Source organism: Adiantum capillus-veneris, chromosome 16 (genome assembly GCF_014529385.1).
Source record: "Adiantum capillus-veneris isolate H3 chromosome 16, ASM1452938v2, whole genome shotgun sequence".
Lineage (NCBI taxonomy): Eukaryota > Viridiplantae > Streptophyta > Polypodiopsida > Polypodiales > Pteridaceae > Adiantum > Adiantum capillus-veneris.
This window is the reverse complement of record NC_140946.1, coordinates 32991479-33135657: the sequence shown is the minus strand read 5'-3', so window position 1 is coordinate 33135657 and position 144179 is coordinate 32991479. Positions and strand designations below refer to the sequence as shown.

General features: G+C 41.9%; 3 protein-coding genes and 1 pseudogene across 3 annotated transcripts; 2 read left to right on the top strand and 2 right to left on the bottom strand.

The window, feature by feature from the left end:
• The first annotated feature begins 34339 nt into the window (after nucleotides 1–34339).
• On the top strand, nucleotides 34340–93158 carry LOC147438827 (pectinesterase 31-like). Its single transcript, XM_086484796.1, has 6 exons — nucleotides 34340–34821; nucleotides 35297–35401; nucleotides 91608–91682; nucleotides 91763–91953; nucleotides 92414–92590; nucleotides 92784–93158. The coding sequence occupies exons 1-6, from the start codon at nucleotides 34555–34557 to the stop codon at nucleotides 92953–92955; spliced, it is 987 nt and encodes a 328-aa protein (XP_086340922.1). The 5' UTR covers nucleotides 34340–34554; the 3' UTR covers nucleotides 92956–93158.
• Nucleotides 82598–84066, top strand: LOC147438828 (uncharacterized). The gene is made up of 2 exons (XM_086484203.1): nucleotides 82598–83316; nucleotides 83413–84066. Exons 1-2 carry the CDS (start codon nucleotides 82741–82743, stop codon nucleotides 83611–83613), a joined length of 777 nt encoding a protein of 258 aa, XP_086340329.1. The 5' UTR covers nucleotides 82598–82740; the 3' UTR covers nucleotides 83614–84066.
• Nucleotides 93159–113160: 20002 nt separating the features above from the next.
• LOC147438826 (large ribosomal subunit protein eL21x/eL21w pseudogene) lies at nucleotides 113161–116319 on the bottom strand (annotated as a pseudogene).
• A 6772-nt stretch (nucleotides 116320–123091) lies between these two features.
• Nucleotides 123092–128391, bottom strand: MCM2 (minichromosome maintenance (MCM2/3/5) family protein). The gene is made up of 18 exons (XM_086484795.1): nucleotides 128213–128391; nucleotides 127764–127990; nucleotides 127349–127536; nucleotides 127132–127220; nucleotides 126833–127022; nucleotides 126529–126748; nucleotides 126242–126449; nucleotides 126014–126148; nucleotides 125726–125917; nucleotides 125469–125641; nucleotides 125173–125361; nucleotides 124778–124894; nucleotides 124615–124699; nucleotides 124371–124514; nucleotides 124169–124294; nucleotides 123909–124091; nucleotides 123596–123757; nucleotides 123092–123383 (listed from the first exon to the last, which is right to left on the bottom strand). The coding sequence occupies exons 1-18, from the start codon at nucleotides 128213–128215 to the stop codon at nucleotides 123270–123272; spliced, it is 2745 nt and encodes a 914-aa protein (XP_086340921.1). The 5' UTR covers nucleotides 128216–128391; the 3' UTR covers nucleotides 123092–123269.
• Between the last annotated feature and the right edge of the window lie 15788 nt (nucleotides 128392–144179).

Below are 144179 nucleotides of genomic sequence, written 5' to 3'. Positions count from 1 at the left end.
TCCCTTTGCATTTCATGAAAACAACACGAAGCTTTCTCGTTGCAACCAAGTTGGGCATATCCAATAATCAACATGTTCCAAGTGATGATATTTTGGATATACATAATGACCACCGCATTGTCAAGCATAACATGTTTCTCCCATTATGCCCTAATTAGTTGCACACTTTCCATACAGGCGCATAACACAAACTAGCCCTATAAGTGGAGCGCCCTTCTTTTTATAAGCCAAGGGATTGGACAAATGAAATTTCAAAGGTCATACAAATAAAAAGCCAAAGGTCTACAAATGAAAACCCAAAGGCTAAACAAAGGAAAAGCCAAATGTAAGAAAAATGAAAATCCAAAGGTTGGATAATGAAAAGAGAAAGGTCAAACAATTGAAAAGCCGAGGGTCAAGGACACCCAAAAGGCTAGGCTAGTACCTATATAAAGACCTCTTGGGGAGATTTGTAATCATCATCAAATTTTGGGAAATCTTTCTCTTTAAGCATTTGTGAAGACAAAGCTTTTTAGAGACCTCTTGGGGACATTTGTAACCATCATCAAATTTTGGGCAATATTTCTCTTTAAGCATTAATGAAGACAATTAAGGCTTTGATCTTTTTGAAGATGACAAAGGCTTGAGCACTTGTGAAGATCAAGAAGGCCTTGAGCTCTTATGACAACAACTTGTAGTGGCCATCTTTTTTGCAATATAAAAGAAATACCCTTCATGGGGGGCGCTCATCTTGAGAGCCAACATTTTTAGAGAAGGAACTCTGCCTCTCTCTCTCTCTCTCTCTCTCTCTCTCTCTCTCTCTGAAGGGGATCGGGGAGCACCACAGACGGAGAGTGAGAGAGAGAGAGAAGGAGACAGACACGATGTGGGTGGGGAGACTCAAAGAGTGAGCAGCCCCCTATACACTTATGCTATGTATAAGGTATACAAGTCAGTGGGCGCCCAGACTCTGGGCGGCCGGGCAAGGCACAGACGCCTATACCCCAACAACCTCCCACTTAAAGGCGACTGTGCCTTTAAGCAAGAGAACCTAGTCTAAAGACTACAAAAGGCGAGAGAAAACCGCTCTCAACCGATGTCCACTGGCTGGCTGTGATCGTGTGCATCCGGCTGTCCTGCTCCCGTGTAAGTCCATACACCACTAGACGTACCGCACACGTACTGCAAGTATGTACGCAATACCTGCAAACCTCCCCTATGCTCTATGCCGAGATCAGTCATCGAACAACTGATCAACCCTGCTGCAAATGCTCCCACTGCAGCTGCTATGTCGGGCCTCGAGATCAGCATCTCGTACATAAGGACACCGAACGTTGATGCAACCCTGGCAACCTCTGCCACCTCCAACTCAGAACTCAACACATGGCAATCCTGTCCCTTATCATAGAGACCATGGCACTCTGACTCCGAGCTCTGGAGTGACTCCTCGTGCCCACCACATATCACATGTGTACCAAGTGTATCCATATGTCCTGAATCTGCATCAAGCTCTGGCATAAGCATATCAAGAAATGACTCCACAATAGTCGACATCTCAACATCCATGTGAGTCATCTCTGTCATCACCTCTGATGACTCATCCTGCTGTGACTCACTAGAGCTGTCTCGCTCTACCTGTGCATCCGTAGACGCAACCTGCACAACAAGGTCACTGCTCTGCACTCCATGCAAAGCATCCTGCAACCCACAAGCAAAAGAGACTCGCCTGCTCTCTCGCTCTCTACCTGGCTGCATGATCACAGAGACAACACCGTCTCTCACGTGATCCACATGCAATGGGTAACCTGTACCACTCCTGGTACCTCTCGCAATCACTAGCGAACCCAAATGCATCACAAAATATCGCTCTCGTAGCGAAATCTGACATCCACTATCCCGTAACTGTCTGACTGAGATCAAATCCCGTCTCAGATCTGGCACATAACGCACATGACGCAGGGTAAATCTCATACCACTGGGCAAGGACAAACATACGTCTCCTGTACCCTCAATGTCATACATAGCACCATCAGCCATGTGCACACAACCAAGTCTCCCACTAGAAAACGTGCTAAACCACTCACGATGCGACGTGACATGGAATGTAGCATCTGAATCTAGTAACCAATGTGAAGACAATGTGCAATCCGATATGCAATCCGTAGACATAAGATCGTATGAAGACAAGCTAGATGTAAATGTGACATCGCCGTCACAATCATACTCAGTAACCACCGTACTGATCTCACTAGCATCTGTCATGCCCAAATCTGCATCACGCATCTGTCGCCTCCGTTGTCTCAAACGCCTGAAACATCGACGCCTAATGTGCCCTCTATGTCCACAATGCCAACATGTCAAGTCTCTATGCCGTCGAGACTTGCGTGTGGGACCAATCTCTCCCATGGACATAGAAGTGGGACTAAACTCGCTAGTAGACATGGATGCCGCGTACATAGCATGTAAACTCTGCCATAAAGCATGAGTTGTAGTCTCCCTCGAGACCTGCCAGTAAACAGACTCAACCAGATGCAAACAAATCGTAGACATTGCTAACTCATCAAGATCCTGCCAATCATCATCACGCATAGACTTGGGCTTCGCCGATAAACCAAGCAAGGGTTTATCTTGCCCCAAATCCGCCAATGCAACAAGCATATGTTCCTTCCAAGCAACAAAATCTACACCATCAAACTGTGTCAGACCATAACGCTGGAAGTCAAATGAAAAATCAGCCATAATGCTCGCAAAAGAGCAAGCAACAATGAGTAGCAAATGTCAACCAAATCAGCCCTAAACTGGCTCGAATTGCATCAACAAAAGTTTGCAAATATGGCTGCAAATCAGCCCCAAAACAGCCCCAAAATTCAGCTCTTAAACAGCTGCATAAACAAGTCACAAATGTGTCCCAGATCAGCCTACAACTGAGCCATACATGGACACCTGCAAAGAGGAAACAATGGCTGAAAATTCAGCGCCCAAATAAGCCCTCAAACGTGCCTGTAAACTTGTAAACCTGTAGCTAAAACCTGCTGAAAAACCTCAAGCCATTAGTGCTCGAATCCGGCTACCTAGCTCGTAGCCACACAAGCATACATCACAATACTCACTCCTGTGAGTGTGCCAAGATAACTGTACGCCTGTCAAACCCGTGAGCTAATCACCAAGCCCACAATGTGCGGTATCGATGCATACACACGCACAAATCTCCCACCTACAGTGAACACCGCACGCAAATGTTGAGTACAACCCACAATCTCTACCTAGATCGCATAAATGATGCGCATAAAACTCCTGGGAAAATTTCGCCAGAGTTTCGTCAGTAAAACGGCCACAAAACCAGTAACCAAACTGACTGCACGCTCAAAATCATGAGCAACCAAAGCGCATCAAACCGTACTCCAAATGCATGCACCAATCTCCACATTTTGCATACATCATTGCAAACACCTGCAAATCTAGTACACAAATATCTGCTCTACCTGTGACTGCCAAAAAACATGCTCGAGGCATACATTGCCGAGCTCAAAATGCAATCACTAGTCTCCCTGAGCATCAAACCACATAAGGCATACATCGTATCCTCCCACCTGTGAGGAAACTTGCAGCAAATATCACTCTCACATCTGAGAGCAAACCATGTGTGGAATCCTCGACACACAATAAACAACTACTGCTGCAGAAAATTCAGCGTTCAGAATTTTACAATTCTGATATGACGAGTGCGTCCGGAGCGTGCCAAAACCCCAAGGTAGACTCCTGGATCATATGTATCCGAGTCCGGGTGTGAAAGCTATGCCAAAAACAGTGTTTTTGGGACCCGAAAGTGCACAAATAAACCTGCTGCTGTACCTGCTGTAATTCAAAGCATAATTTCAGCAAATAGACATCACCATCGCGTCCGGAGCGTGCCAAAACCCTGACCTAGACTCCTGGATCATGTAGATCTGACTCTGTATGACGGAGCTACGCAAAAAACTGCGTTTTAGAGCCCGAAAATGGCAAAAACGAGCTGCACACAGTCTTGAACATGCTCCTGCTCCACTCTACGTGATGCAATGTCCTCTCAATGCAAGCTCCAACATAAGAGCTCTGCCACAACAGCATCCAAGCACTCGAATGTCAAGCTCTCCTCCGCCGAGCACTTCTCTAACGAGCTCCACTGAGCTCGAAAGCTCCTCTCACCAAGGAAGCCGCAACCGCCTCCTCGACCAAGCTTGACCACACCAAGCTCCTAAGCTCCAAAGACAATGCTCCTCAAGCTAAAATCTCTCTCCGTGAAACTCCACGATCGAACTCCACCGTCGAGAACGAGCGAGCTATCGCCTCGAAGCTCTCAAAGCCGTCGTGCTCTCCGCGGTCACCATAGCTCTGATACCAATTGAAGGGGATCGGGGAGCACCACAGACGGAGAGTGAGAGAGAGAGAGAAGGAGACAGACACGATGTGGGTGGGGAGACTCAAAGAGTGAGCAGCCCCCTATACACTTATGCTATGTATAAGGTATACAAGTCAGTGGGCGCCTAGACTCTGGGCGGCCGGGCAAGGCACAGACGCCTATACCCCAACACTCTCTCTCTCTCTCTCTCTCTTCAAGTTGAAAAGTTTGTTATGGTGATTCACCATTTGTTCTTAGTGTATAGAAAGGTTTCAATGGTATCAGAGATCACTTTATTGTTCTTCTACAAACAATTAGATCCTTCCCCCCATAGAATCAAAGCACGATGGTTTCAAAGTCTACCTCTCAAAAAATTGAAGAGGAGAACAACAATGACGAAGTAGAGCTCGGTAACAACACCAAAAGAAAGATCCTATAGAGGGTATTTTCTCTGAGCTGGATGATGAAGAAGTAGCTAAAACAAAAACCATGTAAATCATGCAATAGTTTCTTGTTGCTACTAAGGATCCAAAGCTTGCAAAGTTCATTACATCAAAGGATCTTGATACGAAAATAAAGCAATGGAAGGTAACACAATCCACAACTTTTGGCAAGGGCAACTAAAGAAAGATTTTGGCTATAGCAAAATGAGGAAGGGAGAATCCCTAGATCAACATGCATTCAGACAGATTGATGGGAAGAAAATTTGTTTTCCTTGAAGCAATTGATGATTTGTGTTTGTCTCAGGAAAGGAAAGGTAGATGCTCATTATGGAAATCTTGAAGACAAAGCAGGTGATCATTTTACTAGGCATAGGAGAGACAAATGACTTAGATTTGGAGATGCATAATCTCCATAATACAATTACTTTTAATGGATTGAGTCTAATGAGCTGCCTAGTAGACTACAAGTAAGGCAGCCAAAGTGTAGAGTTTTCCATCTTTGATGGCAAACAAGATGAGAAGAAATCACTCACCTTTTTTAGGTGGGCACTTTGCAAAGGCTTCTAAGTTCAAAAAAGCGGCATCCTTTCTCAAGGGAACTGCTTTGACATGGTGGAACACTTTGCTCAGTATGAGGCACTATGAACATGGTTGGGATTCACAATTGGAATTTTGGTTCATGATGGCCAACTACAGAATTTGAAGCTAATATCTTCAAGATTTGGAATAATCTTAAGCTTGAGAACAGAGATTCATTGGTCCATTGCAATCAAAGATACTACAAAGCATACTATCCAATGACATCTTTTATATAAGTTTTGTTTACAGAACATATTGAAAAGTATTGGTTTGAATTTCCTACGTAGCTTAATCACTACTACTTGAAGCATAAACTATAAACAAAATTTTAACCAAACTACTAACTTGACTTCCAAAGTTAGTGAAGAGCAGAGAAAGCAATAAAGTAAAGAGGGAAAGTGCTTCAAAGGTGGTGTTTAGGGACATATGGTAGCAAAATGCCCTGACAAAACCAATAACCAAACAAATGATGAAAAAAAGTCAAAGAAAATAAAGAAGTGTTGTTTTAGTAGCATATATGATGGGAATGCATGTAGAAGATGAGTCCTCTGAGTGTTGCAAAGCTTGAGGAAAAGTCAGAGATCATGAGGTCCCTATCTTTTTCAAACTTCATTTCAAAAGAATTGGCAACTAGATTGGGGGTGAAGCCTGAGGAAATGGGTCCCAGATGGATGCTTTGATGGAAACACTTGACAAAGAAGTGGTTGTTACCCCTTTGATAGTAAGCTTCGGTTGCACGTCCAAGGGTATGTGGACAGGAGGACTTTTTCATTATACCCCTTGTGGAATGTGATGTCCTAAAGGGAATGCCATGGCAATACATGAGTAGTGCCATTGCACTACAAGAGTAGTGCAATGATTGATACCGAAGAAAAAGAATATTTTACTTAACACAAAGGAAAGGATCTCACCGGAGCTTTACCAGAGCTAAGTTGTATCTGTTGCAGTAGTTTCTAAGTTAATGAAATCTCATATTTTTGCTGACATCATTTTTGTTTGAGACAAGTCTCAAGATGAAGATAATTCAAATTTATCTTTCTCTAGAGACAAAGAGGCTTGATTTCTTGAAACAATATCAAGATTTTGCCTCAAAGAGCCTATCGAAAAAGATGCCCCCTAATCGTCTTGAGGATCATGCCATTGAATTGATTCTACGGAGCTCGCCTCCTAACTAACCTCCTTATAGAGTAAGCCCATCACAACAAGAAGGGATTGCGATTTAGGTCAATGAGCTTCTTGAGAAAATATTGATTCAACCCAGTTCTTCACCTTTTGTTCACCAGTTTTACTTGTTCAAAAGAAGGGTGGATCTTGGCAAATGTGTATCAAGTTTTGTGCACTCAACAAGATTATAGACAAGAATAGGTTTCCTATACCCAGGGTTGATGACATCCTTGATTGACTTCAAGGATCAAGTCATTTTAGCAGGATTGACCTTAAAAGTGGCTAGCATTAGATTTGGATTGCTCCTAAGGTTGTTCACAAGACAATATTATTCACCACTTTTGGACTCTATGTTTTTTTTATGATGCCTTTTGGCCTCACTAATGGTCTGGCTACATTTAACGGAATGATAGACTAGATCTTTCGAGAGCATTGGCAATTTGAGGGGACATTCTTTGATGATATTATTATCTTCTCCAACTCAAAAATAGAACATCAAGAGCATCTTGCAGAGGTATTTCAAACTTTGTGAGTTCATAATTAATTGATTATCAATGCCAAGAAGAGGGAGTTATTCATGAAATAGATACACTTTCTTGGACATATTATTTCTTCAAAGGGTGTCTGGATGGATCCAGCCCAAGGTTTCAACTATTCAGAGCTTGACACCTCTTAGGAACGTGCATAATGTGCATAATTTCTTCTTGGGACTATGTTACAAAAGGTTCATTTTCAAATTTTCAAAAATTGCAACACCTTTGGATGATTTCACCAAGAAAGGTGTTTCCTTGGAAACATACAGAAATCACAGGTTTGAGCATTTGAAAGCAAAGCTTATGACTGGACCAATCCTTGTGCTTCCCTATCTGTAGAAACCCTTTTCACTTCTCTTCTCTCCCTCCCTAGGTGCATAATGCTCGCCTCCCACGTTTCTTATCTCCCTCCTATATGTTCTCCTTCTCCCTCCGTCCCTCTCTAGACGCCTAGTGTCCTAGCTCCCATCTCTTGAGGAAGGCCTCGTGCATGGGAAAATATCCTAATGCTTCAATGCATACATAAATGACCCAACAATCTTTGCTTGGGAGCTCAGGTGCCCGAGCGATCCGTCCGACCGACGATACTTTATATGTATGTGTACCCTTGCAGGCATTATTATAAAATCCCATTTAGGAATGCCTTCATTCAACGATTGGTTTTTCATGTTCCTATTTTTGTTTTATAAGCACATATTCATGTTTATTGAAAGAGATACATGTATATGTATACATTCAATGTTGTATCAATGAAGGATATGGGTAAGACCGCTGCTTTCGTTTTCACTATGCAAAGCTTGGGCTATCTAATCTCAGCCAAGGCAGTGATGTGGATGAGCACCATGTGGCACTATTCCATCTAGAGCTCTGCCACATCTGGCAGGCCCATGAGACAAGCACTCTAGTTGTTAGGCAGCTTTGCGCACAAGCCATAGAAGGCACAGTGGCATGGCGATAGATGGTTATGGTGTCCTCTCATTGAATTTTCCCACAACCTCTCTCATCTCTCTACGGGTGTTGGTTAGATATTGGGGTGCTTGCCATCATGGCAAGCGCACCTCATCTGGTTCCCCGTCACCCCCAACCATCCAAAATTTTTTTGACTAAAATTCAAGTCAACTTAAACTCCATACGGCTTCAACCCCAGCACCTGCATGTTGCTAGGCAATGACTCTAACAATGTGTTGTGCACACGCTCATGCCTACTGAGTGGGAGCAGTTGTATATACCTTAACTACTGCATTGCCCCCCCCCCCCCCCCCCCCCCCCCCCCCCCCCCCCCAAAAAAAAAAAAAAAACACAAAAAACTTGGGTGATTGGTTGTGCCGATCACCTCCACCTACACAAGGGCAGGCACACCGATACTTAACCATTGCCTCTCTTTGAAATCTCCCACCCTCTTCTCTTCTCCCTCTCCTTGGGTGCCTAGGGCCCGGCTCAGACATTCCTTCTCTCTCCATCCTCTCCTTCTCCCTCCCTCCCTAGGTGCCTACCACCCAGCTCCCTCTCGGGTAAAGCCTCATGTTGGTACATGTACCAAGGTTGATGTGTGAAGGTTGGCTTGCTAATGTGGGGCTGACGTGGCCACACCTCATCTAGATAAATTTCAAGTGCTTGGTGCCACATGGCACAATTGAACACCCTTCGATCCCTCTGATCAAAAACTTTGAAGGTTGCTCGCTAGTGCCACATAGGTATTAATGCTCAAAATTTATCATCCCCATGAAAATCCTCTCTATGCTCCAGCACTACTCGCATTAGTGGTGCTACAAAGATCATCAGATAGCAGAATGGGAGCCTTGACCTTAGAAAGTGGCCCACAGTATGATTGATGGTGCTCACAAATCTCCAAAAGCCAGCATGGTGGCACTCTCTACAAGCCAATATCTTGATGTTGGCCCAAGCTACTCTTGCAAAGAGAAACAAATCCAAAGGCAAGCGAAAGAGTAGCAGGCCAGATTAAGCATATCAATGTTATTTGCATGCATAGAGAATGATGCTCGAAGGAATGTGTGTAAACTTTATGGAGCATGGTATGTGAAGTGAACAATTGCTTCCCATGTTATGGTAGCAAATTATTATTTTGAGAGACTCAAGGGGGGGGGGGAGTGAGAGAGAGAGAGAGAGAGAGAGAGAGAGAGAGAGAGAGAGAGAGAGAGATGCTTTTGACATAGTAAGAACAATCACACGAGACCTCAAAGATCTATGTGACTAGTCTTGAACTCAAAATCTATTACTCAAGAGGGAATTGACATAACCGATCTATTGCACGTTGGGTGATATATATAAATATATATATATATATATATATATATATATGTAGGTATAAATAAGTAAATAAATGTGGAGAAAAAGACCAAAATCTCCTTAACTTTCCTATTTATATTGATTTTTGTAGATTCTTTTAGTGCACTCAACGGACGACAAAATTCAATTTAACACAAGGTGATTCGTCAAAAAAGAACTTTAATTGGTTCTTGAGTTCTCTTTCTTGATCTTTAGATGAGCTAAGCACTATCTTAGTTTTGAGGTTGCGAAATTGATCTAGAGTTTATTTTACTTGGAAATAGCTGCGATGTGAGATTGTATGAACAATATTGGGGTGGCCCTATGAGATTGACAAATAACCATTTTATGTTTTAATTATATGCTGGAGCGTGAACAAAAAAGAACAGATGGAAAATAGTGATCAAGAGGAGAGAAAGATTCATGTAGACTTGATGAAGGTCATATAATACAAAATAGATGAGGTGAAGGCCCAATTAAGAAATCAAGCCCCAACTATAGGTAAACTTTGGGGAGGTAGTAAAGATGCACTTGTGGGTTTGATGGGTGCAATACATTTAAGATTTAGTTATGTGGCAATTCTAAAACTTAGGATTTCCATATCTTTTACTTGGAATACATTTGTCAAAACTTATCCTTCTTATACAATATATACGAATGGCAAATCGAAACTTGATATTATATGGTCCATGTGTCAACATATACACACCATATTGTCAAAGTCGACGATGTGGAAGCGTAGAGACAAAGGAGAGTGGGCATGAGTGAAAGAGTCCCTTCATTTATGCGCAATGCCCCTTGCAAATTGATAGTTCAAGCAACAACTTTCTCTTCTCTCTCAGCATAAATAACTTCTTTCTTTACTACCATTGCTTCTCGAGGGGGCCTAATAGTGCAACATGCCCCAACAGAACGACATTCTTCACATGATTGTTGGACTTCTTATGCAAGCCTCAAGCAATAAGCACATATGGTTGCTCCAATGCCCTTTTTCAAAGGCACACTGCTTATATTTGATCATCAGGCAATGTGTAAGTGCCCTTCGCCCAATCCACTCAAGAGTACAACCACGATTGCTCCTTATTTACTCTAATGTCATGTACGATTGAAGAGGTCCTTTGGAACTCAATCATACTCTAAAAGGAAGCTCACAGTGGTATCTTTCTTTGTGCGTTGTATCATCAATTACATCCTCATGTGCTTCTTACAAGCTCCTCCCCTACTCTTTATGCCATAGATCTCAATCGTTAGGCAACAAGCGCATATAAGAGTTGATATTGACAGCCTATTCAAAGGTTCAATGATTGTATTTTATGATTCTCTACATAGGTGTAAGGGTCGTGATAGTGGGACATGTCTTAGTGTAGAAGGACATTCTTTATGTAAACATAATTGTAGCATTGCATGTGCAAGTAATCACACAAGGTTGATATGTATGCCCTTTTTTGTAGGTACATTGCTTATATTTTATGATTTTCAAAGGCACACCATTAAAAGAGGGGGTGGGAAGGGGGTGATGCTTATTATTGGGGTGAGATTTTGAAGCAAGCTTTCATGTGAGTCATGGCAAGGTAAGAGTAAATGGAAAAAAAACTCATTTGGTAGCTCCCTCCAAAAGCTCACCCAATACTCGTCTCTGCCCTTAGCCACATATAATATGGCAAGCTTTCTCATTCTTATAACTGTAGAACTCTCCCCCTTAGTCACATATAATATGGCAAGCTTTCTATATTCTTATAACTATAGACACTCACCCAATACTCATCTTCGCCCTTAGTCACATATAATATGGCAAGCTTTCTACATTCTTATAACTATAGGTACTCACTCAATACTCATCTCCACCCTTAGTCACATATAATATGATGTGAAAAGCTTGTGGGTAGCCCACTCACTCCAAATTAAGTCACTGGTTTAGTTGGTCACATCATTCCGGTGTTTGGAGCTGGCACGTCTGGAATTATAGCATCAAGTGCTGATAGTTATTAATTTATGTGATTTCAAGTAATTGATATATTATGCACATTTATAGTCCTCACGATAAAAAATAAGAGGCCATTACAGGCAATGAATTACAACTCCCAGGATCCAGCTCTTTCTATTATCAAGAAATATGAGAGAGAAAGAAAGAGTAAACAACAGTAGCACAAATAGATGAAAGTTGAGTGAGGACACCATGCCGTTGACAACGAGGAGAAAAAGAAAATCTCCTCCAAGATTGTGAGAGCTTTCAACAGTAGGATTCAAGGTTTAAATACATAAGCAAAGTGGAAAATTTGGAATCTTGTTGCTCAACAAGCCTTCTACTTTCTTATAACTATAGATATCTCAATACATATATTGAAGGTCATTCATGAAAGTGATCGTACATTTCTCGTGGCTTTAAATTCATGCATCACATCTACAACTTTGCCACATAACATGATTCTACATGGTGCAAATAATGTATACTTTTTTATCTTTCATCCTCTCCAACCCATTGCAAGTATAAAAAATCGAGGCATTCTAGTTAATGCTTCTTTTGTTGATTGCTAAATCAGGTGGCATGTCGTATCTTATCATTTCTTTTAGATTTGATGTTTATAACTCAAAAATGAGTTGGAGAGAGAGAGAGAGGAGAGAGAGAGAGAGAGAGAGAGAGAGCATAGTATTTTTAACATCAACCATAATTTATATTTAAAATTATCTTTCCCTTATTATTTATTATAGTTTATGTTTCAAAGTTTAACTGACATATTGGCAGCTTCCAAGTTTTATTCAATCATTACTAAGATTCCATCGTTCCAACCTTTGCAAATTTTCCAAATTGATCACCTCAAATTAAACAAAAGTCACCATGATTTAGCCGAATTCAATCTCTAGTGACGAGAGAGCTTTGAAATGAAGATACATGTGATAACCATCAAATCAGGCTGCCGTCGTCGCTGATGGGATTATCACCATCTCAATATAGAAAAAAAGAACCATGTATATTCTCCTATGTTGCGGACATGCCCCCATTTGTGCACGCTCATTTTCACTCCTCTACACTACTTAGTTGTAGTGTGTGTGAACTCGCCCCCCCTCCTTGCCTCATACATGATGCTCCTCGCACTTGCCAATTGCCTAGGCCATAATTGACATTCGTAACATGCCCATTCTATGCAAAATGCTCATCTTCCATGATTCACCCTAATAACCCTTTTTCAAAACTAAATGTTCCCCCCCTCCTCCTTGCCCAGTCTGCATGACTATTATTTCATTAACATGATCACAATCGTGTGATCACATTAATAACGCAAGTAATTACACATAAAAAAGAGGTGATCACATTAATTGTTAACGTGGTCTTGATGGTGACCTGCAAAAACCAATAGAGCCGGTAGGCCCACCAAGTTTTTGCCTTTTCCCACCGGGCCCACCGGGCTTTATAGTTTTCTCGACAGGCCTGTCGAGACAATGAAAAAGCCTAATGGGCCTAATTTAATGGAGTAAACCTCTTCTAACTTTGGCATTTTAACTAGGAAAATCCTTGAGGAGTGTATCCGAGCGCCGGATACAATTATCTCCTTGTGAATTTACCTAAGGTTACAGAGTCATAGGTCCTTTTTTGGGCCGAGCGTGATTCTTAATACGATAACCACTTCTTAAAATATTTAAATCCTTTACCAAAAACAAAGGTATGAAGCCAGAACAATCGAAACTTTGGAGAGTCATGCTCATTGTGACGAAGCCATTGGTCCATAAAAGGGTCGAAGTTGGTTTTTGAAGATGAGCATATTTAAATAACTAGTTGATAGTCAAGGGTTAGATGCCTTGTACTAGTGTATTGGGTATATAAAGATCCTTGAAGTCTTGCATTTTTCACCATCATATATTTGAATTGATATACATTGTTATTGCACAATATAAGAGCTATAATCCTTAATTGGGTGAAATTAGCTTTTATATATTGAATTGGATGTATAGGGGGGCTACAATCCTTGATCGGGTACAAGTAGTCCTGAATTGTGTAATTGTATTGAGGATTTCATTGCCTATTTTTATGCATTGGTTTATATAGGGAGTACATTATGTATTATGAAAGATTGTTAGTGTATGAGATGGCCAATCATAGATATTATTGCTTTCATGTTGTTTTGCAAATAATTATCATCGTTCAATGTAAAAGCTGGTTATTCTTTATGGCATGTGAAAATAGATGTGTCTTATTGTTTGCAAATCACAGAGGATCATGTATAACTAATCATTATATTTATAATTGCATTGACAATTTCATATCATTGTTGTATGCATAATGCCATGTAGAGAGTGCATTGCATTTTGTACGTTTGCTCACAACATATGTTGTCGATATGTGGATTGACTAGAGTGATTGCAAATCTCATACTGTGTAGGTTTGATTGCTTTCTTAGTGATTGTTTTTCTAATATATATTGAAAAGAAGAAAAATGTTTTTAAAACTGAACATCTAGTTTTGTTCAGTATTAGTTTGAAAGCAATGGAGCAAAATGTCGGTACAAGTGGTATGAAGAAGGAAAGGAATAAACAATCCCCTGGCAAAGAGTGGGATTATGCTCACAACATATGCAGTCAATATATGGAGTGGCAATGTAAATTTTGCTTCACCACAAAATCATGCGGTGCACCACGTATTAGGATCATTTTTTGGGCAGCCTGACAAAGAGTTGTAAGAAATGTTACCATCCTCATGCGCCTGCAATTGCAAAGCGTTTGGAGAAGAGCTCGCCAAAAAGGGTGACAAGAGACAGCGTGTCCATAGATCTGTTATGGAGCATGTCAAGAGAAGACAGAGTCAAATATCAACTCTCCTAATCGTGTGGTGACACCAACTAACCCTGTTGAATAGCTTGCACAGGGAGAGGAAATGCCAAGCAGTTTTCCTTTTAAGCACCACAATAAAGGTGGACACACAAAAATGCATCAAAGCTTTCGAATGCAGTCGCTAGAAGAAGCACAAACTGCACTCGCCAAAGCAGTTTTTTTTGAATGGGAGTGCTCTAGTCATGGACATCAACCATTGGAAACATAAATAGAAGAAAATCAATGAGTTCGGCCTAGGATTTTCATCTCAAAGTCAAAGAGCGTGTTTCCAAAATAATACTCAGGAGTATATCGCTTTCAAGATGCACAATTGTGAGTGATAGTTGGTCTAATGTTCAAAAGAAGACCACAGATCAATGTAATGCTGGTTTACACAAGGGGAGAAATGTTCATGAAGGTAGTTGACAGTTTTGGTGTAATTAAAAGTGAAAAATACATTGTAAGGTCTTGATTAATGTAATTAAAGAAATGTGTCCCTTGTACAGGCGGAGGGTTCACTCGTTGTGTCAAATTCTGAACATCTTGGCTTAAGCAATGAATACTTTTTTCCATTCGGACCTGGGACGCTTGAGGTGTTTGGGTTGTTAGTGATAGCCGTGTTATTTTTGCATCTTTCTCTGCCAACTGTGTTGTTAAATATATTTCTTGTTTTTTTAATTGTATGTCGACCCCTTCAACTATCAATGATAGCTCCTCTCGTGTGAATGTGACACAACTCTCCCTGATATCGTGGGTGGCTACAGTTGTCTCCTTCGAGGAAAAGTCTATTGTTCATTGCTGCACAAAATGTACATACAACATTTTTGCAAAATACAATGCACAATCTGCATTGTGTAATGGATGGCCAAAAACTTCCAAGTAGATTGACTCAGCGTTATCTTTTATTTTTTGGTGAAGGCACTTCGATACTTTTCACCGTCCTTTCTTTATCTCCGCGTCCTCACAAGGCCATATTGTTTTAATCATATCCTTCGTCCCTTCTATGTTGATGTTTTTCCATTGCACATGGTTTGGATTTGCCCATTTTGACAGTTGACGGGCTGTGTGCATTGCTTGTTGTGCCAACATATCGTGCGCTAGAGATTTCATGCATTGAAACACGCCAATAGCCATTTGCTGTTGTTCATCTTGCGCCATTTGTGTACCACATTCTTGCTCTTCACTGCAATGGACAAATGGACAAATATTAAATATCTTTGACAAACACTTGTTCTCTCGATACAGCGCAATTGATGCGAAAAAAAAAAATCACAATTGATCCAATTGCACCACAAGATGATTGACTAAAGACAACCCATTCAAATATACTTCAAGTGAGGTGAACCACTCAGAACATAGACTTCAATGCAAATATAACACCCAAACAACAAGGCGATAACAAAGTACAAATGGTTCAAGCCGGGCAAAAAAACGACGCAAGTTCAATAAGCGATCATTGGAGATGATTAGGGTATGTCTTTAAATTCTCTATGAAGAAAAACAAAGTATCTAATGCCTTTCTTCTAGCTTCATGCTCTCTTCACTTCATCCAATTTTCCATTTTTATATGAATAGCCCTCATGGCATCTTGATCGGGGTGGTAAAATACTTTTTTTGAGAAGTAGACTTTTCTAGATGCACTCCAAAAGTCTATTAACATGTCGAATAGAAACTATAATGCATAAATGTCGCTTGATTTTGAGTATGCATCTGTGCACTGTGGATAATATATTTATGTAGCAATCCACGGCCCCTTTGTGAGCTCTCATTCCGTTGCTTCCTTTGCCTCCAAAACTGCAAAGTCCGATTGAGCTACAAGATGCAAAAAATTATTTGATAGACGCTTGGTTGGTGTTCTAAGCATCATGCCCCAATCAATGATGCCAATACGGGGTTTATTAAAATCAACATTATGTTGAAAAAAGGATGTAAGTCATTGTGCACTATACCAGTTGAGTGAGCAACCGCAACGCCATCAATAAGAGTGTGTAAGATTGATGGCATCTACTCAATCACACTGCTTTGAGCCGTGCAGTCTCTATCTCTGGTAAGTGTTGATTTGCTGCTGGCAAAGTCCTCTAGCCATATTGTAGCATGTGCATGCAGTGTCTAAATGCTCGTTGGGAGAATGGCACGTGGCACATCATGTCTCCCAAGGTGCTCCCATTGTAGTATGGGAAGATTGTGATCCAGGGGGCCTCGGTGGTAAATCCAATGCAGCTTACAATTGAGGGGTGAAGTGTTTGCATTCATTTCTATGTCTAGAAGCTATCAAATTTTGCCTCATTCCCTCCCTTGTAGCATTTTCCTACATATGTAATGTGCTCTGGAAAGGAAGAAATGCTTTTAATGGTGTATAATGTGCATACACTAAAAGAGCCTGCTCTAATCTTTGCACCTTCCACAAGGGCTTCATGGGGAATGCCGATTAGATGAGCGCACTTGGCATTCAATATTGTGCGCATGATTGTGTCCGATCAGATGAGCGCACTTGGCATTCAATGCAGTGCGCATGATTGTGCTCATGCCGTTGGAATGCGATCAAGCACCTACAGTCGCTTGCGCATCTTGGGCCATCTTCAATCGCTTGGATGAGGAGGCTTAGTCTTGAGCTTTCACCCGCTTCATCTTTACCTTCTAATCCTCCCATTGTATATCCCACAGCTCTATTTTTGCCATATCATAAGTGGGAGAGAGATATTCTTTTAAGTCTCTGCAGCACACTTTCATATTGCTCAGCACTGTCCTAATCTTGTGGTGAAGGTCAAATTCTCTTATCCCTATAGGAATCAGCAACTCATACTCGCCTTCGCCTCGCAACCTGCACTTTGTGTTCTTCTAGATAGCACTAGTGAGATCTTTAATGAAGATATGTTGTATGTGACCATGTGCACATGAAGATATTTCCAAAATACATTCTTTTCGAATGGCACGCATAATAATTTTCTTTTGCTCTGGTGTCATTTTTGCATTGGACAATAAAAAACAACATATCAAATACAGTTTCATGGGTGCACTGACACTCTCACACTAGTTGAGGCAAACCATAACCGTGACTTGAAGACTTCAAAAACTTGTCAAAGATTATATTAATACAAATTGCTAACCATTTTTACTTTAAAATGCTATGTTTATTCATGTAAAATACATTAAAACAAGTAACTCTTAAGAAAACCATCCAAATTGAACAATACATATTAAAAATCCAAAATATTGTAGCATATTATGATAAAGCATAAGACATGAGTTCATATTTTACACGTTGCACTCTCACACTAGTTCAGACAAACCATAACCGTGACTTAAAAAAGACTTCAAAAAATTGTGCAAGATTATATTCATTTGGGTTGATAACCATTTTTAATTTAAAATGCTATGTTTAATCGTGCAAAATGCAATAAAAACAAGTAACTCCTAGAAAAACCATCCAGATCGAACAATACATGTTAAAAACCCAAAATATTTCAAAATATTGTGATAGACTATAAGATGTGAGTTTATATTTTGCATGTTACCACTTCAAAAAACATTGTTAAAAAATAAAAGACATGTGCATTATAATGTACATATTGCGAATCTCATTTCAGCTCATTTCAAAACATTAATAGTGTATAATTTTGTGAAAAACATTGAAAATTTGTTGCGATTTTAACAAACCACTCATAAATTGGATAGAACGTCTTTCTCTCTAAAAAGATTAAAATGAACGTCTTACATGCAAAATGTATGCATATACCTTTTTAAATTGAAAGTATGTTAGCTATTTGTAGACATAGAGATATAGCATAGTGTGAGTTTTAGTGAAACTGTAGCATTTGGTTTTTCAAGGGTGTTATTTATTAGTGTAGAGACTGTTAAGGTTGTATAAAAGTGATATCATATATGTTATAATTTTATGACTTCTCTAAATGTAGCATCTAAAACAACAACTATGATTGATAAATAAAACTTTCTTTTGAATATGATTAGATAGTGTATATTTTCACAAGAACACTTAAAAACAACAATTTCAGACAATTCAAACATTTGTATATGAAATACTCTTCACGACCACGTTACCGACCAAGTATTTCGTATACTTAATACTTAAAATAAATGAATTGCACATGCACATGCACGTACAAATTATATAGCGTTCATACAGCCAGGTTAACCATCTGAATGCCACATTTATGCAAAAACAAATGCTTCTAACAAACAACACTCAATTAGCTACCTTATCGATCGAGTGCCGTCCGAATCTAAAGAGCAATAATGGTTTGTATACGAGTGTAGATGGCGGAGGCAGTTTCACTAGGTGGGAACCAGCTCTTGGAAAGCCGAGCGGCGAATCATTCAGTAATTACTATGATGGTTACCACAGTAACTCCAAGAAGCTATAAATAGGACCCATTACATTGTAATCAGGTTGGCAATTGTTGGCTATACTTTTGGGTTGTTTTATCTTTTGACTTCCTACTCTTAGTGTGTGATTGTAGTCCTGAAGCTATTCCTAGGCTACATTATCCCCACTTGTACTATTACTCTGTAATTCCTAATACAGTAGTCAAGTACACTTCAGCTAGATATACTTTGTATCCATTTCTTCTGAATCCGAATCTGAATCTGATCTGAACACTAATTCCAGTCATTCAGCTTGTCTAATTCTCAGTAGATATATTCCAGTTCATATAATTGTTCTAGCTCAGTTTCTATCTTTCCTCCAGTCCTACTGATTGAACTAATGAATCACAAGTAGCTATAAACTCTAACACTGGAATCAGCTATCTAAAGAGATCAGCTCCAATTCCATTTTGGCAATCACGGTGGCTAGAGCTGTTGCTCGTTGACCAGCAGACTCCTCTCCCAGTTTGAGTTTCAACTGCAGTAATGGCACCCAAACCTAGTCGTGGCCGGAAACCATCCTACTGTGTTGACCCTATTCCTCAGGAGTCAAAAAGAGACTCTGATCCCAAGGATGAACAAGTAACTGACACTGAGGCTCAGGAGGAGAACAGTCACACTGATGAGGCACAAGACTCTCAGCATTCTATTCAGTCTCGACGATGCAGAGCTGAAAGGGAAGAACGCAAGGCCAAGAGTTCTGGGACCAAACATGGAGACAAAAGTGCCAAAGGCAGTAAAGGAAGTCGTCATAATTCCAGTAGAAAAGCTAGAGAGGAGACAACAACTGAGACGGGGCCAGAAATTAATTGGGATGCAGACACAGACTATTGTAAGAAGGCTGCAAAAAAGAGTCAGGATTCCAAGGTGGGAAGAGGAAGAAATGAGGCTGATAGACATGATTACACATCTTCATTAAAAATCTATTTTCCCATGTTCAAAGGGGAAAAGAAGGAGGACCCGGATGTTCATATCCAAGCCTTTGAGTAGTATGCTGAGTTAAAAAATATTGATGAAGATGATTGGGGTGACTACTTTCCACAAACATTAAAGGAGGCAGCAAGGAAATGGTACTACCATTACCCGGCTTGTCAACTCAGATCATATAATAAATTGCTTCAAGCTTTACGATTGGAATATTCAGACAACAGAGGGGATGATGATATACTCTATGATCTGGATAAGATAAGGCAGGAAAAATTGTCAGTCAGAAGCTATGTTGAGAAAATCAAGGAACTAACTAGACAACTGCAGGAACCACCATCCGAAAAGCGGCTGCGAGTATGGTTTTTGAATGGGTTTCACAGTAAGAAGCTTAGGGAACAGGAGGTGCCGACACTAACCAAGAAATTCAATGATTTGGTGCAGCGGGCCCTGAAGCTCGAACAACAAGCTAAGAAGGAAAAGAGTCATAAGAAGAGGAGGTCCAGTAGTAGCAGTACTTCTACTGAAGATTCTGAGTCCAATAGAGCCTCCAGTAGCTCTGAAAGCAGTTCAGATGAGAGAACCAAAGACAAGACTAAGAAAGGACCTTGGTCCAGGAAGATTGAAGAGATGGTCTGGCAAATTGCTGAAGTTAGCCAGACCAGACAGCCAGTACGAAGAATGGAAACTTGGTGTTCAAAGTGTAAATCTAAAGACCATGTTTCAAACGAATGTCCACAGTGTACTTATTGCAAAGCCTATGGCCATTTATGGAACAAATATGGTATTTGAATTCATCATTTTAAGAAGGGAAAAGATTTGTCAGTGGTAGCATTCACCAATGTTGAACCAGTAAGAGTGGAAACTACCAGTGTTTCTCAAGAGGAGAAACCAGGTGCAAGTGGTATTGGAGCAGGGCGCGTTAGATACCAAGCGGGTACCAGCCGAGGCGGAGGTCGTGGTAATTTTCAAAATTGAAGCCTGAATTGCTATACATGTGGTAAGTATGGGCATTTCACGACTCAATGTCCAGAAACACCCGGAGTTGCGGATATCGAGATGAAGGTTCCAGAATCGGTTCCTGTATGAGCAGTTATATGAAGCAAAGGGGTGATGATTGAGGAAATTCCAGACAGACCAGCAAAACCAGTCAATCCTGAACGTAGAAAATGGGCTCAACCGAGAGAGGTATGGAAGGCCAAGGGTAAAGAAAAGGTGGTTGATGAATGGCAGGAGCAAAGAGAACTAGCAGCAAAAATCACTGAGGATTTAGCCAAAAAACTGCCAGAGCAACTAGGGAGTTCTGATGCTCGGGTCGTTCATAAGATACCTACCCAGTTGTCTGAGACAACACAACCAAATCAGTCGAAGAGTGGGATGCCTGAGACCAGGTTGGCTGCAGTACAAGGGTCGATGGAAGAGTTGGGAACTGCTAAAGGAGCTGGAAGCATTGAACCAAAGGAATGGTATTGTGAAGATAATACCAGTTCTTCAAGTTCTGACGACAACTCTGAGCATGAGAAAGAGGAAATTCATATAAAGATTTGTGACAGAATTCAAAAACTCATTGTGGAGTTAGAGGACATTAGAAGAACTCTACCTGAAGCAGCGAAATTCATCAGGCAGCGAATGAAGGCTGAGGTGGAGGCCAGATCAGTCGACTTGACAGCTGTCAGAGATGATGAAGTGCCATTGATTCAGGTGGACTACAAAGTGAGGAAACAGTGGGAACCACTCTCAAGCGTTATACTAGATGGAGGAGCAGGGGTGAATATTTTGGGAGTACATCTTCAGCAAAGGATGGGAATTACTAACCTGAAACCAGCACCTTTCAAAGTCTGAATGGCGGATCATAGAGCGGTGCAGGCAATTGGAATGGTAGAGAATATGCAGATACGAGTGGGCAAAGCAAAGTTCAAAGCCAGTTTCCTAGTATTAGATGTGCAAGGAGCGTATGGGATGCTACTAGGACGCCCATGGCTGTGAACGACAAAGGATGTTCATGACTATGCTAATCAGACTTTGACAATACAAGGGGCCGGTAGCAGAATCTAGATTCAGACGAATAATACAAGAAGTTGGAGAAAGGAACTGAGACCCAAAGAGCTCTGGCAGAAGTACCAGGTGAAGAAAATTGAGAAAATGTTGGTAGCTATGAATATTTTTCCATTAACAGAGATAGATCTCAATGCAGTTTTAATAAACAAAGATGAAGCTGAAAAACAAAAGAAACAATTTCCAGAAAAGTTCACTGAATTGAATTCAGGAGAATGTACGGTGAGGTTAAATGGAAGGCCAAAAGAACCAGTTGAGTTTAGCACACCAGTAGAACCGGCATGCTCTGGAGGAGCTACTAGAAATTAGAATGGTAATTCAGAGCTCACAGGATCGTCCCTGGATTATGCTAAGGAGTCAACCAAGAGAAAGGGTGGAGGGCCTAACTAGTTGCTTCCAGATGATCAGGAGATAGAGGAATGGAATTTAGGGTCTCAAGAAAACCCTAGAATGATCAAGGTAAATAAACATCTGAGTCCTATGATGAAAGAGAAGGCACGACATATGTTCCAGCACTATAAAGATGTGTTCGCATGGGAGCATACTGATCTGAAAGGGGTGGATCCAGAGGTCTGTCAACACAGAATACCACTGAAACCTGATGCCAAGCCAGTACGACTGCAGTGCTATCGAATGAATCCGAATTATGCTAAGAAGGTCAAAGAAGAGATTGAAAACCTTCTGAAAGCTGGGCTCATTATTGAAGTAGCCAGTAGTGATTGGTTGTTTCCTATTGTGGTTGTGCCTAAGAAGAATGGGAAGCTGAGAGTATGTGTAGATCATAGGAAACTGAATGCTCAAACCATTAAGGATCCATTCCCATTACCCTTCACAGATATGTTACTTGATGGGATTGCAGGATATGAGATGCACAGTTTTATGGATGGATATAGTGGCTATAACCAGTTACAAATTGCTCCTGAGGATCGAGAAAAGACCACTTTCATTACGGAGTGGGGAGCATTTATGTATCTGGTAATGCCATTTGGCCTTTGCAATGCACCGGCCACTTTTCAGAGATGTATGATGGAAATCTTCAGTGAATTTCTTCGTCAATTCCTTGCCATATTCATGGATGACTTCACCGTATATTCCACAGAGGAAAAGCATTTACTATTTCTGGAGATGGTTTTTAAGCGTTGTTAGGAGAAGAGGATTTGTCTAAATTCGTTCAAATCTGTTTTCTTAGTCTGGAAAGGACACCTACTGGGATATGTGGTGTCCAGAAATGGAATAGAAATGGCCAATGACAAGATCCAATGCGTCCAACCGACCAAGGTGCCTAGGAATGCATTAGAATTCAGTTCTTTTCTGGATATATTAATTTTTACAGACGGTTTGTGCATAAGTTTGCTTCTCAAGCATTACCATTGTATGAGCTTACAAAGAAAACCAGCAAGTTCATTTGGACTGCTGATTGTGAGGAAAGTTTTCAGAACTTAAAGAGTGTCATCATCAGTAAACCAGTTCTTCGCCAACCAAATTGGGACGTCATCTTCCATGTACATGTGGATGCTTCGGGACTGGCAATGGGAGCGCTACTAGCTCAGCCAGATGGAAGAACTGATTTTCCTGTATACTTTGCTAGTCGTAGATTCAGCCAAGCTGAACAAGGATATACAACCACTGAAAGAGAGGCTTTAGGGATGGTTTTCAGTGCTACAAAATTCCGGAATTATTTGCTAGGCAAATTGTTTCATTTCTATGTGGATTATCAAGCCCTATTATTCTTGATTAATAAAGTCATTATTCAAGGCAGGCTAATAAGGTGGATGATGTTCCTTATGGAATTTGAATTTTGAATTTTCTATAAACCTGGCAAAAACCACTGTGGCATTGATTTCCTCTCTAGGAGTACGGAGGGCTACACTGAAGCATCTTAAAGAGACGAACCAATGGATGCTGAATTATTTCAGCTAGAAGCGACGGAATCAATTAATCCTGAATTACATAAAGTATATCAGTTTCTTTCTCAGGGTGGCTTCTCAGATGACTGGAAGCAGAACCAGAAGAAGGCTCTGGTTATTAAAAGTTTAAATTTTACCATTATTGGTGGCTCACTCTACAAATTGGGTGTCAATGGGATTCTTCGTCGATGTGTGCCTATGGAGGGCAGACTGCAAGTTATTTTAGAAGCACATAATGGGGAATTTGGTGGAAATTTTTCTACTGATATTACTTTCAAGAAGATTCTGTAGGCTGGTTTATGGTGGCAAACATTGATATCTAATGTCAGAAGTTTTTGCAAAATACGTGATGTATGCCAAAGAATGGGTAGACCCACAGTAGCAGACATGACTCCTTTAACACCAGTACATCCACTGGGTGTTTTCATGAAATGGGGTTTGGATTTTATGGGACCTTTCAAGAAGGTTACTCCTAGGAAGAATAGGTATATATTGATGGCTACCTGCTATGTAACCAAGTGGATAGAAGCTAAGGCTCTTCCTGACAATAAAACAAAATCCACTGTAAGGTTTTTATTTGAGAATATTGTATGCATCTATGGATGTCCTATGGAGATTGTGTTAGACCAAGGGACACACTTCATAAATGAAACTATGGATATCCTCATGGATATCTTTTCAATCAAGCATCGGAAATCCACACCATATTATCCTAGATGCAATGGGCAGGCCGAAAGTAGCAACAAGACCATTAAGACTATCCTCACCAAGATTGTGAAGAAAAAGCCAGAACAGTGGAACTTGAAGCTTCAGACTGCTCTATGGGCATATAGAACACCTTATAAGGTCACTACGGGGTTAACACCATTCAGAATGGTGTATGGCACTGAAGCTGTTGTCCCTATGGAATTTGTTATACCCAGTCTCAGAATGGTTGTAGGGTATGGTTTAGATTTTAATCACAATCTGAAGAAGAGATTGGAAGAGCTAACCCAGTTAGATGAGCTGAGACAGAGGGCTATGCTGGAACAAGAAATTGTTCAGCAAAGAAGGAAACACTAGCATGACAGACGAATTAAGGTTCGAGAGTTTCAGAAAGGTGATCTGGTTCTATTATATCAGTCCAAATCAGGCCCTAAGAAACCAAACTTAAAGATATCCTGGGCAAGACCATTTGAAGTTGATTGGGTGTTCTCAAATGGCACGGTAAGGCTGAAAGATCTGTTTGGATTATTGTTGCCGGGGGTATATAATGGAGCTAAAATCAAGCTCTATTATTCAGAAGCCAGAGAAACGGGCATTGATGGTCTGGGAGTTGAAGACCATAAAAATCCGGAATCAGTTGTTTTAGGTCTTTTCCATGTACAACCAGTTCCAGAACCAGTCAAAAAGCCACAACAGCACCAGTGTGATAAAACCCTGTCCAAACCAGAACCAGAAAAGTATGGACACCAATATCAGTTTTTGGGGGACAATGGTCAGATGGAATATCAGTAGTAATCATTTCAAAGACGAGCAAAATTATTGTCCAATGCATGTCTGCCACGTCACTTGCGGTGCACAGAACTCTAGGAACGGTAAGTGGTGGAGCTTTTATGACGCGAACGCGTATAACAGTAAGGCGAGTAAGCATTTTTTCTCGCAAGTCTCCTGCACGATGCTTACCTTCTGTTGTCCATTCACCATCGTTGAGCTCCGAAGTTTCCTCACTACAACCGCAAACTTCTTCTTTTGAGGAGACTGTGGATTGTCGCTTATCCTTGCCAGCCACACCTGGATACGGGTTCGACGAATCAAGTAAGTCATATTCTTCTTCGTCTACTTGCTTCATCGTCCTCAAGGTGTAAGGGTAGGAAGAAAATGTTGGAGAAGATGCAGGAGGCTATCGACGAAACCAAGCTCTTATTACTGCTGCAAAGGCAACTCTTCCACTCATTCCGCATAGTAAGATTCAGTGTTATGTGTTTACTGACTCAAGCCAAGGCTTTACTCCAACTATAGGATTTGCGTGTGATTTTGCAAGCCACAAGGATTGAGTTTGACATAGCCATCATAAGGCAAGTCCTGGATTCTTTTAATGCTGAAGATGGAAGTGTTGTGGTCTATGGTAGAAAAGTGACAGTTAATCCAGAGAACCTTGCTTTTGCTTTCCGAAGTCCAAATGAGCCAACGCCATCTGTGGCAACCGCAGAGCAGATCAGTGCAGCTTTGAAGGAAGATGATGCTGCCAAAAGGAGATGAAAAGCCAGTGCGTAAGGGATTCCAGTAGTTGGTTTGGACGTTCCTGCTGCTTACCGATTTGTGGTTGAAGTTGTGAGCCTGAAAAATAATCCGACATATGTGTCAGAAAAACTCTTTGCTATGCTTTTAGCAAAGAGATTGGATTCTAAAGTTGATATCAACCTCTGTCAGATATTGTCGCACAATGTACTTCAACAAACTGCCAAGTTGAAGTCTCAAAGTGTGTTCAAGGCTTGGTATGTTTGACAGTTTCTGTACTGGGCAACTTCTCCAGACGCCCATGATCAAGTGAGAATGGCTTGGAGCCAGAAGACATTCCCAGTATCCCAGAATGTGGAATTATCATCTGATGAAGAAGCCCCAGAAAGCCAGTTAGTTCCCACTGGACAAAAGAGAAAGGCTATACAAGAGGAAGCTGGCAGTTCAAAGAGGCCAAGGACGACACTGACCAAAATCACGGCTCTCTTGAAGCAGCTAGAAAGTCAAATCAAAACAGTGTCTACTAAAAAGACTTCAGCTAGCCAGACTGAACAACATACTGTCCAAACCACTGGTGGAGTTAGCCAGCCAGCAGGCCAGATTTTAGCAACCACCAGTATTGGACAAGACCAATCAAAAAGGGCCAGTCTTGAGCAGCCAGTAGACCAGACTAATAAGGGCAAAGGACCAGCATATCCAAGTCCACTTGGCAGGGTTTTTGTCCCATACAGTGAAGCATCCTAGTTATTGACAAAGAAAGATAGGTTATAGTAGATGCAGACTCATCCTCTCAAGGGACGCCTAGTTTTGCAAAAATATGATTATTCTGCATTACCCTACCTGGCTCCTGTCAGGGTCTATGAGCCAACTTCTCTGACCCAACAACAGTTAAGGATGGTTGTTCCGTACTTATTCAGTCATCATGGAACACTATTGTCAATTGCATGGGAAAAATGATGGATATTGTAGGGTCAAAAGATGAACTAACTAAGGTAAAGACTGAACTGAGGGAGGCTGAGGAGTAGATTGAAAAGTTGGAGCAAGGGAGAGCAGCCCAAAACCTGCACCACAGTATCCTTGAAGCTCAGTCAGCTAGGACTATTCAACAGTAGTAAGCTTGACAAGGTGGAGTATGAGATACGGACTATATGGGAAGAAAAGGCAGAAGCTGAAAGAGCTGCTGATAGGTTTGAAACTATGCTGAGAATGAAGAGAGTTGAGTTCAACTCCTTCCTGACCAGCCACACTGCTCTGAAGGCCACATTAACAAAAAGATTTATCTATAATAATCTGGCCGAGATCTTGAATCCAGAAGGGAATGCTGTTTTCAACATGGATAACTTGAGGACTCTCATGGAGACAATGCAGAGTGATTTGCAAGATAAAAATTTTGAATATAACAGTGCTCTGGCAAATCAAGCTATCCTTGATTATATTGAACAACAGAAGGATGATGATAAGGAGGAAGAAGAAGCAGAGAAGGATGATGAACCAGACGAAGGGCATCATGATGATGATGATGACTCTCCTCCATCCCCACCTCCAAAACCTGGTACTGGTGGTGCAAGGACAATAGGAGGAAATGATCAGTCTCAGGCAGAACAAACTTACCAGTCTGAAGGGCAGTTGTCGAGTGATCAGCAAAACTGGGAAAGCAACAACCCAGCAGCACTGGAAAATCACCAGCACACCAGTCACAACACAATAGAGATGCTAAAGGGAAAGGCAAAGCTATGACTGAGGGTCTAGCAGGTGATGAGCAACATTCATTACAATTCATCACGCTGAATAAGAAATTGAGACATCAGCAGGCTCCTATAACCAGGCAGTATCTGGAGGATGATGATCTTATCTCTGATCTGGAGTGATTTCAATGACTATATGTCGGCGCCAGGGAAATGGTTGAGCATTGGAAATCAGCTGCTTTCCATGATCAGGAGGTCTCTCAACTACATGAGCATCCCAGTACAATACAACTGTTAGAAAGGGTCCCTAAATGGATATTGACTGCTAAAGAGAGAGTAGCTAATCCACATTGGCAACAACATTCTACTGCAGATTGTCATTCCCTAGCCATGGAATTAGAACTTTTGCTAGGGAACAAGCCAACATATAGATGTATGAAGGATATCAGAAGTCAATTAAAAGAGGTTTTAGTGCAAATGCAGATCGCTAAGGGAGTTTTGGATCAAAGGGTGCGAGCTATTCTTGAAGATCAGACTGCCACCAGCAAGGGACCTCAGACTCGAATGTCAGTGGGAGAACATGCAACTGGTCTCCGACGATTGTTTCAGCTGGTCAAGGTAACCAGAAAGATGATGCAGCAAGAGAACTAGGCTGTCCTTAATTTCTTAGAATTTGTGTCTGATTCCTCAGTTCTCTTGTACGCTTTACCAGCAAGAGAGGCAAAGTTGCCAATATTTTTTCCAACACTCTATCCTCAACACACAGAACCAGTAGATCAGCTCACATACTTCAAGATTACTGATGATCTTTAAGATTGGTATGAGCGATCGACTATGGAATGGAAAACCTGGCAAACACTTTTCAATGACGCTCTCCAATTGAATGATTTCCAGGAGTTAAGAGATGAGGTGTAGAGGATTTAACTATGTATGGGACAGTGGAAAATTTAGCTCAGAGTCTCACTAAGATCACCAAACAACTGCTGCAACTCACTGTTGAGTCCTCTAAAGTGCCTGAAAAGGACATTACGGCTAAACCAGGTCTAGGACCCTAGTATACAGAGATGACTGAGATTCTTTTTGAAGCTAGGATCAGAACCAATCAGCCTCTTCCAGAAGGATGGATCCATACAGCCTGCATTGTCACAAACTGGCCATAACTCGTCTCGCGAAGGGCAAACACACGCTCTATGATCCCGACACCAAAACTTATCATCCTCTCATGCCTTATGAAGTAGAAATGACCACATAGAGGCGGGATCATCTTGAGCATGAGGCCATTTACAGACTCATTCGGAAGGACAATGCTGGCATTGGGACTTCGGAGACACCATCAAGACCTAAGGGCAAAAGAAAGCGGGTTCAGTGGAAGGATACTGGGTAGTTCCATCCTGGTATTTGATGGAGGAATTTCCAACCATCTCAGCATCAGACGGTGGATTTTTCCAAACAGTTTCAGAATCAGATGGCGGATTTTTCTCAGCTAGGTGTGGATATCTCTTTCGTTGACACCCATAGAATTACAACTATAGGGGGTGTCAAGCACTCAACAAAGCATGAAGTATGGTATAAAGCCATGTTTTAGAAGGATCAGACGATGGATTTTTTTTCCAGAAATTTTGGAATCTTACCAAATTCAAGAAAGGAGGGAAGGATGTAGATGGCGGACGCAGTTTCACTAGGTGGGAACCAGCTCTTGGAAAGCCGAGTGGTGGATCATTCAGTAATTACTATGACGGTTACCACAGTAACTCCAAGAAGCTATAAATAGGTCCCATTACATTGTAATCGGGTTGGCAATTGTTGGCTGTACTTTTGGGTTGTTTTATCTTTTGACTTCCTACTCTTAGTGTGTGATTGTAGTCCTGAAGCTGTTCCCAGGCTACATTATCCCCACTTGTACTATTACTCTGTAATTCCTAATACAGTAGTCAAGTACACTTCAACCAGATATACTTTGTATCCATTTCTTCTTAATCTGAATCTGAACACTAATTGCAATCATTCAGCTTGTCTAATTCTTAGTAGATGTATTCCAATTCATATAAAGTTTCTATCTTTCCTCTAGTCCTACTGATTGAATTAATGAATCACCAGTGGTTGTAAACTCTAACACTGGAATCAACTATCTAAAGAGATCAGCTCCAATTCCAATGAGCATCATATGGTCGCGATACCGATCAATGCCCATATTTTTTTTTGGCAAGGAAAAGGAAAGCTGACTTACCATAAGGATACTAATATCATCGCGTTACCGATGTAGTACCCAAAGAGTGAGCCAATACTTATCACAAGGACACCATATTCCCCGCTTAATCGAGGTGATGCCCCTGTGGTAATCACTACTCCGAAGAATAACTTACGCATACACTCACATTTGTGATCATGTTAAGTGTGGTTCTCTAAATATGTTAATAAACCTTGTGATCACACAAAATTTTAGGTAATTACATAAATATTAAATCCCTAATGATATGCCTCTCTATTGTCTTTGACACTGAACAGGCACGGCTTCCTGCTACACATCATCGTGCAAAGGGTCTGCTCGACATCACGCATGAGACGATCATCTCAAAGATTAGCAAAGGCCTACATGCTACACACCATGTAAGACAACATGGGACAAACACACACATAACAAGTGAATGCGTCTCCTGCCACTCCACACCTGCAACATTGAGAGAGAGAGAGCTACCAATAGAAAGAGAGAGAGAGAGAGAGAGAGAGAGAGAGAGAGAGAGAGAGAGAGAGAGAGAGAGAGAGAGATCTCCAAATACTACATGTGGACAACAAGAAGTATTTTTTTGTTTGCCTCCCCTTTTCCTCTTGAGCCCCAAGGCAGCATCTCGTTAGATACCTTCTACTCAACCCGCCTCAAAGATTTGGCTCACCTACTCGACACATTATTAAAAGTAATTATAAAATGATATTCACCTTACTATCCTATGCAACTCTCGCGTTTTATTCATTCATTTAGCAAGATGCTTCCACCCCCAATGGCATCTTTTCTCCCAACCTTGCTTGAAGGTTTCAACCTTCTAAAAGCGTTTTGCATGAGAGTAGAACCCATGACCTGCAGAATGCTGACTTATTCACACCCCCCAAACCAACTGCTAACACCCGGTTTGGACACTATTTTTTGTGTGTGCTACCAAGGCCACCATCACCCTTTGACTTTAGCCTGACACCACCTTCGCTCACATCAAGTGAGATTCTTTAAATTTTTATAGCCGGTACCCCTACTCGACACGATGTAAAAGGAAAGAGAAGGCCATTTTAAATCTTTGATTTAAATTTGTTTCGTTCCATAGTAATCGTTACAAGACCTTAGGCTGAGTTTAATTTCACCACGTGGCAAGCTATTGGTTGAGTTCACTGAGAGAGAGAGAGAGAGAGAGAGAGAGAGAGAGAGAGAGAGAGAGAGAGAGAGAGAGAGAGAGAGAGAGAGACCTGAAAGCAAGAAGTATTTTTTTGTTTGCCTTCCCTTTTCCTCTTGAGCCCCAAGGCGGCATCTCGTTAGATACGTGCTAATCAACCCACCTCAAAGATTTGGCTCACCTACTACTACTTGCACATTATTAAAAGTAATTATAAAATGATATTCACCTTATTATCCTACTAGCAACTCTCTCGTTTTTTTCATTCATTTAGCAAGATGCTTCCACCCCCATCGACATCTTTGCTCCCAGCCTTGCTTGAAGGCTTCAACGTTCTAAAAGGGTTTTACATGAGACTCGAACGTTGAAGGCTTCAATGTTCTAGAAGGGTTTTACATGAGACTCGAACCACGGACCTATAGGATGTTGATTGATTCAAAACCATCGTAGACCACTTTGACTACCCCGACTTAGTGTTGTAAGCTTGCCTATAATTTAAAAAACAAGGCGTGGGCACCCCCCCCACCCCCACTGTTGACACCCAGTTCGGGCACTATTTTTCGTGCATGCTACTTGGCCCACCATCACCCTTCAGCTTTCGCCTGATGCAGCCTTCGCTCATATCAAGTGAGATTCCCCTTTTTTTTGAAATTTTTATAGTTGGTACCCTCTATTCGACATGATGGGAAAGGAAAAGGAAGGCCATTTTGAATATTTAATTTAAATTTATAGTTTGATGTATTTAGGGTTTGCAAGAGTGGAGGAGCAGGGCCGCTCGCTACCCTGCAGCCTACGAGGCCTCGGGGCTTGGGAGGGGCTGAAGGGGGTGTTGCGGCAAGGCGGGCAGGGGGCGCGCTCTCTTCCTACACTCGCAACCCTTATTTTTTGAAGCGCAAGAGGAGGTCGCCCTCCTCCCTCCCTTTATGGAGGGCAACTTGGCGGCCAATACTGCTTTGAAAGAGCAAGGCCCCCTTGCAAAGGCCTCGTGGAGACGGTTCAACTATGTGGACGACTTGCAGTGGTAGTTGTCGGTTTGTGTTGCAGAGCGATCTTCGAGAGTGGCTATGGCTCGGCTTTTGGTTCGTGGCTTTGGGTGATGGATCCAAGTGAGATGGTGCTTGGCCCACCTTTAACGTCCTGCTCATTTCATTGGTGGTGGTGGGCGGTGCGATCGGATGCGGCCCTACTTCGACATGTTGCTAAAGTGTGGCAGACTTTGGCCTCATGGTGGCTTCGAGGAGGCCTGTCTCACAGGAGAAAGCCCCACAGGAGAAAGCTGCAGGCTGTCTTCAGCAGATGCAAAGTGAGGTCCTCTCTATAGATGCGATCGCCTACGTGAGTTAGAGGCTGTTGAAAAAAGATGTCATGCTTGGCACAATCTTGGTCGATATGTATGCCAAATGTGGTGCGCTTGAGAAAGCACAAAAAGTACTTGAGGAGCTTCTTGTCTGGAATGTTGTCTCTTGGAATGCACTGATTGCTGGATGTCCGCAACAAGAGCAAGGCTAGAAAGCTCTAGACTGTTTTTGATGGATGCAAAGAAAGCTCGCACTATATCCTCATGTAAGGATCACTTGGAACGGCGTCTCTTGGAATGCACTGGTCACAGGATGCGCACAACAAGAGCAGGCCAAAAAGCTCTAGGTTGTTTTCAGCTTCCTATCGAGAGTGTGGACTCTTGGAATGCACTGATTTTAGGAGAAAGCTCTATTCTGTTTTTAGCAGATCGAAGCGAGCGCCTCTCTCTAGATGCAATCACCTATGCCTGCATCTTGAAGGCATGTGGCCCTACACAAGATGCTGATATGGGTACAAAAATTCACATCTATATTGCGAGTCAGAGGTTGTTGAAAAAGATGTCATGGTTGGCATTGTCTTGGTCAATATATATGCCAGATGCGGCACGCTTGAGAAAGCACAAGAAGTGCTTAAGGAGCTTCCTATCCAGAATGTTGTCTATTGGAATGCATCGACTGTAGGATGTGCGCAATAAGAGCAGGGCCACAAAGTTGTAGGCTATTTTTAGCAAATGCAAAGAAAGCTCTCTCTCTATATCGTCATGTACGGATCACTTGAAACGGCGGCTCTTGGAATGCACTGGTCGCAAGATACACACAACAGGACCAGGGGCAAAAATCTCTAGGCCTTTTTGAGTTTCCTATCTCAGAGCGTGGGCTCTTGAAAGGCACTGATTGCAGGGTTTGTTCCACAGCAAATCCAAAGCAAGGTCCTCTCCAGATGCGATCACCTATGCATGCATCTTGAAGGCATGTGGCCCTAAGAAAGATGTTGATATGGGCACAAAAATTTACAATTATATTGTCAGTCAAAGTTTGTTGAAAGGAGATGTGCTTGGCACATGTGTATCAGAATTCATGATGTGATTGCTAGGTAGAGGCTGTTGACTACAAGATATGCACAACATGGATATGGCAAAAAAGATATGGTCTTCTTTTACTAGATGCAAAGTGAGGAATGCTTGCCAGACAAAGTCTCTTGGAGTGCTCTTATGGCCATAGGCTGCTTTAAACAAATGCAAAGAGAGGGTTTCTCACATTGAGATTGTTGATAATGGATTGGTGGTGAAAAAATATTGTACTTGGCAATGTTTTGGTCTACTTGTATCTCAAATGTGGTTCTCCCTTGAAAGAAAAAAAATCTCTTGATGGGCTTTCTCTGCGGAATGTCATCACCTCAAACGCATTGATTACTGGATATGCCCAACTTCATTGTGCTAGGGTAGCTCAGGAAGCATATGCAAATGGAAGGCTTTTCTCCAAATGCATTCATCTACGCTTGCACCTTGAACTTATGCAAGCCATTGACATGGATGACATAATTAATGAGAAGATACTTGGTCCAACGCCGTTGGTGAAGGATGTCATGCTTGGTCGTGCTTGGTTGATATGTGTGATACTGTCATGAAAGCATGAAAAGTTCTTGATTGGCATTCTCTCTGGAATGTCATCACCTGCAACGTGTTGGGTGCATGATATGCCCAATATCCCTGTCGCAAGAAAGCTCTCGATTGTTTTTACGAAACCTCTTTCTCCAAATACATTCACCTATGCTTGCACCTTGAAGGCTTGTGGCCTTATGGAACACTTTCACATGGGTATCAGCATTCACAATGTGATTGCTAGTCAGGGGTTGTTGGGAGTACGATATAGGAGCAGATAAGCATCATGTTGACAAACTCATCATGATTGTAACGTACTAGAGATTGTACTAATTAAGAAACGAGAAAACTTTTTTTGGTGAAAGGTAACAAGCTCTCTCTCTCTCTCATTTGCTCTCTCTCCATTTTCTTCTCTAGGGATATATACTCTTGTTGAATCTTCAAATGACACAACCATACCCAAAGATTGAATCAAAGAATTAATACAATCTAAAAGCTAAGAACATATTTAGACATATCAACAGTGGAACATGAAAATCATGGAGCTATCATAATAAGATTATGTCAACTCAAGGAATAGGATTTGTCAAAAGCAAAATACAAGCTCTCTCTCTCTCTCTCTCTCTCTCATCTTGTCTCTTCTAGGTTCTTGTTTTCTCTTACGCTCTCGAACTCACTTCAATTCGATACAAATGCGGCTAACGAAACACTCTAAAATTGTTTCGTTCCATAGGAGTCGTTACAGGACCTTGTTTATTTTCGCACGTGGCAAGCTACTTGTTGAGTTCGCTGTCTCCTACCGCAAGCGCTCTGCTTGTTTAGCCAGGACAGACGACATCGTGCAAGCTGGATCGTTCTCTTCATGCCTTGCAGAGCAAGCTGCACAAGCTGCTTCCTAGAAGGAAAGCAGCAACAGAGTCCCCGACGTTGGCAGGGGCTATGCCAACAGCAGCAGCATTGCCACATGCAGGCAGAGTCCTCGAGGTATCCTCAGATGGCTCTGGCTTTTTCCGCACCCTGCAGGATGCCATTGATGCTGTCCCCCTCCGCAACAAAGAGCGCGTCATTATCCATGTTGCCCCAGGCGTTTACAAGCAGCCAATCTACATACCTAAGTCCAAGAATATGATTATATTTCTTGGTGATTGTGCGGAGACCACTATACTCACCTGGGCTAACACTGCAACAAACATACAGCACCATCAAGTGAGTTGAAATGTTTGATTTTGGTTGCAAATGTAGCCAATCTTAGTACATTAACAATTGTATTTCTGAATGCTTTAAAACAAGATTTGTACAAATTCACCAACACAAGGTTTGCAAATATCAAAATCAAGATCTAGTCAGATTCTCAGCATTTTGGGCAAACCTATGCTTGCATCAAAACAATCTCTATACACCTGCACTTTAAAGCTCTTTGCTAAACCGAGAGAGTATTTGAACTCAGGAGGACAATTCGAATCTCAAAAGCAGGTTGAATAAGTTTCCTAGGGCTACTTATTCCAATGCATTGTGCACTATTGCACTCTACCATTGACATATAACCACATTGTGTAGGCCCACCCGTTTGGTCTTTCCACTCATGTAGACTGACATGTTTGCAATCGCATGTGTTTAGTAGCACTCTGTCGTTGTGGATGATTTGTTTATGTCAGACTTCATACTGTCTCTATGCAAACAGAGATCAGAGGTTATTGGAACTGGCACTTTTGCTTGTGGGACTGTCATTGTGGAAGGAGAAGATTTCATAGCACAGGGCATTACGTTTGAGAACTCATCACCTAAGGTAAAGTGGAAGATTACATCATGTATGTACTAAACATAGTTTCATATTTTGTTGTTTGTGAATGAATCTAAGATAACTGTTGAAAGGGAAATCAGGGGTTGTGACAATAGCGGTTCAGGGTCACCGATTTTCCTCTACCGCTCCACCAGCTTCTCCATCTCCCTCAACTCTCTTATTCAGTTTAGCTTTTACAATTGTTTTGAAGTATTAAAGTTGACTCAAGTAGTTCATCTTGTAGATTGTTCAAAAAGTTAAGACCATCATAGTTGTCTATCATTCCAATGTGCCAAAGGTATAGATTGAAGCCATACCAATGCTTGATGTATAGTGCATATAGCGAAGTCATGACCATACAAGAAATGCTTGTCACAAAGTGATAGTGTGGCATGACTGTACCGACTTGTTTGAGAAGAGCATTGGTTGCGTGGGACCCAGCCCAGATTATAGAACCCAAGTCTTGAGTTTGGCCGCCTGTGATCTACAATAAGATTTTTGGTGGAAATCGCGTCGTAAAACGTAGCGCGTTTTCGAATGACAAGGTTGGCCATGCAGACGCAGGGGCTGCTTTTTCTTGCAAAGTTATTTGGGTCGGAATGCCTTTATAAACAGGCCTAGGGGGTCACTTGTGGCGGATCATGCTTGGTGGCGAACTGTAGAGTGGCTTCCGGGCATTTGCACAATATAGTTATCAATGTAAACAGAATAACTGTGTGGGCCTCCTGATGTAGGGGCTATTGTGTCTTATTGCTAGTGCTCTTTTCAGTTCAAGTGTTACAATTGTCAAGTTTAGTTGTGTCTGCTGTTGATTCCTTGCCCTGATAATGGCTTGCTTGTTATAGTGGTATCAGAGGTCCAATCGATTCTTCTTCTACGGAGAATCCGATCCTTTTTTTAATAATTTTTACAGCACATTATGGATCATGACAGTTTTTGAGTGGGAGTTTTAAGCTGAGGAACGAGAATCTGAAAACAAAGTAGCAAAGGAAGTCCAGGAAGAATGCAGGTGAAAGTGTTCTCATTGCTAGTGAGGTGTGAATTGATATGGATCGACGTCTTACTTTTTCTCAGGATTCTCTATATGCCAAGCACTTAATGGACAAGGCCAATGAAAATAGTTTACAAATACAGTGAACCCTAAATTCAAGATGCTAATGAAAGTTAAAGCAAAGCCAAAACAGACGTTCTCTACCAACAAGAAGAGGTGTGATTATTCCATCACTCCAGAGGATTTACAGCAAGTGATCCAGCACCAGGTGTTTCAATAATTAGCCAGTTTAGGGTTTGCTCCGGTTTGGAAACAACATGAGTCAAAGTTTTTTACGGGTTACTTGGGTAGAGAAGAGCCGCTTTTTCCAACATGGTGTCCAAGGGTGCTCGTCTCAATGTATTCGGTTTTCAGGCTGACAAGGGTGCTTTTGGGAAACACCATAGGGGTGTGGTTTGACTTTGATAGGAGGACTTGGATGACACAATTGAGGAAAAAGACGAGATTGAGACAACGGAAGAAGAGAGCCATGCCTTGCAGACATAGAGGACGCTATGCTTATCCGTAGGATGATGAACGTGAGGACAACGATGAAGAAGATGGAGGATTCAACTTTTGGGACAAATTTTGGACGAAAATGGAGTGGGATCATGGATGCTGACCTTTATTCAGCAATTTGATAGTTTGATACGGCTTTCTTAGGAGGCAACTTCACAGAACCTCCCAAAGTGAAAGAAAGCCTCTCTTTTGAAAGGCAATGCGTAGACTTGGTGGTCAACACTTTTGTTGCAAAGACGAGCACCTCACAATTGGGTGGGGTTCAAGCGCCTCTTTTCATCATTGTGGTTGACAAACAAAGTACGAAGCCAAAGTTTTGACGACTGGGAATCATCTTAGGGGATGACAAAGAGAGATACACTTCTAGTTTACAGTAAGACATTGTGGGACACTTTCCTACGTGCTGCTTCTTTTAGGAAGGCCTCTCTGTGAAGGATTAGATGGAGTGTTAAAAGTGATGGCTTGCACGATGACCTGTAGGTCTTCTACCTTAAGCAGATGTCCTACAAAGTCTTGCAGCTTATGGACCATGTTTTGAGTGGCTATTCAAGTCAAGAACCTTCCAAAGGGAAGAAGGGCAAAAAGTTAGTGCAATGGAAGAAATCTAACGTTCCTTAGAAGTCTACCGATCAATAGGCGGAGTTTTCCAAGCAACGAAAGTGTCATGGATGCAAGGAGGTTGGGCATATCTTGATAAAGTGTCCAAAGAAAGAGGAGGAGCTTGAAGACAAGGTGGAGAGATTGAAAGTAGGAGAAGAGCGAGTGGTCAAGAATTGGAAGACCAAAGCAAGATTTGTAGCAGAATTTATGGAGACACCAAAGAATCACGAGCATAAGAGTAATGGGCTTTGAGGAGCGTGGGGCAAGATACATGACCAAGAGGCTTTGATCTTCGACAAAAGAGCTAAGGCCAACTTTATTTCACCAAAGATGGCAGCTCGTTTAGGAGTGAAGTCTGAAAATACGGGACCATAGATGACGCAGTGTTAGCGGCACCAAGGCATGAGGTCGCAGCGACAACTCTTGTTGGCAAGCTCCTTTTGCATTGTCAGGGTTACATTGGGCACGGGGGCTTTCATAACATGTCTCTTGAGAGGGGTTATGTTCTATTGGGGACAACGTGATTGTGGATGCAAGGGCTAGGAAGCTCTAGTTGAGGAATAACAAGGGCAAAGATGTGGTCTTAGATGTGAAACTTAAGGGGGAGTAAGTCCTTGTTATAATGACTATTTTCAAATGAATGAAATCAAGTCTTTTTGCTCACTCGATCTTTGTCAAACCTATGAGTGAACTTGAGAATTCAAGTTTGTCAGAGTTAAGAGTCAGAGCGTCTCAATCTCATGCAAATTGTTTCTCAGAGGGCTTACCTCGCCAATTTCCTCTAGAATGGCAAGATCATACCATCGACTTGTTTCTAGAGAGTACCCCATTGAACTGACCACCATATAGAGTGAGTGGACCTCAACAACTTCATGGAAAAGGGCTTGATCCAACGAAGTTCTCTACCTTTTTGTTCACTACTGCTACTTGGTAGACGGATCTTGGAGGATGTGTAGACTACACCACTCTTAAAGAATAGGTTTCCAAATACCAGGATCAATGATATACTTGATAGATTACACGATTGTACTTGTTTCAGTAGTGCCCAAAATTAGAGGAGATTGCTTCCTGTTAGTCCTCAAGGGTGGTTTGCCCTCCCCGCTGCCCCTCTATAAATATGCTGCGAGCAAGAATGTGACATATTATCACCATAAGCTGTCCCTCATGTGTCAAGCTCTCTAACTCTCGCTCTCTCGAGTCTCTCTCTCTCTCTCTCTCTCTCTCTCTCTCTCTCTCTCTCTCTCTCTCTCTCTCTCTCTCTCTCTCTCTCTTTCTCTTTTGTACTTTTATTTTCTAATTTACGTATCTTGGACGTATTTTCCAAGCACGCCATTATTCTATACTCCAATTCTTTCACGTCTATCTATGCGATACTGTTGTTTGGCGCAGGAAAAAAAATGGAACAAGATATATGTAACAATTCATTTGTGCTTCACTTTTTGCAAGTTTCATGCAAAATAAAAAAAATGACTATAATTAAATAAGGGAAGTTGTGTAGGATCCATACGCAACTTTTGTGAATTCAATTCTTGGCAATGTAATACACGTCTTTCATGAAAATTTACATTCTTGTATGACATGTATGTATCAATGAATTCATTACTTAAGGTAGACGTAAAGACACATCCTTTGGACAAAGAGCTGCAACCATTGGGTGAAAGGGTGTGACCAGTCGTCGAAGGAGTGTGGCTTTTGGCAAAGAGGCATGTCTCTAGAGCGTAGGGGTCCTCCTTGGCATGTCACTTCTCATATTTGCAACTAGGACTAGATGTAGTGCTGTAACATTGTCACAATTGTGACATTCTCTCCCATTTAAAATGAGACTTTTGATGTTGATAGAACTCTAGAAAAGAGTTGAATCTTCGAAATTCTTTGAGTTATATGGAACCTTTGTCTTGAACTGTTGCTTCTTGTGAAAGCTTTTTGCTTTGACTGCTCAATCTCATGTCATTGCATTATTCAAAGACTTTTTAAATTAGGTTGATGGCAACAAAAGAGTGATCTTCAAAATCCTTCATGTGATGTAAAATTTTTGGTTCAGAATCTTTCAATGACTGTGAATATTTGTTGAAGAGGAAATCTTCTCAATGCATTGTTTGAAGAGGGTAACTTCAATTTATTAAATCATTGGAGAGGATTTTGGATTGAGACTGCAATCATCTTCCAATAATGTGCAATCATCTTCCAATATTGAATCCCAAAATTCTTCAAAAACTACCATTTCATGACTTGCAATTGGCATATCATCGTCCAACAAAAAATCAAAGAAAGCATAATTGTCTTCTGACTGAGAATCTGTAACTATGTCTTTATCTTTATCTCTTTATCTTTATCTGGCAACAAAGTATCACTTGGAAAAAGTTCTTGCTCAAAATCATCTTTGTCTTCATCAATTGATTCAGGAGAAGTAAATGAGTTAAAAAATTCACCAATAATAATTTTTGCATCCGCATCAGAAATCATATTCGTTTCATCTAGTGTATCATGCCGTTTGACTTGTATACGTGAGACTTGAATCACTAAAGCCTGTGTAAAATCAGTTCACGTCCATCTTTGAATAGATTGATAGTATGTCCTTGAAAACTAATTGGTGGCGGTCCGATCAATATCGCGCCATTCACCTTGAAATGGAGTTGGGAACTGGTAGGGGCGGTGTCATATTTAGTAGTTACAAAGCCCATACTACCTTGCATTGAGCTGCCTACTGGGCATTGCAGCAAGCTATCACCAACTACAACTTGTAAATGCTCCATGTCATAATCCTCACGAGATCAAGCCGTGGTTCAAGGCAATACGATGTAACAGACTTGGACACTCCAAGTCAAGAATCTACCCGCGACAGCACCAAATAACCACTTCAAAACAGTTCACAGTTCATAATTTATTCTGACACTCGTCCGCGGCGGAGTTCCGTGTCTAGAGATATTGGCCCCAAAGACTGGCGCCCCTTTCGGTATTTCTTTTTATATTAATCTGAGTTCAAAGTACAAGAGTGCGGGCAGGCGCTCACACTCAGACTCTGCGTCCAGATGATCTGAGTTGTGAGAGGCCTGCTCACATATTTAAAGTTACAAGGGATGCCAAAAGCAGAGCCCCAAAAGCTGAAAATCAATAGCCCATAAATAAAGCAAAGGCTCTTTCTCTCTCTTGCTTATAAAATAAAGCAAGTTCCAGAAAGCTGTCCAATCAAAAGCTTTTAACATAGAGCAGAAGCTTTTTCTCTCATTCTTCTATGCTTGTATAAAATAAAAGCAAAAGCTTCTCTCTCTTTGATCTCTTGTGTTGAGTAAAAGCAAAAGTCAAAATCTGCCCAACTTTTTGTAAATCACGCTGGTGTCTGTACAGCAGGCCACGTGTCAGCCCGCCACGTCAGCAAATCAGGGTTAGGATTAGGGTTAGGGTCATTTGGGTAACTTGACCTACCCCACTGATGAAGTTTTGACTCATGGGACCAGACAGACCTCCACAAACGACAATAGAAAGAAGAAGAACTCCCAGAAAAAGAAGGATGCACGACCCTGTTTGACTCGGAACGGAGAGCCGACTAGGGGAAGTGTTTTGGTTGCGGGGAACAAGGACACATCTCCGCAAAGTGCTCCAAAAAGGCACAATGAGGACAAACCAAAGAAAGGCTTGAGAGTTCTAGAGCAGTGAAAGAACATGGCAGAAAAGGCAAGATGAAAGCAGGACTGGTACCGGATTGCATGGGAACTGACAGATGGATGAAAGTACGGAACTTTGTCGCACATGAGGCAAAGTAAAAGATCAAGAAGTCCTCATTTTCTTTGATGGAGGAGCCAAGGCCAACTTCATTTCACGTGAATTGGCGACTCGACTCGAGATTACGTCTGATAGGTGTAAAGTGTGAGCTTTGTCCTAAGGTGTGAGTCAAGGAGAAGAGAGTGGATTTATCCCACATGCTGTGGAGCAAGGCTGTAGAGCTACTTAAAGCTCATTTCATGAATGAATAAACAACAACTTCTTTTTGCACTACATGCTTGTCGATGGTGAGCTTGTGCTAAGCTAAGTCAATACTCAAGATTGTGTTTATGAGTCCAAGCTAATTCTAATTCACTTGAGTGATAATCTTGCTTACACACACACACTCACGCATTGACACTATGTTTCTCTTTCATCCACCATAGCTAGCACGATTCAATTCCTAACATATGGTATCAGAGCCATGGTATGCTAGCTAGGATTGTCATTATGCATTAGCATTAGCATTAGCATCTCCATTAGATCGATTAGCATTGCACAATTGTTGTCACGACCCATTAACAGTTTCATAGTTAAGTTGCATATCTCACTAATTAAGCACTAATCTAGCTATGTGTAGGCCACTACCCTCCATGGCTAGGTAGACTTGATTAGGGAGAGGATTAGTGTCACAAACGAGAGCGCATAGAAATATCAAATTTACTCGGATAAATAAAATTTATCACTTAATATGAAGCCAGAGGATATAGAGAGATAGATAGAGTGAGAAGATCGACACAGTACTGGGACCAGAAGATGGGCCGGTCCCCCCCCCCCCCCCCCCCCCCCCCCCCCCCCCCCCCCCCTCCCTAATAGTATCTTTATTATTGAGGAGAAGTCTATACAAGCACTTGAACCGAACGTATTACCACGTTCGTTCTAGAATAAGACTCGATGGTTCGTGGAAGCCTTAGCTTCCGATTCCTAGGGCAAAACCCTATTCCAAGGAACTTCCGTTCCTTATTCCAAATCCTTGAGAACCAAGGTTCTCGCCTCTGGATCTCACCTTCCAGACTCAGGGCATGACATCCCTGCAACTCTTTTCTAACTCTGTTTCTAGAGTCCTCTTCCTGCAGATTAACTCCGCTTTCCTAGACACGAAGTCCTTCCCTTGGGAATTTCAACTTCTGGATTACATCTCGAGAGTCTACCTCTCTTCGATCCGTGGATCTGCTTCCCAAACTTGGGTACGAAACCCTTGGGCTGATCTGGCTCTAGTTCCTCAGAGCGCTTTTATATTGTAGAGGCTCATGCCTTCCTCTGCTCCTACTCCCTCGTGAAGAGGAAGTACACGTGCAAACAAATACTCAGAGTTCATAACATGAAAATCGTTACCTTCAAAGTCTCGACGCTCGAAATGAAACTCGGTTCTCGAAAAGCAATTCCCTGGAAGGGATTTCTACATAGAAAATCCTCTGTTCCAATCCTACACACAAAAGAGGTGTGTTCTCGGGTTCCTTCTCATAAATCAGCCCCGTCTACGACGTTTATGGGCTGAAAACAGAGAAAAACAGCAACTTGTCGCGATGGAAACATGCTTCGTAGGCACTTCTTCGCGAGGGAACTCGCACACTGGGTCTTGGCGACATCTGGTACACTTGGGGCAGCCATGGGCATCACCGGCAACGTCTTCTTCACGGCTGAAATCTGCAGCAGCATCTCCTTTTTGCAAAGATTGGTCCTCTCTGAGTAAGGGCATGTGATGCTTTTATAGCTCCTATCCACGGGCACAAATAGCTACTCGCGTAGAGATCGCGGCCGTTTTTTTTTTTATATAATTTTTTTTCATTTTTTTTTCGTTGTTCTGCCAGAAAAAGAGAGAGAGAAAACGTTGGCTGATTTGTTGCCTTATTTATCAGATGGCTGCCCACTTATTAAGTGGGTGGCCGGCGTATTTTAAAAATAGTCTAAACCTGCCCAAAAACTCAATAAAACCTTATAAGTTAAAAACAATGCTTTCACAGCACTTCCCAGGCGTCCCTGGATGCAATCACATGCACAGTTGCAATGCAGACATAGACTTCCTCGCGAGAAAGCATCTGCTTTCCCGAAAGGCAATCCCGCTTTCTCAAAAAGCATCTGTTTTTCCTCAAAAGTTTCCTATGAACCCATCTTCATTCAAGTGCTTGCTTTTTTCCTTGTGCACAATTCTAACACAGTTCGGAATTTCCTCCCGACTATGGATATTCCCTTTCCGATGCACCCATCACCCACCTTGTGATTCATAAGGAATACCCATCACCTAGTCCTTTCCTACCGAACTTACGGTACAATCTCCTTCACGATGCTCTATGTCACCCATCCTATGACGCATCAGAGATGTCCGTTCCCGGATGGTCGGATACTTCTTTCCGATGCTCCTTGTCACTCATCCGATGTGACGCATCGGAAGTACCCGTTCCTGGTGGCCTTACAGATATTCCCGTTCTCAGTGCTCCCGTCATTACTTTGAATGACGCACTAGGAATACTCTGTACTCGAATGTCTCCAGTGAGAAAAGCCCTCTCACTTAAAATTCCAATAATTCATTTAGAATTATTTTTCCTTGGTGTTCCAAGCGAGAAAACCCTCTCACTTATAAATCCAATAATTCATTTAGAATTATTTTTCTGTCAGATAAAGCCAATTTGGCAACAATTAGCATCATTTGAATTGCATTTTAGATTGCCTTTTTTGCATCAATTTTTGCATCATTTGCCCCTTCAATTAAAATCATTAAACTCGTTTTCCTTTTGCATTGTTCACCTCATCTCGAAGCTCTCCTCGCAAGCTTTCCATAGAGCTTGCAAGCACTTAAATCCGAGCTCGAGAACCCCCCAAAACTCCATCCCCAATTTTGCCTAAAAATAGGTGTGTGTGTGTGTGAGTTTGTGTGGGAAAGGGCCTGCCGATTTGAGCTTAACATTTTCTTTTTCGGAGCTTTTCCACAAGCCATCACATGGGCTTTGTTGGCTAGTGCACCACAAAAGGGACGCTATCGTGTGGGGTCCAAGGCTCAAAACGGGTTACCTATTTTCGGCAAGCTGGGCGGACCCGAAACGGATTTCAAATTAGCTTTTTTGTGGAGGTGGCGGGTCCGCAGGGGGGAGATCCCATGACCGCGCGCCTTGGCTTTGCCCGTCTGTCCATACTCCTGTTCGTCTGCCCGGCCGTGCCCGCCTTGCCCTTTTCTGCCCGGACTGCCCGACAAACTGCCCGCTTGCCGGGCTTACCCGACCCCTCTTTTAAACCCCCTTCCCGCGCTGCCTCAAGGAGCCTCAAGAGCTCACCATCCAACTCCCTCAAGGGGGCAGTCCCACGAACCTGCTGCCTCAAGCCTCCGAGAGCCCAAGAGGCCCAAACCTCCAAGCTCACGACATTCCCACGTCTTGGCTCCAGCACCTTAAAAAAACGGTGCTTATAATTGTTAAGCAAGCATTTCTATTGTTGAGTCTGAGGTGGAAACAACAACAAATTTTGCAAAGCTTCGCACTCCAAGCCAACTATCGAATCTTCAAAGGCTCATCCCAGGCATCAAAGAAGAACTCAAAGGTGTGTGTGAAGGGTGACTTCACCTCGAGTGAAGAGGTACTTCACATTAAGATTTTTTTTTTAAAGATGACATTAAAATTGAAATCTTGCAGCCGAGCACAATAACTTGCAAATAAATATCTTCTCTCTTTATTTGTGCGCCGTGTAAAGAGGCAGACACTGGCTAGGAGAGTCTCCTAAGCTAAGACCCCTCTATCAGCACAAATGGGGGATAAGGGAATAGAGAAATTCAACGGGGAGGGATTTCACACTTGGCAAACGAAGTTAAGAGGCTACCTTATGAAAAAATGTTTGTGGTCTGTCATTAGTACTACCTTAAAGCAACAAGCCGAACCTGATGGAGTGCACACTAGGGCATCTACACTCATAGCAAGTGCACAGAATTTGGCCAAAGATGAACAAGCATTAGGAATCATCACCACCTCCTTGCATGACAACTACGTGCATTTCATAGATGAATGTAAACATGCACATGAAGCATGGCATGTCCTAGAAAGTAATTTTGGAGCTAGGGCCAAAAGAAGCAAAGTTAGTCTTAAAAGACAGATTTACAAAGTTACTATGATTGAAGGGGAGGACATTGCTAGCCTAGTGAATAGGCTTAAGAGCATTGTCATGCAGCTCACTTACATCCAAGTTGAAGTACCAGAAGATGACAAAGTGGCCATACTATTAAGTGCACTTCCACCTTCTTATGACCACTTAGTCACAATTCTTGAAGAAAAAGAACCAGCACCACCATTCCAAGATGTCATCAACTCAGTCCAAGCAGAAGAAAGAAAGCAAAGAGGTTCACTCACCTCATCAGGAGGAGTTTTTATCGCAATATCTTCAAGGGGAAGACATTCGCCATCAACATCGACAAACGAAAGAAAGTGTTATGAATGTGGAAGAATGGGACACGTAGCGAAAGACTGCTACACAAACAAACCTTGCAACAAATGTGGTAGGAAGGGATACCCTCGTTCTCGGTGGTACTCAAGTGGAGGCAGTAGCAGTGGAGAAAGCAGCAGCAGTAGAAGCAACAGTAGAAGCAACGAAGGCAAGAGACCTGACAGAGGATCAGCTTACATAGTAGAAGACAAAAAGGATGAAGACGAGAGCAACGTTGTCTTTTATGAAGACCCATTTTGAAGATGCAGACTCTCTACTTGTAGGGGAGGATTTTTTTCCTTTGTGGATCCTATCATCTTGTGTGGACATCATCATCCTTTGTGGATTTTTCTTGTGTGGATTTTACCATCTTGTGTGGATATCACCATCCTTTGTGGACTTTATTTTCTTGTGTGGATATCACCATCCTATGTGGATTTTGTTAGCCTGTGTGGATCATGCATCTTCAGTATCTTGTCATAGTCCAAACCTCAAGGGGAGGATTGTAAAGTGTGAGCTTTGTCCTAAGGTGTGAGTCAAGGAGAAGAGAGTGGATTTATCCCACATGCTGTGAAGGCTGTGGAGCTACTTAAAGCTCATTTCATGAATGAATAAACAACAACTTCATTTTGCACTACATGCTTGTCTATGGTGAGCTTGTGCTAAGCTAAGTCAATACTCAAGATTGTGTTTATGAGTCCAAGCTAATTCTATCTTGGAACCTAATTCACTTGAGTGATACTCTTGCTTACACACACACTCACGCATTGACACTATGTTTCTCTTTCATCCACCATAGCTAGCACGATCCAATTCCTAACAATAGGATGGGGCCACTGATGGAGTCAGTTCTAGTGGCGCCCGGACGGGATGTTGCTAGTACACATGTCATTGACAAACTTCATTTGCATTGTGAGGGGTATTTAGGGCACGAGGACTTTTACATCATGCCTTTGGAAGGGTGTGATGTCCTCCTAGGAATCCCTTGGTACCATAAGAACAACGTCGTGGTCGACCATCGGGGTAAGAAAGCGACTTTGACCAATGAGAAGGGCAATAAAATTATACTTGATGTAAAATTGAAGGGCGAGTTCGTCCCTATTGTATCGGCTTCGGCCATTTCAAAATTAAGGAAATCCAATTTTTTTGTTTACTTGATTTATTTGAAAGAATTGAATGATGAACAACGAACAAACATGTCTGAATTGGACAAAGAACAACAAGAATTTCTGCACACATGCTGACTGTTTATCAGAAGGCCTACCAGGCGAGTTACCTCTATCTCGTCTTGAGGACCACACTATTGATCTAATCCCTAGAACCACACCACTGAACCGGCCACCTTACCGTGTTAGCCGAGCCTAGAAAGAAGAAATCATGAACTATAAAATGGTCTCATTCAGCCTAGTACTTTACCTTACTGTTCTCCGGTTTTACTAGTACTAAAGAAAGACGGATCTTGGAAAATGTGCATTGACTACAGAGCTCTCAATAAAATCACCATCAAGTACAGATTTCCGATTCTAAGGATCAATGATATTCTTGACAGATTACATGGATCCTCTTGCTTCAGCAGGATTGATTTGAAAAGCGGATATCATCATATCAGAATCGCTCCGGGAGATGTCTACAAGACAAGCTTTGGATTATACGAATTTTTGGTGATGCCTTTTGGACTTATCAATGCTCCAACAACTTTCAATCGAATGATGGATAGGATTTTTCGAGAGCATCGATCTTTTGTGGGCTTTTCTTTGATGATATTATAGTTTTCTCCAAGAATGAAGGAGAGCATCGACACCACCTGCTATAGGTCTTTCAGGCATTGCGTGATCATAGATTGGTTATTAATGCCAAAAAGAGCGAGTTTTTCTTGTTGGAGATACATTTCTTGGGACACGTCTCAGCAGCAGAAAGGAGTACACACGGCCCCGGCCAAAATTGACACTATCCGCGAGTGGTATGACTTGAAGAATGTTCATGAAGTTCAAAGCTTTTTGGGCTTGTGTTCTTACTACCGGCGGTTCATTCGGAAGTTTGCAGAGATAGCTTCGCCTTTACACTTATTGACTCAGAAAGGAGTCTCTTTCTTGTGGGGACCGACAAAGGTGACTGCTTTTCAGACACTTAAGGAAAAATTGACTACTGGACCAGTGTTGGCTTTGCTAGACTTGCAAAAGCCATTCGAAGTTTATTGTGACGCTTGTGTTCGTAGTCTGGGAGTGGTCTTGATGCAAGAAGGCCATGTGATTGCTTATGAAAGCACAATGTTTTCAAGGCTAGAATTGGTAGCCCAGATTTATGAGAAAGAGCTATTGACAGTGATCCATGCTCTTACACAATGGTGACATTATCTACTCGGAGCTGACGTCACAGTTCTTACAGATCATCAGAGTCTACATTACTTCTTGTCACGGAACTAGCTTTCGGAAAAACAGATGCGGTTGGCTAACATCTTGTCACAGTTTCACTTCCAGATTGTCCATGTATAGGGACATAAAAATTTAGTGGCAGATGCATTGTCTCGGAAGCCCCTCATCTTGGCTATTTCCGCGATCCATCATTGAAGCTTCAAGGATACGGTTGACCAGTACGCCACAGATCCGGACTTTACCGATGTTTTTACTTGGCTACAGAATGGGGAGACAGTTCCAGGATATTCCATACGGGATAGCTATTTGATGAAGAAGTCGCTATTGTGTCACATAGACTTTGAGGGAAAAGGTCTTGACAGAGTGCCACTTTTACGGGTCACCATGGCATCGATACAACCTTGAAGGGGGTAGAGCGTTATTTCTTTTGGCCGAGACTCGAGAAGGATGTGGACGACTTTGTTCGCAATTGTTTGTTGGGTCTAAAGGCCCTCTTATAACCTCTCTTACTCATTTATTCATTCTTTTATACTTGGGTGTGTTCACACGCAAATGCCATTTAAATGGTCATAAGTTTGTACCCTTATATAATAATAAAACATAGGGCTTTTAGTTGTGTGCCCAAGAAACACACTAAGAAATCGTACGATCTCCTCTCTCCCTCTCTCTGCAACAACGCTCACGCTCACTCTCTCTCTGCTCGTGGGCTCTTCTACACCCATCGCTAGCTCCTCCCTCACTTCAAACTGGTATAAGAGCCAAGTTCCCTACTCCCGCGTGCATTCCCTTGCGAGAAATCTTCATTTTCTCTCTCTAGCGCAGTTTTCTCTCTCTAAAAACAGCAAGCGCAGGTGTCCTCTCTCTCCTCCCCGGACTCAAGGAAGACAATACCTTAGCCCACAAGTGCTTATATGCTGAAAACAGGTTGAAAACAGGTCATTTCGGGCTGTTTCTCTTCAAAAACAGGTTTTTTCTGTTAATTACAGCAAGCACAAGTGTTACAGGTACATTTGGGACACTTTGGGCAACACCAATCCACCCGGAGAATTTGGGGTTTTGCCCTATTTGCTGAAATTTCAGCAAGTTGTCACTTTAAACTTGGGGGTTTTGCACATTAGTGCAAGATTATTCAAGTCTACGCCTACAGGTGTAATTACAGCACAGTAACACGGAACGGGCGGAACGGGGGTATTTCGTTCCATAACGGCGTTCCGAGCAAGGCCGGCCGGGGAAACGGTTACGGGAACGGGCGGACGTTCCGGTTCCGGAACGTAACAGCGGAACGGCGTTCCAGCTGGGCGGAACAGGACAAAACGGGCCGGAACGTCTGGCGGCAGTTTTTAAAATTCAAATCTGGGCGGCAGTTTTTAAATTTCAAAAACAAGCGGCAGTTGGGATGGTTCACACTAGAGAGGTGTGTGTGTTTTGGGGGGGGGGGGGGGGGGGGGGTCTTCACTATTTTCTCCTATAAAAGCTAATCCACACTCCTCACAATTTCATAGCCCTCACTCTCGCGCATTGCTACTTGAGTCTTGAAGCGCCACTCTCTCCCTCTCAAGCTTGAAGCCACTCTCTCACACCCTCTCTCTCAAGCTCGAAGCCACAAGCTCTCAAGGTTGAAGCTTCATCCCTCTCGCAACTTGCAAGCTCCATTCCAATTTCCTTCATCGCATCCCTCTCTCAAGCTCCATCCCTCTCTCAACTTTCAAGCTTCATCCCTCAATCTCTCTCTTGAGTTTCAAGCCTCAAGCCTCAAGTCTCAAGCGCCATCAATATGACACAAGCTTCCGCATCAAATGAAGGTCCCTCGGTTGGTAAGAGAGGAAAGAAGGATGAGCCTTCATGGTGGGATGAGGTGCACTCCGAAGTCTTGGGCAAAGAAGGCGGTGCAAGATCATGGACGTGCAAACTATGTGGATTTCAACGCAAATCCGGGACAAGCAAGGTTCGAGCACATCTCCTTCACATAGTGGGGGAGCAAGTGAAGCTTTGGAGTAATGTGACGGCCGAGAAGAAGAAGGAGCTTGAGATCAAGGATGCCATCATAAGAGCCAAAGCAAATGATCGACCCAAGCGGAAAGCCATTGACCCCAATCACTTGGTTTTTCCTTCTTCTACCACTCATACGCACGCTTCCGTTGGAGGTAGTAGTGCGGCGGCTCAATCATCATTTCAAACGAGCACTCCCTCTCATCCCACCCATCGTCAACGAACTCTAGATTCGTCATGGGATCCCAAAAAGAAGGAGGATGTGGATGCCGCCGTTGCCCGCTTTTTTTATCACGATCATATCCCTTTCATAAAGGCTCGGTAAGTTCCAAGTTCTCAATGCTCTTTCATATCATGACCATAACTAGTATGTTTGTTTTCCAATCTACATTGTCTTCTCTTTTGACCTTTGTGACATGTATTTTGTATAGGTCGGACTACTTCAAGGCAATGTGCACAAGGATTGGGGATTACGGGCGACGCTACGTGCCACCCACTTCAGAGGCCCTCCGTACTACTCTTCTTGATAGAGAGAAGGCCGTTGTGGAGATGGCAACCGTAAACATGAAGCGACAATGGGCCAAGTATGGAGTGACACTCATTGCAGATGGATGGAGCGACACAAGGAGGAGATCCATTCATGGGCTTGTGGCTTATTGCAAGGGAGAGATGTACTTTTCCCACTCACATGACGCCACAGAAACAGGGAAATCCGCCGATGTGCTTGCTGGAGAGTGGGCGTCTGCCATAGAGATCATTGGCCCAAAGGTGGTATTGCAGCTTGTCACAGATGGGGAGGCATCAAACATGGCAGCCGGCGCCATTTTGGAGGGCATGTATCCCCGCATCAAAGTGTCATTTTGTATGGCACATTGTCTCAACAACCTTTTAAAGGATATAGGGCGCCTACCTTGGATTGAGCCTCTCATTACAAGTGCGTCCAAGATAGTGTCCTTCATCAAAAATCACAATCTCCTTCGTGCTCCATTCTTGAAGCGGTCAGGAGGCAAGGTTCTCTTGAAGTATTGCGAGACCCGCTTTGCCTACAACTACCTAATGGTTCATCGCCTATGCGAATGTCAGAGTGCAGTGCGGCAGACCCTCATCAGTACGGAGTACACTTCCTCATCCTACGCAGGTTCAGTCGCGCAGGAATCTTATGTGCAAGCAAGTCAGAGGATCCCCAGTTTTGGGAGTCACTGAAGACTATAGACCAAATGGTACAGCCGGTACTCCACTTGCTTCGAGTAGTTGATGGCATGCAACCTTGCATTGGCAAGGTTTATGAGGCCATGGATCGCATGGTGGAGACCCTCCAAACACTTGAGCCAGATGCAAATAGGTTTGAGGAGATTAGCTTGCTTTGTTAGAGCAGATGGGACGCTATGCTTCCCCTTTCCATGGTGCGGCTTTTGTGCTGGATCCAGGTTTTCAAGGTGCAGGACAGGAGCATGATGGGGAGGTGACCAAGCAATGGAACGAGATCTTGACCATGTTTCACCTTGATCGAGAAGAGTGCCGCAAAATCAAGGATCAACTTGCTATGTACAGGGATATGCGAGGATCATTTGGGCTTGCCGATGCCCAAGTTGATCGCACCAAGATCTCCTCAGTTTTGTGGTGGCAGGACTATGACTCAGATGGGCCAGAGCTTCAGCGACTAGCTATCCGCATCCTCAGCGAGGATCATTTGGGCTTGCCGATGCCCAAGTTGATCGCACCAAGATCTCCTCAGTTTTGTGGTGGCAGGACTATGGCTCAGATGGGCCGGAGCTTCAACGACTAGCTATCCGCATCCTCAGCCAAGCGGTTAGCTCCTCTTGCTTGGAGCAATTGTGGAGTGTTTATAGCCACGTTGCATCCAAGAAGAGAAACCGACTTGCAGTGGAGAAAGCAAATGATCTTGTATTTGTGAGTGCAAACTTGCGTATGCTTTGCAAGTTGGCATCCAAAGTATCAGATGCCTTTCTACAGTGGGAGATGGAGGAAGAGGCGGAGATACTTGGGGAGGGTGGATCTACAGAGGTTTTACATGAAGTGGATGATGCGGACGAGCCTGTTGGGGATGAGGATTGGGATGACATCCATGATCTCCATGACACCACTACAGATTGGCAGGCTGGCTCTTCTGCCACTGGTCTTTGAGCCTTGGTCCTTGACATGTTTCCATTATGGCATTTTGGCATCTATGTATTGAGCTCTTGAGTCCATACTACATAGTGGCTAGTCTTTACTCTTGAGCCTCGACTCTTATCTTTTCTCAGTGCTTACCTTTTTGTAGTGCCTTGGCTGGCCTTATAAGCCACACTTGAATTTATAGTCATAGTCTTTTAAGTTTTTACTCCGTCTTTCTGTCTATTGAGCTCTTCAATCTTTGCACTTCCTAGATAATGTTATTTGTGATGCGCTTAGTATGCTATGAGGTGTCTACAACCCCGGTAAATTGAATTTACATCCGCAACCACTAATGCGCATCGCGCACAAGCGACATGTTGAAACTTAAAACATGCTTGAACATGATTCTAATTGTCCAAGTAGGTGTTAGAAGCTTGGCTTATAGTTGTTTCCTAACTTATAGGCTGTTTTGAGGCTAATTTCAGCGTTTTTTGGTGGACCGTTCCGGCGTTCCCGTTCCGGTCCTCGCCTATACATTCCGGTACCGTTCCGGAGCCCCCCGTTCCCGTTCCAAGTAACTTTGAATTACAGGAGAAATTCTCGGGGATTCGAGTTGAGAAATTTAGGGCTTTTGCTGATTTTTCAGAAATTTCAGCAAATTGTGCAGTAACTTTTGGGGCTTTTGCAAATGTGATGCAATTCTAGACATTTTGTGTCATGTATTGCAATTTGTGGTACAATTGAGCAGAGTTTGAGACCTCTCTCACATATACAGGAGGTTTATGTGACAATAAACACATGTATTTACTTGTGGATGCTTCCCATTGAGTCTATGTATTGCTCAAAATACATTTTGCAGTAGCTTTTACCTCAGCAGGTTTGAGGTTGTTGCAAATGCACTTTGGTTTTAGTGCTGAAGTGGGAGCATTCATGCATAGGATGTATGCTTCATGTGTGTGCTGAAATTTCAGTATTTACTACTGAAATTTCTCTCTTTTACTGCTGTACACTTTGGATAAAGTGTTTGTAACCCAGTGTTATGTTTCCTTGCACTTCTATAGTGTTCTCTGAGCCTGTAAGAGGCTAAAATTGCAACTTGCAGCCTGCTGTTATAAAATTACAGCAGTGAATTTTTGGTCTATTTTGCATCGAAATGGCTTCCAATGCATCTACAAGTAGCAGAGAGTCAAAGTCTTTGATGGAAATCAAAAGATTTGATGGCACTAGCTTTGATTTGTGGAAGGAAAGAATGCAAGGCATTTTATTCCTTAAAGATTGCAAAGATGCATTGCTCGCAGCAAAACCTGAAAACTTGTCAGATGCAGATTGGGCAAAGTTGAACAAAAAGGCTATTGCTTATATCAAAATGGTTGTGTCAGATGATGTGCTTACTGATATTAAGAGTCTTGACATTGCACATGCTATTTGGCAGAAGTTGACTAGTTCGTATGAGAATAAAACTCCTGTGAATCAAGTTCATCTCATGCGGAAACTTGTAAACATGGAATTGGATGAGGCAAAGCCTGCATCTGAGCATTTGAATGCGTTTACAGGTGTTTTGAGTCAACTTCAAGATTCAGGGCTGCAACCATTTGATGACAAGTTGAAAGCTATCTTTCTTTTGATGACTTTGCCTGACAGTTGGAAAGCGCTTGTTGTGTCATTGTCAAACAATGCTGCTTTGACCTATGATGGTGTAAGAGGCTCCATTCTCAATGAGGAGATTAGGAGGAAAGCCAGTGGTGAAGGCAGTGGCACAACTTATCATGTAAGGGGCAGGTCAGAGAAAAGGAACAATGTAGCTAACAGGGGCAAGAGTAGAAGTAAGAGCAAGGGAAAATCTCAAGATATAACTTGCTATCAATGTGGACGCAAAGGGCATAAAAAGCCTGATTGCAGATTTTACAAGCAAGAGCTTGAGAGGAAGAAGCAGCAGTAGGGTAAGAAGAAGAAGGATTCAAAAGATGCTAAAGGTGATGATGACACCTCCTCTTCTTCCAAGGATGTTGGCAAGGCCAATGTGGCCTGTAGTGTGGTCATAGAGGAAATTGTTGATGTGGACGAAGCACTTGTCGTAGCTTCGAGTGTCTTTGATGATGCTGTGGCTATGGCAAGTGATATGTATATCACGAAGCCAGATCTTATTGACGCTTTGCTTTCAACACATGATGGGCTGTCCCAGTCTTGGATAGTAGACAGTGGTGCCTCATTTCATGTAACTCCTTCTTTGGAGTCTTTTGCCACATACACTGCAGGTAACCTGGGTAAAGTTTACTTGGGTAATGACTATGTATGTGACATTGAGGGTGTTGGCACCATTCACTTGGCTTTGGAAAATGGCCAAGAACTTGTTTTGCATGATGTTAGGTATGTGCCTAGCATTAAGAAGAGTCTGCTATCAGTTGGGCAGCTGGATGTAAAGGGCTACTTCACTACTTTTGGTGGTGGCTCTTGGAAAATACAAAAGGGTTCTATGTTGATTGTGAAGGGCAACAAAAGGGGAACTTTATACTATTTGCATTGCAAGGTCTTACCTGGCAAGTTTGTTGCTATGGCTGAAGTTCATTGTCCAATGGAACTTTGGCATAAGAGACTTGGCCATATGAGTGAGAAAGGACTGCAGGTTCTCTCCTCTCTTGGGAGATTTGATGTAAAAGGTCCTTGCCTTGAATTTTGTAAAGATTGTATCTATGGTAAACAAGTGAAGTTCTCTTATTTGTCTGGTGTCTCTAAAAAGTTGCATGCTCTTGATTTAGTACATTCAGATGTTTGCACTATGCCTGTGAGCTCACATGGTGGTGTACGCTATTTTGTATCTTTCATTGATGATTTCAGTAGAAAGACTTCGGTGAATGTACTTAAAAACAAGAGTGATGTTTTTGACGCTTTTAAAAGATTTCATGCTTTTGTGACCACACAAAAGGGTCTCAAGTTAAAGGCCATAAGAACAGATAATGGGGGAGAGTATGTATCACGTGAATTTAATGTTTTTTGTGAGATGCATGGCATTAAAAGGGAGTTAACAGCCCCTTATAATCCATCATCTAATGGCGTGGCTGAGAGATATAACCGCACAATTTGTGAGAGGATACGTTGCATGTTGTCCACAGCTAATCTTCCGCAAGAATTTTGGGGAGAGGCTTTGAAAACTGCAGTTCATGTATGCAACCGTTCTCCAAATCGTGCTTTGGACAATGGGATCACCGAACAGGTTTGGTCTGGCAAACCTGCTTCATATGACCATTTGCGTGTTTTTGGTTGCGAGGCATTTGTGCATGTGCCTGTAGATCAGAGGACTAAGCTAGACATGAAATCCATCAGAGGCATCTTCATGGGTTATGGAGATGGGTTACAGAGTATGGCTACCTGATTACAGGAAGGTTGTACGCAGCCGAGATGTAGTATTTAATGAGGCTAAATTGCTCCAAAATGCTACACATGTAGACCATGATAAAAAGAGGGTCAAATTTCATAATGACCAGCCAGCCATAAAGCCTTCCTTGGCTGAAAATATGGTGCCTATTGATGCTGAAAATGAGCAACAACCATTTGTGCAACAGCCAGAAGAGAATGGACAGCAAATAGATGCACAAAATGGGGTAGAACACAATGACCAGCAGGCTGAAAATGATTTACAGCAGGGTATAAATGCTGAAAATCAGCCGCTAAATGATAACGGAATCATTCCTGAGGATGTAGACCCTTTATCGGCAAATGTAGATCGTTGGGTGAGGAGATCTACACGTCAGAGACGTCAACCAGAGAGGTTTCAGCCATCTTTGGATTGTGTTTTGTTGACTGATGAGGGAGAGCCTCTTACATACAAAGAGGCCCAGTCTTGTGACGACAAAAGTAAGTGGGAGCTTGCTATGAAATATGAGATGCAATCACTGTATGCAAATAATACATGGGAGCTTGTGCATTTGCCCAAAGGTAGGAAAGCTTTTCCTAACAAGTGGGTTTATAAGATTAAATGTGTTGATGACAAACCCAAATACAAAGCACGTTTAGTTGCTAAGGGTTATGCATAGAAGGAAGGCATTGACTTCCAAGAAATCTTCTCACCTGTAGTGAAGATGTCTACTCTCCGTGTGTTGTTTGCTCTATGTGCTATCTTGGATTTGGAGCTTGATCAAATGGATGTGATCACTGCTTTCTTACATGGTGACTTGGATGAGGAGCTATATATGCTGCAGCCTGAGGGCTTTGTCATTCCAGGGAAAGAGCATTTGGTCTGCAAACTAAAACGCAGCTTGTATGGGCTGAAACAAGCTCCTACACAATGGTACAAAAAGTTTGATACTTTTATGCTCAATCATCGTTTCAAACGCAGTCAAGCAGATCACTGTCTTTACACTAAAAAGGCTCCTGATGGTAGTCTTATTGTGCTAGTCCTATATGTGGATGACATGTTGATTGCTGGCAAGCATAAGGAGACTTTGAATGCTTTGAAAAAGGAGCTGAATTCAGCTTCCTCGATGAAATATTTGGGTGCAGCTGAACATATTTTGGGTATGCGTATTAGGAGTGATAGAAAGAAGCGTCTTTTATTCCTTTCTCAAGACAAGTACATCAAGAAAGTACTTGAGAGATTTAATATGGTTGATGCTAAGCCTCTTGGTGTGCCTTTACCTCCGCACACAAAGCTTAGCAAGCTTGATTGCCCAAAAGATGATATAGCTGCTCATGCTATGAAAGGCCTTCCTTATGCTTCATCTTGTGGTTCATTGATGTATGCCATGGTTGCTACACGACCCGACATTGCTTATGCAGTGGGAGTTGTTAGCAGGTTCATGTCTAATCCTGGCAAACCACATTGGGAGGTAGTAAAGAGCATATTCATGTACTTAAAAGGTACACTGGACACATGTATATGTTATGACAAGGGTACACTATCATTGCGGGGATTCTGTGATTTGGACATGGCAGGTGATCTTGACACTAGAAAGTCTACCAGTGGGTATGTATTCACACTTGTTGGAGGTGCTATTTCATGGTGTTCAAGGTTACAGAAGATTGTGGCACTGAGCACTACAGAGGCTGAATATATTTCAGCCACAGAGGCTTCTAAGGAAGCTATTTGGCTTGGCAGGTTGGTCAGAGACTTTGGTCTTCCTGCATATGCTCCAGTACTGTATGCCTGGCTAAGAATGCCATGTTCCATGCTCGTACCAAACACATTGATGTGCGGTACCATTTTATACGACAGGTATTGGATGATGGCCTTGTCACACTGACAAAGGTTAAGACACAGGATAACCCTGCAGATGTTCTCACTAAGTGTCTTGCTAAGACACAACATCAATATTGCTTACACTTAGTGGGAGTTACTTAAAGGTACCACATCGGGCCTTTAAGTGGGAGGTTGTTGGGTCTAAAGGCCCTCTTATAGCCTCTCTTACTCATTTATTCATTCTTTTATACTTGGGTGTGTTCACACCCAAATGCCATTTAAATGGTCATAAGTTTGTACCCTTACATAATAATAAAACATAGGGCTTTTAGTTGTGTGCCCAAGAAACACACTAAGAAATCGTACGATCTCCCCTCTCCCTCTCTCTGCAAGAGCGCTCACGCTCACGCTCACTCTCTCTGCTCATGGGCTCTTCTACACCCATCGCTAGCCCCTCTCTTACTTCATTGTTTAGTATGCCAAAAGGTCAAGTTTGACAAGCATAAGGCACAGGGATTACTACAGTCTTTACCTATCTCCACTCACCCTTGGAAAAGTATTATAGTGGATTTCATCTTTGATCCCGCAAAGGCACAGAGTGGGCACGATGGCATTTGGACTGTCATTGATAGATTTAACAAGCAAGCTCACTTCATTCCAGTGAAGAAACACTCAAGCCGGACCATTTTGCGAGACTTTTCATTGCACACATATTTCGGTTACATGGCATGCCTGAGATAATAGTCTCCGACAGAGATCCGCGATTCACGAGTTTGTTTTGGAGGGCTATCTAGGAGAACATTGGCACACGGTTGCAGTTCTCGTCATCTTTCCACCTGCAGACAGATGGGCAATCTGAGATTGCAAACTCAGTTGTTTTGGATTTGTTGAAGTCTTATCTCTCTGATTAGAAGTCTTTTTGCCTTTGGTGAAATTTGCCTACAATAACACGGTTCACTCTTCGACGGGGAAAGCGCCATTTGAAATAATTGAAGGTGCTCAGAAGGTTCCTCCCTTCCTCAACACTAAAGATAAGATTTTTGAAGCCGACCAATACACGAGGGACTTGGACATTGCTTTTGTCAAGGTCCGTGAGGCTTTAGAGAAGTCTGAAGTACGACATAAGAAGGCAGCAGATAGACATCGACGCGACTTGAAATTAAAGGAAGACGATTGGGTGCTCTTACGTTTTGAAAAGGCATTGCCTAAGGAAACGAAAGGGAAAGGAGTGACTTTTTCCAAAGCTTAGCATGAGGTATTATGACCCTTTCGAGATTAAAGAAAAGATAAATGACGTCTCCTTTCGACTCAAGCTGCCAGATACTTGGAAGATTTACAATGCATTCCATGTAAGTCTCTTGAAACCTTTTAAAGGTGAGGTGCTAGTTGATGGGGAGCCTGATGAGCAACCCAAAGTGGAAGAGAGCGAGGAGATACTCGTTCCTGAACAGATTTTGGCACACAAGGAAAGAGAAGTGAAAGGTAAAGTGATTCGGCGGTTCTTAGTTAAATTCAAGAACTATCCGGCATTGGATGCGAAGTGGATGGAGGAGGAGGACCTAGCAGATACTGTCACCAGCGTGTGACTACTATCTATCCTTTTTGTTGATTTCTTTCTTATTATCTATTTACTTTCACTTTTTGGAAACACCCCTCGGGAAATCTAACTGCCCTGCATTGCATAGCTAGTGTGGAACTGTCCAGAGGGAGTCCAGGCCTGAGGGCAAGAGAGCACTAAGGTTGGACAAGGACTATGGTTAGCCAAGTGGGGTCATTGACTAGCCAAAGTGGAATCCTTTGCTACAGAGGCTACATTTCAGTTTTGGATGTGGCCGCAGTGTACAAAGAGGGTCGGATGACCTAGAAAGATACAATGGCAGCATCTCCTAAAATTTAGGGAACTGCTATTTTGGGATCTGAAAATGTCTTCGCGTCATTACGTGCAGTTTGACATGGGGATCATTTTGTTACTCTTTGGCCAAGTCAACAGAGGCTGCAGGTGAGATATTTTTAGACCCGAGGGTCTAAAGCGGGAAAATGCACAAATGAGTGACACTTGGCACTTTGAGGCCAGTTTACTACTTATAGAGAAGGCAAAAACGTGATTTATAGTTGGGAGGCTCATTTTGCAAGTCTCTGTCACAGGTTAAGAGCTATGGAGTGCTTGCTTTCCCTCTTATGCACAGTGCGGTGCCAGGAGTGATGCCCTGCACGCTACGCACTGCCCTCTCTCTCCCCTTTGGCAGTATGTTATGCCCCTCTAGTGGGCTCTTCATTTGACCAATGTACAGTTGTGTGGGTTCATGCGCGATTGCCGAGGCAAGAGCCTCTTGCACAGGTACTGGATTAGCTAGCGGCTAATCCCCCCGCAGGTACAGGTGAATTCGGAGAGGTTTCACGCCAGAAATCTCGTCCGATTCAAAGGGCAAGTAGCCCTACAGGTGCGGGAGCTCGAGGACTTGCTAGGGATGCGACCGGCACGCGAAACGGAGCCCGAAACAGTGAATTACAGCCTGCTGTGTATTTTTGCAGGTTTAGGGTTTTGGCCCTAAACGGACCCTAATACCCCCAGGAGGTTCGGGGACGCAAGGGAACCGCTGTACAGGCGATCTGGCGCATTTTCAGGGCTGAAAACAGAGAATTCAGCGTGCTGCAGATTCTCGCCAGGTTTTGCAAAGTGCCCGTATGCTTCGGGAAAGTCGGTCAATGCGTGGGAATACTGACCGTGAAGGGTTCTAGTACAGTTATGCTGCCGAAATCGGGCTGGAACAGTGGAAATTCAGCCGAGTTTGTGCGGGGCAGCTTGTAGGAACCACAGCGTTTATTCCCTCTTTTGAACAATAAAGAAATACCGAAAGGGGCGCCTAAGTTAGGGGCCAATCTGGTGTCTGTCTACTCATACAGGTGCAATCTAGCAGCCTGTATCCCTCTCCCCTTTGTTGTGTCTTGAAAGTACAGGTAAAATAGACGACTAATAATGGGTGAAAGCTAAATCAAGGTTTAAAGTAAAGTCTACCGCCCTTTTTGGATTGAACAGGCCGGTTTCATGGTTCCATCGACGGGATTAAATCACTTTTTCCCATAGAAGTGAGCCTTGGTCAGTTTTGGGCTTGAAGACACAGGGGATCATAGACCAGACACAGGGAATTGCAATTATGGCTGACAGACCAGATGATGTGACTGAAGAGGTTTCCTCTTCACAGGGTCAACAGACACATGAAGTGGGTGAGTCCTCAAGACCACCACAGACTGATGATGATATATTCAGGACCCAGTTGGCTACTGCTGTGGCTATGTTTACACAAGTAATGCAGAATCCGAGGTTTTTAGCCTTTCTGCAACCTCCTGTTCCGTCTCAGCAAGTTGGGTCACTGGATCATATTCAAAAGCCTGTTAAGGCTCGAGCACAGGTGATTCATACCGCACAGTCAATGGAAACACCTGTACACTTGACGGAGAACATGCAGTCTCCACAACGTATGCCTAAGGTGCAAGAACAGGTGGCTGAGATGCCAGTCTTTCAAGCTGTACCAATTCAGCCCGCCACCTTTCAACCGCCTATAACTGGTTCTAATGGGCAGGGAAGCAACTTACAGGCTATGCAACAAGTCTTCCCACCACCTTCAGTACACCCTGGCTATTTTGGAGGTGGATCCGTATTCCAGAGCATGGCTGGTCATGCACCTGGAAATCAGTTTTACACGCCAGGAACAGTGTTTGGGGGTGCTCAAACGATGATGCCTAACCCCATGTACAGTGTCATGGGTATGCAACCAGGGTTTCAAAGCACTCAGGGACAATTCGGGATGCCACAAGCAAATTTTGGTATGGCTGGAATTACAAATCAGCAGCCAAATATGGCATTTCCAGGTCAAGTTAATAGCGGCCAAGGAACACAGATGAACCCTAATAGTGTTCCCATGTTTCAGTCACTTCCATATGACAATTTAACGCCGCTGGAGAGGCCAACTCCGTACAAAGAAGGTGGCAAAGGAGTGTCATTCACGACCTTTACAGGGTTTGATGACAGGAAGAAGGCTCTTTCATTCCTCCAGCAGTTTGACAAGGCCTATGCAGGGGGAAACTTTACAGAGGCTTCAAAGGTCCGCAAGGCAGCCACTTTCTTGACAGGGAATGCGGGACAATGGTGGACAACTTTATTGCTTCAAGGGCAAGCTCCGTCCACATGGATTTACTTCAAGCAGATTTTTGCAGCAGCATGGTTATCTGATGACTATGAAGCAGATGTCATGACAGAATGGCACCAGCTTAATGCTGCCACTTGCAGAAATCTGGATGATTACAATCGGAAGTTTTGGAAAGCTCTACTTCCAGTAACTTCCTATAGGTTTGTGCCATTGACAGAACAGATTGAAAAATACTGTTGTGGCCTACCCAAAGGATTGAGAAAATACTGCACGAAGACAAAAGTCACTACTTTGACGCAGCTCATCGAGGTAGCAAACACTGGCAATGGTTTGCTCAAGGGAGAAGATTGTGAATTTAACACTGGCGTCAAGGCAGGATCAGGCAAGAAAAATTCAGCCAAGAAGCACGTTCCCAATGAGGCTCCTAAAGGGACTCAGGAGTCGGCCAATGCAGGGAAAGACAAAGCTACGGCTGAATCAGAAAAAGGACCAGCAAAGAAATGGAAAAGACGTTTTCCTCGCAAGTCAGAAGAGCAAAAGAAGGTCCTGAGGACAGAGAACAAATGCTTTATATGTGAGCAGCCTGGCCACATTGCTTACAACTGTCCTACAAAGAAAAGGCCAGCTGATTCTGAAGACAAGGAAGACAAGAAAGGAAAGAAGCCCATGGCTGGTCTAGTGCCAGATATGGTGGACGACAAGCCAAATTCAGATGCAAGTGAGCTTTGCAGAGCATGGGGAAAGGTTAGGGATCAAACAGTGCTTATCTTCTTTGATCCAGGTGCCAAAGCCAACTTCATTTCCCCAGAATTGGCTTCAAAGTTGGGAATCAGACCTGAAGAGATGGGGTATACAGCAGAGGCAGGTTTGGCATGTCCTGGCCATACAGAGGCTGTGACACCCATCATTGGAAAGTTGCGTCTACATATCCAGTCCTATGTAGATGCTGAAGAATTTTACATCATGCCACTGGATGGATGTGATGTGTTGTTAGGTATTCCTTGGTTATTTCGTGTACAGGGAATCATGGATGCCTACAACAAAAAGATCACTGTACAGAGCAGGGGAAGGACTCACATTCTGGATGTAAAGCTTAAAGGGGAGTCTATTCCTACTGTATCAGCTTCTGCTATTACTTCTGTAATGAAAAAGCATCTTTCTGCGTACTTGGTTTTTGCACGTGAAGTGTCAGATTGTGATGAATCAAATTTATCTGTGCTAGATAAAGAAAGGTCAATGTTTTTACAACAGTATAGTGACTGTTTTTCCGATTCATTACCGTCTCAATTACCGCCAGAGAGACCCGAGGACCATGCGATAGATTTGGTGCCAGGCAGTAGCCCACCAAATAAGCCTCCGTACAGGGTTAGTGCGGCTCAGCAGAAAGAGATAATGGGCCAAGTACAGGAGCTGTTAGAAAAAGGGCTGATTCAGCCCAGTTCATCTCCATTCTGTTCTCCAGTGTTGTTGGTGCAGAAAAAGGATGGCTCATGGCGTATGTGCATCGACTACCGTGCACTGAACAAGAATACCATCAAGAATAGGTTTCCTATACCTAGAATTGATGATATTATGGACAAATTAGAAGGAGCAGCTATGTTTAGCAGGATAGATCTAAAGAGTGGGTACCATCAGATCCGCATTAGATCAGAGGATGTGTACAAGACTGCTTTTAGAACGACGTTTGGCCTTTACGAATTTTTAGTGATGCCCTTTGGTCTCACAAATGCTCCTGCTACGTTCAATAGGATGATGGACAGAATTTTCCGTCCACACCAGCAGTTTGTTGGTACATTCTTTGATGACATGATAGTCTATTCAAAGAATGAAGAGGAGCATAGGCATCACTTGGCCATTGTGTTCAAAGAGCTACGCAGTCATAGGTTGCTCATCAATGCAAAGAAAAGTGAGTTTTTTCTGGAAGAGATTCACTTTCTGGGACACATTGTCTCAAAGGATGGTGTCAGAATGGATCCTGCAAAAGTTGAAGCGATCAAGTCATGGCCAAATTTGAAGACGGTGCATGATGTCCGAAGCTTCTTGGGACTATGCTCCTATTACAGAAGGTTTATCCGAAATTTCGCTGAGATTGCTTCACCTTTACATGCTCTTCAAAAGAAGGCAGTCACCTTTAGATGGACACAAAAAGAGATTTCAACTTTTAATCTCTTAAAGGAAAAGATGACTTCAGATCCAGTCATTGTGTTGCCAGATCTTAGGAAGTCATTTGTGGTCCAGTGTGACGCCTGCGGTAGTAGCATTGGTGCTGTGCTAATGCAAGATGGCAGGGTAGTAGCCTATGAGAGCAGAATTTTGCAAGGGCCAGAGATGACCATGCAGGTCTATGAGAAAGAGTTACTGGCTGTGATTCATGCGCTCTTAAGTTGGAAACACTACCTGCTAGGTGCAGATTTCGTTGTCCAAACGGATCATCAGACCTTGCGATACTTCTTGACACAGACAAAGTTATCTGAGAAGCATATGCGATGGGCAAATATCTTGTCCATGTTCCATTTTCAGATTGTGCATGTGGAAGGCAAGAAGAACGTTGTGGCTGATGCCTTGTCAAGGAAGCCACAAATTTCAGCTGTGTCGATTCCTTATCATCATGAACTTGATGATATGAGAGAACAGTATGCAAATGATGAAGATTTTGCAAGGGTCTTCGAGCAACTAATGGATGGACAACGTCATGAACACTATCTTCTTAAAGACGGGTTCATGATGATGCATGGCAGATTGTGTGTCACAAAGCCATTGCGACGCAAAGTTATGGAAGAGAGTCATGTCGCACCGTATGCAGGGCATCGTGGTATCGATGCTACAGTTAAAGCGGTTGAGACATTCTTCTACTGGCCTACATTGAGAAGAGATGTGGATGCCTTTGTGCGAGAATGCCTAATATGCCAAAAGGTCAAGTTTGACAGGCAAAAGGCACCCGGGGTTATTGCAACCACTACCTATTCCAGATAAACCATGGGAAAGTATTGCTATGGATTTTATCTTTGATCTTCCGAGAACGCAGACAGGAAATGATGGTATTTGGACCATTATTTGCAGATTCAGCAAACAGGCTCATTTTATTCCTGTCAGGAAGAAGATAAAGCCAGATCAGATGGCACGCTTGTTTATGAGCAATATTTTCAAGTATCATGGCATGCCACAGTCGATTATTAGCGACCGTGATCCACGCATGACAAGTTTGTTCTGGAGAGGTTTGTTTGAGAATATGGGCACCACGCTCAAATTCTCTTCGTCATTTCATCCTCAAACAGATGGGCAGTCAGAAGAGGCAAATTCTACTGTCCTAGATCTGCTGAAGTGCTATGTGTCAGAGCATAAAGGAAAGTGGGAGCAGTATTTGCCATTGGTGGAGTATGCATACAATAATACAGTGCATTCATCAACTGGCAAGGCACCTTTTGAGATAGTTGAAGGTGGCAAGAAAGTTCCTCCCATACTGCATACAAAGGACAAGATATTTGAAGCAGATAAGTATGTTCAGGACATGGATGAAATGTACAAGAAGGTCAAAGTGGCCTTAGAAAGGACTCAGGCAAAGCAAAAGAAAGCAGCTGATCGTCACCGTCGTGAAGTGGTATATTCACTTGGTGATTGGGTGCTTTTACGCTTTGAAAAGGCAAGGTTAAAGAAGATGAAGGGCAAGGAAAGACTGTTTCCAAAGCTCAGCATGCGTTACTATGGGCCTTTTCAAGTGTGCGACATAATCAGTGATGTTGCATATAGGCTGAAATTGCCTGACAGCTGGAAGATTCACAATGCGTTTCATGTGAGTCTTCTCAGACCCTATGTGGGTGATGTGCCAGAAGATATGCCAGCTGAAGATCAGCCGGAAGTCGAGGAACTTGACGAGATCTTGGTCCCTGAACAGATTTTGGCACACAAAGAAAGGAAAGTGAAAGGCAAGGTTGCTAGGCGTTACTTGGTAAAGTTCAGAAACTATCCACCAATGGATGCTAAGTGGATGGAAGAAGGTGAACTTGCAGAGTCACCAACTGTGTTATCACTTTACCTGGAAGCCTTCGATTTGCAACCTACCTTGACCCCTTGAGTTTCAAAGCTAAGTGGATTGTCAGTGTGGCAATGGCTTCTGAAACAAATGATGTACATGGTATTTAACGTGAGCTCAAATCAAATACCTGTTACATGAATGTTAGAGCTGTACAGATTGTCAGTTTGGCAATTGCTCTTATGGAATGTCCAAAAGTTTGATTAGTGCTATAGAAGTGAGTATTTCTTGTCAGTTTGTCAAGAATACAGTGATTGCTTCTATTGAAGAGTACATGTGTAACTGCATTCTTAAACTGTCGGTTTGGGTATGCTCGAAAGTGTTACGGGATCCAACGTGTACTATAAGACAGTGGCAAAATGTGCAGCTACCATTTTGTCATTGGAAAGTTAGTGACTCAAAGCAATGGCAGAGTGCGAAGCTACCACTATGTCATTGGGACAGGGTTCACACGCAGGCAATACATGAGTCGACGAGGTGTTGAATACACCAGGGTTGACAATGAGCATGTATGTGTCGTATATGTGTTGACAGGTGTTGAATACATCAGTGTTGACAGTAAGCATGTACGATATAGATGCAAACGAGGACGTTTGAGATTTCAAGAGGGGGGTATGTCACCAGCGTGTGACTACTATCTATCCTTTTTGTTGATTTCTTTCTTATTATCTATTTACTTTCACTTTTTGGAAACACCCCTCGGGAAATCTAACTGCCCTGCATTGCATAGCTAGTGTGGAACTGTCCAGAGGGAGTCCAGGCCTGAGGGCAAGAGAGCACTAAGGTTGGACAAGGACTATGGTTAGCCAAGTGGGGTCATTGACTAGCCAAAGTGGAATCCTTTGCTACAGAGGCTACATTTCAGTTTTGGATGTGGCCGCAGTGTACAAAGAGGGTCGGATGACCTAGAAAGATACAATGGCAGCATCTCCTAAAATTTAGGGAACTGCTATTTTGGGATCTGAAAATGTCTTCGCGTCATTACGTGCAGTTTGACATGGGGATCATTTTGTTACTCTTTGGCCAAGTCAACAGAGGCTGCAGGTGAGATATTTTTAGACCCGAGGGTCTAAAGCGGGAAAATGCACAAATGAGTGACACTTGGCACTTTGAGGCCAGTTTACTACTTATAGAGAAGGCAAAAACGTGATTTATAGTTGGGAGGCTCATTTTGCAAGTCTCTGTCACAGGTTAAGAGCTATGGAGTGCTTGCTTTCCCTCTTATGCACAGTGCGGTGCCAGGAGTGATGCCCTGCACGCTACGCACTGCCCTCTCTCTCCCCTTTGGCAGTATGTTATGCCCCTCTAGTGGGCTCTTCATTTGACCAATGTACAGTTGTGTGGGTTCATGCGCGATTGCCGAGGCAAGAGCCTCTTGCACAGGTACTGGATTAGCTAGCGGCTAATCCCCCCGCAGGTACAGGTGAATTCGGAGAGGTTTCACGCCAGAAATCTCGTCCGATTCAAAGGGCAAGTAGCCCTACAGGTGCGGGAGCTCGAGGACTTGCTAGGGATGCGACCGGCACGCGAAACGGAGCCCGAAACAGTGAATTACAGCCTGCTGTGTATTTTTGCAGGTTTAGGGTTTTGGCCCTAAACGGACCCTAATACCCCCAGGAGGTTCGGGGACGCAAGGGAACCGCTGTACAGGCGATCTGGCGCATTTTCAGGGCTGAAAACAGAGAATTCAGCGTGCTGCAGATTCTCGCCAGGTTTTGCAAAGTGCCCGTATGCTTCGGGAAAGTCGGTCAATGCGTGGGAATACTGACCGTGAAGGGTTCTAGTACAGTTATGCTGCCGAAATCGGGCTGGAACAGTGGAAATTCAGCCGAGTTTGTGCGGGGCAGCTTGTAGGAACCACAGCGTTTATTCCCTCTTTTGAACAATAAAGAAATACCGAAAGGGGCGCCTAAGTTAGGGGCCAATCTGGTGTCTGTCTACTCATACAGGTGCAATCTAGCAGCCTGTATCCCTCTCCCCTTTGTTGTGTCTTGAAAGTACAGGTAAAATAGACGACTAATAATGGGTGAAAGCTAAATCAAGGTTTAAAGTAAAGTCTACCGCCCTTTTTGGATTGAACAGGCCGGTTTCAGATACTCCTCATATAGTGGAACTTTACCTTGAAGCATTCGGTTTAGCTGCGTCTACTCTGAGAGATCCTGCAGATCAATAGGGTTGAATCTGGTGCCGAGGGATTGCACAAGAGGGGAGTCACCCCGCTCCTCAACAAAACGAGATCATGGGCCAAGTAGAGGAGCTGCTAGAGAAATGGTCGATTCAACCTAGTTCTTCACCCTTTTTCTCCCCAGTGCTTCTAGTGCAGAAGAAGGATGGCTCTTGGCGCATGCGTATTGACTACCGTGCGTTGAATAAGAATACCATCAAGAACAGGTTTCCTATCCTAAGAATTGATGATATTCTTGACTGACTAGAGGGTGCTGCAATTTTCAGGAGGATAGACCTTAAGAGTGGGTAACATCAGATTCGTATCAGGCTAGAGGATGTGCACAAGATGGCGTTTAGGACGACATTTGGTCTGTATGAGTTCTTAGTGTCACAAAATGATGACGTGGCAACCTTGCCTAGACACACACACACACTATACGAAACCTCGCTTTTTGTGCTGGTTGATGACGTGTCAGCCTGTACGGATTTCCGCAATTTGCGTTGGTGCTTTTTTTTGGGGCCAATTGCTTTTGGGGCAATTTTCTTTTGAGTTTATGGCTTTTGGGGTTCTGCTTTTGGCATCCCTTTTAAGAATATAAAGGGCCCAAGGGCCTCACTCTTTAGAGCATCTAGACGTAGAGTCTGAGAGCCAAGGACCCGTGGGAGGTACTTTGATCAAGCATTAATATAAAAGAAATACCGAAAGGGGCGCTAGTCTTTGGGGCCAATACCTCTGGGCATGGAACTATGCCGGGCCGTGTCGACCAAATTGAACTGTGATTTTAAAGTTGTGAAGTATTTTAGGTGATTCTTTTGCGTGTTGTGTCGGATTCTTGTCTTGGGGTTGACCAAGATTGTGATAGTGGTATCAGAGCATGGCCGATTTCTCTGCTACCGGGAAATCCGATCCAATTACCGCGACACATATGGATTCAAACGACGAATCTCGCAAGAATCAGACGAACCCTCCTGATACTTCTGAAACGGGAGGCGTTGTGAGCGGGATGGAAACACACAGAACGCCTCTATAACGACCCGACACACACTCTTGGGAAGATACACACACACACACACACTATGGGGCACCACTCGGCTTACACAACACACCTGGCTGAGACAGGGAACACACCTATGGAGTGAGAGGAGAGAGACTATCCACTTGCCCACTCCACGCAGAGACACACACACACCCAAAAAACTCAGCTGAAAAGAGGGGAACTTCTGATAATTAGATACAAATGAGCTTGGGCCAACACCAAGGGGCAAATAGCTCACACAAAATGGGTAAAATATACCAGATACAATCACAAATTGGAGAAGAAGCTTCGCTCATCGGAGAAGATTACACAGTCAAAACAATAGAAAAACAGTGAGGAATTTGGCAAAATGGACAGCACCATCGCGTACGGAACGGCCCAAAACCCGAGTCTACAATGTCAAAGTGCTCAAATCCGACCTCGGATGAGCAGTTTACGGCCAAAACAGGCTTCAAAAAACCCAAAAACACACCTGCGGCTTTTCCTCCTCTCTTCTCCATGTTTTTTCTGGTCTTCTCTCAGTTTTTTCAGTTCCCACACTTAGCTTTATTACTTGGGCACCCTTGGCCTTTTAGATGACCTCTAACGGACCCCGAACATGACAAAAACTGACCTCGCAGGGCATAGTTATCACCTTTTTGCATCATCCGCACACCTGGCACTCAGTTTTTTTCAATAATGTATCCCACCACCACGTGAAGTGGCCCCCAAAAAGTGGTCCTCATGATGACCTTTCTGCATAATTATCACAAGAAAACACCCACGTCATGTCCGTACTTATCCATGTGCAAATATTGACCCCGTTCGACCTCCTGATGCCACTAGATGCCATCTGACGCACCTGCTTACCTCATGTCGTCGGGCCGCGGATAGCTTCCTCGAGAAGTTTTACGCGCTACCAACTCCTCCTTATTGTAGAAAAAATACACTGGTACTGGTAATAGTGAAAATTGTTGCACTATGTACACCCTATCCTACCTGTACACATGTGGGCCCCATGTAACCACCTGGCTCTGAAAAATGGGCAATTCTTTATTTGATGCACCATGCATGTATATGTACATATGCACAATCCCTTCCTCCAAAAACTCCTAACAGCGTCACTAAAAATTCGAATGGATTAGCAAATCATGAATACGGCCACCTCGACCTACGCAACATCAACTAACGGAGATGCAACGTCAAGAGCAGGTTGATGAGTGTGCAAAGCAGATGCTCAAATTTGCAAAGGATTCTCAATATGCCAAATGTTTGACGCGGCACCCGATTGACGAGGTTCACACTCATTGGCAGAAAGCCATGGGTTCCCAATCAAGTCAGCCCTCAAGCAATGTGCTGTTCCACGGATGTTTACTAAAGATAAACTCGAGGATGTTGTTGAAAAACGAGTCAACCAACTATTGGGGTCAAAAGAAAAGCAACTAAAGAAACATAACAAGGGATTTGATTTCCTCGGTAACTTGGGCCAAGAATCCACTTTTGAAAACGTCAAAAAACAAAAGAAGCATGTGCGCTTCGAAGGATTGTCCAACTCGTCCTCATCTTCTTCTGACAGTTTAAATAGCTCACCTTCTTCTGACTCGAGTGATGAGGACAAAAAGGGCAAGAAAGGACGGAAAGATCATATGTTTTATGCAAAGAAGAAGCACGTTTACAGAGCCAATCAATATGATTTCCTCGACGACAAGGCCAAAAAGGCCAAAGAATTCAAAGAGGGAGGACATGGAGTAAAGTTTGAGTACTTTTCAGGGTTTCGAGATGCTCCTAAGGCTTTAGCCTTTATCCAACAGTTTGATATAGTGTTTTCTGGAGGCCACTATACAGAGCACTCATGATCAGACGGGCAACATCCTTTCTCAAACGCAATGCACGGACACGGTGGTCCACTCTTTTGTTAAGGATACAAGCACCGACAAAGTGGTTGAAATTCAACAAACTCTTTATTTCTCCATGGCTCACACAAGAATATGAACGAGGTGTGAATACTGAATGGAACCATATTCGGATGGTCAAGATAGAGTCTTCTGATTCTTATCGTGAGAGTTTGTGGGATGTCTTTCTACCTACTTCATCCTTTAAGAAGATCAGTTTTAAGGAACATATTGAAATGTTCTGCTGTGGACTTCCTAAAGAGATCCAAGACTACTGTCTTGAAAAGAAGTCTGAGTCTACACAACAGTTGATGGGACATGCGAAGCGGGGATTTGCTATACATTTGGGTAACTTGACTTACCCACCAGATGAACCTTTGACGAGTCAGAACAGAAACAGATGATAGAGAGATAGAAGACCTCCATTGAGAGAAGACCAGAGAGATGAATATTTCAAAGCAGGAAAGTGTTTTGAATGTGGAGAACAAGGACATATCGCTACACAGTGCCCCAAAAAGACACAAGAATCAGGACAATTGACAGTTTGAAAGGACAGCAAGACGAGGGGATACGTGTTCCCAGAACAGATTTTAGATAGAAAATTATGGATGAATTAGCATTTTTTGGCTTTCTGAATTTATAAAATAAGACTTTTTGGAAGATGATTTTGAACTTTGAATGAAACTAATGTTTTATGAAAGAACTTGCTATTTGTGAGCAGATAACAGGATTAAGAATGAGATGATGATGATTTTGGAGCAGTGACAGCTCTCGAATGACCTTGATAAAGAATCATGAATATTGAATCACGACTGATTCAATGGAACTGTCGTGAGTGCATCAAGAGTTCCTACGGGATGAGATGGCCACACTGCTAGAATTGAATGATTGGACCACTTTGTTCAGTATGAACTTAGTGATGGATTGGGATTTGCGGAAATGATTACTTGCACACGACAGTGCTTGAGGCAAATGATTACTCGCACACGACAGTGCTTGAGTAGAAAATCTTTATAGACATGATCGCAATAAGGATTAGTTAATTCGACATTAGTGAGGTTCGGGATGGATCTAGATGCGATTACTAAATATGTTGCTAGCAGTCACGGTCCGAGATTTTTTTTGTGTGATTGATTTGTATGTCATGTGATGACATGTGATATGATGTGACGTGACCATCGTCTTTGTACAAGTACCGGATTTGTGTCGTCTAGTGCGTCGGTACTTGAGAGTCAGTGTCTATTGAACTGGTTTATGACTTATATCTGATTTTGCAAGCGCAATCGAGGGTGATGACAATTCTTTCAAGAGGGGGGTATGTCACAAAATGATGACGTGGCAACCCTGCCTGGACACACACACACACACACACACATACACACACAGAGTGACCTTGTGGCAGAAATGCCACGTGGCAGCAATATGGACCTCCGCAAAACGCTCTATCAGGTTGACGTGGCAAATTGCACGGAATCCCGCTTTTTGGGTTGGTTGATGACGTGGAAGCCTGTACGGATTTACGCAATTTGCGTTGGTGCCTTTTTTTTTTTTTGGCAATTTGTGAGGGCCAGTTGCTTTTGGGACAGTTTGCTTTTGAGTTTATGGCTTTTGGGGCTCCGCTTTTGGCATCCCTTGTAAGAATAAAAAGAGCCCAAGAGCCTCACTCTTCAGAGCATCTGAATGCAGACTCTAAGAGCTGAGGACCCGAGGGAGTTGTACTTTGATCAAGCATTAACACATAAGAAATACCGAAAGGGGTGCCAGTCTTTGGGGCCAATACTTCTGGGCACGGAACTACACCGGGCCGTGTCGACCAAATTGAACTGTGATTTTAAAGTCGTGTCGGATTCTTGCCTTGGAGGTGACCAAGGTTGTGATACTTAGTGATGCCGTTCAGTCTTACAAATGCTACTGCTACGTTCAATAGGATGATGTAATGGATCTTCCGCCCACATCAAAAGTTTGTCGGCACATTCTTTGACGACATGATCGTCTACTCAAAGAATGAAGATGTAACAAACTCCTGATGTGTCAAAGCCTAAAGAATGGAGCCAACTTAAAGATGCCGGCCGAGGGGCCTAAACCCTAAGAAGAGCAAGTAACAGAAGAAGTCCTACTTATAGGGACCCCGTTCGATGGGGCCCCAAGTGACAAAGGATTAATATAAAGCAGGACCTGCGCGCGCGCGCGCACACACACACACACACACACACACACACACACACACACACAAATTGATGACGTGGAAGAATTCCGAAAATTGCACTGACATGATGACGTGCCAGGCTGTACAGATTTCCGCGTTTTGCTCTAGCTGATGACATGGAAGGCTATACGGATTTCCGTGATTTACGTTGGCAGCTTTTTGGCTTTGCTTTTGGACCGGATGCTTTTAAATTTGAAGGCTTTTTACTGTAAACTGCTGTTTAGGCCAAGGGCCTTTAAATATGAGGTTAGGGCTCATTCTCTGGCATGCTTCCTGGAGAAGGTGTAGAGTGTGGAGTACCCGCTTGTACTGTGTTGATGCAATATAAAGAAATACCGAAAGGGGCACCAAGGTTTGGAGCCAATACTCTCTGGGTGGAATTCCGCCACTCCGTGTCGCGTGTCGTCTCTCTCTCTCTCTCTCAATTCAGTTGTTATTGAAGTGCTAAAAGTCTGTTGAGTCTGTTCTTTTCTATTGGCACGTGGTGCCCGTCTTGTAACAGTGGTATCAGAGCATCAATCGTGTGCTTTTCTAAAAGCATACCTGTCACAAAGTGATGACCTGGCGGACAGCAGAAACCCTAAAATTCCTGCAAACCCTAATTTCTGCCAGAAACCCTAATTTCCGGAAATCGCGGAGGCGGAATATTAATATTAATATTATTATTATTATTTTTTGGGAAATTTTGAGCGACGCAAATCTCAGCTTTTCGCTTTGATTTGGGAGAAAGAAAGAGAAAAAGAGAACTTGCTTTTTACTGACTCTCATTGAGAGAGAGAGAGAATTTGCTTTTGCTTTGAAGCTTTTGGGGCTCTGCTTTTGGGCATCCCTTGTAACCTTTAAATTAGTGGTGAGGGCCTCACTTCTCAGAGCATCTGGACGCAGAGTCTGAGAGTGAAACCCTAACCGCTCTCTTGTACTTTGATGATTGAACAGAATTGGAGAACAAATCGGTGAGAACCTTCGGAAGAAGATCATGGAAAGGCAGACGAGACAAAATGAAATTGAAGAGGCTGAAGGAGAAAGCGGCTTTGGAAACTAAACTGAATCAAACAAGAGAGCAGCTTAGACAAGAGCAAGAAAGAAACAAAAACACAAAGGGACCTAAAGAGTCAAAGACTAACTCGGGAGGTTCAGTTTTGGTTGAAAAAGTCTTTGAACCTTTAGAAGCAATTTTGAAGGCCTATGAAGCTAGACTAAAACCCACCCAACCAAACCCAAGAGGATAGATGGCTAACATATCCTCATCCAGGGTATGAAAAAGAGAGGTTGCAAATGTGCAAGGAGCTCATCTAGAAGGCCCAAGCTCTTATGGAACCAGTTCCAGATGCTCCCAAAATAGAGGTGCTAATCCGCGAAAAAGTCAAGGAAATGGAGAGCCGTGGTATTGTAAACAAAGAGGAAGAGCCAGGAGTTGAGGAACCTTTAGATACAAGGGAAGTAGCCAATACCACAGATGGGGTAGGCTCACAAGCAGTGATGCCTATTCCAAAGGTAGAAGAACCGTGGTCACAATCCTTGTGGGAATCATTCAGAAACCGAAAAGATGGTAGTGCTACTTTACAGTCAGCACCTATCCCTGAGATAAACATGGATCATGAATTTCTCCCAGGAGATATACGATCTCTATACGGGGATGTCGGATCTGTCGCATCTGAAGAGAGTAAACCACTCTCTCTAAAGGCTTTGCCATCTTTCATAGGAGAACACGAAACAAAATCAGAGGTTAAAATGGTACCTTCTCAGTGGAAAGCCACACCAAAAATGATGGATACCAAGAGCTTGCATGAATTGATGTCTTCTCCTATACAATACACACTTTATCTCTCATAGCTACTAAAAATTAGACCGCATCTATGGGGCCAAATGGGCAAACACCTAGAAAACATGGGGCTGAAAATCCCTTCACATGACCAACTTGCAGACAAAAACAGGGATGACACTATGCCTAAGAACCCACAGACAAAGCAAGTACCAGTAAATAAGGTGGGTGACTACTGTGAAGGAGAAGAAGGAAACACCACCTTACCGCTTGAGTACAAAGGAGTAAAGACGGTTGCTATATTAGATAGTGGGGCAAGAATTGCCATTGCAACCAAAGAGATATGGAAAAAATGGGTAAAGCCTGCTCTTAAAAAAACTTGAATGAAAGTACAATTAGCGTATGGATACACAGAGAAACCGATTGGAATATTAGAACAAATCATTGTATCTTTGTGTTGCATAGAGTATGAGCACACCTTTGCCATAATGAATTTTGACAAGAGCAGCAACTTTGACATCATATTAGGCAGACCATTCATGCGTTAGCTCAAAATGGTACAAGATTGGAGCTATGACTATATCTACTTGAGACACAAAGAGGTCACAACAAAAATCAGTGTCAAAGATCATAGTTATAGAGATGTAGTGCGAACCTCGGGAGAAGACTTAAACTCCACAACTGATTTGGAAAGCGAAGCGCATATTTGGATGTACGGAGCTCCTGAGAGTGAAAGTCTTAGAAAGCAAGATTGCATCCTAGAGCGTTCAGTAGAAGATGAGGCATATGTACCAGAACCATTTCGAGAGGAGTTATTTGAACCCTTTGGATGGGATCAAATACTGGCCACTCTTGATGTCTGCATGAATGAAGTCACCCAGACTAAATTTTGCGATGAAGATGGATATGATATAACTCTCTTATTTACGATAAAGGTATTGAAGGAAGCTAATGAAGTTTGTGAGTGTGAAAGCAGAAAAGTTGAGACAGATTGCTACATCATGGAGCATGATGCCAAAGTGCACATGAAGGAAGCAGAGCAACCACAAGAATATTTTATCATTGACATACCTGAAGAATTGACAAAGGTTGTTTCAAAGAAGTCGACTCCAAAAAAAGTGCAAATGAAAGCAGATGAAGGAAAAAAGTTTCCAAATTCAACGTCAAATATTCAAAAATTGCAAGATCAAAAGAAGAACAGGGACAAGGAAGAAGATCGATTGTCTCCTACGATGATCAAATTTAGCATATGTGGAGAAACATGACTCAAAATAACATATTCAGCTGTGATAGATCCAAAAGCAACAAAGAATCTAATGACATATGGAACTTGGATCATGATGGGAAAGCCACCAATCACGGAGCTAGCGGAGATCGTGTACACAAGTTCAAAAATGTCGACTCCTAGCTTCGGAGTGGTAGAAGCTATACTCCTAGTTGAGTACTGGGGAGTACATGGATACTTTCCACATAATTGACTCCCATCATATCAAAGAGAGTCTGATCCTGACAAAAAGCTGGAGGAACATCTTCTTTCAACCACAAGGAAAAGCTTCAGCAATGACACCATCAAAAATCCCAAAAGCACCTCAAGTCAATGCCAAAAAAGGAGCAACCAATCATCACGGAAAAAGGTAAAGCAAAGGTAAACACTGAAGTATATCAACCTCGCAAGACGACTTTACCTTCAATGAGCTTCCATCAAACTTCCCGCGAAGCCTCTTCATCAAGAGCCAAACCGTCGACAATGCAATGAAAACCAAGACAAAAAGTGTATCAACCAAAGTTTCCATCACATCAAAGCATTAGGAAGACGCCAAATAATGTCAACCAAGTGTTGGTATCCAAAGAGCATATCAAAGTCAAAGACCCAGTTTGGATACATGAAGCACAAGTTCAACATCAACAAAAGGTGATAGGGTGGGTAGCATCAAATGAGTTAATCACTACTCAGGGCTACTTCCAAGGAAACACTAATGTTTGGGCCAAAAACCCTAAAGTAATCGCCTGGACCTACCCACCTCAACCAACGTGTCCTACAAAGAACAAGATGCGCTATAAACGCAAGATAAACAACTCAAATAGGAGAAAGAAAAACCACAAAAGGCAGAAGAAAAGACCTTCCAAGCAAGAAATGCGACAAGTTTGGGTACGAAAGCTAGACGCTAGTCAAAGTATCCAAAAAAGACAGGTGAGGCAGCGGATGATTCCAGTTAAGCTACTCGAAGCACAAGGATTTTATGAAGGTAACACTCCAATATGGTTACCAAAAATTGTAGCTCAATCTAGAACAACGAAGAGAAATCAAGCAGCGCAAGCTTCTACCCCAAAGCAAGCAATGACAACCAAAAGCCAACAGAAGCCAATTACAACCAAGGCTGCTGCAATCTACAGATGGATACCTTGTCATCAATTACAAAATTAGGGCTTCTACAATGGAAATTATCAGATATGGCTACCAAAGCCTAGTGTCCATGAAGTCATCGAGAAAAAGAATAAAATGCCAAAGACGGTCACATAAGGACCAAAAACAAGATGGGTTCCAAAATTGCTAGTGGAATCTCGATCACAGAGAACCCACACATCTCGACAATCGCTTCTCATGGAAATTAACGCGAAGGCTACATCAAGCCCTATCAGAGCTAACCACTTGTTTTACAAAGAAGTATCAACATACAACAAGCAAGTCAAGAGGAGCCAAAATATGCCAACCTACTCGACAAAATTGTGGCATCCAAAGACTAACACAATGGAAGAGGCCTAAATTTCCAAAACTTATGGAATTGGGTTTCTAGCCTTGAACAGATAAGTCCAAGTCGCCATTAAAAATACATGGCATAAAAGTCAGAGTCAGGCAGCTAAGCCACTAAATGAGCGAGGCGTTAGTCCCAAAACTTCATGTAATATTCTTTGTGGTCTAAGAGTCTCTGCTATTCTAGGTACTACTCAAGCTAGAAGAGTTGAGCATAATTACGTTGTGTCGCTCATGCTGGTATAGGTGAGCATAAGAGTCGAAGTCATTGTAGTATAGTGATAAGTGAAGGAGGAGGTCCAGAAGACACTCATGCACTTAGCACAGTGAGGAATGAGTGGAGAAGCTTCTATATCGAAAACCCTTCTTGGAAACGTGGAAGCTATTGAGACGTCCTTTGATGTCACATGTGCTACATTTGTTCCTTGAAGCACCCATCAACTCCACCTCTTACATTGCATCATAGTTACCAGGAACGGGAAACCGGAACGGGAACGGGGAACGGGAACGTGGAACAAAATGCCATTCCCTGTTACGGGTACTCACGTTTGAAACACGGAACGGGGATTCGGAACGGGAACTTGGAATGGGAACGGAGAACGGAGACTTGAAAACGGCCATTTCCTGTTACTATGCATTGCATGCTTTTGTGTGAAAATTTCTCATTAGCATATAGAGTGTCCCATAATTGGCACTTGCATTAGACACTCTTCATTTGTTTCTCCAACGCACTCACCTTGCATGACAGGTACTTCAAGTCCAAATGCTCAACTACAATAAGAGCGTATACCAAAGACACTTTTTTCCCACTGGGTTTTTCCCTTTGGTTATCCAGGTTTTAAGACCCTAATCTAGAAACCCTCACATCATCTTCTTGTATATATTTCTTCTACATCAGCAATAAGGAAATGTCTACCCAAATCAATTGACAATGACTTGGAGCAAAAACAGCATGTCTCCTTATGCTTATCAAGAGCATCTTTTCTTCAAGGGCGACAACAAAGCTCCATCCAACAATGGCAAGTCAAAGAATGGCCTACAACATCAAGCAATGACAAGTTCAGCGAGTGAGCTATCCACAACAACCATACGTAGCTCACATAGTGCTTCAACATTGGTGACCTATTGCATATAACTCAAATTGCAATGGACATGGAAAACAAACCCAACATAAAGTCCACGCCACAAAGGAATCAATTCTACAAGCTTAAACACATCAACATCCCTCTTCACGGCGGCGAAGACTGGCAAGAAAGAGGAGAAGGCGCAACAAGAAGATAAGTTGCCTGAACAATCAAGCTCAAATCACGTATCAAACACGGAAGATATGAATCACTCAAGGAAGGGGGAAGCGTCATCAACGACAAAGCATTTCCCAAGCTGAAGACCAACCTTGAAGACAAAGCTAAAGACAATCCCATGACAAGACTGCACAAGGTCGTGTCAAGGGACGACACGAATTAGGAAGGGGGGAATGTTTAAGGATAGATCAAACGAGTGCCCAGTTGGCCGGACACGTCGCCAGACACCACATTTGTAGTCTATTATTTTGCCGAGCTAGTGTAGTGATACTCTGTGTAAATCCTAATTTCAGAGTAGCAGGTCAATTCCATGAGTTGTAATACTGTCATGACAATTGTAAAGGTCTATGTGAACCGGCCACTGGCCATTTAGAATGCCCTAGGTATAAAGGTCAATAACCTTCATGTGAAGAAGGCTTATCTTTAGAAGAAGGTGGGAGCTCAAAAAACGTACGCTCAAGCTACGAGTTGCTCCAATTTGTAATCGACGCAACTAATGAATGGGTAATCAGTTTTCAAATCCGAAAGTTGCATTGTGTTCCTCTCTCTTTGCTCTTTAATTTAAGTGTAAGCATTGTCAATTTTGTTGTGGTTCGCGACTACGCGTTTGTGAGCTATAATTGCATATTTGAGTGCTTAAATCGCTGTTTTTAGTCGTTTTGACCATAGGAGAGTGTTCTTAGATCATAGGACGACAGTTCTGGATAGTTCTGTTGCAGTTTTCAGGACCTTTTTCATGATGGATCGTGATTTTGGTACCTTGTTGGATTGCGACGAGACTTGCTAGGATAGTGCCCCTAGGTGTCCTAGACCTCCTCCTAAAGTTTCATTGCATTTCGAGTCCGTTCGAGTGCCGAAATGGCGTGATGACCTAGAGCTGTGAGAAAGGACATATGCAGATTTCCTTGATCATTGAGTGTTGGTTTACTTGTTAAGCTAGTGTGTTTGCTTGGTAAGGTTCACTTCGTGAGATTGACGATCTCATAGAGTCTCCGTACTCCATCCGAGTCACTTTCCTTGAGTATTGACATTATGTTAGTTCAAGAAAGATATGCTGCATACGTCCGTCGCAGCGACCCGCTAACAGGTCCCAAGTGACGAAGGATTAAAATAAGGAGAGTACCTGTGTACACACACACAAACTGATGACGTGGTTGAATTCCGAAAATTGCACTGACTTGATGACGTGGCACGCTGTATGGATTTCCGCTGGCTGATGATGTGGCAGGCTGTACGGATTTCTGTGATTTACGCTGACAGCTTTTTGGCTTTGCTTTTGGACCAGATGCTTTTAAGTTTGAAGGCTTTTTACTGTAAACTGCTTTTTAGGCCAAGGGCCTTTAAATATGAGGTTAGGGCTCATTCTCTGGCATGCTTCCTGTAGAGTCCGGAGTACCGGCTTGTACTGTGTTGATGCAATATAAAGAAATACCGAAAGGGGCACCAAGGTTTGGGGCCAATACTCTTTGGGGTGGAATTCCGCCACTCCGTGTCGCGTGTTCTCTCTCTCTCTCTCTCTCTCTCTCTCTCTCTCTCTCTGAATTTAGTAGTACTAAAAGTTTGTTCAGTATGTTCTTTTCTATTGGCACGTGGTGCCCGTCTTGTGACAGTGATATCAGAGCATCAGGCGTGTGCTTTTTTGAAAGCATACCGGTCCTACAAAAGAGCAGACAGAGCTATTGGAATTTTTATTTGAGGTATCTTCGCCCTCCAACCCGGACTTATTAGCCACTCCTACCCTTACTTCATCGCGAATCGGGCGCGCTCTCGTCTTCACCGCTCATGTCTTTCAGGGCATAAGCCAATTAAGATTACTTGCAAGAGAAGGATCTAGATTTGTTTCAAGTCACTGTTTTTCTCAGAAGCAGTGCCATGCAGATGTTGATGTCTATAGCTACCAAGCAGCATACTCCAAGTACTTGGCAAGCTTTCAGGAAAAAAAAATTTGCCCGAAGTTATATGGTTTTCTGACATCTTCCTTCGGAGTGCAACTTCTGGCAGTGTGGGGTATCCTGAAATGCTTGCCATGGAAACCCTAGCAGATTATAACTTGAGGTTTCTCGACATGCCCGAGTAGATGTCTCTTCACGATCAGATGACCTTGGAGGTCCAGTGCGATTGCTATCTTGGGACTACCATCGCCGCGAAAGGAACATTGTTTGTCCAAGAGCTGATGGACCATGCTGTGGTGAGCTACGACCTCATGGAAGGAATCTAACCCTAATTTTTGGTTCAGGTTCTAGGATGGAAAGTCAGTCGACTTTTCGAGCTCGGCTAATGTCGAGATTGCTTTTTATGTTTGAGTTCTATTCAAGGTTGTACCGTACGTATGTACGGATGACACCCGTACGGTACGTTCGTACAGTACAGACCCGTAACGTACGGATTGCATTCGTACGGTGCAGTATTTTTTTTAACAAAAATTTTGGCAGCGCATGTGACGTCCGATGGAGCGATAGGGTAGCGTTTTATTTTTTGGGCAAAACTCTTTGTATTCACTACAAAGAGTTGTGCGTTTTTGTAAAAGTTGTAGAGCAAGTGAAGAGCAGGTTTGTGAGGGCCTTTCTTGCGAAGAAAACACATGCCTCGCGAAGCCAACCCCCTCTGGAACATTCACACTAATGTCATTGAGATTGTGAAGACTCCAGGGCAATCCGGATCAGGTACATGACGTTGGCAATGCAAGTACTGCGGGATGCAGAAGACCAGTACGGTCACTCGTGTCGTCTGGCACTTGACGGCAATAGGATGTACACCCAATTGTGGAGCATGCAAGAAGGTGCCGCCTGCTGTAAAAGATCAGCTGATTGTAGAAAAATTTCCAGCAATGGCAGGAGGAAACAAAGGTAGGGGAAAACAATCTACGCAAGATGCTCTTCATGATGCCCTTCTCGGAGACCTTGGGGACACGGACACTCAAGATCAAATGGTGGGAAGTAGTGAACCTAGTGCACATGCTCAGTCTAACAGGAAGAGGGCTCGTGTCATGCAAGATGTTGAGGATGTGTTTTCTGAGGATGTTAATGATACGGAGGATGTCATAGGGCCTCGGCAGACCACCTTGCCCTCGCGTGTGCATACTCAATCTTGGATCAAGGAGCGACAAAAGGTGGCGGAGATGGAGATTGCTTGCACTCTTATTGAGTGCAACATCTCCTTCAATGTATTGAGGACTGACCAATGGAAAAGGATGGTGAAGGCTATTGCTCAGGTTGGTCCCTACAGATACATGGACTGGCTTAGAGTACAAGAAAATGCGCACGACAATGCTTGATGAGCAAAAGGCTTTGATTGACAGGGCTTTGGTTCTAGTGAAGGTAGGATGGAAACAATTTGGGTGCACAATCATTTCAGATGGTTGGACTGACATACGTCGACGACACATCATCAACATTCTTGTGTCATCTTGCCTTGGCACTTATTTACACGCACATTCGGCGGGCCATTAAAGACGTTGGCGCAGAGAATGTGGTACAGGTTGGCACTGATAATGCATCAAATTGCAAAGCAATGGGTGACTTGATTTCAGCAGAATTTCCACCCATAGTTTGGACCCCCTGTGCTGCACATTGCCTTGATTTACTCATGGAGGGGATAGGGAAACTCCCTTGGGTGCTGCCTATTGTGTCTGATGCAACAAAGATCACCACTTTCTTCCGCAAGAAGCACTAAGCACTTGCCATCTTCAGGAGCCACAGCCAGTTGGATATGGTACGGCCTTTAAAAACCAAGTTTGCCTATATGTATTTGGTGCTCCATAGGCTCTTCAAGCTAAGGGATTCCTTGATGCAAACAATGGTGGATCCCAAATGGAGAGACATGTACAATTCCCAGCAGGAGAACACTAACATCCAGAGGCGTGTTCTTGATGAGAGCTTTTGGACAGAGGTGCAGTCTCTCACAGTGGCTTTGCAACCTGTTCACGTGTTGTTGGCGTGTCACGGATATGGAGGGGTCCACACTGGGGTTGGTTTACCATCTGTTCTTGCAGATGAAGAGCCACATTGCAGAGTGTCCTTCTTTGTCTCAGCAGCGGTATGTTTCCTTGATTGCACCATTGACAATTGTTGGCAATTGTTTTTTTTAGGTACCTCGGAGCTGCTACACTGAGATGCTTCTTTTTTTGATGGCTGTGTGCAGACGAGATGACATACTGGCTATTGTGGAGAGTCGGTGGACGTTCATGAGCCGTCCTATACATGGAATGGCTGCATGTCTCCATCCTCTCTACAAAAAGCCAGAACTATTCCATGATAGAGATTTGCTTGCATTGCGCGATTCATACATCTCGTTGAGGTATGACGAGGACACACAACTGGAGATTGATGCTGAGATGACGAGCTTCATCAACAACTTAGGTCCTTCCTTTGTGCGGCCAGTGGCACTGAGACAGGAGGCCACCAAGTTTCCTTTGCTTACGGATCTTGCATTATGCCTACTTTCGCAGGTAAATACTAAACCTAAACCATTGCCACTTTTGCAGGTAATTACTAAACCCTATATCATTGTAATTTCCCAATTGAAGGATTGCTCTGCGGGTGCTTGTGAGTGCAACTGGAGTGCCTACTCATTGATCCACACCAAAATACGCAATAGGCTAAGCACTGCACAACTAGAGAGGTTGGTTTACTGTAGAGCCAACACGAAGCTTGTGCGAGCCTACCATGCTTTGGGGACACCAAAGCAGGTAATATCAAATATGGTTTTGTTAACTCGTCGATTTTACTCTATGATGATATGATCGAACTCTTTGTAACGTACGTTCGGTTTTTTCTATGAGCAGGTAGATCCCACGCAGGTTAAGATGGTGCCTGATCCCACTATAGAGAACATTGAGCAACAGACGAGAGATGAGGAGGAGGAGATTCTTCGACTACTTCATAGAGAGTTGGAGAGTGGATCGGTGTGTGACCAGATCGCGAGCACATGCATACAGCATTCCACTCCTAGAGTGAGTTCCAGATCCAGATATTGCAGGACGTGAGACCATTCGCAAAGGAAAGCTTCCGCAAAGCACGAGGCCGTGCAAAGGAGGCTGTTCGTCTCATTCACGCCACAGAGGAGGAGGATCTTGAGGATGTTGCAGAGCAGCCACATGTGTCTATGGTTGTGGAGCCAGAGTACGACGAGGAGTGCAATGTCTTGTCACATGGAGACATTCTCTCCTCTGCAGAGAGCTCATCTTCATCCGATGATGAGTTCTAGGCTAGTTGTCTTGGGAGAGAGAGACTTGAGTCTCTTGACTGAGGACTCCATTTGGTTTTTTCTAGTATTATTCATCCTATGTATTAGTTTTAACTTTTGGCATTTGCACCTTGCTAGTTTATGAGCTTTTGTAGTTGGCATTAGACATTGGTCATGGTTGCTATGTCATTCTCATTGGTCATGATTGATATGCCATTTTCATGCCGAGATGATTGTAGTGTTGAGTTTTGTATTTGCAGTATTTTGATCATCATTAGTCAATCTTTGGATCTTCACTCTTGTATGATCATTGATGTACATTGTCTCTTACCTTACAATGCTATGTTGCTTTTAAGATTATGGTATCGAGTCTGTCATACTATTACTAAAATCTGTTATTGTGTCCCATGTTCGTATCATGGACCATAGTAGGTCACTTGATTGATGTTTAATGCAGGTAGGCCTTTTCATTTAGCCATATAGATTGACAGTTTATATATTTATAGGATTCTTTTGTGGAATTTCAAATGTTTTTCCTAATTTTTAAGGGTTTTTTACCAGTAGTGCGTATTTTTACGTACCTTACGTACCGAATACGTACAGTATTTTATGTTTGGTTCCACCTTGGTTCTGCTTGATCTTGTTTGGTGATCTTGTATGGAATTTGTTTGAAATGGATGGTATCTGTTTTGAACTTGTCTTGGTGCCGATTTGAAATGGGACTCTGGTTTTAATACTGGTTTCGTTGATTGGTGATTGTACTCCCGGGTGGGGAAGTGAGAAATTCTGTTTTGGTATTGTTTGAACCTCGGAACGACGCAGGCCGATGCCTGGGGAGCGTTTCGTTGTATGTTTGAAAACCTCGGAACGACGCAGGCCGATGCTTGGGGAGCGTTCTGTTGTATGCCAAAAAACCTCCGAACGACGCAGACAGATGCCTGGGGAGCGTTTGGTTGTATGCTTGAACCTCCAAGCGATGCAGACTGTGGTCTGCGGAGCGTTTGGTTGTAGAGTCCTCTGAGCTCATGGCCCGGACCTTTTTAGGTTATTTGCGGGGGTAGTGACCAGGTAGTCGTTGAAAGCTTCATACAGCAGACCGTTTGTCTCAAGGGAGTGCTCAACGGCGCTCTTTGTTGTGTCTTGTAACATGCATATGTAAGCATTTGTGTTGCATTGTGATGTGCCAATTATTGAATATTCCTAATTGGATGACATTGCCTGGGTATGTAATTTTAGTACATCAAGACACTCGTGGAAGATCAGTATGGTCTGGGTGTGATGGTTAATTTTACTAGGCTGGAATATCAAGAGTTCCGATCTGGACGAAAAGAGAAGCTAACTCCTAGATCGAAAGAGCTGAAAGGAGAAGCTAACTCCTTGATCAAAAGAGCCGAAAGGAGAAGCTAACTCCTTAATAAAAAGAGCAAACTGTTTGTCCCTCCCCCGGAATGACCCTCGGAAATTTTTGAGCTAACTTGAGTTGTTTTGCAGATATGCTGTAATCGCGGACGATTACTCTCTTTCAAGAAGGGGAGATGTAACAAACTGTTGACGTGTCAAAGCCTAAAGAATGGAGCCAACTTACAGAGGCCGGCCGAGGGGCCTAAACCCTAAGAGGAGAAAGTAACAGAAGAAGTCCTACCAACTTATGGGGACCCCGTTCGATGGGGCCCCAAGTGACAAAGGATTAAAATAAAGCAGGACCTGCGTACATACACACAAATTGATGACGTGGCAGAATTTCGAAAATTGCGTCGACATGATGACGTGGCAATCTGTACGGATTTCCGTGCTTTTTGTTGGTTGATGATGTGGCAGGCTGTACGGATTTTCGTGATTTACACTGGTAGCTTTTTGGCTTTGCTTTTGGACTAGATGCTTTTAAGTTTGAAGGCTTTTTACTATAAACTGCTTTTAAGGCCAAGGGCCTTTAAATATGAGGTTAGGGCTCATTCTCTGGCATGCTTCCTGGAGAAGGTTCAGAGTCTGGAGTACCGGCTTGTATTGTGTTGATGCAATATAAAGAAATACTGAAAGGGGCGCCAAGGTTTGAGGCCAATACTCTCTGGGGTGGAATTCCACCACTCCGTGTCGAGTGTCGTCTCTCTCTCTCTCTCTCTCTCTCTCTCTCTCTCAATTTAGTTGTTATTGAAGTGCTAAAAGTCTGTATAGTATGTTCTTTTCTATTGGCACGTGGTGCTCGTCTTGTGATAGTGGTATCAAAGCATCAGTCGTGTGCTTTTTTGAAAGCATACCGGTCCTACAAAAGGCAGACAGAGCTATTGGAATTTTTATTTGAGGTATATTCGTCCTCCAACCCGGAGTTATTAGCCACTCCCACCCTTACTTCATTGCGAATCGGGCGCGCTCCCGTCTTCACCGCTCATGTCTTACAGGGCATAAGCCAATTAAGATCACTTGCAAGAGAAGGATCTAGATTTGTTTCAAGTCACTTATTTTCTCAAAAGCAGTGCCATGCAGATGTTGATGTCTACAGCTACCAAGCAGCATACTCCAAGTACTCGGTAAGCTTTCAGGAAAAAAAAAATTGCCCGAAGTTATATGGTTTTCTGACATCTTCCTTCGGAGTGCAACTTCTGGCAGAGTGGGGTATCCTGAAATGCTTGCCATGGAAACCCTAGCACATTATAACTCGAGGTTTCTCGACATCTCCCAGTAGATGTCTCTTCACGATCAGATGACCTTGGAGGTCCAATGCGATTGCTATCTTGGGACTACCATCGCCGCGAAAGGAACACTGTTTGTCCAAGAGGTGATGGACCATGCTGTGGTGAGCTACGACCTCATGGAAGGAATCTAACCCTAATTTTTGGTGCAGGTTCTGGGATGGAAAGTCAGTCGACTTTTCGAGCTTGGCTAATGTCGAGATTGCTTTTTAAGTTTGAGTTCTGTTTGATCGTGTTTGGTGATCTTGTTTAGAATCTGTTTGAAATGGATGGTATCTGTTTTCAACTTGTCTTGGTGCGGATTTGAAATGTTTGACTCTGGTTTTAATACTGGTTCGTCGATTGGTGATTGTACTCCCTAGTGGAGAAGTGAGAAATTCTGTTTTGTTATTGTTTGAACCTCGGAACGTCGCAGGCCGATGCCTGGGGAGCGTTTCATTGTATGTTTGAAAACCTCGAAACGACGTAGGCCGATGCTTGGGGAACGTTCCGTTGTATGCTAGAAAACACAGGCCGATGCCTAGGGAGCATTTGGTTGTATGCTTGAACCTCCAAGGGACTTAGACTGCGGTCTCAGGAGCGTTTGGTTGTACATTCCTCTGAGCTCATGGCCCGGACCTTTTTAGGTTATTTGCGGGTGTAGTGACGAGGTAGTCGTTGAGTAGCTTCATACCGCAGACCGTTTGTCTCGGGGGAGTGCTCAACGGCGCTGTTTGTTGTGTCTTGTAACATGCATATGTAAGCATTTGTGTTGCGTTGTAATGTGTCAATTACTGAATATTCCTAATTGGATGAGATTGCCTGGGTATGTAATTTTAGTGCATCAAGACACCCGTGGAAGATCAGTATGGTCTGGGTGTGATGGTTAATTTTACTACGTCGGAATATCAAGAGTTCCGATCTGGACGAAAGGAGAAGCTAACTCCTTGATCGAAAGAGCTGAAAGGAGAAGCTTACTCCTTGATCAAAAGAGCCGAAAGGAGAAGCTAACTCCTTAACACTAGTTTGGTACCAAAAAGGACACTTTAGTGTCCTTTTTTCGCAAATTTAAATAAAATGGTACATGAAATCTAAAACACATCTCAAGAAATGGTTTTGCAAACTTATAAAATGTTATTCAAAGTACTCATAGAAACTATAATCCCTCACTTTTGATCATAACCTCAATAGTAACTACACTTTTGGAAAGAACCTACGCAAAACAGCATTCAATGTTTCATTAAAACTCGTACTCTAGCCTATGAAAAAAATGAGCAGGGTGCATGCAATAATCCTTGGTAACTACTTATATATGTGTTTGATATTTTTGCAATTGTCATGTGAGAAAAAATTCTTTGTGACTAGAATTAAATATAGAAAGTCCTATGGGTCAAATATACAATGTTCACAAATTCAATTAACAATCACAAAAAACATTTAGTTCATCTAAATTTACAATGTCTTATGATGCATATATACTAGATCTATGACTCCATTAAATAAGGTGATAATTTTTAATGGTTATGTAAGCCACATTTGGTGATTTATGGCATATCCAAAAAATTGAACATGTTGTAATTATGATTTTTTACTTATCAAAGATAAGCCTTAAAATAAAGTCCACTTTCGGATTTTTTAGTTCATCTCACTTATTTGTATACAAATGCCTCATATGGACACAATTGGGAGATTTATATGCACACTTTCATTAGTTTTTCATAGCAATGTTGTTTTTGCAAGAAATTACGCAGTACAATTTTTTTAAAATGAGCTTAAATTACAAGATGCCTTTGAGTTTGAACCCGGTATTGACTTATAGATACATTATACACCTTAGGTTTTGTCCCATAACCTCATCATATTAATGAAAGAGGCTTGTTCCTCTTTGTTAGCATTTTCAAGATTTTGGTCTTCTGATTATAACAAAAATTTAGTCCCATAATTAGGTTATGAAGCTCAATTTCTTGCTAAAACAAGTTTTTTCCTATCCATACACATTGAAATCTATGCAAAATCTTATTTTGATGAGAAGATTTTGTTAAAACTGTACTAAATTTCTATGATTTTTTCATCTTAAAACTTATAATTATAATCTTAATTTGGTATTAATTTTGGCAAAAACAAAATTTGGCTATGTTCTTCACCTCATAGCTGACCTAAGATATGGACGTGACCTATGAATTTTTTTCCTAGATTCACCAAATAAATATGACAAGTTGCTAGAAAAATAGGACACTTTAGTGTCTCAGGACTTTTGAGTGTCCGATTACAGAACTAGTGTTAATAAAAAGAGCAAACTGGTTGTCCCCCGGAATGACCCTCGGAAATTTTTGAGCTAACTTGAGTTGTTTTGCAGATATGCTGTAATCGCGGACGATTACTCTCTTTCAAGAAGGGTAGATGTAACAAACTGCTTACGTGTCAAAGCCTAAAGAATGGAGCCAACTTAGAGATGCCAACCGAGGGGCCTAAACCCTAAGAAGAGCAAGTAACAGAAGAAGTCCTACCAACTTATGGGGTCCCCGTTTGATGGGGCCCGAAGACAAAGGATTAAAATAAAGCAGGACCTACGCACCCACACACAAACTGATGACGTCGCAGAATTCTGAAAATTGCGTTGACATGATGACGTAGCAGGTTGTACGGATTTCCGCGTTTCGCGTTGATTGATGATGTGGCAGGCTGTACGGATTTCCGTGATTTATGTTGGAAGCTTTTTGGCTTGCTTTTGGACTAGATGCTTTTAAGTTTGAAGGCTTTTTATTGTAAACTGCTTTTTAGGCCAAGGGTCTTTAAATATGAGGTTAGGGCTCATTCTCTGACATGCTTCTTGGAGAAGGTGCAGAGTCTAGAGTACCGGCTTATACTGTGTTGATGCAATATAAAGAAATACCGAAAGGGGCGCCAAGGTTTGGGGCCAATACTCTCTGGGGTGGAATTCCGCCACTTCGTGTCGCGTGTCGTCTCTCTCTCTCTCTCTCTCTCTCTCTCTCTCTCTCTCTCTCTCTCTCTCTCTCTCTCTCTCTCTCTCAATTCAGTTGTTATTGAAGTGCTAAAAGTCTGTTCAGTCTGGTCTTTTCTATTGGCACGTGGTGCGCGTCTTGTGACAGAAGAGGAGCATAGGCGTCACTTGACCATTGTCCTCGAAGAGCAACGCAGTCACAAGTTGCTTCTGAATCCTAAGAAAAGTAACTTCTTCTTGGAAGAGATTCACTTTCTTGGCCACACAGTGTAAAACGATGGTGTTCGATGGATCTTGCCAATGTTGAAGCAAGTAGGACATGGCTAGATTTGAAGACTATGCATGATGTCTGTAGCTTCTTGGGCTTATGCTCTTACTACAAAAGGTTTATCAGGAACTTTGCTGAGATTGCTTCACCGCTACATGCTTTGCTAAAGAAAGAGGTCACATTCAAGTGGACACAAAAAGAGATTTCAGCTTTTAATCTCTTAAAGGAAAAGATGATTTCGAATCCAGTAATTGTTTTACCAGATCTCAGGAAGTCATTTTTGGTCCAGTGTGATGCTTGTGGCAACAATATTGGTACAATGTTAATGCAAGATGGTCGTGTAGTAGCTTACAAGAGCAAAACCTTGCAAGGGCCAGAAAAGACTGTGCAAATTTGTGAGAAAGAGTTACTGGACGTAATTCATGCGCTTTTTAGTTGGAAGCACTACTTGTTAGGTGTTGATTTTGTTGTCCACACAGATCATCAGATCTTGCGATACTTCTTGACGCACTCTAAGTTATCCGAAAAGCACATGCGAAGGGCAAACATTCTCTCTGTGTTCCACTTTCAGATTCTGCATGTGGAAGGCAAGATTAATGTTGTGGCTGATGCATTATTAAGAAAGCCACAAATTTTAGCTGTGTCAATTTCTTATCATCATGAGCTTGATGACATGAAGGAACAGTATGCTATCGATGAAGATTTTGCAAGGATCTTTGAACAGTTGCAAGATGGGCAACGCCATGAGCACTACCTTCTCAAGGATGGGTCTATGATGTGCATGGCAGATTATGTGTCACTAGGCCATTGCGACATAAGGTTATGGTAGAAAATCATGTACCACCGTATGCCGAGCATCGTGGTATAGATGCGACAGTGAAAGCGGTCGAGCCATTCTTTTATTGGCCTACTTTGAGGAGAGATGTAGATGCCGTTGTGCGAGCATGCGTGATTTTCCAAAAGGTCAAGTTTGATAGGCAAAAGGCACCAAGGTCATTACAACCACTGCCTATTCCAGATAAGCCACGGGAAAGCATTGCTATGGATTTTTTCTTTGATCTTTCAAGAACGCTGACAGGGAATAATGGTATATATAGGGACCATTGTTTGGAGGTTCATCAAGCAGACCCATTTTATTCCTGCTGTCATGAAGAAGATAAAATCTGACCAAATGGTACGGTTGTTTATGTACAATGTTTTCAAGTACCATGGTATGCCACAGTCTATTGTCAGTGATTGTGATCCTCATATGACGAGCCTGTTTTGGTGGAGAGGCTTGTTTGAAAACATGGGCACCACGCCCAAGTTTTCATCCTCATTTCATCCACAAACTGATGGGCAGTCAGCAGAGGCTAATTCTACTATCTTAGATCTGCTGAAATGCTATGTGTGAGATAATTAGAGCAAGTGGGAATAGTATCTACCCATGCTTGAGTATGCATACAACAATAGGGTGCGTTCGTCAACAGGCAAGGCACCTTTTGAGATGGTTGAGGGTGGAAAAAAGGTTCCTCCAATTTTGCACACAAAGGACAAATTTTTGGAGGCAGATCGATATGTAGAGAACATGGATGAAATGTATAAGAAGATCAAGCTTGCCTTGGAGAAAGGGTTGAGTGAGACCTAATAGGCTGCTGGGTTTGTTTTGTGAACTTGGCTGTACTCTATGATCTCTCTTAGATTTATATGTTTATATGATGCGTGCATATGCATGCATGTATCATGTCTTTTTACCACAACTGAAATGGAAGGAGATGAAGGCATTTTCTCACATGGTGTCAATTTTGAAAGACTCTAGAGCTTACATTGCCCACAAACAGCTGTTGTACTTCATTTGTTTAGCTTTCCAAAATCTTCACATGATCCTAAACAGGTGTTTGCAATGGTACTCACTGCAGGGCTCGGGCCAGGCGGTAGCCATGAGAGTGACGGCTGATCGCTGTGCTTTTTATAATTGCCGTTTCTTAGGGTGGCAGGTATCTATGCTTTCTACTAAAGTTATGGGATTTTATCAATAATCTGCTATTTGTCAAGTTTACCTTCATTTATGTCACAAGACACGCTTTATCTACATTATGGGAGGGTTTATTTGAGAAACTGCCACATAGAAGGTAGTGTTGATTTCATATTTGGAAATGCAACGGCATTGTTGGAGCATTGTGTTATCCATTGCAAATCACAAGGCTACATAACTGCACAACAACGCAAAACTGCCACTGACACAACTGGCTATGTATTTCTCAGGTGAAATTCCTCTGGAGTAAAGAGTTTCTATGTAATTATTAGTCGCATTTTTGAAGGTTGAAGCGTCTTTACAAGGAGTTTTTCTTCCTCCTCCTTTTTGGCTTTCAAGAACAAGCCTTAAGAGGAGAAGAGAGTTTGGGGGACATTCAAAATTGTATTATTTTCTACTTTGATTCTTTCCATGTGAATTGAAATCTTCTCTATGTTTTAGTTTGTCAATTGGGTCCTTTTATTTCACAACCTTACATACGTACACGACTTGATTTCCCTTTTATTTTAAATGTTTTAGAATGCCAACATGAACCTTAACCTTTTTATTTTAGGCTTTGAACTTTCTACCTGACTATCTCTGCAACCACTACATGCATGCCCCATTGCGATAAATTGTGGTGGCTTTCGAAACCCCGATTGATTATACTTGAATGATGTATTCATCCTCTCAATCTACTGGCTTTTGCAGATGTACAATAACAGGCACAGGAAGTGGGTCGCCCTACATGCATCTTGGACGCCCTTGGGCACCACATGCAAGAGTCATCTTTGCATACACATGGATGGATTCTTGCATTGTGCCAAGTGGGTGGAATAACTGGGGTAACCCTGAAAATGAAAAGACAGCTTGCTATTATGAATACAGGTTTTACTTGCCTTAAAGTTATGCCCATGTTTTTTGTGTTCTATTCTCGAGTCTGCATGCAGCTTCGTGTGTGGGGTTAATATTTTAATCTTTGATTGCTTGAACCTCTGAATTTTGCCTTTTCGCATATAATTATGCACACGTAGCAATGCTTTTTATTGTTTTTTCCTCTTTTAAACTGACATTTTGACAGGTGCTCGGGCCCTGGAAGTAATTTGTCAAAGCGAGTGCCTTGGGTGAAGCAATTGAGAGATGAGGATGGTGAGCAGCTTTTATCGTGTTGTTTCATTGATCAAAATCACTCATGGTTGACGACAGGCAGCCCATCGCAAGTTTCATTTGTTCCGTTGCCATTAACAGCGTAGCCTCACCAAGTATTGTCTTTTTGCTTGAACCTGTATAGTAGCTGTACTACACAACATATATTGTTGTATAAAACACAAAAAGGAACAAATACACAGGTATGCTAAAATTATGTGAAGCACATGTTCAATACGACATTTTGCATCACCTTTTTTAAAGGTGAAAGTGAGTTGAAAGAGAACTTGGAAAAGGCATATCGTCATCATTTGAAGAACACGACAATATGTTTCTTGCATGTTATATGTGCCACAAAGATGCATTGCCTTTGACTTAAAGCAGCATAGCAATTTTGTTGAAACATTTGCATGCGATTGATCTGGTTACATTCTAAGAAGTTACCTTAAATTTTTGCGAGGCTGGTCTTTTGTGATTGCAAGAAGTGCCTTGCAACAGTCAATCTTGAGAAAGGGGCCTGTGAATTTTTCAATGAGCAATACGAAGGATGCACTTCTTATAGCTACATCCTTTCTTGTAGATTTAAATTTGTCAAAGTTCATAGTGCAGCACACTTGGTACACAATACACAACTTTTGGACAAGTCTATGAGTCTACATGACTGACAAAGTTTAGTTGGAAGCATAGATTGAAACGTACCGGCAGCATATGCATGGACATACATGTATGGAAGTATGTAGTATGTTTTAGAGCGAGAATTTTAAACATACATGGCCCTAGATTCCACCCTAAAGGGACCTTTAGGTGTAGGTCCTAAACCTTATAAATGAGTCCAAAGAACATCCTAATAGTCCCATAGCAATTTGTTGCCTCAAAATTAAATGCAGAAGACTAGCACACATCATTATAACCTTGCCATTAACTTTCTTGACCTTTTAAAATTTAAAAATCAAGTATGCTAACTCCAAACACATGGGAAAAAAACCAAATGTTTGCATATGTTTGGATAGTGAAACATCCGAGGATATTTCAATCTATGGTTGGAAGAAAGGGCGAGTGTTGAGAGATTTTGTGAGTGTTGCTATTTCTCATGCAAGTTTCTATTCAAGAGGATTTGGCAAAGGAAACATCATTGATCATGGTTCGTAAGTTGAGTTTTGTATAGATAGTGCATCAACTTTTAGGCTCCAAACACATGAGAAAAGAAAAATGGCAGTATGCTGTGACAAGTAATTTGTAAGACGTAAATGGGTGGTAATTATCATGCATTACAATGTTGCGTGAAATTCCGCAATGTTTGTGACTACTTTGACCTTGTGTTGAGTAGAGTAGAGAAGCTATATTATATAGAAAGTAGAGGTTCATGATAGCTAGAGAGTTGAAAATTTGCTCTTGTAGATGGTAGAGGGTCTACACAAAAGCCATGGGTTTGATTTTTGGCATGTTAAAATATGCTATCGAGGAGAAGGAGAAAGGCATACAAATTTTTGAATGCCTATTCTTCAGTTTGTAAATGGGTCGCTTCAGTTAAGGGACATGTCTTTCTTTTTCAGCTTTTTATTTTAAAAATGCCAGTGTGAGTCCGCACCTTGTTTATTAGTAGTGAAGTAGTAGCCTATAATGTTAAAGGTATGGTATTTGCTTGAACTTGAAACCTTCCAATTGGAATGTCTTTATCTTTGGAGTTTGTGCTTCATGCTCCAAAGTGGTTTATGTCTATCAAGAGTGGAACTAATCTAGAGAACTCCAAATGTTTGTATGGGTGTGTGTGTTTGTATGCGTGCATGTATGCATAAACAGACACATGCACATACTCTATGACTTGGTGCAGAAAATAGCTCCTCTTCACATATTGCTAACTTCTTCTCGGCCTTTTCACATCACTTACCTAAATTAGGTTGGGGACTTGCTCTTAGAACCTTTAAGATTAGTTCTACATTTTTTCGATAATAAATTGCTTTGGGGTTGACTAGGAACCTTGTCTAGAGTAGGCTTATTGATTCTCGTTAACTATATGTCATGGCATCAATTCATCAGCTTCTAGCATGAGCATATCAAAGAACTCTATGTTCGTACCTGTGTCTCTAGGGAGCAGTCTCACTTTCCTTTGTTTGCACAGACTTTAATGACACATATTGTGTCTCACTAGAGCAGTGCCTCTCTATCACTGTCTCTACAGAGTCTAGTGACATGTCTTGCACAGCTACATGCTCTGTTTCGTGAGCATGCCGTAGCTCACTAGCGAAGGAGACATGTCTTGTCTCTCGCTCAATGCATGCCAACAACAAAATCGAAACTATGTCGTCTTTATCTCAACTGAGGAACATAGTTCACATGACTAAGTGTATATAATACACTACTAGGCAATGACAAACATACATCTCTTGTGCCTTCTATGTCACACGCTGAATCATTAGAGCAAGTCGCACACAACCAAATCTTCCACTAGAAAAACTACAAAATCACTCACGACATGGTGTGAAAAGCAACATCATCATCTAGTAACCACTGTGGAGAAATTGTGCAATCCATAGAAATATCTACAAGAGTTATACCCGAGGCAAGCGTGACATCACTTCACTGTATACGAAGCCACCTCTCTAGTATATGTCAAAACTGGCTCTGCAACACATATACATCTCTGTCGCTACCTCATATGTTTGTAACAACGACGCCTAATCTGCTTTGTGTGACCATGATGCCAACAACGCATGTATCGGCATCAACAAGACCTTTGTCTCTCACGAGTCTTCACTGTCAACTCTCAATCACACATCATGAATGTCATATTAGTGAATAATGCATGTGTAACAAAAATGTATGGTGATAAAACCAAAAATAGTGCAAGAAATCCTAAGAGAAAATTGGCAGACTTTCCCTTGTAAATTGAACAAAATCTCAATCAAAATCTTAACCATAAAGCATGCCAAAATCACAACAAAGTGGGAGATCACTCGATCACTACATAACCAATGCATCAATCCGATGCTTGTATATGCAATTTGTAGCTCAATGTAGGTCTACCAAGTGATGTACAAAAGCAGTGTCCAAAACCCTTAGCTAAACCAAACAAAAACCACATAGACAATATGGAGATAAACAGCTCTCAAAAAGGCATAAAATGTATAACCATATGCGTAAGCAGAGAGCAAACACGATGCTCAATATGAAATCCATAAAACTACGTGTACAATTTGACATTTGCAAGTAAACTATACCTGTAGCCTATAGAATATGTGACTATGTGTAAGTTGTAGTCACTATGAGTACGAGATCAACAATCTATGTCCGAAAAACAAGAGTATGCCCTTCAATGTGGAAGTAAAGTCGATCATAACAAGGGAATCACTGTCTCATTGCAATGCTTGCAAATGCGTCGAGAATGTGTTTGGCAATCAAGCCAAACTATGGCGAGAAATCTAGGAAAAATTGGACACAGTTTCCCTTGCATGAGGAGCATTAACTCAACTCAAATCTCAGCCATAAACCCACATCCAAGATGCCAAAGTGGGAGATAATCTCGACCACTTCAAAATCACAAAAAACTTGGGAACCAAAAGTATGGAAAAGTGGGAGTTAATCTTGACCACAACAATCTCCAAATAAGGACTCAATACCATAAACTGATAAAATCAATACCAGTGAGTAGAAATGCCAAAAATGGCTCCACAATGTCACATACAATGGCAACACACACTCAACAAGCATCAATGAAGTGTTTGTGCATAAAAAAGCATCAAAGCCATATGTAAATTGCCACCAATGACCATAAACCAAAGCACTGAATCAATGCCAAAGTGTCCCCACGAAACCTTGCCAAGACCTGTGTGTCAACAAGGTCCGAAAGCCAACGAAGTGATGCACAAAGATCAAAGAACAAAGTTTATAAGAAACCACAAAGACCATATATCAAGACTATATCATAATGGCTACCAAAAAATCTCTGAAACCTCACAGAAGAGCACAAGTATGTCTATTTCGTTGAATAGAAATGCCTGTCAAGTAGATGAGTCCGGAGACAATATGTATGCCAAAACCTATGAAAGAAGCTCCACCTATAGTGCCAATGTAGAAGACTCTCCCTCCGAGCAAGTGTGTGCTAAAAAACGACACCACTCAAGAGACCGCTGCACGGGTGTGTAAATGCCTTCGTGCTTTGTTATCCAAATAAATTAAAAAATCTCAAACCTCAAGCTCTACACAAGCTGAAATTGCATTTTCAACCTCAGAATTTATTCATTTAACTTCAAGCACCTGTCGTGCTTTCAGAAGTGCATCATACTCGCACATTGCGTGAAACAAAAAACTTGAAATTTCATGTATACAGTCAGTTTGAGTTGAATATTAGCTCAGCAAAATTGTGAGAAATTTGCAAAAAGATTTTTTGTAAAGTTGTAGACCACACCAAATGGAGGGGACTAGTAGGTATAATTTTTAGATCTTTGGAAAAATATATTTTAATATTTTAATTTGATTTCAAAATGTATGGTGCTTGACCTTCAAATTGTGCCTTTCTGCATATAATCATGCACATGTAGCAATGTTTTTTGTGGATAGTTTTTTTTCCTTCTTTTAAAACTGACAATTTGGTAGGTGCTGGGCCTGGAAGTAATTTGTCAAAGGGAGTGCCTTGGGCGAAGCAACCGAGAGATGAGGATGTTGAGCAGCTTTTATGGTATTGTTTCATTGATCAAAATCACCCATGGTTGACGACAACCAGCCCATTGCAAGTTTCATTTGTTCCGTTTGCCATTAACGGCGTAGCCCCACCAAGTATTGTCTTTTTTCTTGAACATGTATAGTAGATGTACTATACAACAAATATTATTGTATAAAAACTTAGACAATGAGGAACAAATACACAAGCTGTACTATCATTATGTGAAGCACATGTTCAATACGACATTTTGCATCACCTTTTTTAAAGGTGAAAATGAGATGAGAGAGAACATGGAAAAGGCATATCGTCATCATTTGAAGAACATGACGATTTGTTCCTTGCATGTGAAAGACACATGTGCTAGAAAGACACATTGCCTTTGCCTTAAAGTAGCAGAGAAATTTTGTTGAAACATTTGCATACGATTGATCATGTTAAATTCTAAGAAGTTACCTTAAATCTTTGCTAGGCTGGTCTTTTGTTATTGCAAGAAGTGCCCTGCAACATCCAAGCTTGTGAGAAAGGGGCTTTTGAATTTTTCAATGAGAGCAATAAGAACGATGTACTTCTTATAGCTACATCTTTTATTGTAGATTTAAATTTGTCTCAATGCATATGTGGTTGTGCCAAAGTTTATAGTGCAGGACACTTGGCACACAATATACAAATTCTCGACAAGTCTAAGAATCTACATGGCTACCAAAGTTTAGTTGTAAGCATAGATTGAAACATACAAGAAGAATATGCATACACATATAGGTATAGACATATGTTATTAGTATGTTTTAGAGCGATAATTTGAAACATATGTGGCCCTAAATTCCATCCTAGAAGGACCCACTTTTGGTGTAGGTCAAAACCTTTATAAATGAGTCCCAAAAACAACCTAGAGGTCCCATAACCTCAAAATTAAATGTAGAAGACCAGCATACAACATTTTTTTGGGACTATAACCTTGGCATTGAGTTTCTTGACCTTTTAAAATGTAAAAGTCAAGTATGTTGTTCCAAACGTATGAAAAAAAACAAGTGTTTGCACATGTTTGGCTAGTGAGACATACGAGGATGTTTCGATCTATTGTTGGAAGAATGTCTAATATGACACAAATCAAGGTTGTCAAGAGTTGGTAAGTTATAGATAGGGAGGTATTGGTCCTCTCATAAAAGTTTCTTTACAAGAGGATATGGCAAGGAAAACATCATCATTGATCATGGTTTGTAAGTTGAATTTCTCTATAGATAGTGCATCACCTTTTAGGCTCCAAACACATGAGAAAGGAAAAATGGCAAGTATGTTGTGGCAAGTAATTGTAAGACTCATCGGGCGATAATTGTCATGCATTACAATGTTGGTCCTGTGGGAAATTCCACCAGTTTGTGACGCCTTTGAGCTTGTGTCAAGTAGAGTAGAGAAGCTTCATCATATAGAAAGTAGAGGCTCATGATGGCTAGAAAGTTGAAAAGTTGCTCTTGTAGACAAGTCTACACAAAAGCCATGGGCTTGATTTTTGGTGTGTGAAAAGATGCTATATAGGAGAAGGAGAAAGGAGTACAAATTTTTTAATGAGTTTGTGAATGGGTCCCTTCACCTCATAAATTTCTTTCCCATATTGATGGCTTGCATGGACTTGAGCTCTTATTTAACCTCTTCTTAGATTTCTAACTCCCTAGAGGAGAACTTTTACTTGGTGGGACCCTCACCTTGTAGTTCTACACCTGCCAACATGGCTTCCTTGGACTTTGAAGAAGTAGCTATTACTGGCTTCCTCAATGAGTGGCCATGTATAGGTTCCCTCCACTCCTTCCCATCTCTATCAACTTTGCATGACGATGCCACCTTTTGGGAGCGGGAGCTACCCCCCTCTCATCCATTTGCATCATGGGCCTTACCCTCCCCATCTAAGCAAGCGATTGACTTGTTTTCCCTACTTTTTTAAATTGCCAATCTAGAGGATACATAGCATCCTCTTTCTTACCCTTTGCATATGATTACATACTCTTATCGAGCCAAATTTAAAGTGATAAATGGCTTTGATCTTGCATGCTCCCCTTGATGAACATTCTAAGGAGTAATGGGTATGGCGAACGCTATTATGCTTGGTGCTTTGATGCACATTGAAATGGGATGGTGCATTGAACAATCCGTCTCTCTTGCAATGGTTGCTTTAAGCTCTCATGGCTATGATTTTGATTCATACACCTCCCACTTGCTATTATGAAGGTAGGCTACTCTTGTTCACTCTCCAAGTTTCTTTTTGCTCATGCTTAAGGCTCACAATTACTATGTCTAAGTAGTTTGGTTGCTTCACTTGCTCTTTGCCTGCTAAAAGGCTATGCATGATGATGAGGTGGTTGCCAACTCATACCAAGTCCCTACTTGTATATAAAGTGAGGGATATCTATCCCTTATTATTTGGATTTTTATTGTTCTTTTCTTCTAGTGTGTGTGTGTGTGTGTGTGTGTGTGTGTGTGTGTGTGTGTGTGTGTGTGAGAGAGAGAGAGAGAGAGAGAGAGAGAATGGGGTATAGGAGGGCCTTTTTATTTGGCAGTTTAAGGAAGTCAAACCTTTAGTTTTAAGAAAGTAATCAAAGGATAGCTTTTGAATTCAAACATGCAAAACGGCTAATTTATTTGAATTCGAACTCCCCCCCCCCCCCCAAAATAAACTTTAAAATCTAGTGGGTAAAACCATATCATGTAGCATATCTATGGAAAGAGCTCGACACGTAGATTGCAGATCTAGAATCTTCATTCAATTTGAAGATCATATGTGGGAGTTATGAAAGGCCAAAAATCATAAAAGTGTCCACCTCCTTTTTTGGGGGGAAAGTGCATCCTTTGACCACTCTTACACACCCACCATTCTTGCACACATGGCGTACATCTATTTGTCAAAATGTTAATTAGCTCCATAAGCTCATGGCAAATAAAGAGGCCCTCCTACACCCCATCCTCTTCCTAATGCACATAGAGAGAGAGAGAGAGAGAGAGAGAGAGAGAGAGAGAGAGAGAGAGAGAGAGGGATTTTTGGTGGTGCAATCTTATTGATTTTTGGATACCTTGGACTATATTTCAATTTTCACCATACAGAGATTGTGAAGGGAGATTCTTCTTCACATGTACTTTATGTAAAATCTAAGTTTCTTGTGTACAATGGTTTAACTTCCGTTCTCGACTCTAATACTAATTTGTAATGGTCTGTTAGCTATGGTTTTTGTTTAAATAATGGGGGAAAGCAATGCTTGAATGGTTTCGTTACTTACACTTAGATGGGGATTACTAAATCTTTACCTCATTGACTGGTTTTGGAATCCTAACTATTGTAATGCTTGACTAGGTTTGTTATTGGTCATGTTGCTATGTTGGATGCAAAAAGGGATGCAATAAAGGTTTTGAACACAATATTGAATAATGTGAGAGTAGAGCTACAAGACAGGAACCGAAATATTTGGAAGATACAAGGGACATCTTCAAGTGCATTAATGCTTCAGGGCAATTGCAAGAGCTCCAAATATTGTGGCCCAGCATGAAGGGAGTTGTCATTGATATTGACCCTGAGTTTTTGGTGATTGAAGGCAAGGTGTCTGCTCTCACTAGTGCACTCATAGCTCTTGGGGCTGATGCAAGAGGTGGATTGTCTCGAGGTAGGTGTCAATCCATTCGTAGGTACATTCATCTGCAAGCTTCACAATAAGTGTGAATTTGGGAGATAGGTGTAGAGATTGCATTGGTACATTCATAGGTGTATAAATTTATAGCAAATGAAAAAGGTGGAGAGCCACATGTGGTTGGGTTGGTCAATTTTGATCTTGGAAGTTTATTCTTTCATAGTGTTCTTTTGTCATGGTAGTCCTTTTGTTTATGTGGTAGTGCCCTAGGTACCTAACATGGTAGTCTCTTCTATTATGGTGGTCGATTTTGTCATGGCAATGAGGCGGTTTGGGGTGGTCAACAAGAGAGGCGACCTCTAAAGACCCCTCAAGGCTCCTGTGCTGCTCAATTGGGGCTGATATAACCACAAGCAAGAAAAAAACAACAACAACCCACAACCAAACAAGTGAAAGGGCACCACCTAGTTATGGATGCGAACTAGGATGCAAGCGAAGATAATCCCTGAAAAACACAAGCAAGAAAGAAGTGTCAACTAACACTAATACCAATGCTACACATCCACACATCAAAAACACACACACACACACACACACACACAGACACACAGATTTTGCGCAAGAATTTTTCTTCAATTTTAATGATTGACTCAGGTGTATAAACAACTTGGAGGAGAGTCAAGAAACACAATTAAGTTTGATGATGTTGCGATCTACACATTATCTGAGGGTTATGGGAACCCTCTCACCATACAACCCTCTTATAATGTTTTCCCAACCAACAAAACAAACACAAAGTTCTTGTGTCACATACAAGCAAATACTACAAGAGAATCTCAAAATGAAAATGCGTCACCTTTAACCAAACAAAGTGAGGTTGCCAAGCGTGAATTGAAAATGAGAGTTTTGAACCGCGGTTGCACCCAAATTATTGATTCAATTGATGTGCAAGAGTGGGTACAACTTTGATTGGAAGTTATGTATCACTCACTTCCTTGCAATGCTACAACTAGCTCAAAGAAGCTTTCTTATACACTACAAATAATGGTGTATAGAGAACTCTCTCTCTCTCCCTCTCCTTACAACTAAGGTGGAGAATGGTATGCTCAATGTAGTGAGCAATAGTGTAAAGATCGTAAATTTTACAAAGAGAAAGGGCTCTATTTATAGGTGAGGAGAGCCCTTATTAGGATTATCTCCTAATCAACGTTTACATAAGATCATGAATTTTTTTATATGTTCTTATGAGAGTGGGGCTCTATTTTCTCTTGAGTCACATGGATGGGGACTCAAGAGGAGAGAATTATTGAGGTGAAATAGAGAAGATTCTAAAGAGGTGAGTGATGTTTTGTGTGAGGTTGCCTACTCCAAGGTAGAGTAGAGTGGGTGCAATTTACAAAGGTTTAGTTGTTAGTGTTAAAAATCATTAATGTATAATTTACAATGGCATTCACCCAAGGGTGAAATGAATGATAAGAATGGTAGAGAAGAGGATTGAAGATGATGATGTTGGAGAAGTCAAAAGCTCACATGTCTATGCCGGTAGGAGAGCGGTTATAACACGATGAAATTGTCTTTTTTGGTAAAGTCGCCTTGAGTTGCAGAGGTTGAGCCTTTGATGAAGAACACTTTACTTAGAAAAAAGTGGGCACACTGAGCTCCACCAAAAAAATCATATCTCACTGATGGTAGCTCCAAAAAATATGAAACAATTTGAAGAAATTATTCAGCTCGTGGGCTATATTTTTTCTTTTGATGGAGTTATCAAATTCGGAGTGGAAGGAGACGCAAACAATTCTACAAAACCAACTGTATTCTTCCACTGCACAAAGTCTTTATGGGGTTCCTCTTCGGATGATTCTTTTGAATGCCTCCAAGAGTGAGCCCTCCATAATGCATGCATGCATGCCACATATCTTTGACCTTATTTTGTGGGTCTATAAGTGAAGATATTACTGAGCTCATAATATAAGTGAATAATACAACGTAGAAAATCAAATATTGAGTGGTCTAAAAATATGCATGTGTGAAAATAAAATAATATGGGTAAAAATATAAAGAGGTCAACTTAAAAACGTATCTCTCTCAATATGAGGCTACCATAAACAGATGGGTATTTTTGGTATTTTAATTTATGAGAGTGAAAAGAAGAATAATTGTAGAAAGGGAAAAATCACAATAGTGAAAATATATTCACACAAATAAAACTAGTTTTTTTGTGATTTATGTGGGGTGGAGTTCCAGAAAAATTTAAAGAGCCTTGGATAAAAATGTTTATTTATAAAATAGAGGGAATACACAATGGCAAGAATATCATGGTAATGGTGAGTCAATGTATATAGTATACTTAGGCAAATAACACACACCTATGTAAAATATTTAAATAAATACCAAATTAATTATAAAATATATATCTATATCTAGGCCCTATATACAATGAAATATTTATACACAAAAGACTAAAATATAATTTTATTTATTTTTTTGGCTCAACTAGCCCTCTGACTTAGCTAACTGCGAATTTTTAAGGAGATATGGAAAAAATCCCCTAACTTGCACACGCCTATGCACAGTGAAAAGGTGAGGATAGCCATAGTGTTAAATTGATTTTTCTTGGGTAAGGTGGCTCACTATGGCAAATATGGAGAACCGAAAAACAACTATCAGCAGTTATTTTTGTTATGGTGCTAAGTGCCCAAGATACTTGACACGATAGTTTTTTCTATTGTAGGGTTCTTTTGTGACATGGCTGTTTTTACTGTTATGTGGTAGTGTCCAAGATACTTTATATGGTAGTTTTTCTCTATTATGATGATTGGTTTTGTCTTGATATTTAGTTCTATGATGGTGGTAATGCTCAAGGTACTTAGCATGGTAGTTTTTTGACATGGTAGGTTTTTTGTTACAGTGACAATGACCAAATACTTTTTATGGTAGTTTTTTCTCCTACAATTTTTTTCATGGAAGTTTGCTTATTATGATGGTTGTTTCAAAGGTACTCGTCATGGTGTTTTTTTTTACCATAGTGGGTTATAAAGGTCACCATCGTTTTTCAGTTATCGCAGAGTGACCAAAGTACCTCTCATGGTACTTCTTTTGGTCCTGGTGGTTTTTCTGTCATGGCAGTGTTTCATGTTATGGTACTTTTCTTTTGCCTTGGAGTTTTTTTAGAATGGTAGTCTTATGTTATGATGGTAGTATCCAAGGTACTTTTCTACTTTCCATGCTATATTTCATTTCCTTGGTGGTTTCCTGTAATGCCATTTCTATTCATGTGGCAGTGCCCAAGGCACTTTATCATCAATGAATCTACTCAAAGAGAGGTATAAAGCAAAGGCACAGAAGCTAGGAAGGCTGGGAGAGATTCAAAAGGAAGCCTTATGAAAGGAGATCAACAATCTACTTGAAGCAAGTATTATTTACCATGTGCAAGAGTCTGAGTGGTTTTCTCCAATTGTCATCACATCAAAACAGAATGGAAAGTGGAGAGACTAAGTCAATTACAAGCCATTAACTGCTGCCATAAAGCAGAATCATGACCCTTTTTTGTTCCAAGATGAAATCTTGAACCAGATAGCATGTCATGAGAGGTATTTAATCGTGGATGGCTTCTCCAAATATTTTCAAATTGGTATTGCTCTTGAAGATCAAATGAAGACTTAGTTTATTCCTCCATGGATATATTTTGCCTATGGTAGGTTGCGTTTTGGTTTGGTTAATGTTTATGCAACCGTTCAATTTTGGATGAACAAGGTGTTCGGACCTAATCTAGGTAAGTTTATTAGGGTATTTATGGATGATATAGAATGTTACAATTCCAGGGTTGATCATCAGTCAAAGTTGAAGTTTTGAAAGTTGGACGAGGAGGCTGGTTAGTTAAATCCAAATAAGTGTAATTGTCTCAACCCTAAGCTCATATGTTAGGTCATGTGATCTCACAAAATGGTACAGAGGCTGATTCTGAGAAGGTGAAAGCTCTAGTGTTGATGGTATTTGTGACAAGTACTCCATGTTTGACTTTATTTGTGCACAAGCTGAAGTATCTATCCCAATTTTTTTGGATTCTTTCACAATATGTATATCTTCTGTAAAAAATAAGCCAATAGGTTCATGGTTTTCAATGGTCTCAAGATGCACAAGGATCTTTTGACAGGGTGAAGAAAATTCTTTGCTAGCTACCTATAGTTTGTCCTCCAAACCATGAGGATGATTTCTATGTTGCTATGAGGGAGGGTACGATCGCCATTGGAGATATTTTGATGCAGGGGGTGGGTAGATTTTACAAGCCCATCTATTTTGATAGCCAAGTGATAAATCCTAGAGAGATGACTTATACTGAAACTAGGCATTTCACTAACGTGATCACATTAATACCATAAGTAATTACACATAAAAAAGATGTGATCATGTTGATTGTTAACTTGATCTTGATGGTGATTTGCAAAAACCAATAAAGCCGGTAGGCTTGTCGGGTTTTTGTCTTTTCCCTACGAGCCCGCCGGGCTTTATAGTTTTCTCAGCGGGCCCGTCAGGAATATAAAAAAGCTCGGTGGGTCTAATTGTATATAGTAAACCTCTTCTAACATATTTAAATAATGAGTTGATAGTCAAGGGTCGGATGTCTTGTACTAATGTACCGGGTATATAAAGATCCTTGAAGTCTTGCATTTTTCACCATCATAGATTTGAATTGATATACATTGTCACAATGCACAATTTGAGAGCTATAATCCTTAATTGGGTGAAATTAGCTTTTATATATTGAATTGGATGCATAATGGGGCCACAATCCTTGATTGGGTACAAGTAGTCCTCAATTGTGATTGTATTGAAGGTTTCATTGCTTTGTTTAATGCATTGGTTTATATAGGGAGTGCATTATGTATTATGAAAGATTGTTAGTGCATGAGATGACCAATCATAGACATTATTTCTTTTGTGTGTGTTTTGCAAATAATTATCATCGTTTCAATGTGAAAGTTGATTATTAAAATAGATGTGTCTTATTGTTTGCAAATCGCAAAGGATGTATAACTAATCATTATATTTATAATTGCATTGGCAATTTCATAGCATTGTTGTATGCATAATTCCATGTAGAGAGTGCATTGCAATTTGTATATTTGCTCTCACCAATATGTGGTAGATATGTGGATTGACTAAAGTGCATTGCAAATCTCATAATGTGTAGATTTGATTGCTTTCTTAGTGATTGTTTTTCTAATATATATCAAAAAGAGAAAAAATGTCTTTAAAATTGAACATCTAGTTCTTATGACTTCAGTATTAAATTGAAAGCAATGGAGCAAAATGTCATCACAAGTGGTACGAGGAGGCAAATAGTAAAAAAGCCCCTGACAAAGAGTGGGATTATGCTCACAACATATGTGGTGGATATATGGAGTGGTAATGTAAATTTTGCTTCAGCACAAAATCAGGCGGTGCACCACGTCTTAGGGATCATTTTTTGGGTAGCCTTAAAAATAGTTGTGAAAAATGTGATCATCCTGAGGTGCCTACAATTGCAAAGAATTTGAGATAAGAGCTTGCCAAAAAGGGTGGGAAGAGCCAACTTGTCCATAGATCTATTATGGATGCATGTCAAGAGCAGACATAGTCAAATATCAACTCTCCTAATCCTGTGGTGACACTAACTAATCCTGCACAACGGCCTGCACAGGGAGAGGAAATGCCAAGCAGTGTTTCTTTTAAGCGCCACAATGAAGGTGGACATGGGCAAATGCCTCAAAAATCATTGCATCAAAGCTTTCAAATGAAGTCGCTAGAAGAAGCACAAACTGCACTTGCCAAATCAATTTTTTTCATTGGAATGGCTCTAGTCATGGTAGACAACAATCATTGGAAACATGCATGGAAGAAAACAATCATTGGAAATATGCATGGAAGAAAATCAGTGAGTTCGGCCCAAGATTTTCAGCTCCTTCGTATTACACGATACAAAATAATCTCTTGGACTAATGTTATATCAAAGTAAAAGAGCGTGCTTCCAAAATAATACTCATGAATATATCGTTTTTAGGATGCACAATTGTGAGTGATGGTTGGTCTAATACTCAAAGAAGACCACTGATCAATGTAATGCTGGTTTTCCCAAGGGGACAAATGTTCATGAAGGCGGTTGACAGTTTTGGTGCAATTAAAAGTGAAAAATATATAGTTAAGGTATTGATTAATGTAATTAGGAGGGTTCACTTGTTGTCTCAAATTCTAAACATCTTGGCTTAAGTGATGAATGCTTTTTTCCATTTGGACCTGGGACACTTGAGGTGTTTGGATTGCTACTGATATTCGTGTTATTTTTGCATGTTTCTCTACCACCTGTGCTGTTAAAATATCTTTCTCCTTTTTTAATTGTATGTCAGTCTCTTCAGCTATCAATGCCGGCTCCTCCCGTGTGAATGTGACACAGCTTCCCTGATATCATGGGTGGCTACAATTGTCTCCTTCGAGAAAAAGTCTATTGGTCGTTGTTGCACAAAATGTACATATGATATTTTCACGAAATACAATGCACAATCTACATTGTGTAATTGATGGCAAAAAACTTTCAAGTAGATCCTCTAAGCATTATCTTTGATTTCTTGGTGAAGGCACTTTGATACTTTCCAGCAACCTTTCTTTATCTCCACGTTCTCACATGGCCATATTGTTTTAATCATATCTTTTGTCGCTTTTTTGTTATGTCTTTCAATTGCACATGCTTTGGATTTGCCCATTTTGATAGTCGACGAGCTGTGCGGGTCGCTTGTTGTGCCGACATATCGTGTGCTAGAGATTTCATACGTTGAAACGGGTTAATAGCCATTTAGTGTTGATTATCTGGCACCGTTTGTGTACCACATGCTTGCTGTTGATCAGCCATAGTATCCTAGAATTGTAATGGAAAAATAGACAAATATTAAATATCTTTGACAAACAGTTGCTCTCTCAATTTAACACCCTCAAAGATACCACAATTGATGCAAAAAAAATATATCATAATTGATCCAATTGTACCACAAGACAATTGGTTAAAGACTACCCATCCAAATATACAAGCAAAGTGAACCACCCAGAACATAGACTTTAATGCAAATATAATACCCAAACAACAAGTCAATAGAAAAGTACAAATGGTGCAAGTTCAATAAGCAGTCGTTGAACAGGATTAGGGTCTGTCTTTAAATTATCTATGAAGAATAACAAAATATCTAATGCTTTCTTCTAGCTTCGTGCTCTCTTAACTTCATCCAACTGTCCACTTTTATTTGAATAGCCCTCATGGCATCTTGATCAGGGTGGTAGAATACTTCTTCTGGGAAATAGGCTGTCCTAGCTGCACTCCAAAAGTCTATTCATTAGAAAGAGAGTGGGTCTAGGAGGGCCTCTTTATTTGGCAGTTTAAGGAAGTCAAACCTTTGGTATTAAGAAAGTAATCAAAGGGCAACTTTTGAATTCAAATAGGCAAAACGACTAGTTTATTTGAATTCAAATTTTCTTCCCAAAATGGAATTTAAAATCTAGTGGGTAAAACCATATCATGTAGCATACCTATGAAAATAGCTTGACGCGTAGATTGTAGATCTATGATCTTCGCTCAAATCGGAGATTGTATGTGGGAGTTATGGAAGGCCAAAAATCATAAACTTGTCCACCTCCTTTTTGGGGGGAAAAGTGCATCCTTTGACCACTCTTACACACCCACAATTTTTGCACACGTGGCGTATACCTATTTGTCAAAATGTTAATCACCTCCATAAGCTCATGGAAAACAAAGAGGCCCTCCTACACCCCATCCTCCTCCTAATATAACATGTCGAATAGAAACCCTAATACATAAATGTCGCTTGCTTTTGAGTATGCATCTGCGCACTATGGATCATATATTTCTAGAGCAATCCACGGTCGCTTTGTGAGCTCTCGTTCCCTTGCTTCCTTTGCCTCCAAAATTGCAAAGTCCGATTGAGTTGTAGGATGGGAAAATTATTCTTGGCTAGCGTTCTAAGCATCATGTCCCAATCAATGATGCCAATGCGGGGTTTATTTTTGTGAGTAAAATCTAGCATTATTTTGAAACGATGTAAGGCATTGTGCACTATGCCAGTTGAGTAAGCAATCGCAATGCCATCAATAAGAGTGTGTAAGATTGATTTCATATGCTCAATCTCTGCGTGTAGTTTCTATCTATAGTAAGTTTTAATTTGCTGGTGGCAAAGTCCTCTAGCCATATTGTAGCCTGTGCATGCAACATTTGAATGCTCCTTGGGTGAATGGAATGTGGCACATCATGTCTCCCAAGGTGCCCCCATTTTAGTATGGGAAGATTGTGATCTAGGGGACCTTAGTGGTAAAGCCAATGCATCTTACAATGGAGGGGTGAAGTGTTTTCATTCCTTACTCTGTCTGGAATCTATCAAATTTTTCCTCATTCCCTCCCTTGTACCATTTTCCTACATATGGAATATGCTCTGGAAAGAATGAAATGCTTTTAATGGTTTATAATGTGCATACACCAAAAGAGCCTGCTCCAATCCTTGCACCTTCCACAAAGGCTTTGTGGGGAATGCCAATCAGATGAGCACAATTGGCATTCAATGGTGTGCACATGTCCGTGCCGCTGGCATCTGATCAAGCACCTATGATTTGTGTACATTTGGGCACCATTGGCACCTTAAAATGTGAGGGCAATGAAAGCAAAAAAGTTCACTCTTTGCAAGAGTTTTGGGCATCATGCTAAAAGAAAGGGCATGCTGCAAAATACACACATACACACACACACACTAACATACACACATGCATGTTCTTCTTTGAGAGATCAGACTGTATTCAACCATTCACATGCTTGCCCTTACCCATATTTTATACCATAGCAGCCGTTTCGCTTAGCTCCCACTCCCTTAAATGTGAGACAGAGCATTGCGGAACTACATGGAGGAGAGTCTCTTTTTGTATGCGAATTACATCCCTTAACAATTTGAGAGTGCGATCATCATGCCCTACATGAGTGCTCAGCTTTTGATCACATCAAACTTGCTTTACTGACATTTTAGCCCATACCATGGCCTACATACCTTTCTCTCTTAGCCACCTCATGGATTCAACTTGTTAGTGGCCACCCTTATATCCATAGTCTTCAAGCATGTTACATGTTGTACTCGGTCCCATTGGTCAATCTGACCTTTAAGAACTCTCTCTCTCTCTCTCTCTCTCTCTCTCTCTCTCTCTCTCTCTCTCTCTAATCTTTGAGGTCACTGTGTCCCCCTCTCCTTGTATAAGTATGTGAGCATCCAAGCCCTTAGTTCAAGAATCAACTCCTCGGCTAATATTTTTAGGTCTCTTGTGATCTTCTTCTTCTTCTTCTTCTTCTCTCTCTCTCTCTCTCTCTCTCTCTCTCTCTCTCTCTCTCCTGCTATGCAACATGATGACTTGTTGCCAACAATGTTTGGATTGGATAAGGTTTGCCTAAACTTAATAGCTGAGAGTCGAGATTAGTCGGTCTCAAGATTAACGGGTCTCAAACCACGTCAGTAGGAGAAAAATGTCCCTCTCTCTCTCATGCTACATGTCTAGTTTGTAGTATAAAATGAAGCACGTGAGAGGCGAAGAGCCTGGTAGTGTGTAACAGTGAGTCTGGTTTCTGTTTGGTCATGAGCCGACTCTTCTCTCTCTCTACCTATCTAATCGTGGTAGTTAAGAGCCTCAAAATGGGCATAGTCTTCACATGGTTGGCTTTTGAGGCCCTCTCGGCTAGCAAGAACCTGCTCAAGATCTATCTCATCACTCAATAATTCAAGCATTTATCTTCCAAAATCCACCGATTTTCTTCGCTTGCAAACAAGGCTGGAAGGCTATTTAGCTGTTCCAAAGTGACCAGGCTCTAAATGTAAGCAAAATGACATGGAGGCAATCCTACAATGGAGGCACATGCATGGAGGCAGCCCTACAATAAGAGACCAGAGTCATCATTTCTAGGGGGACACAAAAGGCCCACATTAGGTATGCAGCACCAAGGAGGATCCAAATGAGCAAAGGATTGCTAACTCCAAGACCAAGGCCAATACCCTCGACTGGCAATGATCATCCTCTAATGCAATCACATCAGTGTTCTGGAAAAATCATTTTTTCGAACGTACAAAATTGCTTTGCTTTCATTTTCAAGAGAAAATTTAGAAAATTAGGTTTATTTTGCAAGTTTTTACACTATTTTTCTCTTTTTTGGGACGGGATTTCTCCTTTTCCCCTTGCCCTCAACTTGCATTTTTGAAATTGAAAACGGCATGATAATAAGCTGAGACACATTTTTCCCAAACATTGAATGGAAGACCTGCCTTGCTCGACCGTTGTCGTGAGCATTGTTGCAGCAGGTAATGCCGCATATCCCCTTTGCAGATCCCCTTTCTTCTTACCTATGTCAGGAGTTTGAGATGTGAAAACTTGGGACAGCCTGGACGGTCACGTTGGAGCTCTCAACATTGTAGCATCCATTGACTGGCCGAAAAAAGACAAAGAAAGTGTGGAGATGGATGTGGGACTCTCTCTCTCTCTCTCTCTCTCTCTCTCTCTCTCTCTCTCTCTCTCTCTCGTGGTGTGGAGGGCCGCAGCTAGGCAAAAATAAGGGTTGTCGGGATCAAGGGTGGTGGACAGGCAGCGGTAGAGGAGTAGGTGGCTCAGCAAGCGCTTGTGGCGAGTGGGACATGTATTGGATCCAGAGTCTTGGCGTCTTGGCCAACAGAGGATTGAGGTTGTATAAGGGTGTGGGGCTCGTGGCAGATCAGCTGTTGGCAGCGAGGGGTGTTGATAGAGGAGACTACATGAGGCCTGCTACGACAACATTTGAGAAGTTATACATTAAGTGGTGGGTTGTGTTCATGACCGAGTGTAAGGAGGGGAGAAGGGAGCATTCTCTATCAAGCGCCAAGGCCAATCAATGGCACTCTCTCTCTCTCTCTCTCTCTCTCTCTCTCTCTAAGACCTACGACACACTCCTCAACAGGACTAAATGGGATTGGCCCTCTCTTTCTTTCTCTCTCTCTCTCTCTCTCTCTCACACACACACACACACACACACACACACACACACAAACACACACACACACACACACACATACAAACACACACACAAAGTTGTAGCAAATAACGAAGACATCTCTCTCTCTCTCTCTCTCTCTCTCTCTCTCTCTCTCTCTCTCTTTCTCTGACCTACGACACAAACGACGGTGTCGTAGAAAATGAAGCTTGATCTCTCTCTCTCTCTCTCTCTCTCTCTCTCTCTCTCTCTCTCACACACACACACACACACACACGCGCGCGCGCGTGTTCGAGACGGACCAACTTATCGAAGTGTGACAACTCATTGCTCATTATTTCCCAAGCTGCCAAATAGAGCCACCCTTTACAAAAAAAAAAGTAATCACCCTTCAAAATTGAAGGCTGGAGTGAAACTCCATGGCCTTGCTAAAGAGTTCAAATAATTTAAATAGATATATAGTACTAAGTATGTCCTAACGATTTCAAGAAAAGCTGAATAAAGGCGAATCTTCAAGAGATGCTGACAAAGGTGTCGACAAAAAAAAATCGCGCGAATGAAGGTGGAGAGGTGGAGAGCAGGTGAGGAAACTAGCTAAAGTGAGTTTCGAGGTGGAAAGCAGGTGAGGAAACCGGTTGTGTGTACAGAAGCTATTGTAGAAGGGAATTGCAAAAGATTTTTTTAAATACACCCGTGAACACGTGTGGAGCACTGAATTCCCTTGTGTGAGGTGGTTACCGTGATGTAATTGGATCTCTGGTTGCGTCAAACCAAGTTTGAACCCTGCTCGGGGATTTTTGGCTGATGCCCACACAAGGGTTGGTCAAGGGAGGAGTGGAGCAAAATCTACAAAGATTCCACCCAATAATATCAAGAACCTACTTGTCTGTAAAAATGTCTGTTCAAACGTTGTTTTGGATTGAATTAAAGGGAAAAAGGGAGATTCTCCGTTGGGAATGGATGTAAAAGGGAAAGTCCTTGGCAGATGTTGCATGGTGGAAGGAAGGAGTTAAAAAAATCTCTCTTTCATTTGAGCCTTCAAGCCTAAGTGCAGCAAATGGCGTACAGTAGGTTTGTCTCGCTTGTTGCAGTGCAAGGTAAATAGGCGCAGAGCAGGGAGGTACCATTCCACAGCATGGCGACGATCTGTGTGTGTGCGCGTGTGTGTGTTTGTGCAGGTGCGCTTGTTGGTCGTCCGAGGAGGCAGCTTGGCCTCATCCTGAGTCTTGTCCTGTCGCTATGCTAATAGCGTGCTAGAGGATGCATGTGTGTGTGTGTGTGTGTGTGTGTGTGTGTGTGTGTGAGAGAGAGAGAGAGAGAGAGAGAGAGACGCAGTTGGGCACATGAGCGGGATGATGCATTGGGCAGAGCAACAAAAGGTGCCGCAGCGAGTTGTACATCAAGGGAAGAGAGTTTGGCGATGCAAGAGAGACAGAAGGCAGACCCCTTGAGGGTCCTTGGCGGAGGAGACCATGGCGCAGACTGCAGACGGATATGCGGGTGAATGAGAACTTTGTTGAAACACAGAGGGAAAATCTCCTGAGCGTCTTGGCGGAGGAGAGCAAGGGGGAATGGAGGCAGAGGGAGATGCATGGTTAGGCTTCAAGGACTTGTGGTACAAACCTTGAAGGGTTGGTGCCGATCATGCGATGCAAGAGCTCGAAGGGTTGAGGTGTGGATAGGCCACAGAGAAACGTAAGAGATGGCGCTGGTTTTGTTGAGAAGGCAAAGCAATGCAAACTGAGGTTTGGGAGTGCAAAGGTTGCCGGACAGGTGCAATAAAGAGAAGCCAGAATCATTGCAAAAGGGAGCTCACGATAGAGCAAGGCAGACACTCTCTCTCTCTCTCTCTCTCTCTTTTTTTTTTGATAAATTCTTTGAAAAGGTTGACAATATGAAATCTTTAAGCCAAAAACAGGTAGCTTCAACAAGCATCAAAATTGTCCCCCGTCTAATACCCTCCTTTGAGGTCATTAACAACATCATAACGAATGGGAGTAACTGTCTCTAGAGTGGCTCCTTCAACGATGAATCCTGGTTTTGGACCTTCTGGCTGCCTCTTTGTTGAGATCTTCTCACCCTTGGCTTTTGCATCAGCCTTCAGCAAATCATTCTTCTTCACTCTCTCGATGAAGTCCTCACGGCATCGTGAAGGAAGCACATGTTCAATCCGCACATGGATCCTCTTCTTCACAATCCGGGTATTCACTTGCTTGTTCATTTCCACACCAATGGCACGCTTCGTGATGTTCCAGACGACGCCGGTGCGGCCGTGATAGAACTTGTGAGGCATACTCTTGTGCACAGCTCCATTGACCTTGATGTCCACATAGTCGCCGATCCTGTAGGTGCGAAGGTATGTGGAGAGCGGGATGTAACCCTTTCGCCAGAAGAGGCCGCGCGTGCGAGATCTTTGCCCGTGCCCAGCAGCCGGCATCTTCCTCTGCTTCGACTGCTTCCTCCACTCTCCAGATCTCTCTCTCTCTCTCTCCCCAACACCCCCCTTTTCGACTTGTTTGCAGCCAACGGGGACGTGGTCCTGTGGAGAGTGTGTGTGTGTGTGTGTGTGGTTTGTCTCTGCAGGCGACAATGTAGGTGGAGGCCCAAAGCCTCTCTCTCGTTTTTCCAAGCGTAGAGTTTCCTACGGCTGGTTATGATAAGGAGAGGAGTAGTGTGGGAGGTTCTTCTTCATTGTGTTGTAGGGCAAGGCAAGCAAAGCACGGTGGTTGATGACAGGACAGGGCAAGGCAGGCTGTGAACGGGCTTTGTCTCTAGGTTGCAGGCTTGCAGCAGCGGCCATGGATGATGGTAGGCCCTAAGGTCGCTTTGATGCGAGGGTAACACACTTTCTCTCTCTCTCTCTCTCCCCCCCTCCCGTCTTTGGAGTCTGGATTGTGTGGGCGCGAGTTGGAGAGAGAGAGAGAGAGAGAGACAGCAGAGCAGAGCTGAGCAAGAAAAGGGACTGACGGCAACTCAGCATGCAGAAGCCAGATTTGACCTTATCAATCGCTTTATTTTTGTTATGAAAGGTTCTCTCTCTCTCTCTCTCTCTCTCTCTCTCTCTCTCGGTCTGGACCTTTGCTTTGAGATGAATGCTTTTTTTGAGTTGAAAGCCCCTGGAGAAGCAAGGAGGTAGAGATACTTGGAGGGGCTCAAAGAGCTTGAAAATCTCAAGCTGCATAATAGAAGTATAGATTGTCGGAATTATTGTGAGAATCTCTCCAAAAACTTCTTGTGCAAGTTCATGTTGAAGCATATGATTGTGTAAAAGCGGAAAGTCAATTGAAGGAAGGGTTGATGTGGGAAAAAAATTCCAACCTTGCCCAAAGAGATATTCCTTTAGTCTTCAAGCCAAAACAGAAAAAGAAACTCAAAAAGAAGAATGCCTAAAGGGGGTGTCACAGATTGGGACACCCGTCCCTCTCCCATTGCGTTGGTGGCGATCAAAACACGGTCAGCTTAGCACAAGAAAGACTTCTTCCAGCGAAAACCAATCAACAACAACCAAATGGTTGAAGTCTCGCTTACGATGTCGACTGTCAGCATTCCAAACTCGTGAGATACGCTCCCGCCTTAGCTTTTTGCAGTTGGGCATCCATGGGAAAAGTTGGCTAAGGGGGTTTGCCCGCCCCTCTGACATGAGTGGGAGGCCATGTTGCACTTTTTATTGGGCAAATGGCAACCCACCACATCAGCATGGCCGCTCATTGCCCACCCCAATGTGACACCCCCTAACTACAAGCCCTTCAAGTTGGAGAGAATGAGTACATCAAAGATAGGAAAGGATACTTTAAGACACAATCTTTCAAGGTGCAACAAGTTGGAGGTCCCAACAAAGTCAAGGCCAAAGAGAAGGTCAACCAATGCAGGTGTGAAGAATATCTATGAATATTTATGTGGAGAGCTCCATAACATGGCTATAAAGAGGGAAAAGTGCATGAATGATACGTAAACAATATCGTACATTCAAATGTTATTAAATTAGAAGATATTAGGTCTCCCCAATTTATGTATTAAAAAAAAGCCTTTCGAAATATCTTAAGTGGATAAGTGAACGGTGAGTTTAAAAAATGAAAAGACTCACTAAAGTGAAAAGTCAAAAGACTTTTTGTGTCTATGTAAAATATGTAAAAGAGATGATCCATTGCCCATCTATACATTTGTAATTTTTGGTGGTTGGGTTAAGGAGACTTCCATACTTTTCAGTGCATGATGGAGACTTACCTTTTATTTCACATTCTCACATCTCTTTACTTTTTTTGCATTCTATTGTTTTTGAACTAGTATGTAACTCGCACGTTGCTGTGGCCAATAAAATTATGAAAATTGGAGATCTCTCTCTCTCTCTCTCTCACACACACACACACACACACACACACACACACACACACACACACACACGAAGACATATATAGGTAGGCGTATGCTCTCTCTCTCTCTCTCTCTCTCTCTCACACACACACACACACACACACACACACACACACACACACGGAGACATATATAGGTAGATGTGTGTGTGTGTGCTTGCCCACATGTGAGGAGAATGAAACTATAGTCCTTGGAATCACTCTAGCAAAATAACAATGCATAGCTATGTCTTCTGTCTCTTTCTCTCTCTCTCTCTCTCTCTCTCTCTCTCTCTCTCTCATATTAAATCTTGAGATCAAGATTCATCGAGTAGATCTTTGCTATCCCTTTTTTCACCTTTTCTCCCTTTCTCAATTCTTTTGATTTGAGGACTGGATAGCTCTCTCTCTCTCTCTCTCTCTCTCTCTCTCTCTCTCTCTCTTAATGAGCACATGGAGATTTTTAGTCAAATGGTTGCGAGCGACTCATTCTTCACACAACTTCTAATAAATTCAAAGTGCCCATATCTCCTTGCTAATCAACCAATGTATCATATTTCTACCAGCTTGATTTTGTTGTGCCATGCTATCAAAACCATGACTTGCCAATAAACATGCTTTTCCTGACGCTCTATTGGTTGAAGCAAGATAGGTTTTGGTTGGTGCTACGCTCTGGGGTCACTTTTGAAGGGCTACCAGGTTACCAAGGAAAGTCTCTCTCTCTCTCTCTCTCTCTCTCTCTCTCTCTCTCTCACACACACACACACACACACACACACACACACACACACACACACACACACACGCGCGCGCATACAGTATGTCGAGTCATGGCTGCAGGTGCTCCCACCTAAGCCATCAACTCTTTTTTCTCAGCCCAAACACTCAGTGTCTTGAGCAAACCCATGGAAACCCATTGCCTTGAGCACCCATTTGCTACTACCAAGCGTTCCCCACAAGAAAGCAGTGCCTCTCCCCTGTTCAACTCTGCTTCACAACAAAGTTATTGCTGCTAAATATCATAGTACCACCGCTTTGCCTATTGTACCTATATGTGATCACCAACAGCTACCCTAATCAAGGTCTTGGTTCTAATTTTGGTGACCCACCTCATTCTTTCTCTTTCTTTGTCTAGTTGCTAGTGGCAGAGTGCTGTGTGTGTGTGTGTGTGTGTGTGTGTGAGACACACGGTGATGGTGACACACACACACATAGTGCACACGCGTATGCGTTATACACATGCAAGTCGTCAGGCATACAATTTTGGATACTATAGCTTGCACGTTGTTGAAAAATGGTGGATTTTCTCTCTCTCTCTCTCTCTCTCTCTCTCTCTCTCTCTCTCTCTCACACACACACACACACACACACACACACACAGGTTAACACGATGTCAGGTGTACAATTTTGACTATTTCAAGGCATTGGAAAAGAATTGATTTGCATTGATTTGGAGTACTTCATGTAAATTTTTAAAGGCTCTTTAATAGGTCTATAGAAAGGAGGACAACTAGCAGGGACATGTGCAGACCCTCACAAAGAAGTTTAGTGCAATAGCCTTATAATATAGTAAATTTGCTTTTAAAGTTTTTGTAAAAAACATAGTATAGCTCAATGATTGGAAAGTCCTTGCTTTAGTGTAATCCCACCTGCAGATTTTGAAATTTATCTCTAAATTTTAGATTTGAAGGTGAGAAAACCTACAAAGTAAAGAAATTGAATGTAATAGCCTTCAAATATAATAAAGTTGCCCCTAAAATTTCTCATATGTAAGCTTTTTGAGTTTTTGGGAGAAAGTATCGTGTCTCACCTTGATTTAGTGCAACCCCCCTTACAAATTTTTGAGATTTGACTCAAAAAATCTAATTTGTCTTTAAGCGCTTGCAAAAACCTAGGCTTAGTGCAATCCCACCTATGACTTTTGAGATTCACCTTTGAATTCTGAGTCAACCCAAGGCAAGAGCAAGAAATCTAGCATAAAGATCTAAAAAATAGCCAAGATTTTCCAGAGTTGCCTCTTGTTGTCCGCCTTTGCTATTTGTTGAGGTCCGCTCTTGCCTTGGGTTTACACGCCTTCTGCTTTGGATTTGTCGGATAAAAAATTTTCAATTATGTTAATTCTTGATTTTGTAGATGTCAATGTTGATTCATGATTCTTGATTGTGGATTCTATTGATCGTCGCTTTGTTGATTGCTGATTGTAAGACCAATGCTTATTCTCCCTCCCCCCTCTCTCTCATACTGGTGTGATAGCCTCCCTCCCCCCCCTCCCTCCCATTTTCTCTCTCTCTCTCTCTCTCTCTCTCTCTCTCTCTCACACACACACACACACACACACACACACACACACACACACACACAAAACACAGATACATGCGTGCAACTATTGAGCTTTGAGCAGTAAGGCTAGAGAGAGATCATTTACGACATGGAAGGTTTGTGCAATCCTACAAAGGGAGATTCATTAGGACATGGCCACACAAAGCTTAGTTGTTTATAAGCCTCAAAAATTTTAACTAAGATAGACTCGACAGTCCAAAACGTCACAGGTAGTAGCAAGTAGTGAGGGAGAGTGAGACACAAACAATAGAGAGAAAGAAAGAGGATTGATCGGCAAGAAACCGATGTAGTTTGAAAATTATGCTCTTTTAGACATAGTAAGCCGATGAAAATCTACACGCTAACAAAAATTTTGGGTTGATGTAACGAACCACTAAGCTTCGCATGACCATAGCCTTAGATGACACATGGAGGGAAGTTCCTTCAAAATGCAAAGTAAACCAACTCTTCAAATGGCTTTAAAAAGCAAAAGTAGTCACTTCATGAAGTGAAATTTGAAGTGAAATTCTCTGGCTTTCCCAAGAACTAAAACTATTATAAATATAAACAAAGTACTAAGTTTTCTACTTTACATTTCGAGGACTCAAGTCTTCTCATTTTCTACCTTTCATTTTTGCATTTCTTAAGATTTCCTTTAAAATGAAGCATAGTGTGACACGTAGATGCCTTCTCCTTGCTCCAAAATTTTAAGCTCCATTATAAAGAGTAAAGATATAGATACTAAAGTGAAGCTTCACCTTACATAATTTTAGTAAATTTTACACACACACACACATATGTTTTTTTTGCATTCTATTGTTTTGAAATACTAAAGTGAAGCTTCACCTTGCATAATGCTAATAAATTCTACACACACACACACGTATATATTAATTAGTTATTTTTATTTCACCTTTCATTTCACAAGTTCACATGCCTTTACATTTCTTGCATTTTATAGCTTGATTCCAATCAGTGTTAACGTTCGAGAAAGCCTCTTTTATAAAGTGGCTGTTGATCGAGTTTTCTCCTCACAAAGAAGAAAACCGGAAATATTCTCAAATTTTTTGAGATTTGCATAATTTTTGGAGGACTTTCTCACATATTTCATCGGTTTTTCTTTTGTTTAAAATGGTTTGCAGCTAGCTAGTCTCGATTTTCAATAGGCTCATGACTAAGCTGAAGCAATCCTTTCCCAAACATTGATACCAGTTTAATTCAACATAATAATTTTATCACTTTCTTATTGTTTTTGAAAGCCGTCATAACCCTTTCACTTGTTTTTCAAAAAAACATAATATTATATTTCCACATTTGCATTGCATTAATGAAGTACAGTAAGCTCAATAATTTAGCAATAGGAGTCCATCAATTTTTGCTTTCTAAAAGAAACCTGAGTTAGGGAGACTTGCATTGTTTTCAGTGCATGATGGAGACTTACTTTAAATGTTTATTTCACTTTCATTTCATATCCTGACACAGTGTTTACCAAAAACTTTTTTAGGAACCAATGGAAAAAAGGAGAGCTATGAAAATCTGTCGGTTTTTAGAGAAATTTTAGCCAGTTTTAAATGGTTTTTACACTGAAAGCCTCAATTTTTAGCTGGTTTCGTTCAAGGCGGCCCTCAAAACTAACTGGGAATTTTCAAATTTTGTCCTTTAAAAATATACTAAAAGGCGGTTTTTTGTGAACACTATCCTGACATGTCTTGACTTTTTTTGCATTCTATTGTTTTAAAATGTTAAAATGAAACTTCACTTGTGTAATTCTAGTAAATTCTATGGACACACACACACACACACATATATATTAATGTGTTTTTTTAATTTCACATTTCATTTCACAGCCTCACATGGCTTGACTTTTCTTACATTCTATAACTTAATTCTAGTCAATATTTAGGAAAGTCTCTTTTATTAAGCGACCGTCGAACTGAGTTTCCTTCCCACAAAGAAGTGAATCGGAAATACTAGCATAAATTTAAACTTTGTAGGATTTTTGAACTATTTTCTCACATTTTCACCAGTTTTCTTCCCTTTACCATGGTTTGCAACCAGGTAGTCTCCATTTTCAACCGTCTCACGGCCAAGCTGAACCAATCCTTTCTTGAACACTGATTCTACTTAAACTCAACCTAATGATTTTATCACGTTCTAATTATTTTAGAAAGCCATCGTGATTCTTTCACTTGTTCTTTTGTTATTGGACTCTATAAATAGTCCTTAGTAAAGAATTGGATTTTGGATGCATCTTTGAACCATTGCAAAGCTTGTGGATTAGTGCCACATGGCAAGCTAATGTTTTTATTTTTAAAAAAATCTTTAGGTTGTTGTGAGAGAGCGTTGACATTTGTGTACCTCTTCGTTTAAAGAGGGGTACTGAGTATTGTGTCAAACATTATTTTTTATGCTTTTGGAATATATTGTAAATTAAATAGTTAATTGTTACACTTATTTTCAAGAAACCATACTATTTTATTGTGATACCACATGTTTTAAAATATTAGTGTCGCTTTCTCTCTCACAAAGAAGCCTTTTACTATGAAATTCTTCTCAACAGCTTTAATGTAGACCTTAGTGAAATTTCACCTTGTTTTTCCTTTTAACGGTTTTTTCTCTTTAGAGTGCGTCTTTGCACTATATATAGGTAGTGAATATTTTTCTTTTGAAGCCATTAGGAGAGCTATATATTAGTAATTAGAAGATATATAGAACAAATACCTAAGAAAAAAGGAGAAAATAACATGCTATTAAATTAGAAGATATATAGTACAAATCTCTAAGAAAAAAGGAGAAAATCAATAATTGTGTCTCTTGAAATAAAGAAAAAAAATTGCTTGCAATTTGCAAGAAAAGTGTAAATATGTCTAATGTCTAAAACTATAGTATAATTTGCAAATCTTCTGCTTAAGAATTGGTTTAAAGGGTTTTGTGTATGTTTGGAATAAAGGTTTTTCCATGAGCTTCCTTTCCTTCACTCAAATATGGTATTTTGAGGGCATTGTTTGCAAGAGATGCTAGTTTAGAAAGCTCTAGGTTGTTTTTAGTGGAGGCAAAGCGAGGTCCATATAAAGCTATTTTCAATGTGTTTATAGAATGTGCTCTTGGAATGCATTGATTCCAAGATTTGTCCAACACAAGCATGGCAAGGAAACTCTTTGTTGTCCTTAGTGGATCGGAAGTATGGGTTATCCTTTGGATACAATCGCCTATGCTTGTATTTTGAAGGCTTGTGGTGTATTGCACTATATATAGAGAGCTATGGGTACAAAGGTTTTAGTGAGATTGCTAGTTTGAGGCTATCCCTAAAACATGTTGTGCTTTATAATGCTTTTAATGACATGCATGCCAAACGTGAAAGCACACAAAATTTCTTGCCATGGAAGCTCACATATCCAATTTGGATTTGTGCGAGCAAACCCAAAGCATGTCACATGTGAGTCATCACGCCAATACAAAGAGTTTTTTCACAACATGCTAAGCTCATTATTTCGCGCTTTATATTGTGTAGAAAGTGATCCAAGAACAAAAACATGTTGGGCTTGAAAATTCTTTGGTCTCTATTTTATGTCATCACAAAAGCACAAGAAGTTCCAAGTGAAGTCCCATCATTGCAAACATAGTACCTTAAATAGGTCTTCAAACCATGTAGAATCACTATGAAGATTAGTGGAGGTTACCTTAGTGACTACAGCCTTGAGCTCAAGCTACTAGACAAGAAACTATTCTTATCATTGGTGAAGGGAAAGCAATTCATAACATGTTGGAGTAGACATTATAACCTGTATCTTAAAGTGAAAATGCTTAGGAGGGAGAAACTCAAACGGCCTTGGGAAGGGCAGATGGGGTCAAACCTGTCATAAACTGCAAACCACAAAATGTGTGAATTGCATTGCAACATGGAGAAATGTTCCGAAAAGAATGGTCTTTTGGAAATCAATGTACAGAAAGCACCTTAATAACATCCAGCCCAGTTTACTTCTTTAAAGCACATTCAATGTTGACACATGCACTAGATGGAGCAGACCAAAATGCAGAGGATGCTCAATTGCTTCCAGTGCCCATCGGTCGGTGAAGGCAAATCATTCAATTACACCACGAAACTACACCACGAAACGAAAAAGAAAAGGGAGCATTCTTCCCAAAGCAGTCACATTGCAATGGATGGCTAATGCTAGGCCACCAATCAAATAGACAAACCAAGAGCATTTGGCAATTAAAGCCTCCACAAAAGGACTATGAATTAGTCAAAAACCAGGTCACATTGCAATGGTTTGTACGTCATAACTACTTGATTTGATTGAGAGATAATTTACTTTACAAGGGGAACTCAACCCCCGACAATCACCATGTTGTACTATTAAGGTCATTTTGTAAGCCAGATCAAAGCCATATTCTCACTTCTGTTAGAATATATGGTACAAACTGAGAAGTAAGCTAAGGACATCTTTTGTCTCCCTCACACCAATGGATGTGTAATTACCCCTTGAGTTGAATCCAGAGTGAAATTGGCATTGCTAAACTGTCTGCTTTCATAGAAAGGCTGCAGATCCGTAAAACCATATTCTCTAGCCTGCAAAATTCAACACAATGACGCTCTTCTATCAGCACATGAATTCCTCCTCTAAGCAAGGGCAAGCCATCCAAACACACATTTACACTAAGCAATGGCTATGCCGTGGAGAGGGCCAACACTCTTCATAAATGCATCATTACTTTGGAGAGGGGAGCTCTATAATTCACAGATTGGAAGGTACTTGCTATAGATGGCAGATTGCTGCTTACCTTTGCTTGGAGATCCTCCACTTTGACCTGTACTTGAGTCAAAGGAACCCTTGGCCGGCCCATGAGCTCTTCAAAGCGCACCGCATCCTTCACAAGCCCTCGTAAAAGATGCAGCAGGAGCTCATTGAAATCCTTCTTATATGTCATGTACTTCTTGAAGCTCTGTAAAACACGATTGTTGACATTAAGAAGATCAGAGAATCACCGGGCAAGAATAGGAAACTATGTTTGACAATTAGAAGACCTATGCTCCATACTAATCTCATTTGCTTAGCACTGTAGCACAATGTGAGACAACATTTTTCTGACATACCTTTTGTAATGCCTTTTGTACACCATATTTCTGAGTGGATATGAATGAATCCAAAAGGACCCGTATTGCCATATCCACATCATCTTCCATGACATAATTTCGCAGGTGCATTCGAGCATGCGCCTCTGACATCCTTATCATTGACTCTATGTGTCTTACTGCAATTGGAACACCTTGTCCATGCTGGCAGGTAGAAAATGTTGGTTGGTTGAACCAAAAGTAGGTACAAATGCATCCATTACTAACGTCATGATACCTACCATAGACTCTCGCCGCAGATCCGCATAAACCAAAGAAACCTTGTTCAAATCAGCATCATGCAATTTGGGAAACACATTCAGCTTCGCATAAGTGATATATTTTCTGAGCATCTCTTGGGAAAGAATCTGTTTGAGAGCATACAATGTTAGAAAGTAGATTGTATCTTCGGAATTGCATAACCATTCAATCAGCGCTACCTACCTCTGGATCAGACGTTTCAGTAGACCCAGTTGGCTCCTCCATATTCACATCTGGGTTGATCTCTGTGCCTTTGGGTTTAGACTTGAAATGGCTGTCCACGACAAACCTCGCCAGCATTTCATCCCTGACAGGGTCTACCACATCCTGAATCATAAAGCAGGTCACTAAGATAACTTCCAAATACTTCTACATCTATGCCTGAGTATGACTTCTAGCACTGTCAAGATTATTTGCAAAGGCACACCTTCACCACACACAAGATGTCAAATCGCGATAAAATGGGGTCCGTGAGCTCCACATTCTCCGTAAAGGTTTTACCAGAATCATATCTGTACTAGTTCAAGTGGATATCTCAGGAACACCTCATGCGAATTTTTAGGAATTTTTAGAAAGTCCTGGTTTCTCACCTGCCACCTACTGGATTTGCTGCTGCAATAACAGAACATCGGGCTTGCAATGAAGTTACAATACCAGCCTTGGATATACTGATGCTCTGCTGTTCCATAGCTTCATGAATACTCACCCTGAAATAACAAGCAATGGTCTATTGTGAGCACCAAAACCCAAAAGGACACAGCAGCATAGCCTGCTCAACGTCATTTGACAACTACAAAAGACAAACGTACAGGTAAATGAGAGCATGGCTCTACATTCACATATCTACATGGTGTTTGATGAAGTGGACGGTTAGGCATTTAATCACAGAATAAAATTAACAAGCTATTTATAGTCAAAAAGTAGGAAGTAATGAAAAACTATTGAAGGCCATGAGGAAGGGAGGGAAAGCCAAGATGATGGCTACCTGTCCTGATCATTCATTTTGTCGAACTCATCAATGAGGCAAATGCCTCTGTCAGCTAGGACAAGAGCTCCACCTTCCAAAGTCCACTCTCGGGTAACTGGATCCTTGTGGACAGCAGCAGTTAAGCCTACTGCTGAAGCACCTTTGCCAGTTGTGTATACTGCTCTTTGGGCAGTTTTCTCTACATATCTGATAGGCACACAAAGTTACAATATGTTGTAAAAACCTCGGTAAAGACAAAGACACATGGCATCAGAGGACAGGTTACTAACTATCCACATTAAAGCTCTACTCACTTGAGAAATTGGGATTTCGCTGTTCCTGGGTCACCAAGAAGGAGAACATTGATATCTCCTCTCAATCTATGCTTCCCTTGCACATTCTTCTCTTGCCCTCCAAACATAGCCAGTGTAATAGCTGTCTTGATATCCTCATGCCCATAAATTGACGGAGCAATAGATTTGATAAGCTGAATAGTCACAGAAGAGACTATCAGCTAAAATACCCTTGATGGTGATGTTAATACAAGAAATGACAAGAAAAATGGCCATACCCTTGCACCAATCCTAGGATCTTTGGACAGTGCTTCAATTTCTGCTTTATCCTCTTCAGTAAGCTTGTATGCAGAAAACAAGTCTTGCTTCTTACTTATGTGATTGGCTTCAACTACTGTGGCGAACACAGGGAACCCATTCTTGGTGTTCAAAGCCATGTCAAAGTTGTTTGTGTAGATGCCTGTAACTTCCTGTCAGCAGCAAAACACTTTTCCAAACATTTAGCAAGCACTCTTCTGCCAATCACATGGCCATGAAGGCTCTAAAGAAGAAGGAGATTGACTTACAATCTCTTCTCCAGGTCTGGCAACATCAATGAGATCGTTCAAAAGGATAACCTCCTTGTATCGAGGTAGTCTACCAGCAGGAACAATGCCAGGGCTTTCCTGTAATGTAAGCTTCTGGTAGTTCCTGTAGATTGTCTGAAATTCCCACCATGAGAAGGCAATAAGCAGAGCTGATGTAGTCAAACATTTCCTGCAACCGAGACGGCCAGTAGCATGGCTAGAAGCTACCTGCTCAATGTTAACGCTAAATGGGCCCTTTGACTGACATTCCGGGCAAGATCCAACTTTAATCTCTGCGTAGCTATTTTGAAAGAAGGGCCCTAGAATTGTCCCGCACTTGTGACAATCATACTTGACCTGCTGCAACTGCGGAAACACCCCAGACCGTCTGGTTACAACCCCTCCAATCCGTATCATAGTGTTTAAGTGTACCTGCCTGCATGCCAAAAAAGGTCACTTCAAATTCATCTGCATCCAGATGCTGAGCACATTGATGATAGCCAAAAAAAACAAACCTGATATTGCGAATCTGATCAAACACTGGAAGATTGGTGACCCTCACATAAATCTTGTCATGAATCTTCTCATAGTTGGGATGGAATCTTAGGACCACATTCAGAGCAACTTCCTCCATAACTTCAAGTACTGATTGGGGTGCATCCGCAAGCCAAATGGCTATATTAGGGTGGGTGTGGATGAACTGCTTGTAGTCCATTTCCAAGCTGCATTTGTTGGCTACACCATAAAAGAGAACAAAATTTAGCTTATAGACTTCAGAGGTGCTTCTTGGCAATACAGATGTAATCTATGGAAGAATACCTGCTACCATTTCATCAATTAGGCGGACATATTCTGGCTGACCAGACTCATTCTTGGGATTTGCATAAGTCATCAGAAATTGCCTGAACTTGCGAGCAATGAATCGGCGAACTTCATCTCTTGTAACCCACTCTCTAAGACTACCTTGCACATTGTACATCTCATATTCCCCCTCATCGTCCTCTTCTTCCTAAAGTAGAGACAACATAGTTGTCAATAATTTACAAACTAACAACTCAACACACTGTAGCTTCTGAGACAGTAATCAAGGCATTTTGCATCTAGGGTAGAATACACACCTCATAAGCCTCATCATCTGTTTGGTCAGTGACAGGGGGTTCAACACGAGCCCTGCGTCGGGGGCGGTATTCCACTTCTGAGTCCTCGTCTGCAAGGCAGGCACAACCTCATTCAGCTTCATCAATAAGCCAAATAGAATTTGTTGCGAAAGCCTCAACCAGTAACAGTCCAACATTCCTACTGGTGAACATCATGGACCAATTTTTTTTCCCATACCCCTGTCATGCAGGATGCGTGGAAGTTTGCGATTAAACATGACACCATGGACAGATTCACGAGCGTCCAATTCAGATTCAGCAGCACGTCGATCAGCCATAATCTGATCCAGATCGCGGTCATCTTCCAGCTCATCATCAATATCCTGGGACTCATAGCGGTCTTGGCTTCCAAGAGGTTGGTAGTCTCTGTATCATGAACAACACCGATTCAAAACTAGATCAATTGAGACCATGGTAATGTGAAAAAATACATCTTGGTGACGGCTATGAGAGTTCTAGATTCTGATATTTAGTAGCTTGCAAATGTGCTTGAGGACTTGCATACCTAACGCTTAAAAAGAAGTATAGCTTCCCACTGTTTTCAAAATGCCATCCATTATCTCACAAGAATATATGGGGGAGAGTGAGCTTACTGTTCCATGAAATTATCATGATATAGATCCTCTCCCTCTTCATCTTCTTCATCCCCAGCGTCAGTGACAAAAACATCAGGATCAACTTCAGCTTCATCAGATGCAGAGTGAGCAGAGCTTCGGCGGCGGGGGCTGCTGGTAGTGTGAGGGAGCCTGTCAGTACTGAAATTTCCCACTGATGACGGAGATCCAGGTGTCGAGGGATGCGAGGAGGGGTTATCCGCATCCTGCACGCCAAAATCAAACGAGCCAATGAAGTGCAAGTCATCTTCCTCCTGAGATTATATGCAGAGAAGCAACTTTCCCAAGCACAAAATCCCTTGCAAATCACAGAGGCTAAACTCCACCTTTCATTCCCCTAGCTCACGAAAGCGCAGAAGAGCACAAACGTGTTTGGAGGATTTGTAAAGGCGAAACAATTAGCAGCTGTAGAAATCAAGAGAGCTTACCATTGCAGACCGTGACACAGGAGATAACTACGACGGAGCTCGATAAGGCAGACGCACAAGCCTCTGTGTGTGTGTGTGCGTGCGGGTGTGAGAGAGAGAATGAGTATGAGAGAGAGACGAACTCCCGCGAGTCGTGATGGCGGGAAATATGTTTTGGCGGGAAGGCATCAGCCTGGGGCTAACAGCCATTCACATTTGGGCGGTGTGAAATTGTCCCGTTATTTAACGTCTAGGATTTTTCACCTGTAAGAAGTAAAATAAAAGACAATTAACTAGAGTGCCATGGTTACCTCGTAGAGAACAAGTGATAAAATCACAAGGCCTGCCTAATAGGCCAACTCGCCAACTACTTAAGAGAGTGTGATAGGGTTAGCCAAGGTTATTTGCTAAAGGGGAACACCAAGCATCCACTTGGAGGACACCCATTTAGCGGGAAGGCCAGAACCTACAAGACGACAAATTAGAGACACTGGGGCTTAGTAGAAGGCCAAAACCAAGGCCAACTCAAGTTCAAAATTTTAAAGACACAAGACTCTCTCCTTATAGGGTGATTTATTTCAAGAGCATGTCGTAATGGTCTTGCATAGAGGCTATCAACTTGTAGGTTGCATGTGTGCAACAAACTGGTAGCAACCGTATGAGGCATATTGTAGCAGTTGTACATTGCATGGCTCCTCTAACCTAGTTGTGCGCATTTGTCGTATGTGTCAATGCGAGGGACTTTTCGATACATTGTGTGCGAGCCACAAATGGCTCCAAGCACGCAACTAGCTTAAACTAGTAAGCTTAAAGATGGTGATGGTGTGTCACTCACCACTCTATGCTTGCTGTCGTGGAGGATTTCTCGTCGCAAAGAAAAAGGAGCCGTCGTTGCGCCACGCTCAACCGCTTCACCGTCGTCGTGCCGTCGTCGCAATGCTCGATCGCACTCTCTCTCTCTCTCTCTCTCTCTCTCTCTCTCTCACGCATACACACACACTGTGACACACAAGGAGATGAAGAAGAAGAAGATGGAGATGGAGCAAGAGCACTCTTCAATTGCACAAACGAGAGAATGAGTGAATTTTAGGTTTAGTTGACTTTTATATGAGCTACCGTAGTAGTTGTACATTGCATGGCTCCTCTAACCTAGTTGTGCGCGTCTGTCGCATGTGTCAATGCAAGGGACTTGCCGATACACTGTGTGCGAGCCACAAATAGCTCCAAGCACGCAAACTAGCCTAAACTAGTAAGCTCAAAGATGGCGATGGTGTGTCACTCATCGTTGTACGCTTGCTGTCATGGAGGATTCCTCGCCGCGAAGAAGAAGGAGCCACCGCTGCGCCGCGCTCAACCGCTTCGCCGTCGTCGTGCCGTCGTCGCAATGCTCTCTCTCTCTCTCTCTCTCTCTCTCTCTCTCTCTCTCTCTCTCTCTCTCTCACTCACGCATACACACACACACACAAGGAGATGAAGAAGAAGAAGATGGAGATGGAGCAAGACCACTCTTCAATTGCACAAATGAGAGAATGAGTGAATTTTAGGGTTAGTTGACTTTTATACGAACTCGTCCCATCCACACTTGGGCGCCCATGCTTAGCCAACTAATCCCTTGAATGTTCCAGTTAGAGTGCGTCTCTTGTAAGGTTTCCAGTTTCTGAAACCTTAAAGGTTGTAGCTTAATCAAACTAATATGATTATTGAAAAAGCAATGTAGATTGTCCGACCATGGCAAATATTGGTATTTTTGGAATCTTAAGCACAACAAACCCTGGGCTAGAAATTTTCAGAATTGAATTCCGATAAAAACTAACATAGTTATGACCCCTGGAAGTTTACACTGTAAATTGAGTAAAATAGGTAAAATTGAAGGGTTGCTGTAATCATTTAAGCATAGACTTTATTAAAGTCCTCCTAGATATTTACCAATTAAGCAAAAATAGGTCAAAATATAGCATAATTGATATTTTAAAAGCTGGCAGGTAATGGGAGGGTCATCACTGACCTGCAAGGGACTCATTTAGCAGTAGGGGTCGTATTTTGACCTGTAGGGGGTTGCTTGAACTGCAAGCAACTGCCTTTTTCAGCCTGTGAGAGCTCAAGAGTGCCAGAAAACTATAAATAGGACCCCTAGCTTCACATTTTACACAGACTCGGAGCCTTGCTACTCTCTCTCTCTCATTTAGAGAGAACACTACGTAGAAATCATTAGAGTTTAATCTCTAATTGATTAACCCTAACGGTAATTAACCTAATCCTTCTTAATTAGCAAGGTTAGATTAAGATAAATTGCTAATAAATCAAAGATTAGGCCTATGCAATCGAGGTGGAAGAGCATTTCAGATGAATGTCCTTAGCCTTCTTCAGTAACTGCAAAATCAAACAACATTGGCACAGTACTTGCATTCTCATATACAATGAAAAAGCATATGCAGTTGTAGGCAGACAATTTGATTGGTAATAGAATTTTAAACCATTTGTCTGCAATAAACATTAAATTACAATATAATCAAACGCATAAACAATTGTAAAGGTAAAAATTAAACAAGTCTGGGGTCGCTAATTTAACGGTCGAAAGGCACTAAAGATCGACTATTAATACCATGGACAAGCTTCTCAATTTTCTTTGGTCAATTAAGTTGTTTAATCGCGAAAGCCAAGTATCTCATGTCCGAGGGCTGACTAGAGGCTATACCTAGAAGACCTTGTTGTTAAGCTACGATAAAAGGAATTGCTCATGAAATCATCGCCTGACTTATTTCCTTTTCTTTGACCCCCCAAAGTCTTTTCACAGTGATTCAATTTTGATGTGTGTGCTTATTTTGTATGCCTTGGGCGTTTTGCTTTTCAAGGAAAAGGGCCCACACTGGGAACCTCTAGGGCTCTAGTACCATAGGCGATACATGTGAATGAAGTACCAAATCAAGCTCAAATTTCTCTTCCAGCTTAAGATTTTACATTGTGGCACTTTGAATTTTTTTTTCTGCTCGTTTTCAACATTTTAATTCTGTAACTTTGGGGGGTTATATAACATTGTTACCCTCCCCAGGCTCATCACACTAGTAAATTCCCTTTATCATTAAGCTAAAGGTCAATAGGGACTAAGCCCACTAGAAAGCCCTAGTACATTTCACACAATGCTGCCTAAATTGGATTAAGAACCTATGTAACCATTGATTATTAGGAAGGCATTCCCCATGATATTAAGAGTAGATCTCTAACGCCTAGCTTAGTCAAACTAGCTTAGTCGGACTACTTTATTTTTAAACCTAGACAAGTGATTATGACAAAAAATTACATTGAATTTAATGTTTAATACTAAGCAAATGTGTTGGATATTATGCTACCAATCACAATTAAAGCAGACAAACATGGATGCAAAAAGATAAGGGGCAATGCTAATGGATAATAAACACCTGTTTGTGTTGATGATCGCGCTTGATTTGAAGAGTGAACGAGAGATCAGAAGGTCCAAATCCTAACAACAGCAATACGTTCCTGTACACACGAGGAAACACAAAGAATACCTCTAAGAGGCACATCAGTGGGAAGAAAGAACATTGCTAATCACTAAACTCTCAAACAGAAAGACTCCTATCGTACTAATCTACCTACCCTCCATCACTCGAGTGATGAGGATCAAAGGTGCTTTATGACATAGGTTTCTGTTTCAGTGTACCGGATGTGAATGTGTAGGTCTGGGTCAATGTTTCGACTTTTGTGCATACTCGTTTGCTAATTGTTCTTGCTCTTTATTATTTTTGTTTTTTGTGAGTATAAGGCTTTATATATACATTCCCTAAGTTTGGGAGATTGAGAGGTGAGGGAGGAAGGTTGAGAGAGAAATAATTCAATAGGCTGACGTGAATCAAGACTTCCCCCCTTCCTTAGGGATGTCATACTGTTTGAAATATGCTCGTCACCCTTTGAAACCAATTGTTCCAGTTGGTAATAGGTGAGGATTTTTGCTAGTAGTTTTCTATTACCTTAGGTGCCTCATCGAGTTGGAAGGGTGGTAAGGTACTCTCCTAAGATCGAACTTGAAGTGGTCCATCAGGTGATTCTTGAACACTGGGAGGTGTGGATTTCTTTGTAGCTTCATGGAGGTCCACTATTGTAGGTGGAGGCTGTGGAGAAGCTTTTACCTTTATGGATGCATTACATGAGGAGCTAGAAGCTTCGTGGGACTCCCCCCTTCCTGAGCTAGGTGGAACAAATCGTTCTTTCTTCATTACCCAAACTAGCTCTGGAGCGGTTGTGTAGCATTCTATGATTTTTTTCTTTTTGCGATCGTCAATTCGTTTTGGAGCTACAGGATTGGGCGCACATGGGTCACGTGACAGGTAAGAACACAATCTACGTTTGGCACCCAGATTTGATCATTTCCCTGATAGTAGCCTTGGGCTTCCAATAGTCACTTAGGAATCCACCACCACATTTCCTTACATTTCTTGGAGCGAGTGGGACGTTTCTTACAAGGCTTCTGTTTTTTAGCACTAGCTATGGTCACTAAAGAAGCTTTAGGGACCCACTTGTATGTTTTCTTCGTTATATTAGGACGAGTCTTGTCAGAAGCTATATGTTGCTTGTAGCATATTTAAGGGTACGAGCATTTCATCCCCCTCAGGTGTTACCCAAGTCATCCCCTTGTTTTCCCAAGTGTCTATGGTTGCTGCTAGGTGGACCCAATATACATTGTCCGACTCAGTCATCCCAGGTAGTACGTCCATATAAGGAGAATCTTCCTCAACATCAGTGTCCGCTTTACACGTGTAACAATACTGCAATGGGGCCGAGTGAATTATGGTGTCAGATCTATGATCAATTATAAACCAGTTTCCTAGAGGATGTGCTCGACCAGTTATAAGATCCACTCGAATGACAAAATCTTGGAAGTGCAGGTAGACATGGTTTTTAGACCAGTCATGCACTATTTTTGCTTCCCTCATGAAAGGACGTCCTAAGATCATCTACGATGCCATAGTGTGCTTGGAGAAATCCATAACAATGAAGGCAACTCTTATTTTATGTTCAAAGACCTTGATCTTGAGATCTTCTAGCATCCCAATAGGTTTAACAATAGACCCATTGGCCATCTTCACTACTATGGTTGTGGTTGCAAGGTGAGGTCTCCCCATAGTTTTTTATCAATTTTTAGTCACAATACTAACCCCAGCACCACCATCAAGGATTCCCTTCACAGTTAATCCCTTAGTAGTGATTGGTATGGTCGCATTGGATTCATCACCCTCAAAGTATTGTCCCAACTTGTTAACAGGTATTTCTATAACAAGGTTCTCATCTAGGTTGGGTTGTGGATCTGAGTGTTCCTCCTCTATTGGCATCTCCCCAGCTCCATCTATCTCTGCAAATTGTGGTAGCCCAACCTTCAGTTCTCCTTTGAGGAAGGCTCGAAGAGCTGAGACTAGCTCAAGGTCTTTATATAGTTTGGACATGATGGTGGTTCTAACTTCTGAAGACATGAAATCCATCAATTTGGCAATGTTTAATGGAACCTTTTGGGCTTCAGTCCCTTGACGTGGGGAAGATGGGATCTCCATTTCTTTGATAGGATCAGGTAGTCCCTTTGTAAACATTCTTCCATTAAGAAGTGAGTACGCCCACTTTCCCATGACTTTAAGTCACTTTCTTCTTGGATGACACTAGGTATGGCTAAGGGTCTATGGACTTGGTGAGGTTGTTGTTGCGTAGGGAACACAATGTCTGTAATCTGGATCTTCCCAGGTGCTGGTTCTAGATCCCTTTGGGTATCTTCTACCAAACTCCTTAATTGCTTGACTCGCTCGATCTCCTCTGTAGGGTTTGGATAAGTTCTTATCTTCTTCTTGGATCCTGGCCATTGTGGCTCATGAAGATCTTCTTTGTTGGTTTCTATCTTAGTGGTCGTTTTGGTCTCCATGGTTTCACTTGAATCAGAATCCTCTTCAGCGTTGTTCATATATACGAAGTTGTCACCAGTCCCTATGTTGGTCTTTGAACTGGGGTTTGACTTCGCTGCTTTTTGCAATCTCTTACTTCATGTTTTCTTCTTTTTCTGAGATTGGGCAATTGATGTCGTGTCTCTTTCCTCAAGAATATAATTTTGTTTTTGGAGCATTGATCGTGTGAGTACGTTTACTGGTACCACAGGTGTACTTTGTGATGGCTCCTCGGTAACCTCAATCAAGTTTAATGGCGTGATCTTCGGTGCCGCTTTGCATTATTTGGACATTGGGCAATCAAATGATCTATGCCACATCGATTACACATGAGTATCGTCATTGTAGACATGCTTGCTTGATTGGTTTGCATTAGTGTGGCGTTCTTTTGTAGGACACTCGGCCACACGATGCGGACCTCCACACTCATAGCATTGAAGAGGTGGTCTCTTAGTAGTGTAATTGATATTTTAGCCTCTTGCAGCAAGAGCAGCTACTTGATAGATAGGTTTGACTTGTCCCAAATAGTCCTCCATGTAGTATTGTGGACTTTCTTCAAGCACATCTATCCCATAGGAAATATTAGGATCTATATCTTCCTCACAGCCTTCCAAACAAGCAATAGATGACTCACAACCCACTTGATTCATAGAAGTGATTCTCGATGTGGTGGTTGCGGTCCTAGCACTGGAGGTGGTAAGGGTGTTGTTTGAACAACATTTTGGGCCCTAGGGACCATGTGTTGTGATGTTTGTTCAAGAGGTGGGCCGACATCAATGCAGGCACTCGAGGTGTGTATGTTCATGCTAAGGTTGGTCTATTGGCAATCGTGCGCTTAATTACTATGCAATCCTTAGCTTGATGACCATACCTCCCACAGGCATTGCAGTTCTCATTGAATTTTACTCTAAAAGTAGGGCATTCACTGGTACTATGCGGTCCATAGCATACTGAGCACCATTGTTGCTCCCTTCTTGGACACATATGATTGTTTTGCGGTGCACGATTGTCTCTAAGACTCTCTTGAATGGCCTTGGTGAGATCTGCTAAAGTCATCTCATATATCTTTGGCTCCTTAGAAATAGGCTTTAGGTCATTGGTTGATGCGCCGATGCTTGCGAGCTAATAGATTTAGGCTCAACAGACACTCTTTCTCCTTGAATCATTAAATTATCCTCCAATTGGATCGCATTGGTGGTGACTGCTTCCCAAGTGGTGATACCTCTAATGACTAGGCCATTGTAGATATCCTCATGTCGTAATCCCCTAATGAATCTATCAAGAAATTGATTATTATTGAAGCGCTCATTTGGATTACAACGAGAATTCAAATGCTTCAAGCGACTAGTAAAGTCTCTCACCGACTCTCCTTCCTCTCCTTGGGCTTTTTGGAGCTGAGAGGTTACACCCCAAAGCACTCCCTCTCGTATGTATTCTTTCAAGAACAGTTTCCTGAGAGTAGGGTAAATCATTTCTTCTTCCACCCTTAGGGTTCTATACCAATCCCCAGCCTTTCCACTTAAGGTTAGGCTTAAAGCATTACTCTTATGCAGGTCATTGTGTTCTCCTAGAGAAATGCATATTTGTTCAAATTCAATATGCTTTCTCACATCCCTGACTCCGCTAAATTGTTGTGTGAGCTTGGCTATTTGTAGTGTCTTACTTCTAGGTTCTCTATCAGGCATGTTATGCATATTCTCAGCGATAGATCGACCGATAGCTTGAGCAAATGTTGCCAAGTCACCTAAGTGAGCAGGCACCATGGGTGAAGGCGCTCCAGAGAGTACATGTGAAGTAGGTATTGGCATTGGGCTTGGCGCATAGGAAGCCCTTGGGTTCCACGTTTGGTACGGTGTTGTGCCATGTGGCAGCCCAAAGTTCATATGGGTGGCCCTGGGCATAGCAAACGTCGGATGTGACATGCTAACGCTAGCTGGTATGGTCCCATGGAAATAAGAGCTTGGGTGTTGTGGTTGTGGATCATAGGTAGTTGAAACAATGGGAGGGATAGGGGCTACATGAGTACGAGGACCCATGGGCGTATACGATTGGTACACACTTGTCGGTACTGTTGCAGGCATTGAGCTACCATGTAGCGGTGCTTTACTAACAAATGAGGTCCATGGCATGTTTCTTGGCATGCCCATCATTGGGGTAGGCATGGTAGTCGTGGTGTCACCAAGGGAAAGATGAGCTAGACTTGGAAAAGTAAAGCTATCACTGGTGGGCTCAGATTGCACTGAGACCCATGGCGAAACAACATATGGGGGATCCATTGGACATACCGAGGGAGTCTCCATTTGCGATACGGTTGGTTGTTTAGCCTTCCCTGTATCCAAGAATCTCATGAGACCTGTTGAAGGCATGTGGATCCCCTTGTTCTGTCTCTCTAACTCAATAACCCTATGGATGACCTCACAAATTCTTTGTTGTTGATCCTCCACACTAGTAGCACCTGTTGTGGATTGTAGGACATCTAACCAACCCACGTGATAGGTGTGACATGTGTATAGGTCGGTTAGAGTTTCTGTTTGTAGTTTGTACTTCCAGTTCTCATTTAAGTACGTTCCATCTAGGATTGAGGTGCTAGGGGTGTCCTTTGAACTAGATGCAATGTGGCTCTCTATGGGTTGACCCTTAGTGGTCGCTAATTCAGGAGCACTCGATTGCTCTCCTAGCAAAGATATTGACATAGGGGCTTTCTTTTTTAACTCTCTTTGTTGCTCCGCCTTGCGTAAGCTCTCGATTTCCTTTTCCCTAGCCGCAATGATATCGCTCAACCTCTTGCACTTCGGCAAGGCTTCTACCATCAGGTAATATAACTTCAGAGGGGAATAGTTCTGAAGAGTCAGGGGGTGCAGTGAATGGAGTATTCACGTGCACATTCTCTAAGAACATAGGGTCTACGTTGGTCATGAATGGAGAATTTACTTTCCCACCCCCCTTATTTACATCATTAGCTCCATGTTCGGAGCGAGTGGCTCTACTAAAGGTTTTCTTCAAGCGGCTAAGCACGCTCGGCCCGGACCGTGGGTCCATGGCATGCATGTCTTGGCTTGAGCTATCTGGATTAGGCATTGGGAAACCCTCCATGATGTCGTAGTCAGAGGAAGAGTACTAGCCGCTATGTTTGGGTCTTGGTTTGTACTACCTTGGGTCCCCGTCGAGGGCCCGAAACCTAAGGTAGGTGGATAATGAGAACTCGCGTAAATCAAAATGCTCTCTGTTGCTCCGTCTCTAGCACACAACCAGAGCGCAGATGCATGTGTCTTTGGCACCCTACAAGCGTCGATGAATAACCTCGAAGGTTAACCGCTTACTTTTTTAGGCGTCCGTTTTCATTCGTTTTTTAATGTTTTTTAATGATTAAAGTGTGTGATAGCTCGAAATGAGCATATCACTCAGAGGGTCGCAGTGTGCTTTATAGCACAACGTTCGGTCATTTGAAGCTCCGTTGGTCCTCAAAAAGGTCGATTTTTAGCTACGTGCGAGGCTAAAATACGTAATTTTAAAGGGCGACTGAGGCCTGAGCCTGAGCCTGAGCGTGAGCTTGGGCTTGGGTCTGGGAGATATTCTCGATCCCGGTCCTACCTTTAAAATTTTTTGGATAAGGTCACCGCGTTCACGTTGTGCGCGCGAGGACACACACTTAACCTACCTACTTACCACTAATACAGCTACTGTTACACACTAACACGCTACTACAACAACTCACTAACACACTACTGTTACACACTTAACCTACCTACTTACCACTAATACAGCTACTGTTACATACTAACACACTACTACAACAACTCACTAGCTAACAGAACTACTTACTGTACTTTACACAGAACTAACATTATGGATCTACAACCTTAATACTAACACCTTATCATAGAGAAAACACAGTGCCTTTCAATTCCTTATTAATAAAATAATACATAGCAAAAAAACAAACTCCTTCTCAACACACACACCTTCCTTCTCTACCTTATTAATAAAATAATACATAGCAAAAAAACAAACTCCTTCTCAACACACACACCTTCCTTCTCTACCTTTCAATTCCTTATTAATAAAATAATACATAGCAAAAAAACAAACTCCTTCTCAACACACACCTTCCTTCTCTACCTTTCCTACGATTAAAATTGCACCACAAAGAAGCACACAATGCCATTCAAGCTTAGTGTATGGCATTTCCCCGGCAGCGGCGCCAAAAATGTCGTTTGTTGCACGTGTCAATGCAAGGGACTTGCCGATACACTGTGTGCGAGCCACAAATGGCTCCAATCATGCAACTACCCTAAATTAGTAAGCTCAAAGATGGCGATGGTGTGTCCCTCACCGCTCTACGCTTGCTGTTGTGGAGGATTCCTCACCGCGAAGAAGAAGGAGCCGCTGCTGCGCCGCGCTCAACCGCTTTGCTGCCATTGTCGCAATGCTCGATCGCACACACACTCTCTCTCACACACACACACACGCGCGCGCGCGCGCACACACACACACACACAAAAGGAGATGAAGAAGAAGAAGATGGAGATGGAGCAAAAGCACTCTTCAATTGCACAAATGAGAGAATGAGTGAATTTTAGGTTTAGTTGACTTTTATATGAGCTCGCCCCATTCACACTTGGGCGCCCATGCTTAGCCAACTAATCCCTTGAATGTTCCAGTTAGAGTGCGCCTCTCATCGGCGATCACTTTTACCCTTTTCCTATTGGACCGACAAGCCCGATACCTGACTCTACCAAATAAATAATACGGCGTCCGTCTTAGGTGATAGGAATGTGCGTGAGGGTTAACACTAGTTCCCAACATATGTGTCCTACAACCGTCGCCATGGGCAATCAAATTCAAAACCACTAGCTCTACATAGTTGACAATTCCCCATTAGCTTAAAGACACCACGGCTGGAAATCTACTTAGATGTCATGTTTGCTTTGATGTAGTTATCACAACACCTCAAACCATCCACCTATTGAACCAGTTATAGCCTTAATGTACTGTGCAATCACCCAACCACTGTGGTACGTACTCGAGGCAACCACAATCTTTAGTTTTGTAGCTATTAATTGATAGCCCCTGGATCTAATCAATCACCCTCACTGATTCCTCGGCCATCTTCATAAAATGCACCATCAACACCAAGATGATTAAGTGGTGCAAGCCTCTCTAATTCCCTCTCTCCCTCTCTCTCCCTTAAGTATTGTGTCACCAATTTGATCCCTGATCATGAATTCATTCTTCTGCTACAACAATCCGCATTGAGATATTGCTCTCCCTCCACTAGCTCAATGTTATTATAATTTTGGTGTTCCTCTTTTGCCACGAATTACTAAGTTGAAGGATCCCACGAACGGAATGATTTACATTGATATTATAGCATCCTATATATTATAATTTGAGTGTATATACTACATCATTGCACACATATTTCAAGAGGAGACCCATCACCAAGCATCTCATGAGCAACCCGATTGCATGACCTCTGTTGTGTTTTGATGGAGACTAGGGCTGCCCCCTCAAGCCCATCTTGATTAAGATCTTGTTGCCTTAGCTGCTCCATCAACTCGAGCTAGATGCATATGGCCAATTGCAAGAAGCCGTAGAAACCCACGTAAATAACATTGAGGAGGGTGCATTTGTGCCTAGAGTTGGGGGAAGAGAAGATTTTGGGAGGGAGTAAAGGTATTGTACTGTTCATGAATAATAAGATCGTATAGACGCACAAAGGTGCAAGCATAGAAGTGTAGATAGAATCGTGTCCTCCAAAGTTCATCCACTCCCTCTGAAAATGTAGCTTGGAAGCAGCTTTTTGAGTGTGTGTGTGTGTGTGTGTGTGTGTGTGTGTGTGTGTGTGAGAGAGAGAGAGAGAGAGAGAGAGAGAGAGAGGGGGGGGGGGGGGGGGGGGGGGGGGATGAGCGCCATGCCCTAGGGATGCAGAGAAAGAGCAGAAGGCTGAAGTCCTTACTCTTGACTTTTTGTGTGTGTGTGTGTGTGTGTGTGTGAGAGAGAGAGAGAGAGAGAGAGAGAGAGAGAGAGAGAGAGAGAGAGAGAGAGAGAGAGAGAGAGAGAGAGAGAGAGAGAGGGAGAGAGATAGATAGATAGATTGTATTATCATCCACGGAGGTCAGATATGACCTATGGGACCAAAAAGAGACATTACAACAGTTCTGACTAAGCAGAAGATGACGATGATGATACATATTAGTTAAGGAGTGAGGGTCCATTGGGAGGGTAAAAAAGAAAGGGAAATGGGGAAAACAAAAACCTAGGGAGGGTCAGCTGTGGAGAGAGCTAATTTAGGGTTTTGAAATTCTTGGGGAGAGAGAGAGAGAGAGAGAGAGAGAGAGAGAGAGAGAGAGAGAGAGAAGAGAAAGACGATAATATTCTAGTACATTGTATGTGACGAAACTGATTCATGACACTTGAAAACTTCGGTTGAGTCTCGAAAGCAGCTTTCGAGAGAGGGGTGGGGTGGGGGGACAAGCATCGTGCCCTAGGGCTGCACAGAAAGAGTAGAAAAGTCCTTACTCATGTGTGTGTGTGTGTGTGTGTGTGTGTGAGAGAGAGAGAGAGAGAGAGAGAGAGAGAGAGAGAGAGAGAGAGAGAGAGAGAGAGAGAGCGCAAAAAGAGAGAGACGATAATATTTTAGTGGATCATATCTCATGAATGACGAGTCATGTGGGTCTTCACTTACTAATTCCCACGACTTTCGACGAAAGTATCCAACGATTTTCTCAAAGGTTTAATAAGCAATAATTTTGAGAACTGCTACTGTGGATTCTAGAACCTGAAGCTCTGAGATACATCTCTTGCAACAAATCAAAAATTGTGTCTTTATAAAAAATAATCTCTTCTTTTTTATTAGGAATAACTTATAGACTTAGCTTTAAAATCTCTAAAAATAAATTAAAACAAGTGAAAGAATCACGGTGGCTTACTAAAATAATTAAAATGTGATAGAAATTTAGGTTTAGTTTAAGTAGAATCAGTGGTCGAGAAAGGATTGCCTCACCTTAGCCTTGCGCCGGTTGAAAATCGAGGAAGAAAAACTGGTGAAATATGTGAGAAAATAGCTCAAAAAATCTTGCAAATTTTAAATTTATGCTAGTATATTCTTGGTCGCTTCTTTGTGGGGAGGAAAATCTGTCAACGATCGCTTAATAAAAGAGAGTTTCCTGAATATTGACTAGAATTAAATTATAAAATATAAGAAAAGTCAAGCCATGTGAGACTGTGAAATAAAAAAAACTCATTAATATATATATAGATATGTGTATGTGTATCCATAGGATTTACTAGAATTATGCAAGTGAAGTTTCACTTTAACATTCTAAAACTATACAATCCAAAAAAAAGTCAAGACATATCAAGATATGAAATGACAGTAAAATAAAAAGATCCATTTACTATTTTTAAAATTGAAAATATGTCTCAATCATCACTAAAAACAGTGAAGTATGCCTAACCCAACTCAACTCTAAGGCTTCTTTTAGAGAAAGCCAAAAATCTAGAAATTAAAGCTCTAAAAGATAAAAGATAAAAGATAAATCCCTTTCTTAAAGTTTGAACTAACAAAAATAACCATCTTATAAATGACAACCTAATGAAAGAACTTCTCAAAATGAAAAGGTGACTCTTGCCACCCATATGCTAAGTATTTATCATTTAACCTCTAAGGCTTTCTACATTTCATGCTTTCAAAGATAGCTCACAATCCTTTCCATTCTTTCCTTGGTAAATGAGGATTCACTTCATATTTAAAAACTCAAGACATGTCCATCATTAAATTTACATACTCTTCATTTAAATGAGTGCCCACTATCTTATTTCAACCAATCAACATTTTTGGCCTATCAAAAAATGTTTGACTATACAACTCAATCTTTTTTCTATTTTAGTTAGTAAAAAGAGAAGGCATCTCTATAGCCTTTTTCCTTTGGGCAGGCCAACAATTTGATTCAAGTCACATTTATGAAGTAAATCACCATCAAATATGTTCCAAAGGGTAGTAATGTACTTGTATTTTGTTTCGAAAATTTTACCGACATAGGTTCAAAAGATCATGATCAATGCATTATGTGCTCGTATGTTGTGCCCACAAAAAAAACCATCACCACAACCTTGACCCAGTTATTATAAACCGTAGGGAATGTATTCTACCCCCATATGCTTGTTTCCTAGTCAAGTGTTAGAGGGTCACGGCATGCTTCTCCTTCAGAGTTGGAGGGTCACTTTCTATTTTTTGCATATGGAGTAATTGAGAAGGAATCTACTACATATCTCGTCTTGAATTTATATTTCTTTGTCCATGGATCAAAGCACAACAAAGACTTTAAGAATTCATACATAGGTCACGTTATTTGGGAAAGAATTTCTCACGCTGCATCTATTGAAAACCGTAAATCTTTATCTTCAAGTTTCCCCTTACTTGTTGTTTTTTCTTGTTTGGCAAGTCATGCAATCAATGTGCTCCAAAAGATTACATTTTGGACGATAAATTGATCATGAATTTTTCTTGCTTTAAAAAATAAAAAATACCATGTATATACATGTCTAGCAAGCAAGATATGTTAAATTCAAGTTCGACTCTGTTGGAAACAACTGAGAGCTTCTTTGATAAGAATTAGTTGCGTATATCATGCAGCCAATGGCTTGTGTTGGAAAACAATCCAAAGCTTCTTTGTCACGGTCATGTTGGAATATTATGCAACCCAGCACATTCAAGGGCCCAGCGGTCAATTCAAGAAGCCCGTGGAAAACTTTTTGTCCTCTCATGAGGATCCCTCATGAGCATGACATGTTTCCACAACAAACCCTGACTAGAATTTGATCAAAAATTCTCTCAGCTACTAGTGAATTCTCTTAGCCATGTTGATGTCTTCCACACTATCCCAGGCTTTGAAAGCGCAAGAAAATTCTATTAATGATGTCAAGATCGTGAATTCTTGTAGCCATGTCAATGTGTTCCTCTATGCCACAGCCCTTGAAGGTGTACGTGATTCCATCTGTTACATATCTCTTACCCATGGCTCTGTTGGGAGATTTAGGGTGGATACTCATGTGAAGCATTCATACTTGTGTGTGTGTGTGTGGATGAGAGAGAATAACTCTTAGACAAAAGGAAAGCAACCTTGAATTACTAGAATGAAAAAGCTTGAAATACATGCTTGAGAGAGCCTTGTTATATAGGCTTGAAGATGAACTTCTAGAGAGTTCTAGGATATGTTCCCACACGGCTAAGTAGGTGGAGTGAGCATAGTGTTTATCCCCACAAATCCCCCCCTTAAACACGTGCTTCTACCACCTAAGGTTCACAATGGAAAGAGAATGAGGTACATAACGGTTCTTATATGGATACAACGTTATGTCCTTCATTACAATCATAAGGGATTCATCACTTAATGATCATTGATGGTTCTCAATTGGATTCATCATCATGTCACAAGTGGTTGACACAAAGAAAGTACTATAACCTTCACATATAGTACTAGTGATCTAAGTGATGAACAATCTCATTCGCAACACTAGTGAGTAGAATACCTAAAGCTTTCTCTTCCTTTTGGTGACGTTCTCTTTGTTGTGTAGCCGTTAGGTTATCCCCCCCTTCGCTAGTGATTATACTGTATAAACCCTTGACTTGCCATGTATGGAAGCCAATGCCATTAAAGATAGAGATGTCGTTATTACCCATAGTGTATGCTAGATAATGTAAGCAAGGGGGTCCTATTTTGAGACTCTCGAAATGGTGTCTACGCTTTTACAAAAGCAATGTATGTGGTAATGAAGAATAAAGGCTTAAAACATGCACAAATTAGCTTCAAACGTTACCGAAGTGTGCCTTAAAGTATACCAATGTGTCGAGATGATTTGTAGAAGCTCTCCCTTGATGAACGAAGCTGAAAATGAGTGCAAAATAGAGAATTAATTCTCTGATTTGAAGTTGAGTCCTTGTTGAAGCAAAACGGCCTTCGAAATGAGTTCTTTTCCTCTCGAAATCGATGTAGATGGTGCCCAAATTGAACGCCCTTGTAGCTCAAGCTTCGGAATAGCTTAAG

Bases quoted from the DNA above. Each gene is read 5' to 3' on its own strand.
- MCM2 (XM_086484795.1), bottom strand. The intron at 127,023-127,131 runs GTGTGTATTCTA...TCTCTACTTTAG, and splicing joins CAGATGATGAGGCTTATGAG to GAAGAAGAGGACGATGAGGG. The intron at 125,918-126,013 runs GTAAGTCAATCT...TGCTGCTGACAG, and splicing joins CCAGACCTGGAGAAGAGATT to GAAGTTACAGGCATCTACAC.
- LOC147438828 (XM_086484203.1), top strand. From the start codon at position 82,741: ATGCTTCTTTTTTTGATGGCTGTGTGCAGACGAGATGACATACTGGCT. The intron at 83,317-83,412 runs GTAATATCAAAT...TTCTATGAGCAG, and splicing joins CTTTGGGGACACCAAAGCAG to GTAGATCCCACGCAGGTTAA.
- LOC147438827 (XM_086484796.1), top strand. From the start codon at position 34,555: ATGCCAACAGCAGCAGCATTGCCACATGCAGGCAGAGTCCTCGAGGTA. The intron at 91,954-92,413 runs GTGAAATTCCTC...TGGCTTTTGCAG, and splicing joins ACTGGCTATGTATTTCTCAG to ATGTACAATAACAGGCACAG. The intron at 92,591-92,783 runs GTTTTACTTGCC...ACATTTTGACAG, and splicing joins GCTTGCTATTATGAATACAG to GTGCTCGGGCCCTGGAAGTA.